The 144,179-nt window shown below is 40.4% G+C and overlaps 1 protein-coding gene across 8 annotated transcripts; it reads right to left on the bottom strand.

The window, feature by feature from the left end:
* Positions 1-460: 460 nt before the first annotated feature.
* ENAH (ENAH actin regulator) lies at positions 461-109,168 on the bottom strand. 8 transcript variants are annotated; one of them, XM_075413078.1, is made up of 15 exons: positions 108,858-109,168; positions 57,398-57,563; positions 55,767-55,944; positions 44,106-44,190; positions 23,452-23,771; positions 21,422-21,532; positions 19,322-19,626; positions 18,929-19,065; positions 18,463-18,517; positions 18,110-18,161; positions 14,494-14,560; positions 11,969-12,031; positions 7,657-7,735; positions 4,501-4,558; positions 461-3,513 (listed from the first exon to the last, which is right to left on the bottom strand). In XM_075413078.1, the coding sequence occupies exons 1-15, from the start codon at positions 108,860-108,862 to the stop codon at positions 3,476-3,478; spliced, it is 1,719 nt and encodes a 572-aa protein (XP_075269193.1). In that variant the 5' UTR covers positions 108,863-109,168; the 3' UTR covers positions 461-3,475. The 8 variants fall into 8 exon arrangements, with proteins under 8 accessions (XP_075269193.1, XP_075269189.1, XP_075269190.1 ...); XM_075413074.1 differs by having other exon boundaries at positions 21,422-22,222; XM_075413075.1 differs by lacking the exon at positions 108,858-109,168 and adding an exon at positions 96,387-96,679 and having other exon boundaries at positions 21,422-22,222.
* Positions 109,169-144,179: the final 35,011 nt, after the last annotated feature.

A 144,179-nucleotide genomic window follows, 5' to 3' on the forward strand; every position in this document is an offset into this window, starting at 1 on the left:
TAAAAAGCCACACCAAATATCTGGCTGTAAGACAAATTGATAAAAACTGTTCTTAGCGTACAGAAAGCTGTATTAATCTTTCATGGTAGTTTTTCTTTATTTCCAATACTGAAAATAAGTCATGAACATAAAAGCAGCAGAAGTCACACTAACTGTAATCATTTTTCCTCCAGTCTTTCCCTCTCTCTCCCTTTCAAGTCCTCTGTGGATACAGAGACCAAAGTGTATGCCATGTGAGCATGTGAATCATACATTGCATTTTAATTTATGTACAGCAGTTACCTTTCATGAATGTTACACAGTCCCTGCAATTACATTCTTTGTAAGGTAAGTCTTCACTTTTCTCTACTGAATCTTCTGATGGAGAAACAGAAAGGAGGGGTGGAATCAAGAAGTCAGGAATGATCATAGTAGTTAAAAATCCGGGGAATTCAAATAGTAAAACTCAGAGAGTCTTCCATGAAGTTCCAGAAATAAATGCTGGCAATGTGTATATATTGCAATTTTATTTCATTCGCTCAAACAAAACGTTAGCATGTAAGAAATTTAAAATGACACAATATGATAAAAATAGCAGAGAATGAACTGAGAAACTAAAAAGAAGGTAAACCTAAATGCATGAAAAGTCAACATTCATTAGTGATCATCTTCAGTCTTTTGATTGACACTTGATGCTCGATAACTTTTTAAAACAATGAACTGGAAATCATTATGACTATCTGAAGAGATTTCAGCACCAGCACTAAGATTTTTACATTCAGTTGGTTTGCAGTTGACTTGGTAGCCACTTGTCTATAGTACAGTTTTATCACGGGTCAGATCACAGTGTTGAGGAAAGCAATGCCTTCCTGGCATTAGAAGGGATCCCTTAAACTGCCCTCGGCTTAAGACATCCATTGTACAAAAGCACAGAACCACCACAATATGGATTTTAAAGAACTTAGTTACCAGTAAACAAAATAATCTTAGCTTCTGCAGTTCATTTTCAATACTGAAATCTCTGGAAATGGTGCAACTGTCAGTAGGACATGAAATGTCTACAGTAATCTTTAATTCAATCCAATTTTCTGGAAAGGACCAATTCGGCAGTTTGGGATTACAGAAAGTATGTATGTAGAAGCAGCACAAAAGACAACATCTGTTCCTTTTTTCTTTTAAACAGAAATCATGTTAATTGTAGACCAAGGCACAAAACGTTTAGTGCATAAGCCAGTTCCTTGCACAATCTAGTAGTTCAGCCTTTAGTTTTGGACCACTTATACCCATTCACGCTATTCCACTATGCTACTCCTGAACTCTCCTAGAAACAAATCAAACATGATTTCTGACAAGGGTAAACGTCCTTAATGCTCAAAAAGTCCGTGTAAAACAACAAGTTACATCAACAAAGATGAAAATGCCTCCTCTTGTTTTGAGAAAAACAGTACTTGACAAGCTTACTACAGATTTTTTTTTTAATGCCTTCAATAAATGCATGCAGAAAAATGTTTTTGTTTTTCTTTCTTCTTTTTAAAAAATGATTAATAAATGGAGTTAGGCAATATTTCCACTGTAGTCTTCTCTTAGAATTTGAACCTATAGAAATAGAAAATGTTTGAATTGGAGAAAAATTTCCCATTCAAGCCTTTCAAAGCTGTAAGTGCTGTTTTGCTTTGGTGTTCCACACTTAAGACAGTATGTTATTGAAAGCATTTATCCTACGAATGGAGCTGCATATACTTTTAAGCTGAAACATTAATCTCTCCAAAACTTGTATGTAAACTTTTCTTTTGGATCAGCACAGATCCCAAAGCAAACATGGCACTGTTACGGCTCAGAAAATTTGACAGTGCAAAGGAAGAGGGAAGATCTCGATCCATCTTCCTTGTCCAAAGCACTACAGATCCAATTCACATAATTTCTATTTGACTGAACTGTACCACATTAAAAAAAAAAAAAAAAAAAAGTACAAGCATAAAATCTGAAACCCCTGGGAAACAAAGGTATCATCTTCCCTAAACACGATTCCCAAATTGTTGACCAAAACCAAGGGCATACCATTGCTGTTTTTCAGGGTCTGGGTTGTGTGGAGCTGTGGGGTTTTTCACGGGTTTTGAGTGTTTTGGAAGGAGGGTGGCAGATAAATTAGGAGAAGGGGACATTTACTATGACCTGATGCTCCGTTGTTCTAAGGTAACTAACTGCTGTCCTGTTTCATTAAACAATCAAAAAAGGAGTCTCAGGAAAGAGTGAAGCAGAGGGTCATGGTAAAAAGGTAAAGGGCAACGCACTTACACAGGTGCATCCTCAGTAATTCAGATGCCTACATGTTTGTTCTCTCACCGAGAAATGAGTTAGGTTCACATGGGAGTTTCAGAACCATTATGGAAGTATTACTGAATTTCAAATAGAAAACTGAAAAAAGATACAAAAAGATTAAGTACCTGGTTCCATTAACATGGTTACTGGTAAAAGTCACATTTTCCTCATTATTACACATGCATGTAAGATGAAGAAAAAGTGTGTAGAAAGTAATAAAAATGTATCACCTTCCCCCTCCCTCATCCCGCATCTTTCTGGGCATAAATTAAGCCTTACAAATGAAAAGGCTACTCTGTGACATGCAATTTTTCTTTTAATTAAAAAGCTGGCTGTGTTGTGTTACATTACAAAAATGTCCACATGCATAAATCTAAAAAAAGCCCCGAAATCTACTGTAAATCTACAACATACTAATGATTTACATTTGACTGCTGATTCGCATTATGTAGAAGTCTCAGATTTGGTAAAGCATCGTTAACAATGTAGGAAGGCATCTACATCTTTAAACTCTGAACTGTATTTGCTTTTTTATTGTCCTATAAAATTGCATGAAGGCTAACTAGAGAGGCTTCCCATCATAAAATTCCAAATTCTTGATCTGTCATCACTGTCTACGTCACCCACTTACAAATACTGCCCTTTAAAAGCACACATTTCTAATTGTTCCATGTTTTGTGAACTGAACTTCTACACATCTGATCTTTTAAATTATTCATGGAAATATCAGATATGATAGGAAGACAAACCTGAGATACATTTGAAGTACAACAGCATAACTTGCTAACTCCTTCATTAATAAAGAAAACCTCTCTGAAAAGCCTTCCCAAGCTTTTCCCTGTTTTTTGTCTTAACAAATTCTGAAACATGTGCAATTTTATCTTGACACGAGTAGACTTCAAAGCACTGTGATCTTGTCTGATAGGTGTAGGAATTTCTGCATAATTCTTACAGTAACTTTAAGAGTCTTTTCCACCCTGCTGTAAAGGTCAGAAAAAAGCTGCAAACTAGGAGGGGAATAGCATATCACCAGAGTGATGTGTCTGAAGCTTTCCGCAAAAGGTTGTTTCTCCCTCCTTCCAAGTGTCTGTCTGTCTCCGTTTTCTTCTAACAGCTCACAAAACGTAGTCAGTTTTATACCAAGTTAAAGAGTCACATCGGCTTAGTACTAGTCTTTCTATGCAGTGTTCGACTTGCTGAGTTCCTGCCTGATAGCTAGAGAGAAAGAGAGAAATTTTAAAAATCAAGTAATCAAAGTCAAGGCAGAAAGCCAGCATACATGACTGACCCGTTAAAGAAGGCTCACCCTGCACCAACAGTCTTATAATGTGAATAACCTATACATAAGATAGCTTCACGTGGCTTCAGACAAGTGTCATTCTCAATGAGGCAGTACCCTTCTTCACAATGTAAAATATCTGTTAACATCTTATTTTTCAGTTCTGCATCTCCAGCAAATCTATGACCTTACCTGATGAAAATCACTACCACTGGGATTATCAAGGAACACTTGTGTGAGCTTATTTATTTTAATTTTGTTTGTTTCTTCATTTCAAGAGCAGCCTCAGGGCCCTCCCGTTTGCATCGTACTGTTCTAAAAGGCTGTGGTACACAGCACAGCCAAAATACAGCAAAAAGCACTGCATTCTCTGTAGCCCAAAACCAGTCAGCTCTTTCTACGACATCAGCTGATTACATTTAGTATTTCACCAGCAGTGCTACCAGTCTGATATGACTTCTTTTTTTTTTTTCTTTTTTCATACTTTATTTTGGTACCTTCCACAAAGCAAAAAAAATGCACACCAAGGTAGTAAAACACACGAGTTTTATTTACTTCTTGACTAGTGGATCTTTAAGATTTTTCTTTCTCTAAAATTTCCCTTAACTATGAAGGCTACTAAGGAAAATATCTTCTGTTGAAATAAAAATGAAAAATGTGAGAGTTCTTTTGACTCTTATGTTGCAGACGCTGTAACATTGATACATCATTATTAAAACAAAAAGCACAGGAGAGAAAACAAAGCACATGAATCAGAACACACCTGGCACAAATGAAAGTATGACACCAGACTAACAACAAAGCTACTGTTACCAATATATCATTCTCAGGCTAAAAACACATTATATTTACATTGTTGTGCACCTCTAGCTACTTACTCTTAAGAAAGACTGAACAGCAGCAGCAAACAGATTGATACCTACCATCAATGAGTTCTTCCTTTAATTTCGTTAACTCCTTCCTCATTTCATCTAAAATATCCTATGGTGTCAGAGCATAAATAATAGATTAGTTTTGCAACATGAACAATTAGTTTTGCCACCTGTAATTTTCTGTGGAGGGAAATGTGAAATTCCTCCAACCTTTAAGCAACAATTAACCCTTCTGAAATGCATAACTCACCCGTTATCTTCTAATTTAATCCCCCAAACCTAAAGCATCCCTAAAACATTCTTATTGCAGGTACAGTGAAGAAAAAACCTTCCGCAGAAGTCCTACAGATTGATTCCTGTAGAACTTATGAGAGAAGGGACACACTGAAGACAGAATATTGCATTAATGTAATTGCTAAATAAAAAAAAAGGTCAAAAAAATACTTGGCAGATCCCTTTATAATAAGAAAGCTTTGCTACAGATGAAATGTGATGTGCAATGCAAAAGAAGTAGCTAACTAAAAACTACCAGTCAAGGAAATATTCCAAGAAAAAAAGAAATAAAAAAAAAGGGAAATCAAGTTACCAAGGTATTCCCAGTCACCAAGTGGAATGTGATGGAATAAGGTGAGGGAGTGAAGTGCCATGCCCCGCTTGCTGCTTCCTTCACCCTTTTATCTAAGTGATGTTAACTGATGATTTGGTGACAATGTTTTTACAAGCAGAGTGCAGGGTAGTGTCCGTTTCTGCAGAAGAGACTGACACCTCCAGGCCAAATCTGTAGTCAGCCCGAAACTCATCCAGACTTCAGCTGTTTCTTTTTCAGCTTTGGGTTTAGCATGCTGTTCACAACTGAGCATGCAATTACTCTAGTGTACTCTAGGCTTGTTGAGTCCTTTATGAGCTGTTGGTGGAAAACACAAGCATGGACTTCCCTGCCTGAAGTCATTCCTGGCGTAAGAGCACATACTAAAGGTGCAGAGGTAGGTGTCCCAATTCGTCAAGTCTTAGACAAGACTCTCGGACAAACACCAAGAACCTTGGAGCAGGAGCATGGCCACCAATCACTGGGAAGGTCAGTGACAAGAGCTTGCCAGAAGAAATGTCCAGTAGAAATAGAGTGTGAGACTATTTTGACTCCAGAGAAAAGAATCTTAACAGAGGCAGCAAGAGTCAGAATGCTGGAAACTTAGGAGAGCTGTGCTTTATGGGACGAGAGGATCCCCATCCTCTGTGCCTGAACCACAAAGATGAAAAAAAATGTACCCCAGGAAAACAAACAAACAAACACCCACACAAACAGAAAAAAAAAAAAAAAAAAAAAGGCTGCCAGGTTGCTATCAGCATTTCATGGAAGCCATAGCAAGAGCAAGAGCACTACAAATCCTCATGAGATGACAAAACTGGAGTACTACTTGAACTAGATTCTAGAACATGCCACACACACCCACTCACAGGGCCAGAACCTCCTCTAGAACCAGATTTAGAACCATCCACTGAGTCAGAGCCCACTCTAGAGCCAAACGCTCAGCCAGAACCTGCTCTAGAATCATCCACTGAGCTGGAATCCACTTCCTGAACCTCCCTCCCCACTCAGGGACCAGCCCATTGATCCAAACACCACTTGAGGAAGATCCCTCACCTCCAATTCCACAATTCACACCCCCTCTAAATCCACTGCTGCCAACACCACAACCATGGCTCTACAAACAACCACCCGTTGAGTCTGGAACGCACCTGCTATACAACCAACCACGGGTCTACAGACCCATGAATGTAGAGACCTCCGGCAACAACCAGCACATCACTTTCCCCTTTTCAGACAAGGATCCAACTTCAGCAGAGCCTTGCCCAGAAAAGAGGCAGGTAACACCAATGCACTGCATGCTCATAATCTCTGCCAGAAAACTAGCATCATCTCAACATGCTCCCCAAGAAATGGAGCTTCCATGAGCTCAGCATGGACAAATGTAGCCAAAAACCCAGTATCACGACCTCAAACATGACTCCCCACACCACACAACTGAGACTGGCATGGAGAAAGCACACTACTGCTTTTGACCAAGCCTCATTCAGCAAGCCACCAGCAGGCCAGCTACCCCCATCATATCACCTTCCTCTTCAAAAGTGTCACCTACACCAGGGGCACCATGCTGAAATGCTGCCCACCCATGGGAATCAGGCTTCCCGGCTGCACATTGGCCTCACAGTTCCCAAAGACCCTGAAGATTACTGGACACACCACGAAGCACAATAGGGTAAAAATACACAGTAGCATTCTCACACATGGACACCACCACACACCTTACACAAGTCTGCTCGGGTTAGCATCAGCCCAATGCCCCAGGCAACAACTGCTCTCAAAAGGACACCTGCACTGAAAGCACCTACCAGCAGCAGCAAAGATGATCATCTTAGGGCCTCCTTGGCAAAGGATGACTTTGCAGTAGTTGGAGGAACATAAATACCTTACACCCACTTGCTCCTCTGCGGGCTCCTATTCTTAGGAGCGTGGAATGTCTGCTCAGTCTGCAGATCACTAATGATCTTAACTGACAGCTCCTGTCTTCACACAAGTCACAAGAGATCCCTTGCTAAGCTTCTGGTTGCACAGGTTTGTCTGTTTGGCAAATGTACTTGACAAAGGCCTGTAACCTGCAGGTGACTGTTACCAAACAATTTCCAAAGCATCCCGTAATGTCTTTTCCTCATCTAACAGCAGGTGCCTGCCACCTTCTGCCGACAAGATTCTCCTCTGCTCTTAAGCCAGGATAGCTACACGAAAGATGGTATCACTGGGTGCTCTTTCACCAAACTCATGACCACATGCATCTGATATAAAATATGGTGATACTTGTTCTGCTAGAACTGTTCCAAGGGCCTGTTGTTTGTTTGCTTGTTTGTCTGAGTAGAGAGAAGAGAAGGAAAGGTTTTCCAGGCAAACCAGTTTCTCAGTCCCATCCATAGCATCAACACCATCTTGTTTGTGCTGTCTAAATGCAAAAGCAGGAACAAGCATCTGTGTAAGCTGCCATCCTACAGTTACAGCTTCTAGAATACTGAAACACATCTGGGAAAAAATAATGACTAATGATTACTAAATCATTATTTAAGTTTGGAATTAGTTAACAAAACATTTAAAACCTGGTATTGGACAGCTACAAGTCCTTATACCCAAGTTTTCTATTCAAAGCGTTATATACATACCTGCTTCAATCTGTCATAATCTAGACCTTCTGACTGTACTCCATTGGCACTGGGTTGCCCCATTGGTGTAGATTTTGGTCTGCAGTACAAAAACACATCCATGAATTACTGGTCACTCATTATTACAGGATACATAGGACTTCCCCATCAAACTTGCTAACATACATCTATTGAAAACATAGTAAAGAATCAGAATGCAAAAAAAAAAAAAAAAAAAAATGTTGGGAGTGGGAGGGTGGGAGAATCAGGCAGACCCAAAATACCACACAGAATAGAAAGCAACAACCAAGAACATTTTCCACATACTGGAAATAGTATGTGAATAAGAGTTATTAGTTCAAAACAATAACTCTTCAACTAGCAGACAGATTTCACTGTCACTGGTTTCTGATTTTTTCCTAACAGGCGTGAAAAGCTGAACTCCTTCAAATGTCAAATACTTTCCCTTCTCCCTTTTCAACTGCTTGCTCATTTCAAAAGAGGCCCTCTCAAAAGAAACACTCCCACGAACTAATGACTACATGTTGATGCTGCGACTGTATACACACTGTGTAATCACCCTGGCAGATTTTCAACATTTGACAGGACAAGGCTGAGCAACCTTAGATCTAACTCCCTTCCAACCGAAATTATTCCATCAATTGTTTCTAAAGCTACTGAAAGCCAATATTGTAACAGGAGCAAGATTTATAAGACAATACTTGAGAGGAAGTTCTAGTGTGTTGTACTATGTCATGTTCAGTGTTTACTTACGTACTACTCTCCTAAGACACTGAAAACATGCTTACCAACACTGTCTTGCATTTTTCACACACATACTGGAAGAAGAGGGTTTTCTACGTTCTCGCTTCTCTTTTCTGATCCCCTCTGTTCATACAAGGTGTAACTCAGACTCGTGTACTTACTACGCTTCCACAGGGCCTGGCATACCTACAGCTATGAGCAAAGACAGAACCTAGATGCTAACAGCAGGAGCACAGAAATAGTTCTCCAAAGCAGGGATGGATGGATGGATGGATGGGTGGTGTGGGACTAAGAGGGAAGGAAGTTCCGCTGCTCTTAGTTACTTTTTAAATCTTGGCTAACATTCTCTCTCCATTACTCCATACAATATTAAGCCAAAAGAAGTTGATAAAAATGGTGACAGTTCATGTCAAGGGGTTTCCCCAATGTTTAGAATTAGCACAGTATGGTAACGTTAAGGAAGAGCAGGTTATTAGACTAAACTGGGTCCTATTTCATTGTCCTTGTATGCGGCATCACTGAACAAAAAAGCCTGGCCTAAACTCAGTGTTTCACTGCAAAATTCTTACATGGGAGGCATTAAACAAACACTGCAATTTTCTGGATTCATTATCTGAAGGTGCAGCCTTATTTATTACGACGGAAGGCGGCCATGAACAAAACAAGGCAAAGCAGCATGAAAGGCACAGTTCTGCACTTTATCTTGTCTTAAATACACAATATAAAACTATCTTTTTTCAGAAAAAAGCGGAAGGTGTGAGGGACACAAGCAGTACATCCACTCCATTGATTTTTCCATTTATTTATGTATTTTTAATTTAGCTAACACAAAAAAAAGCTCTGTTCACACTCAGAAGAAAAAGAATAGTGAACCTAAATATATATATATATTTGTTTTTACAAAACTACTACCTTCAGCTTTCATGCATCTTCCCTTACAAGATACCAATTCATCCATGAAGAAACTGTCTGATTACACTGTCTTTGTTCAGTATGAGCTGAATGAGCCTCATACTGGATTGTCTTGATGACTTTTATAACCCAATAGGACTATTTTCTTCTTTGCTAACTGAAGGAAAACACTCAAAATGCAACTCCCAACAGAAAAGGCCATGCACACTAAAATGTCATTCTGATGCTACAGAAACTTTCTCATATTTGTGCCCTCCAGCAGCTACTTTTACCTCTCGTAGGATCCCAGTGTGAAAAATATTAAGAAACTACATGGGACACAAGAGTTGCCTACTTTTCCTCCCCCTAACCTGTAACACGGCATGCCTGTGTGATCGGAGAGCGTGGCACATTTGAAAACAATTATGAAAACCTTTATACACTTTCATAGCTACCGAGTAATTCTGGTGACAGGACATTTTAAACTGGTACACCCTAGTCCATTCATCTTTTCAAAAAGCAGTAACTCCAGTGTAGGTGGTAGAAACCTCTCAACAATTTTTTTAACACTTCACAATTATTTCTGTGCACTGACAAGTTAGTTATGTCAAGCCTAGTGGCACCTATTTAGGAAAAACCTGCCAGCAGTTAACCATGCAAAACAGAGTCAGCAAAAGGGAACGCACAACTGTCCCTTTCCTCCTGGACTTTGCACCAAAGCAGAGGGGTGCAGGAACATCCTGTGGTGTTATGCCACCTCGGTTCTTCACTTGGGATCACAATACTCAATTGCTACAGTTGTTTAGATGCAAGCCTACAGCTGTCCAAACGTAAGCTCCAGAAAAGAAATTGCTAACATTATCATTACTTGAAACACGAGGAAATCAAATACATGATCCACCAAGTACGACAGAAGGTGAAATATTCAACAACTTGATAGTGGAAGAAGCTGGAAAATAGAATTCACCTTGTAACCACCAGATCTACAGTGTGCGCTAATGCTATGAAGACAAACCACAGTTTGGGATCTTTTACAAAACTCTTTAGATATCAACAGTGCTTAGTTCATTCTGAAAGAATTCCTTCCTCAAAAACATTCATCAAGATAAGATCTTTAGCAACTGCTGCTTGATCACATATCGGATATTTAAAGCATTACTTGCAGTTCACACTTTGAACTGGGAACACTGACTTACTCCAAGCAGAATAGCATGAGTTGATCAGAAACTATATACAGCGAATCTGAACATTTCCATTGACTATCACTTTGTTCCCATACACTGTGGCTTTACAGCATTTACCCAGTGTGACTGAAAAAAGAATCAGTGCCCTCTCAAATGCAGCTCCTGGCGACTGGTAACAGGCACCTACTGCATGCCTTAATGGAAGAACCCAAACAAGGATATACTTAAATATTTTAATAAAATGACTTATGACTTGAATATTTTAATGAAGTGACTTTAAAGAAGAGGTCTCCACAGACAGCTCTACCAATCATACACTATATACTCCTGCTACCTGTCAAAAATCTCAACAGGAAAGCCTCTTTATAAACTTTACCACTCAAGTCTTCAGAATGCATTCCATTTTTCCTTTCCGAAATGCAAGACGTTCTTCATTCATATATGAATGCCCATAATTTGTAAACTAGGTAATTTTAAATCTCAGGCAAATCTATCTGTCTTCCCCCCAAAATCATCCTATTTTTCCTTCTTCAACTTGCTCTGAAGAAAGATTAATGCTGAACACAGTTGCCGTTAACTACTGAAATTCAGTGAACAAAACATCCCAACCATTCGATCCTAAGATGGCTAAAGAGCTCTCCCGTGTGGTTTTTCATAGCATTGCCTAACAGGACAGTGAGGCAACCTCGATAGTTCCTAACACACCTTAAATCAAGCATGCAAGATAAAGATTTTATTCATGCCAACATGCAGAATACACCACCCAAGATAAGTAGTTAAAAGGGGAACTTTTCATACAAAAGATTAAGTAGTCACCACAATGAGTGCCTTCATGAAAAAAAAGCTGGAACTGGACTCGGTAATTCTGCAGGGCTCTGCAACATGTTTACCAGCAGAAAGCTCTTAAAACCTGAAGGCTTTCAATGTCAGTATTTTACAACTACCACTACAGAGAGTGCAGCTGAGATCTACAGCTTAAAATACACATGATGTTAATTCTGACTTGTGAATATGTTCCCAAGAGAAATATTAATTTATGTTTAACAAGTCCTCTCCCCCCCCCTTTTTTCCTTTCTAATGTTTAAGTCTGGCAAAATCTATTTGTTATCTTTAATTAATTTGCAAAAAGCAGATGTGAAAACACATCTGGAAAATTAACTGCTGTTCCTGTGTATCTCAACTTACATTTTTGAAAACACTGCAAATGGTTCACTAAATCCTGCCACATCCAACAGGAATTTGTATCTTTGCAGGCAGTGACTGCCAGAAAACTAGTATTTAATATGAATTCATAGCTGATTATTAAGTCATCTCAATTTGCCTTTGACACTATCTGCTTTTAACCAGTCCAAAAATGGGCTTAACTGGACAAACAAAATGTGAAGAGGAACCTGGTTGTGCCTGTGGTGATTACCAATCCATGTAGAAAAAGTCCAACCCTAAACTGGTCAAAATGGTTATTACAAGAGTCTCAAATCCCAACAGGATGATACCTGTTTAATGAATCATAGAACCTGTTTTCAGAAGCAAGTAGATTTTTCCATGGTGATTCCCGTCTACGAAGGGGAAAAACACTACCTTAACAAGCTATAATAGGTCTTCATTTTGTTCAGTTTTAGCACCTTAAATACCACAAAGTTTCACTAGTTGTGTTCAAGAGTTCTGTTTGAATGTTTCAGGAAATACTAACAGCACATAGCTTAAGTCCTTTCAAAGTATGCTACCAAAAAAAAAAAGCCCTGATCTTAAACAGAACACTAGTTATTTTAAAATACTTAGAATATTCATTCTGAGTAACAACTCCTTCATTGTCTACCTGTTTGGAAGCTCTGAAGAGAAAATTCTGCTTACTTGCCTGTTTCTCAGGTATACTTTGTTTAATCCCTGTAAACAACTCATACTCTCTCTGTACAGGTCAGATGCAGGTTCTCAAGACTTACCAGGTGAAAGATATCTCCTTTTGGCAAACATGGTATTAGTGTTGCAAACAGCAGCACCCTTTGACTACCTCACTCAAAGTTACTTTAACAAGCTGCTTGCTTTGACAACTAAGAAAAATGCAAGGATATTCAAGAGAGACTTCTACTAATACCTTTCTCAGCCCATGAAACCCTCCTCATTCTGGCAGGGCAAGCTGTCAACACTGACTAGAAAACTGTATGAGCAGTCTTAAAATATATGCTATGGCACCTTCCAGCAGGTTATGACAGCACTGGAAAATAATACTGACATTCAATAAACAAGGAATTCTTAGTCTGAAAGTACTTTTAGAGTATACACCCAACGAGGCTCTCATTAAGCTGAATTCTATCAACATTTTCCATTGGATCACTGAAGACAAAAGTCTGATGGAGAGATTATCTCAATAAATCTTAAGACAAATCTCAAAACTCCTCTGTAGTCCTGTACTCCTCTAGGTCAGAAAATGTTTTTAAACAGACCTCAGTAACCTCTGAAGTTCACCAGTTGAAACAACATCAATGAAATAGGATGCATACAACAGTTTACAAGAAGCTAAGGCTGTAGGAACAGGTAGAATGAAGACATAACGACATTCCAGACTCCCCAGAAGAGTCTGATCTGGAGAGCTGGCCTATTTATTAATCCCTTCGCTTTCCTTTCTTCCATTGCTTATCCATAGGGTATCTAGAACCAAAGGGCCAGGTCAGCAACTGTCTTAACGTGAAATCTAAAATGCTCTTTAAGATTCCTTACACAAGTTATTTCTGTATTGATAACTTGATCTGCTTGAAAACAAGAGACCTCAATTAAAGCAGGTAAAACCTACCAGGTGGTGAGGAGGAAGAAGGTAGGGGGAAGGCAAGGCTAAAAGTAAAGCAGTATTTTGTTACACTGACAGTATCACAGAGAGGACATCACCACCAATGTAACCTGCTTTTTGACAAAAAACAAAGCAATAAACCAGAATGAAGGCTGCAGACGTTTTAGGTTCCTGGACTCAGTTATTTCTGAAAGACAAACAAGGATACTGATACAGGCTGAGAGTGTTCAGTGCTGTGTTTTAGAACTGAAGACCTTGATGGCAACCACAACCAGAAGTCATGCCACTTAAGAGAATAACTGGGTTTTCTTCTCTAATCACCACATCTTGCACAGCTGTTTCCAACAAGCCAGAGTTTCAAGAAAATTCAAGTAATTTCCAACACAACATTCTCAAGTTTAACATGTACTTTCATTTTCTCTCAAGAAATTCAGGTAACTTTGTCAGACTACCACAGGTCAGAATCCTTTCCCCTCTGTACGCAGAATATACAGGAATTCTCAAATGAACCACAAGCCTTCTGCTTAATGTAAATGGCAATTAAATAGACATCAAAAAACCCACAATTGCTAAAGCAGCCATTTCACTCTTTCGCATTACTGAAATGCCTACCAAAACACCCACTGCCCACCAAAGTTCCAGCTGACAAGTTACCAAAGATTGGTTAATGCACTGGAGGATGTATAATATTCCTACAGTTCTTTAGGATGGAATTCCTTGGATTGATGAGACAGCTACTGAAAACTGTCACAGCATCAAATCTCACCAAGATGACTTAAATAGCTAGATAACCGCTCTATGACTAGCACAGAAATAGAAAGGAGAACACCTATTCACTAGATTTACTACTGAACATATGAATCACAGCACTGAATTTGGTTTTTCCTTGTGGGAATTTCAGACTTGAAAATTTAAGGAAAGAGGAAGAATTAAACATTGCTGTAAGCAAACACACACCTTAATAATTGAAGCTATACACCGGCAATTGTTAAGGAATCTTTTGGTGTTTCAGTTTTGACTGTACTGTCAAAAATTTCACTTACTAGCGCTGTCCAAAAGCAACTATTCATTCCTAATTAAAATTGCCAAAAGCAGTTTCTCAGCAGTAATTTTAAACCAATACATTCTACTTTTAATACTACTAAAGTGATTTTTGCTATTTTAGTCCAGTATCTTTAGCAGCATGAGCAACAACAGCAAAGGTAAGGAAAAGATAGCTGGTACAAAAGGGAGTACCTGGAGATAACAGGCGACTTGCTTCCATTCACTGTATTTGTTCTTTCCCAAGGCTTTCTCGTTAGTTCTAGAAAACACAATCAGAAGATTAAAAACTGTCTTTTTGTACGCGTTGTGTAATTTATGTGAGGAAACTTCAAGTACCTGGTAACTTAAGTCAGCCTTCTTTGGATTTTCTTGATTTTGTTTGTCTGGATTTTTGTTTGTTTGTTTTTGAAAACTATATTGCATTAGTTCTTTCATATTAAGCCATTTCCTGTTGTATTCATCTTATTTTTAGTTATACTAACATTTATGCTATGATAACATCTTAAAGTGTCACTTTCATTCTAGATATTGTAAATACCATTTGATTCTTAATCCAACTGGGGGAAGGTCTGCGTATATTTTATGTATTTTATTGCTTCAGTTGTGAAACATGGAATTCTGGAACTGTAACCAAATAGTCAGTTTCAAACAACATTTTTAAGGTAAAGGAGTTTTCCTGAGCTATTAATGAACTATATAAAATTAATTCAGTGTCAATTTCAATGAAGCGATAGCAGGGATAATACAATCTCACACAGCTAGAATATCTTTCAGCAACAAGGTATTTGTTTGCCACCAAAGTCTGGTCTCCAAAAAGATACTTCTAAAGATGCAATGTATCACTTCCCCCTTCAAAATAATACAGGTTCAAAACTAAAGGTACGCTGCCCTTGGATCCAGGAGAGATTGTAGTTTGCTTACCACCTGTGATACTAGACAAAGTTTTACTGTGCATCTCCTGTCTGGGAAGCTTATACTCTATGGGCAAGCACTCTGTTCTACACCACAGAAGAGGACTTTTGGGTCTAGTCTATAGACATGAGTCTTAATTTGTAGTCAAGTTTTAAAAGCCCAACCTATCTTTATACACTCTCACGCTTCACTTTCCATTCAGAAGCCTGCTTTCAGTTCTGCCTAGAATCCTCTCCAATAAACTTTGACTTGCTATCTTGAGTATTACAGTGATCTAAAGTCACATGTAAAAGCCAGCTTTTATTGTGCAGGTTTGTCAAGAGCAGACAGACAGCTGCAACAGGGCAAAACAGTTCAGTTAAGGACCGTTTATTTTGTGTTCTCATACTGTGAATGAGATTTTGTTTTTCCTTTAGTGGTCTCACCTAAGCCCTTCCCCTGGACATGCCTATCATCACAAATGCTTCATTCCTTATGAATTAGGTTTTCATTCCTTACAGTCTGCACTAGCTAAAACAGTCTTTCTGTAGTGTGAATCGTCATTACTTACTTGCTATTCTTACTTACTCTCAACTTTAATGTACCACTGACTTTATCAAGTCTTTATTTCAGGTTTAGGGTTTATTTGGTCTGTTCCCTTTCTTTTGTATTGCTCAGCTCTGCTAAGCTGAGAGGCAGAAATGCTCTTTCAGAGTCTCATATTGACCAGGAAGTTCTCTGGGATGCAGCTAGATACCAAGAATACCTGAATTGCAGAAGTCTGCTAGGATAGTCTGTGACCCAGCCTACTACAGGCTGCCAGTGCTAGTAATAAGTCTTTAGCTTAATTTGATATACCAGGCTTCAGGACTTGTCCTGCCATAGGAGTTATTTTAGCAGGATTTTAGCTGTATCTGCAAAATTCTTTGAGAAACTTTCACTATGTCTGCTGCTTGTTAAAAGGACCACATGACTATTCTTACCTAGCTGAAACAGCAGCATTATCCAAGGGTCATACATTGGTTGCTTATCCTATGGTTTTGAGCTTATTTTGTTTATAGTATTACAGAACATGTTTTAACTTAGGTTTTACTTAGCTTTATGTGACTGTGTGTTTCTTCCCCTAAAAGGAATATACCATATACAGAGAAGCACTAATATGTGTAAGTAATCATGGTGTAACTGTCCCTGTAAGCAACAGGAGAGAGAAAGAAAGTACAACCCCTTAGCAGAGTTGAAATGTTTCAAAACAAATGCAAGGAGACCCACGCTCAGGACAGAAGAAATGTCTCCACTTTCAACATCACACTCCTCCTGACAAACAATGTGGAACTCTGATAGTTTCCCACAACAGCACATAGGAAAAGGTAAGCGCAACACCAAAGAAAGAGGCAAATGCTAGCAAGTCTGTGTATAAAAATTTTAGTTACATTATTAATGGTAATTAGACATAATTACACAAATTTTTGACCTGGCCTCTCTGCTCACTATGCCAAGCATTCTTCTTAAACCTTTAAAAGACCTGTTCCAATGATGAGGCACAGCATTACTGGAGCATTTTACGTCATCAAGAAATGAACTGAAATCTCTCCATTGGAAGGAAACAGTCAACCGTCTGTATGCATTTGACATTTTACGAAAGTTTGATGAGGCTTCTTATTATGGCAACCAACTAAAGGAGCCACTTCACTTCCACTGTTTACATTTTGCCTCTTTTGGACCTATACTGTCAGAAGAAGTGTTCCAAAAGCAGTTATTTCCCCAAGGCTAATATTCTCTCTGTATTTAACAGAATGAAGCAAACTCCTAAGCTAAGGGGAAAAAAAAGGCTGAAAAACTTGATTTGTATTAAGTCGTTTATTGCCTTGCAGTAATTTCTGTAGCCTACCAGCTCTATCTCAATACTAACAGTTTTTCAGTTATTTCCATCAGGACACACTTAGCTCTTAGCTCTCCTTTTTATCCCACATCCAGTGGCCATCTGAGTTTTGCTCACCCACAGCAATGGTTTTCAATATTAAGGCCTGCACACCATCAGGTGACTGAAATAATCTAGTGAAGAAGTATACACATGGGCAAGCAATCAACAGAGAAAGCTAGAACATACTGAGGGCTGGTATATTCATTACCCAGCCATTTTCCTTTTGCCTTCTGCTTCCAGTATCTTTTGGCATGACAAACTGCAGGTTATATGGCACATCCTCCCCCTTTTGTATGCACGCAGGGGAAGATGGCCAAGGAAGCTAAGGGTACAAGAGCGTACTACTAAAGGAGAGCAAAAGACAGTCAAGTGTCACTTGAATCCTTGTAACACAAGCGTTTACAGTATGAATAAATATGCATGCAGACAATACATCTTGGCCAACTACAGAACTGGTGATATGTAAGCTTTCCGTACTGACTGCAGCAGAAATGCTGGCTACGCAGTTCCTAACTCTGCCACCAGCACACCTCAGCAGAGGAATCACAGTTAAAGAATTTCTGCTCCATTCGGTTACACTGATTTAGAAAGGACACTTGCATGTGAGGGAATTTTTATTAAAGTACCTGGAAACAGCAACTGTTCCTGTCTGACTCTGATACTCTCAGACATCTGCCTTGAAGGACACAAACTACTGTCCCAACTTATGTCCTACAATGGCCGAGATAGCTTGCTTTCATATTCACTACCTACTGCTTTGCGTGCATCAGCCCCATAGGTTTGACACAGGAGGACCCTACATCAAGCGCTGTGTGGATGTTCTTTTCACCTGTCATCTTCTGAAACACTTCTGAACCAGGAGCCATTCTACAGCAACATGCCAAACTGTAATCATGGGAGAAGAGGCAGGCTCCAAAATCCAGCACAGATAACTGAGAATTGTCATTATGTTTTAGCATTATAGAGTCACAGAGTTCACAAACCTGCGCTACTTACCAGGTGTGCTTGTTGAAGAAACCTTAGAAGAAGTTGAAGACTCTGATTCTTCCTGATTAAAAGGGAGGAGAGAGAGAAAAGAGGGAAAACAGGAAGAGAGAATAAAACCACCTTTGACTCTTGTGAATCTAACAGATTCATCGAAAGTGTTCAAATATTTATTTCAATTTTCATTTAGATTTAAATTGTTCTGCTCAACTGCATGTAGAAAACATGCAAGCACTATGCACTTCACAGCATAGTGGCTGTGTGTATATATATGATGAAGTACAAATAATATCTCATATACACCATCAGAATCTCTCATAAACGAGAACTGAATAATGTGAAGCAGATAAAATTTCTCAACTCACAGTTTTATCTTCTTTCTGCTCCGGTTCTGTTGATCCCTTTTCAGCAATTCTCCTCCTATAAGTAGAGACAAAAGTTACCAAGATTATCATGGCTTTAATATGGAATGCTGCTTAGTGTAGTTAAAGACATATACAGCTTAATAGCTAGATAACAGAAAATTAGTATTAAAAAAAATACTTTCAAAATAATTTAAAGGACAAAGCCCTCCTGGCCAAAGCAACTGTGCAATTCTTCCTCCTTGCGAAGTCTGCATCCCCTCACCTACTGCTGCACAAAGACTTACGTGGAAGAGAAGTACTTCATTATGCTCATGTAAAAATGGCTATTCACAAAACATTATCAACTTCACAAAGCAACCACATGAGCAAGCTGAGGTTTATTTGATCCTCAGCCAGCTGAAAACAGGTACCCCAAATCCTCTCTCTGTGATGACCAAACAGCTAGAGCACAGGAACAGCTCCTTACCTCCTGGCCAGCAGGGCGCTCATTTCTTCCATCAACCCACTGCCTCCCAAGGGAAGCGGTCCATTTCCACGGCCACTGTCTGTTTTGGATGAAGCAGAACCTCCTCCTCCTCCACTTGAACTGGAGGAGTCTTCAACCTTTGTAACACACAAAATAACAGTAGATGCGCAAGTAAAATGACAGCCGACTTAATGAAAGAAGCAAAGTTCACAGATAAGAAAGAAACAACTGTATAAAGAATGGCAGTACATCCTGTAACACTTTTTTGATAATTAATTAAGCCTATTCCAAAAGTCTTGATACTGCTATTCATCTTGAATAAAAATTGCAACCAGTTCAGGAAGACAAGATTTGGAGACAGGAATCAGAAAAAGAAACGAGAGTTGTATTTACCCGTGAGACTTTCCTAAGTTTGGCTCCAGCAAGTGCAGCTGCTAGTCCAGTTAAAGGACGATTTTCTTCGGACACGAATCCCACTGAAAATCCAGAGGTGGGAAGCGGGGGAGCAGGAGGTGGAAGGGGAACGGGAGGAACTTGGCTAGGAAGTGGAGGAGGTGGTGGTGGTGGCGGTGGCCCTGAAGATGGAAGTGGAGGTGGTGGTGGTGGGCCAGGAAGAGGTGGGGCTGCTACTGAAGCCTGAGCTGGGCCAGGGGGTAGGGGAGGTGGGGGAGGAGGTGCAGGTGGTCCTTGGACAACACCTAGTATCAGAGAGAAAACAAATGGACTATATTAAGGATCTAGAAAAGAAAGATCTTACGTCTGTTGAACCAGTGTTCTTTCGCTCAGTATACGAGACATTAATACTGGTCAGGGTCCTTCTTATAAGCAAGAAAACACTGCAAGTTTCACCAGGAGAGAAGCACTCTTATTAAATGCGCTAAAAATATTACATACTATGCTATGAGAGATCAGACAGCTTCAGAGACATTTACATACAAAACCCCTCCAGTCAGGTTCTGTGCTGCAACCAAGTAGAATCTTACACAGGTAAACAGGAAAAGCTTTTATAAAGAGTCAAGTAAGGCACGAGCACCAGACCATGTAGGAACAATATTGTTTGTCCAAATGGTGCTGAACACAGAGTGACTTTTCATCGTACTAACAAGCATTTAACACACTCCTCAAACATCTGAACCCTTGAACTGTTTGATTTCCAATGCTAATTTCTAAGCTGTATGAAAGTCTTTCTTCCAAAAAAACCATTCCAGGAATCAACTTCAATAATTTAATAGAAACACTAATTAGTGAGTTAGAAGACTGACATATTTTTATGCTGATGGGAACAAGCTCTTCTATTTTTTACCTATGATTCCTTTAATGCTTTAAATTCACATTGATATGCAACACAAAAAGTGTTTTGAAGAAAGAATATTCTCATGATTACTGTGTTATTACAGGAACAGTTTAAGAAACTGTGACTAAGAAAACAGCCCCACACATCCCCCCCAGCCTCCCCCAAACTGCCATAAGCTACTAAAAATGCTGCACAACCACCTTAAGCAACCTCTGCAGGAAGGAATTTCACATACGAGTCTTCCTAGTTTCCCACTCTGCTAACCACTGTGTAAATTTAAAAGCCTTCTAAACTCTCTTGGCATCACTCACCATCCAAGTGCACACTTTTATTCCATACTATAAGTGAGGCCATTCACCCTACTTCCACTCCCTCCCAGAGTAGCTCACGCCTTCATTTAAGACACGAGGGTATACACAGAATCTACTCTGCATGGCTTGTGTGTGATGCAGCCACAGTCTGCTCATCCTCCAGGGGCCCCTTCTCTGCCCACACCTTTAGCTGAGCTACCACAAAGACCTAAATCTATTAAATCAATATAAAAGCAGGATTCAGGTTAACAGAGACATTTAATCAATGTGAAACACATATTTATTATATTAGTAGAGTGTCCGTTAAGACTGTCATCTGCTTAACCGAACTTTTTTCCTAAACTACGCTGGTAGAATACCACAGGAAGACCTGTCTTTAATACATACGTATGTGTGCATACAGCCATATATCAAAATACGACCACTGTCCAGAAAGAAATGCTTTAGGTGTTACATACTACTTTCTAAATTCAAAACTACATAGAGTATCAAAGTGGTTCAGATTATGCCTTGCTTAAGGTCATTCAGATGTCCAAAGCTGCACGTACGCCCCTCCATGTTGGCTGCCATCAGGAAACTAATGACACTGCCTATTAACACATGATTCAACAAACTAACAGTCCAAGATTTACCAAGCAACTACTTAATAAGTGAGCTCAAGAAACTGGAATTTTACTTATGGCAGGCCACAGAACACCAGCTCTTCTCTGCGGAGCTTTGAAATTTCCCTTACCCCAGTTTTCCAAATGGTATTTCGTTGTGGTATTAAGATCACTGCAACTTTGGAAGCGTTGTATTAATTCTTCAGGGCAGTTACGGGCTTTGGTACCAATCGGTTTCGACTGCATTCCTGATTAGTGCATTAGTAGCAATAACAGAAAGCCTTACCCTGCTGGGTCGTAGGTTCAATCGGCTGAGAGGCTGCCTGCAAGACTGGCTCAGAAGCAGAGGAGTCTCCCAGCACAGAGTTTAGAGAGTTCTCAACAGAGGCAGGGGTAGCTGCAGAGGGAGAAGGGAGAACACTAGGCTTGGATGAGGGAGTCGAGGCATTCGGGGAGTTGGGAGAAGGAGAAGCTTGAGGTCCAGAGAGTGACAGAGGCGGAAAGGAAGGCAGTGGGGGGGGAGGAGGTGGCGGAGGCGGAGTTGGACCTGAGGTAGAAGGTGAAGGAACCGCATAAGTCAGGTTTTCAGGAAGCCCATTTGGAGCCGTGGGAGACGTGGACAGTTGGGTCACTGGATTAGAAGCTGACACTGGAAGGACAGGTCTTGGACCAGTAGCTTTGCCTGGTGGACTGCTTATCATTACTGGAGGAGATGGGGGAAGAGGGGCACAACTGGGCGCGGACCAGGCAACAGGCTTTGTATTTGGTGGCAAAGTCGCTGGGGCATTGACAGGAGAAGGGGGCCGAGAACTTTTGTTGAGCGGACGAGGAACCGTAGCATAATGGGGGAGAACTGGGTGGAAAGCTGAGCCTAAAGATGTAGCAAAACGTGATGCAGAGTGCCTTAGAGGCGGTGTAGGGGGAGTGGAAGTCGGTGGTGCAGAAGTCACTACAGCGTACTCCGGTGTGGCCTCTGACATTGGTGCTGAGACTGCTTTTGCATATGATGGAGGAGGTGCTGAAGGAGGCTGGCAACTGGAGTAGTCAGGAAGTGGAGTGCTATACGGGGAGTTGTCGAAAGATGGAGCTGGACAGAAGATGGAAAGCAGCAGCAAAGGCAGGATAAAAAAAAAGGAGAAAGAGAAAAAGGGAGCTAATGAAGCAACAAAACCAGCATTCAAACAAAATGTATAAACGTAGACTACAGTTAGTACCAGAGGATTAGGCACAAGTGAAAATACGGTTAGGAAAGTTTTACATATTATCAACAGCTGCTTTTCATAATTTACCAACTACTTTTGTGCCAACATTTGAATTTACAAGTACGTTCTAGAGTAAGTTTTCTCAAATCCCACCTGTGAGATGGATTAGATACAGGGTTGATTAATGAGTCTTTTATCAGCTTTTATCTTCTTGTTTGGTTGCAAACTGCAAGCAAGTGTAGTGATCTTAACATTTGTTACAACTCCACTAACAAAACTCATACCATAGGCAGCAAGTAAGTATCATCTTTCCCTTCCCCAGAAAAAGCTCCATTGCAAACTTCGAAGTACTGGGAATTAAACTACCAATAAAATCCTCTGCTGTAAAGTGACTAGCTCTTATGTGGTATTCCTCGACTTTTACCATGAGCTGACTTCTTACGTAAATTGGGTTTGTTATGAAAGAACAACCAAGTGCTTGACAAATGTTCCATTATATTACCAAAATGAGAAAACTTTCAGTTATCGCTGGATACATTTCCGCAGGCAGTGCATTGTCTTATCTACAAATACATATAATACATTTCACTGAAATGTTACTACAATGGTAAAATAAGCAAGACTTCATAACGAAGTGCATTTCTCACACTATTACTTTGTCTTATGAAGGTACATACCTTCTACATTAACACATTCAACCTGATATGTTTGGGTTTTTTTTTTCCCCCCAAGTTATGTAATGAGAATATATCTTGTTTAATAGAGCAAACAATGATAAGGTATTCAGAAATTTTAACTCATCATACTTTAACCAATGTTGGAGGTGCCCAATATCATTAAAGTTTTTCAAGCAATCAAGAGATTATAGCAATGGAGTGAGCAAATAGTGCGAAAAAAATTTATTTCAGAGTTAATGGAAAATTGTGACAGGAAAGTCAAAGCTCTTGGACTTCTCACCATACAAATGGAAGCAATTCCAACAAACAGAAGCCTGAAATACTGACTGTTGTTGCACAACTGTACTCACTGCCCTTTGTTGCTTCTCTCTCACTCCATCACCCAAACACATGAAGAGTAGTCTGGTACTTGAAACACTCAGTTTTGAAATTCTTACCAGCATTTGAAATTCTTCTCTCTCTTTCCCATTCCAATTGTTCCCTTTCCAACTGTTCTTGCCGTTCTCTTTCTTGCCTTTCCCGTTCAAGTCGTTCAAGTCTTTCTCGATCCTGCCTCTCCTTCTCTTGTCTCTCCCTTTCTAGGCGTTCTTGCCGTTCCCTTTCTTGCCGTTCTCTTTCCAGCTGCTCCTGTTCTAGGCGCTCTCTTTCAAGTCTTTCCCTTTCTAGCCTCTCTCTCTCCAGCCTCTCCCGTTCCATTCGTTCACGATCCAGCCTCTCCCGTTCCAGCTCCTTCTGCCTCTGTTGCTCTTGCAACTGTCTACAATCATGAAAAAAGGAAAAAGACTAAGCTGCAAAGCGAAAATGAAAAATATCAAGTAACTGTTAGAGGACAAGAAGAAACCAGCTCATCAACGGTCTTTGCACCAGCAAGAACAAAAGCACAGCATTTGTACCTACATAAAATTTTTAATTCTACATGTTATTTTTCCAAGCTCGATAACAGCTGTATTATGCTTACAGTAAAAAGAATCATCTATCCAATTTCCTCTTAACTAATTTAAGATTCTGACAGACAGCTTTCAAAAGGTAAGAACAGAAAGCTGCCACTGATAATTTACTAACTGATGCAATCTTCCCAGTTTGGGGTATGAAGTTACATTTGTTCTTTGCACAGTATTTTATACTCGAAGCAGTGAATAAAAGCACAGTGAAATAGCAGTAACACAAATACACATCAAAAAACCCACCCCCAAACAAATTACAGTTTTCAGATAAACTAGTCAGCTAGTATTAATCCAAATTTTATAGAAGCATCAAAATGTATACGTGTCTGTTTCCACCTGCATACTACTACTACATGCACATACAATTTAACTGGTGTCAAGACAAGAACACCCTGAAAGCAGGGGAAAACTGGATATAGTCAGAAAAAATCCAGGGTGCAGCAACCAGGAAAACACTGCAGGGAGATGGCAGTTTCCAGCCCAGAGGAGTCTTTGCAAAGGAAAGCAGAGAGGGGGAAGGTGTGGAGAGGAGGAAAACGAGTAAAAGCCAGGGAGAGGAAATATAAAGAACTTCCCAAGGAAAAGAAGGAATCATGCAAAATTTGTTGTCAAAGCCACTAGGCTGGCTGAAAGAAAGGACTTCCCCACAAAAATTCAGTGGGAAAAAGCTGTAAATATTCCTCTTGCTTTTCTCCCCCCAATCTGTTTCGTATTTCCTTTAGGCTTTTTTTAAAACAAAAATTAAAATGAGATACATGTTTCTCATTGGCTAAAATGCAGGTTTTCGCTTTTCAAAGCTTTTTTATCTCTTGGAGTAACTCACTACTAAAAGAAAAATTAGGCACATCCTCCTTAAACCTGTGGCTAGTATTTTCCTGTCAGTGTGTATCACTAGAAATGTTGTTAGTTGTTGTCTTCTATTTGAATTCTTACTTAAAAAAAAAAATCATGACGTTTAAAAAGCAAAACTTGTATATAAAGCACACAGCAACTTTTTTCTGCCACGCTTCAGATGCAAACTGAAGACAGCTTCTCACCAAATACAAGGTACAGGCAGCTTTTGACTATAAAGGAAAAAGGAGACCTAAATTTTGACACCTTAAGCTACTAGGTATGTGTTTTCTATAGACTGCCACTGGGCAATCTTATTTGGAAAGATCATTAGTAATTCTGTACTATACACTTGGAGTCATATAAAACTGAAGCCTGAAAACAAAGGGAACTTCAGCTATTTTGCTCTTATTCATGCTCAGAAAATACTGGCATAACTGCAAACCCCAGCTCACACACCGTTCCTACTGAAGTCCATCCTCTTTCAGAACAATGTTTTTCCTTTAAAAAAAACAAAATCCCTGCAAAATGTTAACATTTCATAACTGCTATAAGCAATTCAGTTCCAGTTATGTCCAGCAAAAGGACTCTTCCCTACTGAACTTGTTACCCAGCATTCTCAGAAGCTGCACAATAGTTCTGCCCCTGTATCAGCTCTTCCGTCAGCTCCTGCTCTCCTATACAACAAAGTTGTAACAGCAGCCATTGAGAAATTGGGGCTGCAACTCGGTGTCAATGCTTGATTTTTAGCCGCTGACATCCACCAAAAAGTCTCATAATTGACTGATACATATTTGGAACCAGTAGAGGACTTCTACAAAGTATCAAGAGAATACAATATAAACCGCAAAAATTTAAGCTCCAAAAGGGATGCTAAAAACATTTTTGGCATTACATTTTTGCTTGCTCTGTGTTGTACAAAACTAGTTCTATTACGTGCTCTTTTTCCCCTCAGATAAAACTTATCATTAGAGGAAAGCAGTGTTTTCATCATGGATGATTTCAGCTCGGCCATCTTAGGCTCCTTTTTTGTAATGGAGAGGTGGATGCGCAGACGTTTGTAGCTAACAGGCTATTCGGCACAGGAGTGAACATTTACAGACTCCAAAGCAGCTTTTGTTTATTTTGTTCATTCTTTTTCACTCATTTGCCAGAAACTCGCATATTCTACCTACAAATGCACACACTGTTAATCTTAAAACTAAAATGTAGATAAGGCATTTGAGGTTATAAACATTTCATGTTATAATTAGTTTATGAAAGTAGAAGGTATCAATTCACTGGGTTTAACAACATGTCAAGCAGCTGCCAGATATTTAAATTTTCTTTTTCTTATGTTCTTCATTTCTTTACAGAAATAGAACCTCAATATAGGTCACTTCTCACATAAGAGAAGCATCACCGAGGCAGTTCTGCAATAAGCCACACCAAGAGCTGTGCCATTTCATATTTCCATAAGCAACCTGGAAAAGAAACAGTGAGGTGCTCTTCACTAAGCTCCTTAATATTGTTTAGGATAGCAAGGATGATGGCTGATTATGAAGAACTGCTGATGGATCTTCTAATTCCAAGTAACTCGGCAATAAAATTCGCAAATAAAACTCAACTGAGATATAACCAAAGTGGTACAAGGGATGGAAGGGAAATCTGCTAAACTAATATATAAAATGCTGGACTACAAGTGGACTACTGACTCAGAAGTGAGATATAAGGGTTACAACAGATAGTTCTATGACAACATCTATTCAATGACATGTTCTGTTCCAAAACATAAACCAGATGCTACTACACATTAGGAAAGGATTACAGAGCAGTATAGAAAATACCATCATCCTGCTTCACAAACCCTGCATCTCTGTTCCCATCGCAAAAGGGGGAAAATAGCTGAACTGAAAAGGCTCAATGAGCAACAACACTATGATCAAATGTACCTAACAGTTTCCATTTAAAAAAATAACTAAATAAGCTGGAATTTTGCATTCTGGAAAAGACAAATGGAGGTCTATAAAATCCTAAGCAATGAGGACATCCTAATATGACAGCTGGGAGGAAAGATTCAATACAACTAATAAACAGCAAAGCTAAAAGAAAAAAAAGAATTTTAAAAAAGCAGACAGATGAGGTGTGGAACTCCTTGCCAGACAGTTCAAAGAAAGAGTAGGAAAAAGCCCACAGAATAAAAAAAACACCAACACGGAAAGCAATTTAGACAACAGAAACTGCATCATGCACAAGCAGCTGTTGAACCAAAAACACCCAAAGGATGGGGGAGTAGCAGGGGAATATTCCTGGTGTTTGCCCTGTTTCAGAAGGGTGGATACTTTTTATTAAGTTTTTACTTAAAGCTTTTCTAACTATCGAGAGGGGTGTGCGCACGTCTGTATGTACTACATATCAAGGGGGGAGGGAGGGGGAGATAAGACTGTATTTAAAGGTATACGCTATAACTATATAGCACACAATTACATGCAATTTTAGCTAAAGTGTAAGATGTAGGTAAAATCAAACTGTTTGGGATTGACTAGTTCTCCTAACACATGCTAACACGTTCCTGAGGTTTACCTGGGGTTTTTTCTCCTCTTCAGAGAGCTATGAAGACACACAATGTGCATGTATCATAACAAAATGTGCCTAAATGTTGCTGTGCTTTAACCTTAATCTGAAGTAAAAAATGTTTCTGTTGGCAATCAACGTTACCAAACTATATTGGCTGTTTACTAAGATACAGATAAAAGGCAGTGAGAAGGCTTGAGGAAGAGTGGCTGGAAAGCTGCCTGGCAGAAAAGGAACTGGGGGTGCTGGCTGACAGTCGGCTGAACATGAACCTGGCAGTGTGCCCAGGCGGCCAAGAAGGCCAACGGCATCCTGGCTTCTATCAGGAGTAGTGTGGCCAGCAGGAGTAGGGAGGTGATTGTGCCCCTGTACTCAGCACGGGTGAGGCTGCACCTTGAGTACTGTGTCCAGTTTTGGGCCCCTCCCTACAAGAAGGGCATTGAGGTGCTGAAGCGTGTCCAGAGAAGAGCAATGAGACTGGTGAAGGGTCTACAGAATAAATCTTATGAGGAGTGGCTGAGGGAACTGGGATTATTTATTTTGGAGAAGAGGAGGCTGAGGAGAGACCTTATCACTCTCTACAACTACTTGAGAGGAGGTTGTAGTGAGGTGGGTGTTGGTCTCTTCTCCAAATGACACGAAAGAGGCAATGGCCTCAAGCTGTGTAAGGGGAGGTTTAGACTGGATATTCAGAAACATTTATTTACTGAAAGAGTGGTCAGACACTGGAACAGGCTGCCCAGGGAAGTGGTTGAGTCACCATCTGTGGATTCCTGGCTGGACGAGAGGGGATACAGTTTGGTGCGTTGAGCAACCCAGGTTCCGATCCGGAGGTGAGCCTTGGGAGCGGCTGACACGGAACCCTGTTGGGAAGGCAGAGCGACGAGCTTGGGACACTGGAGCAGGCGGAATGTCACTGTTTCCTGCCACACCGTCACTTCCTTCCTGCCACGCTGTTGTTTGCTGCCACAGTACTGTTTTCACTTCGAGATGCAGCTCTGCACCAATCACAACGAGTTGCAGTAGTTTTGCCTATATATGGGTTGGGGTTTTAACCATTCAGATGCTGTAATAGTTTTGCTATATAAACCTTGTTTTGCTGACTAATAAAGGTTGAATGATCATACTCATATTGGGGTCACATCATTACAACGGATCCGTAACCCACGCCAACAACCATCCCTAAAGGTATTCAAAAGACATGTAGATGTGTGTAGATAAGAGTGTACCCTCAGCAAGTTTGCTGATGACACCAAACTGGGAGGAGTGGTGGATACACCAGAAGGCTGTGCTGCCATTCAGCATGACCTGGACAGGCTGGAGAGTTGGGCAGAGAGGAACCTGATGAAATTCAACAAGGGCAAGTGCAGGGTCCTGCACTTGGGGAGGAACAACCCCATGAACCAGTACAGCCTTGGGGCAGACCTGCTGGAGAGCAGCTCTGTGGAGAGGGACCTGGGTGTGATGGTGGATGACAGGCTAACCATGAGCCAGCAGTGTGCCCTGCTTGTCAAGAAGGCCAATGGGATCCTGGAGTGCATTAAGAAGAGTGTGGCCAGCAGGTTGAGGGAGGTTCTCCTCCCCTTCTACTCAGCCCTAGTGAGGCCCCATCTGGAGTCCTGTGTCCAGTTCTGGGCTCCCCAGTTCAAGAAAGATGAGCAACTATTGGAGAGAGTCCAGCGGAGGGCTACAAGGATGGTGAGGGGACTGGAGCATCTCTCCTACGAGGAAAGGCTGAGGGAGCTGGGCTTGTTCAGCCTGAAGAAGAGAAGGCTGCGAGGGGACCTTATAAATGCCTATAAATATCTTAAGGGTGGGTGTCAGGAGGATGGGGCCAGACTCTTTTCAGTGGTGCCTAGCAACAGGACAAGGGGCAATGGGCACAAACTGAAGCACAGGAAGTGCCAGCTGAACATGAGGAAGAACTTCTTCACTTTGAGGGTGACGGAGCACTGGAACAGGCTGCCCAGATAGGTTGTGGATTCTGCTTCTCTGGAGATATTCAAATACCACCTGGATGACGTTCTGTGCAGCCTGCTGTAGGTGACCCTGCTTTGGCAGGGGGGTTGGACCAGATGACCCACAGAGGTCCCTTCCAACCCCTATCATTCTGCGATTCTGTGATGTGGCGTTTAGTGGTGGACCTGGCAGTGTTAGGTTAACAGTTGGACTCAATGATCTTAAAGGTCTTTTCCAACCTAATTCTATGATTCTATGAGATAACGACTTGCATCTACACAGGACCTGCATAAAAAAGTTCTCATTGTCAAATACATAGAGTGGTTCAGTATTTAACGTCTTATTTTTGTAAAAGAATCCTCATTTTCCCTTTCTTCAGGAAAAGAAGAAATCAAACCAGAATTTTTTTTTTAAATGTACAAAAAAAAAAAAAGACTAAGTTGAGCACTTTGCTTACAATATGAATGCTCTACCAAGAGGGGGCAGCAAAGTACCTTGCAAACATTTCCTATCTTACATAAAAATCCCCAGCAGTAAGATATATGAGAGGAAATACAGAATCTTTAAGAATAATTTTAAGTTTAAATTATTCTCACCATGTATCACTGAAAGATCCCTTCATCAGCAAGGAAAAGAGGAACAAAAAAACAAACGAAAAAAACATGCACCACAGCCCACTACATTTTTACAGTAGTTTTAACAATTGTAATAAACCTTTCAGACAGTAAACAATAAGTTGCACAGGTCAAAAGATCAGTATGCCCGCAGTGCAATCAAGTTGCTTCAACACAACTTAGTGAGCAAGAAAGAGTTTCATAAACTAAGACAGAACTACAGCTTAACAAGTGTAGCAGTTGTAGCATAAAAAGATTATGAACTCATTTTGCTTATTAAAAAAAGGATTAATTTCTTTGCCCTAAACCCCCCCAGTTTTGTTTAGTTAGCATTAAAAAATACATTTTTATTTTAAAGTTTTGTCAGAGATCAAAATTGTATTATGCAGAAGTATTAGTGGATTAAGAAGAGTCATTATACATCAATTAAAGCATTTTTGAAATGTCAAGACTTTGGTAGTTCTAAAGCACAGCAACGTTCGTGAATGTTGTGATAGTAATACCTGAAAATCCTTCATCCTTAGAAAGCACAGTATCTAGCTACCACGACAACTTTTAAAAAAACTAAAAAAGTACTACAGAAGTCCCAGAAAGCTATCTTTTAGTGAAATGCTAATTATACTAAGGCAAAGTGATTGTAATTATTTTAAAAGTGTGTATTACTAGAATCCAAGAGCTACTTTACATTGAATAGTTGAAATAGTGCTATAAAACTGAACAGCACATCATACACAACATTGATACTGTTAGACATGGGTTTAGTTTCAGAGTCGACTTCAGAACTTCAGAATAGCTGCTAGCTTTATCATGCATCCTACTCATGAAGCTTCCTTTTTAGATTTCAATTACTTTCATGCCAAAAGCATCTTAGAAAAAAACCCAACCAACACCCCAAAGTGAAGTTTTATTGTTGTTTTTAAATTAACTTACTTCGAAACTGCAACAGCTTTTAAAGTTATTTCCCCTCTTCTTGCCCTTATACCTTTGTCCAATAAAGGAGGTATGAGGAGGTACAGACAGAAGATGAAGAAAGGATCATATTTACAATACTAACGTGTGACTTTGAACTCTATCAGCATTAATCCTGCAGTTCTTTGGACAGACAAGAATCAGGAGCATTGACTACACTCTTGAAATAACACAAGGAGAAAAACGCAACAAGCAGAGTTCAGTATACACTGTTGCATCCCTGCTGAAAAAAACCCCACATTCAGCAAAGATGAAAGCGTTTAGAATTTCTCCTACATGAAAACTGCATAACAGAATTGTAGTTAATTTACCCAGGTACACACACAGCCTTCCTAGTTTGTTCTGAATCAGATCAGATCACCATGAGGTGATCAGGCCCAGTCAGCATGGGTTTATGAAAGGCAGGGCCTGCTTGACTAAGCTGATCTCCTTCCATGACCAAGTGACCCGCTCAGTGGATGAGGGAAAGGCTGTGGATGTTGTTTACCTCGACTTTAGTAAGGCCTCTAACACTGTTTCCCACAGCATTCTCCAGGAGAAACTGGCTTCTTATGGCTTGGATGGGTGCACTCTTTGCTGGGTAAAAAACTGGCTGGATGGCCAGGCCCAAAGAGTTGTGGTGAATGGAGTTAAATCCAATTGGTGGCCGGTCACAACTCCCAGGGCTCAGTACTGCAGCCAGTTCTCTTTAATATTTTCTTTAATGATCTGGATGAGAGGATGGGGTCCACCCTCAGTAAGTTTGCAGACAACATCAAGTTGGGTGGGAGTGTCGATCTGCTCGAGGGTAGGAAGGGTCTGCAGAGGGATCTGGACAGGCTGGGTCGATGGGCCAAGGCCATCTGTATGAGGTTCAACAAGGCCAAGTGCCGGGTCCTGCACTTGGGTCACAACACCACCATGCAACGCTACAGGCTTGGGGAGGAGTGGCTGGAAAGCTGCCTGGCAGAAAAGGAATTGGGGGTGCTGGTTGACAGCCAGCTGAACATGAACCTGGCAGTGTGCCCAGGTGGCCAAGAAGGCCAGCAGCATCCTGGCTTGTATCAGGAGTAGTGTGGCCAGCAGGAGTAGGGCAGTGATCATCCCCCTGTACTCAGCACGGGTGAGGCTGCACCTTGAGTACTGTGTTCAGTTTTGGGCCCCTCCCTACAAGAAGGACATTGAGGTGCTGAAGTGCGTCCAGAGAAGAGCAATGAGGCTGGTGAAGAGTGTAGAGAACAAGTGTTATGAGTGGTTGAGGGAACTGGGGTTGTTTAGTCTGGAGGAGAGGAGGCTGAGGGGAGACCTTATCACTCTCTACAACTACTTGACAGGAGATTGTAGTGAGGCAGGTGTTGGTCTCTTCTCCCAAGTAACTAGTGATAGAATGAGAGGTAATGGCCTCAAGTTGCATCAGGGGAGGTTTAGATTGGATATTAGCAAACATTTCTTCACCTTCAGGTTAGTCAAGCATTGGAACAGGCTGTCCAGGGAGGTGGCTGAGTCACCATCCCTAGAGGTATTCAACATACCTCTAAAAATACCTCTAAAGGTATGCAAATGCGGCACTTAGCGACACAATTTAGTGGTGGACTTGGCAGTGTCAGGTTAACAGCTGGACTTGATGATCTTAAAGGTCTTTCAACCTAAATGATTTTATGATTCTATAAAAGGGAATAAGAATTAAGAAGTGCTACTGTCTCAGCTCTTGATTTTATATGAAATGAGCCACCACTGCATGTACACCAAGATCACTTTCTATCATGCCTTTAGCAAGTAACATCACTGCATTCAGAAGATCATCACACATGGCAATCAGAAAGCTATCCCAAATTAATATTACCCAATACCTTCACATCTTTGTTGATAATCAAAATGGAATGAGAAATAATATATAGCTGGTGCCCTAAATTTAGACATTGGGGTGGGAGCAGGACCAACCTGTAGACCAATTACTGATGTTTGGGATGTCTTAAAGCTAGTGTACGGGGAAAATCAAATTGACAGTGGAAGCATTACACGCAGTGGTGATCAACTCTTCACTAAAGACTTCAACATAGTCAATCAAAAGAACTGAAACTTCAATCAATTCTCTTAAAATATAACCATTTACCTTATGGGTTGAACGGAAGACAAAGATCACAACTAGATTATGAAACTTCAGTGTTTACTGGCAAAACAATATTCTGTGTCAGAGCAGACTTAATATCCAGAGATAACTTGTCCTTTTCTGGAACACTTCTCCCATTTAAGCCCATATCTTGGTCATCTGCAGAACAATTACTGCAAATGTCTCACTTTATGGAAAGATTGTCCTTCCACCAGAGACAGTATGCCTCAACATTAAGCAACTCTCATTGGGTCAAAAAACAGCACTGCTGTCACAAGAGCACCAAGAGAAAAAACCTACATTTAACAAATCCATTGCTGAAACAGCCTGCGAAAACAAATAGCTGTCTGCTCTGGCAGGTCACCTTGTTTCCTCCGGTGGAAGTTTTTCTGTACTATCACATAAATCTTCAGGATTCTAACACTGTCTTGCTTTGGTCTTGGAGACATGAGATCAAGCCGTTACATTTTTTCCTAAAAAGATGATAGGAAACCACATCGAGAAGGCCACCTATCAACCTGAATAACAGAATTCAGCCACAAACCCGAAAGGCTTCTTGTCACAAAGGCAGATACATTAAAAACAGAAGTATTTCCATGAATGCTACAGACAGAAGCATCTTTGCATCACATCCAAATTCAACAGGCACTACGTTCATAGGCATTCCAAGATGAACAGAAACTGGTTTGAAGTATTTAATTTTAAAACTCTCTTTAGAAAACAAAGATCCAAGACAAAGACTGCAGAAAATTAATATCTTGAGGAACAGACCTGACTGAAGTAATTGCTGCATTGAGTGAAGAGGTCAGCTGCAGGCAGATAATACAGAGTATCTGACAGCTGTTAGTCATCATTTATGAACATACCAATTTCATATTCCATTCTTTCATGGCTGAATAACTCGGTGTCAAAGCAGAGCATCAAATCACTCAGAAAGATCAATAGGAATACTATCCCCATTTTGTCTGCTTAAAGATGCAACAACAGCGATGGGGAAAAAAAATATATCCCTGATAAGCACATTGAAAAAAGACACCAAAAACCCAACACTTGAGCCACTAAAAATATAACACTGAATTAAAAAAAATAATTCATAAAACAGATTCTCTTGAGGGGAGACTTTCGGGTCTGTCTCTCACACGGTGTTCTTTGCTCTTTGAAAAATAGTTTCTTGCTTGTGTTGTTACCTATTCTAAAACAACAGACATGGTGTAGCAGAACACAGGCACAACGATGACACCTAAAAAGCAACATGAAGGTTGCTAGACCATTGCTAGCTTAAAACACTGCAGTAATATATTCTGTACTAACTAGTCTGAACATTACTATTAAGACATTCAGTATAAGAAACCAAACGCGATTATACAACACTATTCAACCATGTATGCATCTTTCATTCTGTGCTTCACTAGGCTGTTTTTTTTAAATGTAAATTTTATAACCCAACATAAACAAGCAATCTAGGAATAACGTTATCATGTCAAGGCTCTAAAGGCAAGTGTATAATATCAACCGTAATTAAATCTGGATTCATCAATCCAAACCAATGGAGTTCTTCAACAGGTGCTGTTGATCTGGCCATTAAACTTAATTTACCAATTAAATACAAACACAAAATATGTTTAACCGTTAAAATACATTTACCAGTTTGAAAAGTTGCATTGCAATGACTAGCATTACGAGAGAGAGACTGTAGTATTCCAGTCCTGGAGTCTCTGTATTCCTGCGCTTTCAGGGCTGCTCCGAGCTCTTGCACCAGCTCCTCTAACCCTGCCTCAATCTACAGAGCAACAAACAAGACAGTAATGTTTGGAGCTTTATTCCAAAACACTGAAAGCCCGTGCATGTGGGCACAGATACCATTATCTAATCCAACAGTCACTACCTACTAGAATACATCTCACATGATGGCTCTCCTCCTCCCACCGCTGAGTCACTGCACCAAACAGAGCAGCTGGCTGCAAACAGGCGACACAATGAACGCGCAGCTGAGTGAGCGGCGCCGGCACCAGATGCAGGGTGACCTCAGCTCCATCCAAAGCGCGTTGTCGTCTGCACAAGAGCAGCTACCTTCTGACTGAAAGGAACTACTTGTGCTCTATGGACATCAATTTCACTAGATACAGTCAACCTACTTTATCACTGTTACAACTGTTTATAGAAAGAAATTAAAGAGCTAACATGTTGATTCTTTTGAACTTAGCTGCCAGTTGGAGTTTTAATAGCTTAATCCTCTAATCTTCTGCACAAGTCAGACAAGGAAAAGGTGCGTCTGCTACGGCCCTTCAGATTTGCAGGAACATATTCGAAGAATAAAAGCTGGATATCAATATTAAACTTGCACTTCCACCTTTAATATAAAACATTTATTCATCATGCCAAAATTCAGCATTTACCACAGAGCTCTTGTATTCAGTAGGTTTATGGGACCATACAGGAGAGTATCTTAAGACCTACATATTAATTCTTACCTACCGTGGAATGAACACACATCACCCCCAAAATTTTGTAATTCATTTACAAAGAGAAAATATAGTCTAAATGGTGTCAATACAGATTGCAAATTTACATCAAACACAGGCAGCCTCCACCGAGACCAAGAGTCTTCACACCTATGACTTGGCTGCCATCACATAAACATGGTGGGATGACCCTCATGACTGGAGTGCTGTGATGGATGGCTGTAAGCTCTTCAGCAGGGATAGGTGAGGAAAGAGGTGATGGGGTGATGCCGTATGTTAGGGACTGCTTCGATTGTATTGAGCTCGATGACTGTGATGACAAGGTCAAACGCTTATGGGTAAAGACGAGGGGGAAAGCCAACGAGGCAGACATCCTGCTGGGGGTCTGTTACAGATCACCCAACCAGGATGAAGAGGTAGATGACATTTTCTACAAGAGGCTGGCAGAAGTCTCACAATCACTAGCCCTTGTTCTCATGGGGGACTAACTTACCAGACATCTGCTGGAAATACAACACAGCAGAGAGGAAACAGTCTAGGAGGTTCCCGGAGTGTGTGGAAGAGAACTTCCTGACGCACCTGGTAAGCGTGCCTACCAGGGGAGGTGCCTTGCTAGACCTGCTCTTTACTAACAGAGAAGGACTGGTGGGAGATGTGATGGTCGGAGGCCATCTTGGGCTTAGCGACCATGAAATGACAGAGTTCTTGGTTCATGGTGAGGTAAAGAGGCAGCCAGCAAAACCACCACCATGGACTTTCGGAGGGCAGACTTTGGACTGTTCAGGACACTGGCTGACCGAATCTCCTGTGAGAGAGTGCTGAAGGGCAAAGAGGTCCAGGAAGGCTAGACATTCTTCAAGGAGGAAGTCTTAAAGGTACAGGAGCAGGCTGACCCCATGTGCCGCAACATGAACCATCAGGGAAGACAACCAGCCTGGCTGAACAGGGAGCTCTTGCTGGGACTCAGGGAAAAAAAGGAGGGTCTACCACCTATGGAAGAAAGGGCAGACGACTCCAGAGGAGTACAGGGTTTTCGTTAGGTCATGCAGACGGGAAATTAGAAAGGCAAAAGCCCAGCTAGAACTCAGGCTGGCCACTATCGTAAGGGACAACAAAAAAATGTTTTTACAAATACAAAAAGAGGGCCAGGGAGAATCTCCATCCCTTACTGAACGGTGGGGGGGAGGGAATGTTGCCAACAAGGATGAAGAAAAGGCTGAGGTACTTAATGCCTTCTTTGCCTCAGGCTTTGATAGTCACACTGGTTATTCCCAGGGTTGTCAGCCCCCAGTGCTGGAAGGTAGGGAAGGAGAGCAGAATACACCTCCCATAATCCAGGAGGAAGCAGTGAATGACCTGCTATGCCCCCTGGACACTTACAAGTCTATAGGGCCGGTTGGGATCCACCCCAGAGTGCTGAGGGAGCTGGCGGAGGAGCTGGCCAAGCCACTCTCCATCATCTATCAGCAGTCCTGGCTAACAGGGGAGGTCCCAAACGACTGGAGGATTGCCAGTGTAACACCCATCTACAAGAAGGGCCAGAAGGAGGATCACGGGAACTACAGGCCTGTCAGCTTGACCTCTGTGCCAGGGAAGATTATGTAGCGGTTCATCCTGAGTGTGCTCACCGGGCTTGTGAAGGACAACCAGGCGATCAGGCCCAGACATATTGGAATAGGCTGCTCAGGGAGGTGGTTGAGTCACCATCCCTGGAAGTGTTCAAAAAAACATGTAGATGTGGCACTTTGGGATATGGTCTAGTATGCATGGTGGTGTTGGGTTGATGTTTGGACTTGATTATCTTAGAGGTCTTTTCCAACCTATGATTCACGAATAAAAAATACACTTCATGCACCTCGGCAGAAGCGATCAATATTTAACCTCTTGGCATCTTCCTAAGCTCTTTCAGTTGCATGAACTTCACTTTGCATCATCTAAACTGAACTCTTGCTGTATGTTCTCACTAAAACTCTTACCCAGTTAGTTTTATTTAGTTATTATTTTTAAACAAACATTTTTGAAGTGCCAGACCGTCTGGACAGCTTCTATCCGAGCAAATCACACATAGTTTCAGAGAAACCCAGACCAGAGCTAGTCAACTTGATAAAATGAACAAGAAACAGTCACTTAGAAGATGTGCAAAGTCTGACTGTTCAAAGGCAAGAGGTTTGTGAAGCGAGTTTATGTGTATGCTCTGGAACTGACAATTACTCCCAATTTCAACAGGGGGTGGACCTTTGGTTCTTTAAATACTAGTGAAAGGTGAGATTGCTTCAATTTTTTTTTTTCAGTGTGTATCAAAGATGACTTTACACTTAATTTAGTGCAAAATCATAAAGTCATTTAACTGACTACATGAATCATGATTTTGAAACACTACACGAATCTAGAGGTCATTATAGCTATTTCCAATGTTCAAGCAGCTTTCCCCTGTTTCACCATCACTGCATATAACACTCACACTGTCAATTTGATTTTGCCTGTACACTAGTATTAAGACATCCTAAACACTACAGGTTGGGGTTTTTTTCACCCCCTAAGAATGTCTAAAAACAGGACATCAGCTATGTATTATTTCTCACTCCATTTTGATCATCAAGACCTGCAACATCATCAAACTCCTTCTGTTCTCCTTTGTACTCATGTATCTCAACTCGCATCAGCAGCAAGGACTTGCTTTGTTCAGCAAAATATCAAGTAAAATTTGACCGTTTCCAGTCTCAATGATGCAGGAGGAACTGTCTGTTCCTATGCTCCTCACACTTCCACAGCAATCCTCCCCTCTTCCACCTTAACTTCCCTCTTGCTATCTGTCAAATGCTTTACTAAATCCCAGGAACACCACATGAACAGCCTTTCTGCTTTTGCAAAAGAAAATATTGTCTGGGTACAGTTTACTGTGCTATGTTTTATCTGGTTAATTATTCTTTTCTTCAAAAGTAGTTCTGAAGCTTTTCACATTAGCAAGGCCAAACTAACAGGCTTTCATTTCCTTGATCAAAAGGGATTTAAGGTCTAACAACAAGCTTTTATGTTATAAGTTCAAACCGCATTAGCTGGAAATCAGAAAATAAGCGACATAACTAGGTTTTATGAGTTAAGCAAAAACTGGTTATCAATCACCACAACACACACATGAAGAGGCAACTAAAGGTTCTTAGATACAGAATTTCTACTAGAAAAAGGGATCTATTAATGCTCTTCAATCAAACCTCATCAAGCCTTGTTCTCCTCACCTGGATCTCTTCAACTTAAGTTCAAGCGTTCTGTTAGTTTACATATCTGGCAGAAGTGAGATTGCAGGAAGTCATCTGTGCACATGCCATTTTAGAACAAAAACAAAGATTCTCAATAGTAGAAAAACCTACTTCCATTGGCATCTCCCTCAGTGGTTTTCTAGTAAGTATGGTCAGGATAGAACTAATTTAATAAAAGGGAACCACAATAACCAAAAATCTGGAAAAGTGTAGAACAATTTCTAATCTCAATTTCATGTTTTGCATTAAACAGAAGAAAAACCACAGAACTGAAACCTTTGCAGAAAGGCTAAGGTTTCAAAGAGACATTTTTTAAAGTGTCAACTAAAATACTTGTCAGAACCATTCTTCAAGCAACATCCATATTCAACTAGCAAAATTGCTGCCTCAATTGCTGCAATGTAGTCAAAAGACTGCTTAATGGAAGAGTGCTCTTCTCAGTCTGCTAAACATGAGATGTTACCCAACTTCTATAGCTATTCAGTACTGTAACCAGACAGTACACATTACCTCTCTATAAAGCCAGTTATTCATTCTCTGAAAGCTAGGCTTGACAGAACTAAGGAAAAATTTACTGTGAATGGGAAGAAACTGTGAATGGAAAGAAAATGAGAGAGACTAAAAAACAAAAGTCAACTGTTTCCCAGAAACTTTGAGGGCAAGAAAAACAGTGAAGTCTGTAAGACAAAATAAACAATACTGATGGGTCTTTTGCTTCTGTCTCCTTCTGTCATCTTATTATGCAATGCAGAGGCTGGAACGACCCAAATGGCTGCAGGCTGTCTCATGAAACTATCTCAGCAAGCTCAACTTGAAAAGTTTACACTGATGTGACTTTGACCTGTTGGAAACCCTTAGCTTAGGCATTAAAAAAACCCTCTGATTCCATGTAAATCATGTCTCTGGGATGCAAACTTCATCCAGATTTTTTAACACACAGCACACGATACAATCATACGACAGTATTCTACTGAGCACTCATATCCTAACCCAAAAAGCCAACTATTATATCGTATTCATATGCCTATCTCAGGTTAGAACTGTTTTCTTAGTTATAATCTAATCAATCCATACGCCTTTAAAGAAATCCTGCTTCCTCAGAAAAAGCTGTCTGATAAATGGCACAATTTCAAAAGCAAAAGGAAGACTGGAAACAGTATATCTGGCTACTAACTAGGGATAGGTCACAGGCTGTGGGAAATCAGTAGAAACCAGGCTACTGGGGACACAAAGTGATGGGCAAACTTTCCTTCCTTTAACTAGATATGTAATAATTTATGGGGGGAGAATTCTTTTACTGTAGTGAAAAATTAAGATTATCAAAATCTCAGAAAAAATACTTTTACTCTGTAAAATAAAAAGCGTTCCTTTAAGTCTATCAGTAAACAACTGCTACCCTTGGCAGCTTCTGAAATTGCACTATCTCAAGCTAAGAAGCCTTCCAAACAACGTCATGAAAACCACACCATATCAATACTACTTTCCAGCACAGCCACATATCAAGTTTTCTTTAACAGTATCATCCCAATCCATCACGTAAACTAAAGCTGTAACCAGACTTGAAGTATTTAACAGTGACAAAACCCCCTAATATTCTGCTGTTGCATTTATGCGAACTTCTAACATTATTGAGTACTCACGACAAAAGTCGGTCAAGTTTTGGTCCATTACGTCCCTGAAGGACAACAGGCGGCTTGTATACCTTCATTGTTCCTTACAATCGATCCACTTCTCTGTTTCTGGTGTTCTTGGTCTCTTTATTTATGAAGCAGTGATGATTTTGAAGTTATTTATAAACATTAACTCATTAAATTCCCAAGTGTCATATTAGATACCAGCTCAGTGACTCATATTCCTGACAATATATTTACCATGGCTGGAAGAGAAGGTAAATTTACATGCACAAGTAGCACACAGAGGCATGCCATGAACTAATTTTATATTTTAAAATGGTATTTGACATTAAGTAACTCTGAAGTTATTAACAAATACGTATGTCAACTGAAGTTGGCTCATTATCAAACAACCAGTGGAATTTACAAACACTGCCTGACTACCACTCTGCCAAAATGAAAAATAACTCATATTAACAAAAAAATCCCTTCGTTTTTGAGGATCAAAAATGGAAGCTGGAGTGTTTTAAAGCTTGTTATTACTGTACTTAAATGAGTGCAAGTTAAGGAAAATTACAGTTATCTTCAAGTACTCCCTTGACAGGGAAAGCATACACCATGTGTTAAGGCTTCTTAAAAGACAAAGTTATCAATTCACCAGACAACACAATTTCATTGACTGCCTCGTGTAATCTTGGCCTCATAAAAACCTCAGTGTTTTAGATGACACATCTGGTCCTAGTGACTTTACAGACTGTCATCACTGCACAGTCAACAATTCAAATACTGAAGTAACAAGCTCTGCAGCAAAATAAATAAAGTAATATTACTCCTTTAGCACTTTTACTCAAAAATGTAAGACATCTAGATGTTCTCCATAACAGAGAAAAATCTTTGAACCAAAATAATATACTTTCGCTGGCAATGATCTAATTCAATTCTTCAGTTCCCAATTTCCCCAAGATTTTTGAACACCAGTGATAAAAGTCAAGGAAAACATTAGATCACTTGAAGAGCTCTCTTTAATACACCATTCTTCACTGGTCACTCATTTGGCAAAACATTTCTGAGGAAATGTTTCTATTTGTGCGCAGGAAAACCCTGAAGCTACAAGCCACATAATTTAACTTTGAAGTTAGTCATGTTTTGAGCAGAGGGTTGGACTACATGACTTCCACAGGGTCCCTTTTTCAACTTTAATTTTTATGGAAGTAGTTGTTTTTTTTTTCTCAGACTCAGAATAATTTCAGAAAATATTTTTCTGAACCAGCATGGGAGTTGGTCAAACACTACTGAATCCAGGTACACTTAAGAGGAAGCATGAGACCAGCACTTGAAGACACCTCTTACCAAGCCACATCTTAAACAAAACCCCCAGCCCACAGACACACATTTCACAAACAGACTTAGCAAAGCCTGCCTTTCTACTGATCTGTCACAAACCCCATCTTCCTTCCTACACAGTAACATTTATTCCCTTCTCTTGCATTCCCTGTAGTCTTACTGCTCCCCACAGAATTCAGCTCTGCCCACACTGCCTTTACCCTTTATTGAGACTGGAAATGTCACTGCTGTACATGGTACAAAGTAATATACACCTAAACTTTTTTGTCCCAACTATTTACTACTATTTTACCTATTATGTACTACTACCACTATTTACCTCTTATTTATCTATTTACTACTCTCTATATTACGTCAGTAAGACTATTGCTACTACAGTCTGAAAGCTGAACGACAGTTACTACAGAAGTTCTATCTTACAGTTAATTGAACTGTATTATAACCATATAGTTACAGTAGTAAAGAGACCAGAGAAGCATTTGTGAAATGTTTTTACATGTTCTTCTGTGGCTTAATGACACAATGGCAATAGCCTTTCCACAGACAACCTGGCTAACAACACGAGTAAACACTCATTCCAGTTCTCTATCCTTTTTTAGGGCAAAAACAAATCCAAACCAGGACCAGACTTCAAAGAGGACACTACATTAGATGAAAACAAGTAGAGCACATGAATCAAATGAGAAAGTGAAGCCATAAGAATGCCATCTGATATATCCTTTACACACAAAAAAAATTTCAAGTGAGATCTTCAGAGCTCTTAATATAGGGCAGCTTTTTCTCTGAAGAGATGTCCATCTACAATGCTTCTCTGAAAAGTATTTCAGCATTATAAATTTCAATTAATACAGCCTTCTAAAGGAAGAGACAGGAAGTAAAAACATTAAAAGCCATTACTGCAGAACAGAAGAGATACCAAAAGAAAAAAGCTTTTTTATGTCACTTCTGTTGAAAGACTTTTAAAGACCTTTACCATGACAGCAGACTTGCATGTAAAGACATCAGACAGATTTGTAATGAGTTTCTTGCTATTTGTTTTTGAACAAGGGGACCTTCAGCTAAAGCAATCTCTGTTCAGATTTAAGATCATACTGCAGAAAAGAGATGGACAAGTATGACCAATTTTGATGTCAAAGTCTTTTTCAATTATGTATAGCTAGTTTATCAAATCCACAATATGAACTATTCCCAAATTAGCAACCTGGTTCTATTCACCTTTGCATAAACAAACTAACCAAAAAATACCAAAATAGAAAAACTCCAGTGCCAATTACACCCAACACGTTAAAATATTTTTCCAGTTACCACTGAAAGCTATTAAGTGCATTTACACCATCAATCTCAATCACTTCCTATTTATTCAAGGATCCTGTTCCCTGCATCTGTACTGCATGTGACAAACTCCTCCCAGCATCCCCTCTGGAAGGGAACAGCTAATCTCCTGGGAGTATTTTGATGGTAAAATAATCCAGGATTGCACCACAGACAGTATATGCTTGAGACAGCCCAAGGTCTTGTTGTTTTCGCTTAACCCAGTCCATTAGCACTATCCTAGAAGACTTTGTCATTTCATACACCCATATCCCAGACACTCAACCTACAGCACTAACCCACTTTGCCACACCACAAAAGCAGGAATTCGGCAACTAGAAAGTTTGTTCACAGAACTTGGGCACATGATCAATACGTATGAGCGATTATTAAAAGGAACTGAAGAAACCCGTATGTTAAAAATGGTACGGGTCTGAAAAATATCACACAGGGCATGGGACAGTGTACAGTGGCTTCACACTGAAGGAACAGCTTAGCTTGGAGGAGTGCTGACTGGTCAGGGGAACAGGGACTACTCCCTGAGGGCAGCACCGATATCACCAGTATCGCTACAGCTGAAAGTTAAACTACTAACGGTTCCATAAAGGTATACACTAAAAGCAGAAAACGAAGGTTTCTTTGCTAAAGAACTAATATAGTATAAATGCAAACAAGCTTTCCAATAAAATATTTTAATCTCGTGCATCCACATTCAGGAAGAAAAACTGTCATCCTCCACAATGATTTAATTTTCTACTTCTAAAGATTAAAACTTCCTTCCTTGCTTGCTGTTTGCTTCTTTACAAACGTGTGTCAAAAACTGAAGACACAACAGTCACTGGAAAATTAATCAGTCTGGTTGAAAATGACAGTAGTGAAATCTTTCAAGGATTCCCATCTGATCTTCAACTCTTTCATGACAGGCCAACAACAATTGCATTGTTCGAATGGGTGGAGATCTTGAACAAGGATCTAGCTACAATCAAAGTTTTTACACAGGAAAGCTGCACTACTTAAAACTACAAGCATAAACACGCTGCCCTAACGCAAGAGAGTAATTATAAGTCCTTGACATTTAATTTCTGTAATGTAGTGAGGAATTACTACATTTTTAATTGAACAGCTGTTCATTTATAATACCGTACCTTCTCTGGATTTCCAATTCTTCTTGTGATGGACCATTTTGTACTTGAGAGGGAAGCTGTGAATTCTGTCGAGGCAATGTAGGACCTAAAAGCAAAGACAAACCATAAATTAATGATCTGAGCTCCTAAGTTTGCAAAAAAGCACAAAACCAAGGAAAAAGGCCAGCCATCACATAACATCATAGGATCTGTTTACTCCAGCTTTTTAAGCCAAACAAGCTCAAAATCAACATAATACAGCAAATAAAAACTGCAACAAATGTTACCTTACTTATTTGCAGAATGGATTTATTTCACATAGATGACAAGGCTTCACAGAAATGCAAAACAAATTTTACATATGATGGAACTTGACAAAAGCTTTGAAAAGCACTCCAAGTCTGAGATTTTCTTAAAACAATAAAGAAGTACTCTTGGGGAAACAGAAATGGCTCAAAAAACTAAAACACTCACCTAAATAGAACACTGGAAATGGGGGGCAGGGACAGGGGGGAGAAGAACAGGAGAAAAAAACATCAGAAGCTTATCACCATATCGAGAAAAGGAACATAAAATATGTTTCTATGGGTCACATCGAGATTTACTCATATTTTAGCTTGTCAACTTGGATCAAAGACCTTCCTTTTTGGATAGGTGAAGTATTGTGTCCAAAATAACAGAGGCATAACACGAATGTACTAACTGTGCATTCTGTGAAGCACAAGAAATGCAAAAGAGAAAGACATGCAAATTTATCTTCAGCTTTTACTGATGGGCAATTCTACATCATGCATCTTTCAAATAACTGCATATGCTAAGTCTTTCTTCTAAAAACAGAGAGGCTTTTCCATTTTCCTCATGAAAGTATTTACAGTACAAAAATATTTAAAAAGAATTAACAGAAGTGAAGGATGAAGTAGTGTGGAATGGAATACAGCAGATCATGAATGCACTGTTTATGTAAAAATGGGCAATAAACCAGGAAATTATTTAGACTATAGCTACACTTAAGATAATGGAATTTATAAGCAAGCAGAATTAAAAACAATACAAATGTATCAAGTTCTGAAAAGGTACCAAAGCAAACAGTAATTTCTTGCTGAGATTCCACCAAACTAGTTAAAGTGATGGAGTTGTAATGTGATCTCCCCCGTCTCAAATATCAAAATGTAAAAGTTGTTTGCCATATGAACTGTGAAAGTCATTCAAAAACATGAAGAGACCACCTGTGAGACATCAAGGACAGGTGATCTGCCTCAGACTTGTGACAAACAAGTGCCCTGTTTAAAGGCTATACAAAAAGGTCCTTTTACTCAAAACCGCGTAGTATTGCTTCCCACTGTGGTCATAAAGACAAGAATACTGAAAATTACAGAAGTGTATATTATATATCGTACCCTACAGTTAAAAAGTAATGTAAGAACTTACTTCTGGAAGATAAAAGCAGGAAGTGTACTACAGAGATTGTGTCTTCCTTATTTATTCTTTTCAGCAAGTGTTGCGTCCCCACACCCAAGTACATGATGTTGCCCTGGATGTACTATTATTGCTTGAAGTATCTCCAAGAGATAACCACAGATATAAATCTATATTATTTTTAACGCAAGAGATTTAACTGCAATGGTAATTAATAATTAAGTTATCAGTAAGTAGAAACATCTGCCATATTGCTCATCAGGAAAACTTTTCTGCTTTAAAATTTCCAAAGTCACACATCCTCTTTTGTCATCTCCCCTGCCTGACAGGTGGAAGGCTTTTATGCCCATTAAGCCATGACTGCAGCTCCCAAGCAGCCGGGCTGTTTGCTGTCTGCACTATGCTGCAGCCTTTCATGGACTTTTAGAAGCAGACACAATCCAGCAGCAGCTGTGTTGCTGGTTAAAAGGTGCTATATACCACTACCACTTGCCTCATCTAATATACTCCCTCCCCCCAGATCTGCTGCTTCTCAGCACGAAACACATCGACCTAAAAATTAATAACAAGGAACAAAAACTAAAAAGAAATGGTCATACAATGGCCATTTACCAACTGTAACTATTTTGTACTGAAAATACAGTACAAATGAAAAATTCAAGCTTCCACCCATTTAGTCTTTAAGAGTATTTAACAGTCTTTTTGAACAAGGTATTATCTCATGCTGCAGTAGCTGAGTTCAGACTGCCACTCTAAAACCCTTCTGCCAGTGTCGCCCCAACTCTTTCTTTTGCTAGCACCACTGGAAACCAGCCACGTAGCTTTGCCTGCACTGGCCATTCCAACCAGCTACCAGAAAACCTGTTCTGATAGCCTCAAACTCTGTTCTAGAGCACACACTGTCAGCAAATCACGTTCTCTGTAAATTCTGCAGAACACAGCCAAAAGCAAGCCAAGCTAGCACAACCTGGCCAAGCTACTCTGGTAAGTTACATGCTTCTTTTATGGCCATACATGCAAGAGAGCCACACACAATCACCCGCTAACAATTAGCACGGTTGTTCTAGTGCCTCTCACGCATTTTTGCCAGGAAATGCACCTTGATTATACCAAAGGCTTTCAAGAAAGCAAAGTTCATCTACCAAGTCATGTGGCCTGTTCTCTGACAAATTTCTCTCTGCAAGCAAAGATTCTTAACAACCGTGCTAACAGACATTGGCAACTTAAAGGTACGTACCAGGTCAAAAAGTATGTTTTATCCTACAAAATTTATGACAGCAAGCCAAGACCACCACTTCATTGCTAAATACAACTGTCTGGATACTGGGACAGATGGTATAATAAATAAATAAGCAGGAGTTAGCTAACAAAAAGCACTCAGAGGCTTTTGAACAAGTCTGATCCTTCTACAGGATCACTTTATCTTCAGAGACCAGTACAAGCTAAGTAAGAGACAAGGCTGAATGGTCTATTCATTCTGAGTTTTAAGGAGAGCCTAACATCTTTCTTCTTCTAAAGAAAGCACAGATGGTGCACTCTGCTGCTCACTCTGACAGACGGAGGATATAATTTCATACTAATTTGTTCAGCAGTCATTCCAGCTTAAATGCTTTCTGTTTTTTCAGCTTATCCTCACCTTTGCATCACCATTCCTCTACGACAGTTCAGGCAACTGCGTAGTGAGAGATGGGCTGGAAATCCAATGCATTTTAATTCCTGGGGGAAAAAAGCCCTTCAAGGAGTGTTTTCACCAGCTAGATGAGGACCAGTTCTGGTTCTTCATGCGGTCACACAGACCACTATGCTGGCATAGCTCAAAGAATGACATCAGACTGCTGGGGTCTGCCTGAGCCAAATTAAGCATCCCCAACATCACCTTTCTAAACCACAGCCAGAGCTGTAGTTTATCAAACACCTTAACTTCGTTTTCACCTCCAATTGACTTCTTAGCTCTGCATCTCCATTCAAGAACTGAATTAATTCCAGTTGCACAACTCTATGAAAGTACAATTAGCAAGCTGGAGATGGAGACACGTGGTTTCTCGTCCCTCGATGCTTTTTGGTTCATCTGTTCCTTCACTCTTTTAAATTACATTGTCCGCTTTGGAGTTTCACACCAAATTCTCCACTCCATTTCTTTTAATGTCACCTGCCTTGTGCTAGCACCACTGACATAGCACCTGGCTCACATTGAAGACATCACATTCCTGTGAGGTGACAGCCCTAAAAACCCCTGAGTATCTACTGTTCAGGATAGGAACAATACACATACTACAGGTTATACAATGAGCTATAATGTATATTGTCGTTTAGCTGAACAGGCTTGCTCGGGAGCTGGTAACGTAAGGATTTGTGAAGTGGTTTTTTGGGGACCGCTAGCAGTCAGATCACATGGAATGTTCCTCAGAACTCTGCATGCCCTAGGGTTCAAGAAAGCAAAAACATACACAAAAAACCCACTCCTGCAATTACTGACTGCTCAGAGTACAGCATTAAAAAACAAAAATCTAATTTTAAAAATATCTAGTATCTTTTGAGAAAGCTGGTAAACTATCACGCATGACAATTTTTGTTTGAGGTGAAGATCTCATTTTTCCCTCAGACAGTTTATGTAAACAGCTCAGTAATTAAGAATTCCCACTCTTTCATATCTCTGTATGTTAGTGCCAAAACTAAGCAACATTCCAACTATACAGTTCAATATTCAAATCAAAGTATGACTGACTTTTCAAAGGAAGAATGGACTGAAGGCAGACAGCAAGCTAATTTATATAGGCATATGCTGTAAAGATAGGTGGTACTGACTAACTATAATCTTTAGAAAAGATTTTCATTAAGGACCATTTGAGTACACCTACTAAGCAAAGAAAACACCCCAGGCAACAGTTCAAAATCACAGCAAAAAAATGTACTTCTCATATAGAATGTAGGAACTTTAAAAAAAAGTGTTTTACTAAACGTTTAAAGGTTTTCTGAATGAACAGAGAGCAGGCTTTTTCAGAGGAAGAAGAAGAAAAATTATTATTATGGTGAAGTAAACTTTTTCACTTGTCTCCAGCTCCTCCTCCCATTCAGCGCCTGTCTTGCTGTAGGACGTTACAGAACAAAGTCTGGGGAGACGTGTTAACTGGCCTTCAGCAGAAGTAAAACACCACCACTCCTAGAACTGGACTTGTGTTATGGATTTATAAGCAATAATATGATGGTCAAAAAACAGGCCATTAACTAGTGACAAAACTATTCTCTAGTACTTCTGTCAGCATGAATCATCTTCCAGCTAGGACTTCTCTTTGCTTCAAATATCTACTTCCTCATACACTGCTACCATTTTGCAAGTACCTTCAGCTGAGTTAATTTACTCATCACTTCGATTTATTCCAGCAGACTGGTAACTATGTTGCATTTCCTATACTGAAAGTAAATGCTTTCCATTTCACTTCACAAGCACTTTTACAAGATCAAGGTAATAAAAGGGGACAACAAAAATATTCATGAAAATACATTTGAATTGAAGTAGAGATGCAGAGCCTCCTATCACTACCAGCAGAGCCTTGGACACAGTGCTGATAACCTGGTTGCTAGGCTTGGCTCAGCACTAGCTTGCCGGGTGACCTCAAGCAGGGTTGCGGTTTCCTTCTCTGCCATCCTTTTGTGCAGGGGGAGACGAGACAAAGCTTCAGCAGTAGAGTACTACCGTTGCTTAATGAAACTACAATATCACAGTCTTAAAAAAGCAAGTATCAATAGTTAAATATATCAACACCATCTACTGCAGGATATTTCTTACTTCCCGCCCCCCCATCCTGTCAAAATTCGTTTACATAGCAATGTTATGATGATGACTGTCACTACTTGCATATAATACTACAGAAATTGGCCTAGCAAAGCCGTATTTCCACAATCATGTTCGTGTTTTTATGAGAATACCCTGTTCCAAAAAGGCAGCAGATTTAATATAGCTACAACTTCTACTGGTAATATTTAAGACAACAATATGAACCCTCAAGGAAAAAAGGTATTAACATTGCCCAATGTTTATTAAACAAAACTTTATCCACAAAATTAATGTACTTCTACATATGTTTGCCATGCAATAAAACCAACTACCAAATTTAATTAAATTCTTTGGGTTGCCCACCCAAACTTTAATACTTCCACCTGACACAACATGAGTCCTGAAGAACCACACAAATCAGAAATACTACACAGGCAACCCTTAAAAGTGAGTATAACTGAAAACTCAGGAACTCTCCCTTCACTTCCAAATACCACAACCAACACTGATGATGCTTTCAATAATCTTATGTGCAAGTAAAACAGAATGGAAGTATTTTGTCCAATAAATAGTTAAAACTTCCTTTAGGTCAGTATTTTGACATATAAATCAGGATTAGTTAATCAGGGTTAGTTGTTATAAAATCTAGTAACTACAAAAAAAAAAAGTATCTTTAATCAATCCCACATTTAAAAGGAATAGAAAAAACTTACTAGCAATAATAGAGATAGAGATATTATCCAACTTCTCACAAGACCGGTGACAATATCACATCACATTACTCCCGTTCTGACAGGGCGTACTGACTGCCTGCTCCAGACGCTTGCCCAGTACAGGTATAGCACAATCACTTCCTTGCAGTAGAATCCTTTTTCTCTCAGAACAAGTTTTAGCATGACATGAACAAAAACAGTATGAGGAGAAGCATCCGAGATCCTCCCCCAGCCCCACATATCCGTTTCTCATTTCAGCCTCCTACAATCTCTACACATATTCCAATTATGCAACCCCAGTTTTTGTTTCAGTTTGCATTTCCCAAAGATACTAAATTATTCAATCTATGATATATGTAAGTGCATTCCCCTATCAGCAAGGATTTCATAAAGTCTCTTTGCCGTAAGAGAAAGGACCACTCATCAGTATACAGCTGTGGAAAAACATGCATCTTCTCCCCATAAAGGTTTGATTATTTAGTAATTGGACAACCTAACTTCAAAGAACTTTAACCTCCAGGGTTTTTTCCAAGATCAGACTAACAAAACAAAGAGACTCTGGAAACAATAAACTCTTTCTTCCTCCCCATTTTCCTATGAATTAAAGTCTTACCTAAAGCAATATTAGAAAAGCTTCCTATCCTTGCCTTTATATCCATAATATCGCCAAAATCTTTTCAAGAACCAATATATAACTGTTAAACATTAGTACAAAAACCATCCTGAATCTTCTATATATAATTCTATTAATTGAATAGGCTTATTTACGGTTGTATGACATCCTTCAGTCCTCGTTTCACGGCTTTCATCTTCTACAAGTAACTCAGAGTACCTCCTCAAATGCAAACTACACATAGATATATCTCATACTTAGTTTCTTCTTCTCTTTGCAAGGCTTTCCTGAGACTGAAGACCGATGCCACACAAAACACCACCAATTGCAGCTGAACTAGAAGCTACTTCTTGCAGTAAAACTGAGTGTGATACCCTTTGTCCCTCCCATCTACCAGCACACACGTCCCTTACTTGCCCTTATTGCTTCAAAGGAATATCCATTTTCTCACGCATCAGAGAATTCTCTCAGCCATCTAATTTCCCTTATTTGAGGCTCTTCTCTCATTCCAGAATCACTCTGATTGAACACTGAGCTCTACTTAATGCAGATATGAATATTTTCTGTGTAATGAAATGCAAAACCTTCGCAGAAAGCAGTTGTCTTTACTCTAGACAATTACAACCAACTAATGAATATCTGAACACACTGCACACAGTCTTAAAGCCAGAAATCCTCTTCAAATGACCTCTTAAACTGATGACACACACTTGTCATTTGATGGTGTAAGTTCTGACCACCTCAGACAATTACTTAATTAAATTAGTAAGTCTTCCAAAATTTTCCCAAATGAGTGCCAGAAACACATCTTTGTTCATTTTTAACATATCTCCTACACAGTATAGGGCAGGAACTTGTAGCATTAGTAGTCTACCTTAAAATTCTAGAATAAAGTACAGTCCTGTGTTGTTGTCTTTCTCTTCTGGATTTTCAGGTGGCGTACAATCTGCTCGACCAGCCAGCAGGAAAATACGGTTTGGTTGAATAGCTGCTAGCTAATGCAATCAATTAAACCAGAATAGAGAGGTAACACTGACTTCTACATTGATTTAAATAAACAGAGTTCAAGCATAAGAGAAAAATTAGGATGATCAGCACTGTAAATCGGGGCGGGGGGGGGGGAACCTAGACACACAGAGTATTTCAACCAGATTCACTGACTCACTTTGAGGCCTTTGCGACAAACCTGTACTGGTTTTTCAGAAGAAAATTGCCAGTTGTGGTAAAGCCTTTATTCTACTCGAACGTCAACCCCATTCATTCTGCATTCCGAACTCATCAGACTGACAACAGCCTGTCACTGTGTGCTCAGCAGCACAGGCACCCAGCGCCTTCACCTCTCCCGCTGCGGATCCACCAGAGGGAGATCCTGAATTAAACACCCTCACTTGATGCCAGCAACACCACAGGTGGAGATGCCAACTGCAACCAAAGATCAATCACATTCTTCAGATGCATGAAAGAGAAAAGACCATATGATTATTTTTTTCTAAAAGAGCAAGAGAGCCATAAGTAACAGCTGACTTGCAAAACTAAAGGGATGTCCACAAAATTAACTTTAATACTCCTTAGAAGCCTTTTAGATTTCTGTGAACCCTTGCATAAAGTTTAAAATTCATCTACAGCTTTATGAATTTCTGAACCGTATACTCAGCTAAAACTGCTTTCCTTTTATGAAAAAAATACAACTTAAAATAACTGAGCTAATAAAAGAAATTGTCAAAATGAGAAAACATAGCAGAAAATAAGGATATTGCAAGAATCAAACTTTAATTGTAACCAATTCTAGAGTAAAATGCAAGTTGTCTATATAGGATTTATTTATTTTACTTGAGTTGGAGATTCTATACACTGTTTTAGATATACTAGGAATCACAACAATTTACATAATTATTAGAGACAAGTTGTCCTCTTCAGGTACAGATTTCTGAAGCAGTATCGTCAGAATACCAAGTAGGACTGCACATGTTAGAAATTTTTAAAAGTCTAGCAGATAAATTGGAAGAAACAAAGCTATCAATATATAACATATTGATCTTCATGCATTAGCACAAACTCCTCTCATAACATATACCCCCAGCACCTTTTCAAAAAGGGGGGTGAGGGGGTGCATACCTGCAATCCATTTCCTAAAATGAAGAGCTAATATTAGTGCCTCAGAGCCAGTGACTGACCAGTAAATATTCAGCTATGTCAGAGATGCTGGGGGAGGGCGGGGGGGGGAGGAGACCACCTAAAACAAACAAAACCAATCCACATTTAACACCAAGGATTCATTTCTAGCTAACTTTTCAGAAATTACACAATCTGCAGAGGAAAAGTGCATTAAACTTTGAGCAAGGAATACAATTAGCTTGTTTCCAAACTGTAAGCTGCTTAGTATCCTATTTCCATTATTGAAGCAGACATGTTCAGAAAGATACTTGATTTTTTTTTTTTTTTACTTCTTACTCTGATACAGGTCAGAAATATTAAGTAACATGCAGATCGTACATCGAGAAACCTCCCAGCTGATCAAACTTCGGAACACTTGCTGATGGTATTCTAACACAAATACATTATGAACATTTATCTTTAAACATTGTCTAGAAACGGCAATAGGCTTACAAAGCAATTCTACATGCACAATTACAAAACTTTCTACAAGCAGCAGTGCAAAACTACTCACCTTCAAACACCTGCTGAAGCAATGCATGTTATGTGTTGATAATGTTAAGCTTTGTTTTTCTTTCATCTTGATGGAGGCTAGAGCACCTATATGCCTGTGAAATTGTGAAGTGATAGCTAATCTTGAACAGCCACAGTCCTTCTTGGCTGACAGAAGTTATCGAACAACAGTTACGTCCTCCTATGCTGATGGTGTCCACCACTAGTTTTTGATGCAGCTAATGCATTTTGACTCGTACCTACTACTATCAAGTCACATCACAGGAAAGAGAAACAAACTGACTATCTTACAACTCAGAACCACCAGCCACTATCAAACATAATTATGCCACTTAATTCATGTCCTTGTCAGACGTATACCTCAAAGCAGTTAGGAACAAACTAGGTAGTCTACAGCACTGCAGCCAGCAACCTGGACACAGTATTACAGTCACACTCAACTCATTTCACAAACCACACAAAAATCCACCTTCAAACAAAACAACACCCCAATCATCAGGGATTAACTGGTATCAAACTGAATGAAGCAGACCGACTCCAACTGAAGGGCCACTTCAGAGATCAATGAAGAGGCTACTGTGAGAATGATTTGGAAGAATACACCATTCGGGATGAGCAGAGGACTGAATTCTAACTGCAGTCATTTTTAGACTCACTGCAAATCTCAGCTCTCCTCCTCCTAACACCACTATTTAAGAAATTACTGAAGTGATGCAACAGGAAGCAGAGTTATTTTCATCAAGTTGTTTCCTCCTGTGGGATTACAGTAATTCCAGGCTACTGTTTGAATGACATTTTGTACTACTAAAGTTACATTTAAAGAAAACCCTAAAAACCATTTGAATTTTATCCAAGTCTTTACAAACCGAAGTGGCATCTTAGCTCAATAAAATTTCTACTACTGAAGAATAGAATAATGTAGTAGTTAGCCCACATGTATTTTGCATAAAGCAGCAAGAGAACTAGTCATTAGACAAATCACAATTATCCATGAAATGAAAACTCAGACACACTGACCAATTAAAAAGTGAGCACTGTCATACCTGCCTATGGCATTTTAGACTTTCTAGTAGCTCAGTTTTAGTGTCAGGAGGATGAATTAAATTCAATGCTGAAAATATATATGTGCATATATACACATAAGCACTTGTTTGAAACATTGTACCAAACTCTTCAAGTGCAGGTAATGGGAAACAACATAAAACCCTTAAACTTGCAATAATTGCCATAAATCAGGCCTTTTCAGACTTTGCATGAAATGTGAAGAAACCAACACTTTGTGTGTTCCCAAACGTTGGCTGGGAGATAGATGATAAACAGTCAGAATGCATGAAATGTATACCATTGAGTAACCCTTAGGGAAAGGAGAATTGAGGGACTTGGAGGAGAAAATACCAAACTGAGAGGCAGGAGAATGGGATACACAACTGTATTATTTCAGCTTGTAAAAAGACACCTTATACCTCTAGCTACCCTTTATCTTTTCACCTTGTATGCTGTTAACAGCGTTAAGCACTGCAGCATGTATCATCCTTCTTGGTCTAGATCGCTTAGTTTCAAAAGGTAAGCCCTGAAACAACTATCAGAATGAAAAGCAACTTGATAAAAGTCACCCATTTTTGCTGTAGTTGAGACAGTCATAGTAAGGTTGCCTACAGCCACCCTTCTACACAAGAGAAAAAAAACTGGCGCAGAAGCACTATCTCTTGTTACATGGGCAATTGTTAAAGTTTAATGAGGACAAAAGATCTCTATTTGGTTACAAGAACACAAAAGTCTTTTGAAGTCTTTTCAAGTAAAAACTCCCTCTGTGTGCACCCCAGTATCGTACTGATCAATTTGCTGTAGAGCCTGTCTAGAATACAGTACAGACACCACCTGAAGACTGACAGCCACTGAGTTTTCCCACCAATGTTTAAACCCTCTATGTCATCCTGTCCATCAAACAAATTAAAGGATAGACCTGTTGTTTAAATTATATGCGCTTATCTGAATGTTACTCCTGGATCCAAGGTCTCCAAGCTAGAAAACTCTGTATGGTAAGAACTGCCAAGGAGGATGACCTAAATTCCAAAGTTCGGAGAAGAAAAACCTCTAACATTTTCATAATAAACCAGTAGTCAATGATAATGAAAAATATTAATAACACTGGATGTCTCTAGAAATTCTCAAAAGTACTCTCATTAAGAGCCACTAATTTGTTGGTCAGGTGTTTTGGTTTTGTTTCCTAAAAAAATGCAAAGTCAACAAGTTTCAATATGTAATAGACAACATAAAAACAGGTTTACTTGTGAGGAATTGTATTTATACATACGGCAGTTGAGAATCACTATTAAGCAGCAGCAGCAATTAGGCAGACAAAATACCCAAATAATTAAAACAGCTAGAGGCTGAATCATGTTTGGAAACAAGACTTACTGACTTTCATGCATCAATATTTGATTTTTTTCCATCTACGTGAACACTTTTCAAGAAAACAAAAGTTAAGAGATTCTTACCAGCTTCCTGTGAATTTAATACTTCTAAGGCATGCATCATGGCACTTGCGAAGACATTGGCATCTTCTTTGCTGCCAAAATTCAGACCATACACCTGCCTAGCATCACGCCACTGGTGGAAGGTCTGTGTAGCCTGATTGTACTTCAGCCCTTTTGGAATGGCACAATTTATTACCACCTATTAACATAAAAAAAAAAGTTACTTTAGTTTAAAATTGCTATTTCATCACAGGTTTCATCTTCATATAGATTTTATTCCCTAACCACGTGGGTTAACCCCAGTCCCACAATCCACAAGATCATAATGCTGAAGCACATAGCCATTTCAATCTTAACTCCAATGCTGCATGAAATCTGTGATGAGAATACACAAGGGGACTAATGAGATATTTTGTATCAACTTTTGTAGCTTAAATGTTCTCATTTCAAATGATGCAGCGATGTTTCATAGCAGCAATGTAGTGGTATCAACAGTTCTGACTTTTAGAAGGGTACTTGATGTGAAGATGTGTTTGGACTTCAGAAACTCAGTATTCCATTAACTTCACAGAGTACTTGTTAGAATTATGTTTTTTTACCAAGTTACCACCTTCTCACTATGGCTGCTGCACCCTTTAGCTTGCTGTGCTTTCAGTAACAGTTTATGTGGACTTCTACTACGGATCACAGGGTACCATTTTGCAAGATTGTTATGGCTCATACAAAACGTGCTAAATTCTAGCTAGTAGGACAACCATTTATTATAAGCCATCCACTAAGTGGATCCCACTGCACTTGGATAACTATACCCTCACCTTCTTCTGCTGAATAACGGGAGGAAAAACCAGTTTTGTTCCCAGATGAATGCACAGAGATCATTTATTCTTGGAATAAGTGTTTAATGACAACTCACACAGAAGATTATCAGTCTATGTGTCGGGTGTGTGATGAACAACCAAGAACAGACCGAAAGAATTTTATGAAATGCTGGGAGAGGGGGAAACAAATATAGAAGCTTTCCTCAAACAAAAAGATTAGATTTTTAACCCCTCCCCAAGTATCACAAGGCAGAGCATATTTCAAGACAGAGTGGTAAGTTTGCCACTTAATCAAGATCTATTAGCTTCTTCATGAAGGAAACTAAGATGTAATCCTTGTTGCTCCCTTCTCAACCTTTCTAAATGGTAGATGATCAGCATTACCAAATGTCAGAAGGGTTTTTTTTGAATGAACTGATCTGGGGCAATGAGAAATCATGCATCCAACTTTTCATAATATAAGAGGAGCTACAAGAGAACTGTTGGTACCTATGCAGACTGCAGCTAAGAACAGAGAGTAGGGAAGAAGAAAAGTTCTTAGGCTGACGCTTTGCCTTGAAGAGAATCAGATGACTTCTGTGTACACCACTAGCCTTTATATCTGTCTGCAGGAAGGAATGGTAAAGAGCACACAGACTATTGCCTTGGATGTATGTAAAGTGCTTTGTTTATGGGGAAAAAGACATAATACTGTTTTGCTACTTCAGTTAAAAATAGAAGTAAATTTATTATTTACAGTTCCCATAATTTTACTGAAGATGTGTTTCTTAATGTTAAAAACCATCACAAAAATAGCTTAAGTTTCCTACTCTGAATTTCCAGAGATTTGCTTACCTGATGATCCTGAATCTTCCTGCCCACTACTCTGAATGTGTTGTTGCCTGTGTGATGATATATATGAACTCTGCTGAATCCAGTTGATCCACCAGCTGGTACCCATTTTTTATTGGCGTCATCATAGACCATTACAGCAGCTCGTGCTTGGCAGATACTCTGTTCACTGTTAAAATACAAGTATTTTAGAGCAGAACATAAAATTACTTACGGCAAAGATTTAGATTAGACATAAAAAAAATTCTTTACTATGAGGGTGGTGAGACACTGGAACAGGTTGCCCAGAGAAGTTGTGGGTGCCCCCTCCCTGGAAGTGTTCAAGCCCAGGTTGGACGGGGCTCTGAGCAACCTGCTCTAGTGGAAGGGGTGTCACTGCCCATGGCAGGGGGGTTGGAACTAGGTGATCTTGAAGGTCCCTTCCAACCCAAACCATTCTATGATTCACTTTTTTTAACTCAAAATGTTAAAATTAATACTCCTTGCAACTTGCTGAAACATCCACCTTTCTTAATACAAAAACATTAGCACTTTGACTTTTGCTTAATAGGTGTTGATTCTGAAAAGCTGTGGTCAAGACAAAGAGGCCTAACTACTAATGAAAGAGATCAAGAAGAGATTTCCTTTTTTTTTTTGCACTTTTTCCCCCTGCAGGTTTTTTTCCCCACTTTCTCCACACCACCAACCATGTAGTTTGATTAAATGCCATAGCCACATACAAAGTTTTCTGCAAAGACTGGAAAACAAAGATTCTGGAGTTGCACTAGCTTCATACAGTTTGTATTTTCCAGTGGCAATTAATTCTACAAGAGATGAGGATTGGAAGGCCCTTTTCTTTTTAACATATATAGAAGAAATACACACATGGGATTAAGTTCAGTACAAAAAATTCACCTGTTCATAAATTAAATGCTTTTTGAATTTGACATTTTACAATATTTGACACCTAGATGTAACATTTTCTCCCTGAGAAGTGGTTTTTTTTGATTAGTGAAAAGTGCAATTTCATCAGTAGCTAATCCTGATTATGGCAGTCATCTGGAAGCTAAGGTACAGTCTGAAGTTAAAAGTGAGCATATCATGACTATCATGGTACTAGAACACAAGAAAGCAGAACATACCATAAACACACTATTTATTAGGAGAGGAGAAGGTGATACTACGTAAGTTGTCTTTACAGGAAACGTCCAGATGCAGACAGGAAATAAAAATAGAAAGGAATGATTTCTTATCAGTATGTCAAATTCTCTGAACATACCACTCCAGTACATTCAATATTATAGAAAGCACACGATGCTCGGCTTGCAAGGAATGTGGCCTGTCATTTGGAAAACTGAGAAGGCTGAAGAGATATGCATTCTTCATAAATTACAAAAGGGAAGTAATGAAATATTTCTTCATATTTTATGAAGGAGGGAGAACACGACTTCCCTCTAGTCTTTCTTTGGGTTTTTTGTGGGTTTTTTGGTTGGTTGTTTGGGGGGGGGGGGGGGGGGGGGGGCGTCTTCATTGTTGTTGTTTTTTTAAAAAAAGACCGTGCTGAATTTCCCAGTATCTTATTTCCAGTTCCTGGCACAAGAAAATTCAGCATCATATCCAGTTGTTAACTTCTAATAATGACATTTTTGAGAAAACAGAGCATCAATTTCTATCACACTTTCCACCACACTCCAACAATTAGAAAAGTGCTCAGCACTGGGATGCTTTTCAAGGCTAGGAGAGAAAAGAGAGTATTGAGATCATGTGTCTTGTGCATGTGAGAGATTCAAGATAAGATGAGGAAATATTCTTCATTTTAAAAACGCAAGCATTCTAGTCTCATCACTTATTCAACAACTAGATCAGTGCAGAATAACAACCTCTAACTAGACCACCCTTATTCTAGCCAGAAATTAGTTCGATACAGAGACAGTAAAATTACAATATATGCATGTATGGTGCTTCTTTTCTAAGCATAGTTCATATCACAGTTTACGGTTTAGATCAAAATGACCACGTCTGATCCAGGAAGAAAGATTAGATGAAAAGAAAATAAAATTAGTTGCAAGTTTCAGGTGTTTCACAGTCCATTAAAAACAGGCCACAGGTAAATAAGAAGGTTCCCTCATCTGAGAAGAGGACAATGCAAGAACCTACTGGATGTCTTTATTATTAGAGTATTTTGGCACACAACTATATTAAAGCTCAAACCCAGAAACATTCTGTACCATTCTCAAAGAACAGGATAAACAGCAGTGGTTTTCTAAAATACATAAGAGTTATTAGAGAAAACTTTGAAAATTTCTGAACCCGAAACAGATTTTTGCTACATTTGAATTTGGATCAGTCACAGGCATGATAAACCATAGGTGACAGGACCAAGATACTGATTTGGAAGCAGAGCCATGCGATTTGCAGAGTTCTTGCCATGAAATAGTTTCATCTCAATCATGTGTCAGACAGACAAAAAAATCATTTAGATTCTATTAAAAATTGAGACTATGAGTATAAGCTAATATGTTCCAATTACAAAGAAGGTAGAACCAGAGAGTGTGATTGAGTAATGGTACAGAGATCAGAAGACTTCATTAGTAGGACAGACCATCACATTCAGACGTTCTTATTCAGAGCATTCTCACTCTTTGCCCTACCATGGTCATTCCACAGGCCTCGGTTTTCTATAAGTTTTTACATTATTTTATTTAACATAACGAGAAAAAAAAACCCTACTCATTTGAGAACTATTTGGTGTTAAAGCAGCACAATTCATAAGTGCAAATAAGATGACCTTGAGTAGAAATTCTAGCTTTTCTTTATTAACTGTTAAACTATTTTTAGTTCCACTTCCCAAGCTATGCCTCATAACTGGAAATATTACACAAGTCTAGATCTCCAATATTTCAAGCTGCATTTAAAATAAAATAATTTTCTTAATAGCAGGGGATTATTCTTACCCATATAAAGATACAAGATGATTCACATACTTTAAAAAATGACAAATACAAACAATTTCCAGTTGATCTACTCAATCATTACACAATAAGCCTTCTGCCTTCATTTCACACAAATCATTTAACTAAAATTTTAATGTTCCAGGTCTATAATTTTCATATCCAGGTACCAATTTGAAGGTGACATACTCTCCTCCTGCCAACAGCTTTCACCACCCATCACTTTGTTTATCAGACCGCAGCAGTAAGATAGAAAAATGAAGCTATCGCTATCAGGAACAAATTAAAACATCACAGTATGCTAGCCTTCTTCCAGGGTTCAATAATTGCACATTACTATATGTAGGGGAGATTAATTCAATTTCTTTCTCTTAGTAAAAAGTTCTGTGCCCTAAAGTAATTAATTTTTGTTTTGAAGAAAAGCATGGAGGCAGGAGCTTTAGCCAAGAGGAATCTTTAGGTCCCACTTAAAGATTCAATGACCTTTTGATAGTTTAATAATTGACTATAGTATATAGCATATTACAGCATTTAGACACCATAAAGTAAGTATTTAAGTCTAAAAAAATTTCACTTTTTAAAAATAAGACGCACACCTGAACTTCACTAACTTCAAAGGGCTACACCAAAAAGAAGATCTGTGCTGTTGGCTCACAGCTATCTTTGACAGGTCTGACAAAAAACAAGGTTTAGTCCTCTTTCCATGACCCACCTTTCCCTAGAAAAATGCTGAATTTAACACACAGACTGGTACTAGAACCTGAGCCAGTGCCCTTTGTATTTTTCTACAAATATATATGAACTTTAGCTTAAAAAGTAAGAAATATAACAAATGATACTGTTCTGATTCACTTGGCTCTTGTTCCTTTGAACCTAAGTTTATTACACTTCCCTGCTGTACTTCTAACATGAAACAGGTCTTCACTGATCTCAGTATTTATACATGAACTCTTCACAGTTCGCAGGGTTTTCTGTAATGCACATGTCCTTTAGACTGTAGGAACTGACTGTAAGATGCTAGGATGACTTACTCCTTCATTCACTGCACCAGAATCACTTTGGTCTGAACACAAATGCCTTCCCCTCCCCCCCTCCACCCCCCCTTTTTTTTTTTTAAACAGACAGATTGCTTCAGCACTACTGTGAAAAAAAAATTGCCTACAGTCATGTTGCAAGAGAAAATAAAAAGGGTCTTCATCTATTTGCCATGTCATTAGGCCTTCAAAAGCATCCTATAGGGTTTACTTGCCTATCTATAAATTTTCTTTTTTCTGGTGTGCTGTACTGGTGTAATGGTTCCAGAAATCATTACACTTAGATCAGCCTGCACCTTTCCAACACAAGAACTCCTTAGGGGATATGCAGGAGAATGAGCGAAGGGATCCATTTCAGGCTTCAAATGCTACTGCCAAAATGCACAGCCGCTCAAAGAACCAATTGCTAACTTATTCAGGCAGCGGGCTGGGGAGCTGAAGTGACAATCTAAGTATTAACTACAAAAAATTAAGAAATTGTCCGTTCTCAAGTAAAGTTACCAAACTAAGTATATGAAACTATATGCAGAAAATGGAAAATTCGTAAAAGGGGACATTCATGCATAATGGTGCTTATCAAACCTTAGGAAACCAAGTGTAGAAGCTCTCTTCCCAAAATGCAAAGCTTGACAAATAGCTGGATAAATACATGTTAGGAGGAGTTCTTCTCTAGACAAAGATGTAAGGCTCTGATTGTTAAAGCCAACCATTATTCTGGATAAGTCCACCTACAGCAATACCATATAAAGCCAAAGACAGAGTGGCTGTTTTTTATTTGGGGTGGAAGAGTGGGGGGAGGTCTGGCACTCAAAAGGTTCACACAAAAAAACACAGTAGTAATGAATCATAAGATTATTCTTATGGGAGAATATACTTTCCTCCTCCAGTGATGAGATCATACGGAAAGCTCAAACACCACAGCAAACTGAACCCTAACAGACATCATTCTTTCGCCCAGATGGAATGTGTTCATTCTTTCACATCCCAAGTTCTTCAGCTCAGTGCACGGTGACACCAATGCGCAGTCTGCTGACTCAGCCTTTTTTTTCTCTCCCCAGTAAGTGGATGCTTGGTTTTTTACTCTCTGAAGAACTAAAAAGGATAAGCAGACTTAAATGATCAAACTCATATGGAAAACAGCATGACTGCAGCCACAGAAAAGATCATTTAAATGTATTAACAAGAGCAAGGAAAAACTGGGATTGCTCTGACTCTCAGTCTTTAGTATTTTTGTCAGTGATGTAACAATGAGGTTTTTTGAAAGTCATATCCCCCTACCACTTCTTCTGGTGATTCAGGGGTTTTTTAGCTATGTTCTCAATTTACAGAAACCTAACAACATGTTCTTAAATGTGCAGCCTTTGTGGGGCAGAAGGAGCAGAAAGAGATGCTGATTCATCAAACGCCTGTTTAGGATTTTCAAACCATGTGGCACAAAGCTAGAAACTCCAAACACTTCCAATAACATCTTAAAATACACTTTTTTTAAAAAGCAGCTAAAGGCTGGTCCAAATATCAAGTTTTCTGTCTTGGCGGTGGTGTTTTGTAAGATGATTTTCCCTACTTGTTCCCGAACCCAACTGGCACATCACAGTGAAAATGTGTGTTCTCCACTATTAAAAAAAACAAACAACAAAAAAACCCCCTCACAACATACTATGTACTGTACCACTATTTTCTATTAATTGAAACAGACACTTTGTAGACAAAGTTGTCATGTGTTCTAAGCTGCTCCTCTGACTTAATAGTTAAGCTCCTTGTTAACATCTTAAAGTTAACATAAAAATGCTTCCAGTGCCCTCATATACTCCTCACATTATGGCCTGCTGAGAACCAGACTGAACTTAACTGTATCGATGAATCTTTATTTTTGGGAGTAGGGGAAGGTGTTTGGATTTGGGGGTGATGTGAGTGAGTAGAGGGGCACAACTTTGGATCACTTAAGTTTTTAACTCCTAATCTATTGCTTTAATTTTACTCATTTTTTGAACTCTAGCACTTTAGCCAAAAGCCAGTCTCAGAGGAAGCTGAGTACAATTACCATCTCTTCCTGCCAACTAAACCGGCATCCACATCACCAACAGGACATAATGAAAAAACATAATCCATTTGGGCTCAGCTACAGTTAACATAGTAATTCTTACAATAAACTTATTTTCTCAGTAACTCATCCTCAATTGAAAGGTAAGAACCTCAACTTTTTATGCTTTACTAAAATCTAGCCGAATATGCTGCTGCAGAGGAACATTACATGCTTAGTATAGCAGAAGGAACTACACCATGCTACGGTACTTGCATCCAACTTCAGATGATGTGGCCTGCCCACTCCAACACTTCAGCTAGTATAGAATTTACTTGCTATTCAGGTTTTAGAACGAGACTAATTTGAGACCAGCTGATTTATCTGACTGATTTTCATGCAGATTCTTCTTCTGACACTATAACCCCTCTGAGGACAAGAGTGGTTGTAATTTCTTCTAGCAGGTCAGGCTCAAACAAGAGCTGCTGTTGAAATGGGAGGTGAATGCGGAGGAAGTAGTTCCAGATTGCTTCTCTAACACCTCTCCTGCTAATGAGTTCATACTTGCTTGTGCCTAGAAAACTTTCGATTGATAACTGAGAGATTCATTCATCTCTCCCACTTTTTCTTCTCATGAGCTACTCAGAATACAGATTGGCTGCAACATCAGAAACTAGAGAGAAATCCTGTATAGGAAAAGTCTCAGCTAAAAGTAAAACTACTACTCTAAGGAGCAGGGGAAACTAAACCTAAACACTGGGACTAACAGCTGGCAAAGGAAAGGTGCTTTACTTCCAGCACAGGTATCTGCAATACCCCATTCCAGAGATTTAGCTGGTACACAGTTTCCTGAAGCTAAACTTTCTTTGCTCAATGAACAACTTTCAGTGGAAGAAAAATGCTTTTCTTCTCATATATAAAAACCATTACAGAATAAATTTATCTTGTTGCTATACATCTATTCCTTCACAAATCTGCCATTTTAGCTTGCTCCACAGCAGCAGGTGAAGGAAATCACTGCAGGACACTCAGGCAGAAAAAAACATCTAGAACAATAGCTTGATGTAAAAAAAAAGTCCACTTTTCACAAAGAATTACCAGTTTATAACCCCAGGAATTATTTTTCAACTTTGTTTCACATTTTATATTTAACATAATAGTATTTCATACAAGGCACGAAGTGATTTTGAGTTGGCAATTCAATATTGTCTCTAGGTTTGCCATGTGCAGATTCACATAAAAATTCACCTATTCTTTTCATTAAGAAATGGTATTTCAGATTGAAAATGCATGCTGGAGTCAGACTGCAATGCTTACAGTCCAGAACAGTATTCTAGAAATACTCATAGTCTTCAGGTTTCTGTATAAATTGTTTTTTAAATGGACAATAACACTTGGAGAAAGAACACACACTGAAACAATCTGGAACTGAGAGTTGAGAAATCAGAAGAGAGAACACGTTCTAGCCACAGTCAGTGCGAAGAGTGGCAAAAGCAGCTGAAGTTACACAAGCATTTCAAAAGAAGAAGAATACTGTAAAGTTTTGTAGCATCTTAACATATTAACTGGTGCTGTATTGGTGGTCCACTGTAACAAAGTGATAGATGGACTTCATAAGTGCTAATCCCTAATTTATTCAAACTCAAAGTAAATCCACAGATATCCAAGAGAATAGGATGACAGTCAAACCAAGAAATAGCCACACTACAGACATGAACATTAATAAAAACAAAGGATTGATAGGACTTAATCATTACAGACTGAAAACCACAGATTTTGAATAGCATGAAACTAGTTATATTAATGATGTTTAACTGTATATATAATATGCAATAATATGCTATAACAGTAATATATATTATTACACATGTGACTATCCTTAGTTGCAATCTCCATCCTAAATTTAAATTCATAAATACTCTCTGAAGTCATCCTTTCAATTTTCGTCTCAAACTGAAGATGGCATTGACATGCCTAGCACGTATACATTTCAGGCAAGGAACTACTTAACCAGTGCAAGAAGTCACTTCTCAGATCTCAAACAGGAGATTGTATGGTTACCAAAACCCACGTATCACTTTTCAAAACAGGAACACAAATCAAAATCTAATACACAAAGGAAGGGATGTTTTTTAGGCAATTACTTCAGCAGACAAAAAGGAATGACCATATGCTGTCTTGTTTTTTAAAAATAACAAAATTCTTAACTTTTATCATCCGTAGTACACATTGCCTTCTATGAAACCAGAGACGCTCAAAACTATTATCTAAAAAACCATGATCGAACTCAGGACTTCACCTCCATCACCTAGTTTTCCATAGGTTACCTTCTAACCCGGATTTTTTTTCCCCTTACTGGTTTGTATTACTGTACTATCCAGATATTTATCTATTTTTGTGTCTGTTACGACAAACAGTTTTTCACAGCTTGCACTTGATGTTCAAGGTTTTCCTTGTAACTAATTTGGACTGAAAAAACTGCAGCACTGCAATGTTGTATGTGTCCAAAAAGCATGCTCAGCCTTGGTACAGACAATACTTTAGATGCTTGAAACAAAATGTGAGGTTTTAAATCTTCGCAAAGAATTTACTTTGAACAATTAGGCATTACAAAGTTTGTCCAAACTTTACTGTCAAAAAAAACCAGGTTTACTTAAAATTCCAAGTTATGAGATGGAGAAGTAAGAGCTTGAATATACTGGAATTTTGTACACAAGATTTGGTCCTTACCTTGTATCTAAACCTAGTGATAACTTCATGGAAGTATTTTATTAAAAGTCTTCATTATTTAGCTTTGAGATAAGGTTTTCAATGAAAGAAGCTGCAAGTGACAAAAGCAATATTTTCCCAGCTTCTTCTAGGATTTTCTGCATTTTTCATCCTACGAAGAATCATGAAGGCTTTTTTCACTAAATGTTTCCAACAGATGTTTTGAAAAAAAATAAATCAGACCTACACAGTGGCTGGCTGTTTCAGGAGGGTGGCACAGAAATCTTTTCAGCCATTATTTTTATACTGGTAAAATAAAGTCTTACATTTAAACTCCACAGAACCATGAAACAAGATAGTTCAGTTTACGCTTCCTCCATGCGCTCATCCATATTCTTGTTTTCTTTTATCCTCTTACACAGGGTGTTCTCTTAGACATGGAACTTTTGGTAGTTTATCCAGATATTTTTCCTGAAAATACTGCATTGTTATAACCAAATCCATTTTTCCACTGATTCTTCAAACATATTTCTCAAGGGCATTTACCACTTTACTTACACTAAAAGGTTATGCAGAATTTATGCAGTAATTTAAATAGATTACGTTTCCTCAGTGCAGATTTGATACAGTGGCATTGCAAGCCAAAGGTTTTGCCACAGTATGGTTAATACTGCCTGGATAGTGATTTTACCTAACAGTAAAACAGAAGATGATTCTTACCACGATCTTTCACCCATCTCAAGACAGATTTTTATCAAAAGTCCGTTTCTCAGTTTGTCCACCTTTTCACAAAGCTAACTGAAAACAAGCCTTACAGCACGATCTGGAAGTGAACCAATTTGTAAGCACCAGGGTACACTGTAATTCAAAGCAGCTAACTGCCATAAAATTAATACCTTTACCGAACAAGAACAATAATGACAGATTTAAAAGTTGAAAGATTTTAGCTGAAAGATCTCAAAGACCAGAGCCAAAAGCTAGCCAGATACATTACTACTTTCCTGAGAATAGTCTACTTTCGATAGTTTGTTGTTTTCCTTGCTACAGTTCCATGAATCCGAGCCCAGTCATACTGTGGAACACCTTTTTAAGTGGGCATGAAAAACAACATCATCTTCAGCAACTAGACTGGCAGTTGATGATTTCCTGTGAAAAACCACTTAAGATAGATTTCCTATCTTCTATACATATTTAAACAAAAAGTGACCTTATTATGTTATTTCTTAAGCTTTGAATACATGCTACAAATCACAGCTTTCAAAGTCCAGATTCCCAAGGGAATCTGAGCTCCCGAACACACACTGCAACAGAATCTGTCGTTACATTACCATCGCTGCAGATCACGTAACTCATTTTACTTTCAGATAAAGAATGCCCTACTCCACCTGGAGTAGTGAGATAGTAGCATTTTATACGTTATCTATTAAATATAATGGCTGCCTCTGATGTACAGAGCTGTGTAAAGGGAATGTGTCTGATCTTTGATTGAGAGATTATAGCCCCAGTGTTAATATACGAATGTGCAATTCATAGTTCATTACAAGAAAGATTCTTGTACGAAGTGTCTTTCTAAAACTTAATTTCACCTAAAAAACACAAAGCTACAAATCATGTTTGTTAATTGAGCACTTGCTTTTAAATACCGAGTTGACATTAACATGAATTAAACGAGGACACTGTGGGTCCACTGCAGAAATGAGACATGTTATCTAGTAGCAAAGGACACAGAAAAGCCTACATGTAAGTGCCTTGGTATCTGCTGGCAAGTTTTGTTCTGAGACTTCCGAGGTCTGCGTAAGTACTGGAGTATTACCTCCAGCAGAAGAAAATTAATTTAGGGTCCCCAGTTAGATACATTGGATACAGAAAGTCTACTGAATTGATTAGTAGCCAACTCAACAAGGGTGGAGGTAGCTAGGTGGTGATGTCATGAGGCCACTCTAACATCTCTACAAAGGTTGTCAAGACAAGTTCCTGACGTTGCAAAAAGGCAAGTGTCATGACCATCTTCCAGCCATACAAGAACAAAGGTTCGGGAAGCCAGGGGCTCCAGGGGTTACAGTAAGTAGTTTGACTTCTAACTGGTAAGTTATTACTGGTGAATTTCTCAGCGGTCAATACCAGCTCTGATACTGTTTAATGTCCTTGTTAATGACCAGGAAAATAGGATGGAATGCAACTTCAACACTGCCAAGTTTCAGCATCCGTGCAGGGACAGGAACGACTCTCACACATTGATGCAATGCACAGTCAGTTCCCTTTATTGCTCCGCTTGCATGGTTATATACATTTTTCATATCTGTACACGCGATCACGCTTATTCGGATAGGCTACAGACGTAAATCACGCACTGTTCACGCACCCCATATTCCCTTATGATTGGTAACTGTGCACTAACGCCAATAGCAACAGACTGCCTCCACGTCCTTGAACACATCTTGTTTTTGCTAACCCACATCATGTGCACTATCAGAACTTTCTCAATTGCGATTCTTAGCTGCCCTTTCCAGCGGCCTGTTCAGTTATGCTAACTGTTTTGCTTAAGCGGCCTAGTCATGCTAACTCTCAAGCTGCATCAACCCCAACACAGCACGTCTGCAGATGGCTTCCCCTAAACTGGGATAGATTGATATGCTGGACAGTAGAGCTACTGTTCAGAGGAGTCTCAGCAGGTTGGAGAGACCTGCTGACCAAAACCTCAAGAAATTCCAAGGGCAAAAACTTGCCCCTGGGACAAAATAATCACCATGATGTAGAAGGTGATTATTCCCCTCTATTCAGACCATGTCTGGCATATTGTGCCCAGTTTTGGGCTTCCCAGCTGGAAGACTTTGCCAAATTGGAGTAAATCATACAGAAAACCATTAAGGGGGCTAAAGAAAAAGATGCATCAGGAGAGGCTGAGACAGCCATGTTTGTTCAGTCTTAAGCTACGGCAGGAATGTAACTGCCATTTGCAACTACTCAATAGGTCATTACAGAGAACACAGAGTCAAAATCTTCTTAGAAGTGAACAACAGAAAGGTAAAGAGGTAATGGTCAAAAGTTGCATGAAATGAGCTTTCAAATAGGTAAGTAAAAGTTGCACCAAGAGAGCAGTTAAACACTGGAACAGGTTGCCCAGAGCAGCTGTGGAATCTCCATCCTTGGAGATTTCAAAATTCAGCTGGACAAGTTCTTGAGCAACCTGACCTAACTTAGATGATGGCCCCTTCCAAGCAGTGTACAGCAGCAGATGAGCCGCAAGAATTCCCACCTTGACTAAGTCATTCTATGGCTCTAGAATAAATAAAATTCCTTTGAGATGGTCCCACTGAATTGCAGACCTATTGTAAATACCTTATTTATGGCACAGTGCTTAGCATCTCACTTTATTGGAATGTTCTTCACAAAACAGCATCATGCATTTCACACTTGAAGTTTCAACCAGCCTCTCCTTCTGTAGCCTATAAATAAAGATTTTTAACACCAGTAGTTCTAATGCTCAATGTCTAAAACTAAGAGGTTTAAATAAACTACGTAGTATTTATATCACTGACCTGTACTACAAAATAAATGTCTTGGCAAAATCCATTTTACTAAGCTATTTTAGATTCTCATGATTAGCAAAGTAACTCACTGCATTTGATTGTGAAAAGGAAACAAAACACTACAGTTCTCAACTACGGATGAACAAGCAAGAGCAAACCAAAAACCATTGAACTCAAGGATCTGGTAAGCAAAGATCCAAGAGAAAGCAGACCCCTCAGTATCTTCCTTTCTAGACCAAACCAATAAAGTTTTCAGTCTTTACCGATTTGTAGCTCTTCCTAAACTCCTAATTCTTTTCACTATTAACAAAACCAAAATACCCCATGAAACTATTAGAGGTATAGTGAAGTGAGGCAGAGATTTTGAGCACATTACTCTGAGCAGCGTCTTGGCTGAACTAATGTGGAAGGATTACTCCAGCACCTTATATGCAATACTTAAAAAAACCAAATATGGCTCCCTTACCTCCCCTTTTTAAAGCACCCAACAGATGCATAGATAGGAATCAAAATCAGTACCTCACTGGAGTAAGGCAGAAAAAGTAAAACGTGGTTTCAAAAGAAGGATCTCCAACCAGCTCAGTGAATACCTCAAAAGTAGACAGTATCCTACTCACAATTTAAGTTCCAAGCAATGATGCCAGATTACACTTATTAAACATTACAGATGTGCTTAAGACCATGACAAACATTCTTCCTAAAGACTACCAGCATTTTCTAAACCCATTATAAAATCACAAGAAAAGAGATCGGGGTAGTTTCAGGTTACTGAAACAAAAAAATCACTAACATTTTCATAGGCAACTGCAAAATCAGGGAAGCATCCATCGTTTCAGAAATCCTAATATTCTGAGAAGACATACCATACCTAGAACAAAGCTATTTTCTGTTCCTCACAAAAAGCAGCAGCAGCAAAGACAAAGCAACACCTCAATTTTCTCAAGTCAATCTTGAAATACTTTCTGTTCCCTAAAATAAACGTACTGGTAAAAGCTTAGTCTTGTGCCATATTTATTCTACGCCACCTTTTTCTTCTTTAGAGAGCAATTCATGTATTCTACAGCATATGTAAGAGGCAACGATTTTCTCTACTTAAAAGACAAGGCAAATAAGTTTCCTAACCTGGCACTTTACCACAGCAGCTCAGTAAACTGTTCTAATATTCATGCTAGTTCTTTATCTCATACACACACATGTATTTTCAATACACACACTTCACATTTTTAGATTTGATATCAATTATACACAAAAATCACCTTAAAAATAAGGAAATATTAGAAATAAGAATAAGTAAATTAACAAGTTCTAGAAATCTCAAACAAAAAAAATCAGGCTAAATTAATTCATTAGGTATCTTACCATTTTCAACAGTAATTTCTGAGACTGCAAAAAGTGGTGTGCAATTGTGGTAAAATTACCCACGGTCGGATAACAAGACAAAAAGACGCAGTCTTTTGTGCAGTAAGCCTTGCTTCTTTGCATACTCTCCTCCCAACAAAGCATGCAGGATTGCTTCATGAATTTCTGAAATCTCCTGACAAGTCTGTACTACAGAATAACTTCAAATATAAACGCATCTCTTCACAATCTTGTCATTATTTCCATTTACTGTACCTACAACTGCTGCCTTGTACAGAAAGATCTCATGAGCATTCCGGTGTTACGTATTCAATACAGGCATTTATGATAATCTGTAAAACAAAGGAATACTGAATTTCCACTTACACGCCTATCTACAGTAGAGTTCTACCCCTGTTTTGAGCACGGGTTTCCATGTACAAATTCCACGACAATTCAAGAAGAGGTTACTATCATCAAGTTCACCCAATCTGGAAGCATTCTGCTTCCACTTTATTTATCGTTTACATTTGCCTTTGAACACAGTCAAAGTTACGACCTACATCAAAATATGAATTCAAATGTCATACCAAACTACTGCATTTACTCACTGAACAGCATATTTTTATTTCAGTCTTCTCTTTGATCCAAACTACTTTTTGGTAAGTCTAATTCAGCTTTATTTTGAGTAACACTGATTTCTTTCACACAATTTAATCTCTAAATATCACTTTTTAAACAAGTGATTTTTTCACTCCTCCTACTCTCTGCTTATTACTGATATCCTTCTGAAATGGTCACTCACATAGCTATTTCAGAAATCCTACTTCCAGGTTTGACTTCAAGTCAAACTTCAAGTTGACTAAGTTTTAGCCTCTAACTTGAAGAAAGTCCCGATTCCACCCTACATACACCTTAATTCCTCACTCTTCCAACAACTTCTACTAAAACTTCCCTCAAGGTACTAAGGCTTGTCTTTTCAAAATCTAGTCCCTTAGATATAAACCCACTTTCATACACTCTCCTATCAAATGCAGCTTAAATTAACCTGTAATCATTTAGACCTGTGATCATTTTTCCTCTGGATATCCTTCATCTGGTGCTATTCAACAACAAACATCAAAAAATTTCACATTTCCCAAAGTCTGCAGTTTGGCTTTATCAGTTAATGATTTTGATGACAAGGTAGTAAAGATGATTTGATCTACAAGTTCTACCACTATTTCACAGTAGCCATGCTTAATTTAAAAAGAAAAATATTTTTTCAGGAGCTGGAGGAGGGACTCGGGTTATTCTGTCCCATAATATATGTGCTACTGTAATTCTAACAGAAGGGACAGGTTATTTTTACATTAATGAGGCTATAAGCAAAAGGCTTGAAGCATTCTACTCTTCCTCTCCAAACTAGTAGCCAAAGAACAGCACAAGCAGCAACATGAAAATCAATGCTAGACTTCACTGCAAAAGTATTTTGAGTCTCAGTGACCCACTTTTAACTTTGAATACTAGCAGATGATTGTAGTAACTAATTCAATCTAGTGAATAATTAACACTAACATTTGTGCATTCATTACATCCAATGTTCCATCCTAGAAAAAGGGATGATCTACACGCACCACGAACCACTGAGTAGACACTGATTTTCTCACGATGTCAGCTGTTTCATGTATCTCTTGCAATAAAAATTAAGCAGTTAGAGTGAAGTGGCAGTAAGCACACAGCCCCTGAACAGGTGTATCAATGCAATGTGTGCTCTGAACACTTGTTTGAGGGGGTTTTATCCATGCACCGTAGCTACTATAAACGGACATTTGAATTGTGATCTCCATGAGTAAAACAAAAAACATACCTTGCCTCTCAAATAGGTCTATCACCAAAAGCCTATAAAAATGGTTTGGGGTTGGGGGGGGGGGGGTTGGGGGGGGGGGGGGGAACAAACCAAAGCACAGTCTTACTCTAGAGCAGAAAACACACACACACAAGAAATTACTAAATTATCATGCGAGTTGATAAAATTTATAATTGAGCATCACTTTTATGATGACATCACACACTGCTCTTCCAGCAAGCAGCTCTTCTGGTATTTCATAACTCTTAGCAATGTAATTATTGTCTAGGTTGCAATACTTCATTTCTCCCATTTTAGGATGTCTTCTTTGTTAGCTTCTTAAATATTGTCACTGACATCTACCTTCACACCAGAAAGACAGTTACCAAGTTAAACAGTGAGAAGCTGTCCCTGCCTTGGTTTCCTGGTCTTAATTCCTAGGCAATTCAGCTCTTTCCCCAGTTGTTCTCTCTGCTTTGCGAACACTCACGTTTCGATACAAAACCTGAATTTTAACACTGGGAAGTCAACTCCGTTTCACAACAACATTAATCTTACATAAGCTAATCTGTTAAACACTAAGATCTACAACAAAAGAGACGTAACCACTTTCACCTGAAAAACTGTTCCATTACAGTACCACCTACCTCTACCCTCAAGTTTTACAACAAACTGCATCATATCTACTGGTGACAGCAGCAAAACGAGACTGTATTTCCCAAGAGTCCTTTCAAATTAAAACTTTCCCAGACATGATAATTCAGATCTTTCTTAAGCATATCTCCATGAACAAGCACAAATAATTATTCAACAAATCCAAACCTCAGCATGTAAATTTCTGTTTGTATTTGGGCACAAGATTTGACTCCAGATTGGGCTAAATTTGCAGACATTACTCAAAAGAAAAAAGCCTATGGATTTTTGTGTTTTCACATGTTAGGTTGTATACACAATGCATTACATAAAAAAATTCCATTGTAGAAGTCTTATATACAATGGTATTAACAGCACTACTCGGGAAGTCCCTTAAAGTTCTGATAAAAATATTTTTTCGCTCTAGGGCAGGCAGAAAAGTACTTAATGGCTTCCTTTACTAGACAAACAGGAAAATAAAGTTTTCAAAACAGCAATAAGATCAAAAAAAGCTGATCTACTAAGTGTGCATTTATTACATTACTATCAAAACTTGGAAGATATGTTTAAACACTATTTTCAAATATTAGTTATAATCATATGTCAGTTATTCTACCTCCTCCTATTTAAGAAGTGTAACTCCTAAACCTTATCTCTCATTAAAAGTCCAGTATTTAAAACTAAAGTACTGCATAGGTTACTACTACTTTGTACTTAATTTTTCTGCTGATCTTTTCTTACCAAAGTTTCTTCAGTGAATCATTACAGAAGGAAATACTTCTCTATAAGTTGAAAGCACAAATTCAGTCCAGAAAGCACCAACACAAATAGCCCAAACAGAACAGCAGCTCTAGCCAATTAAGACTTCTATTCTGCTGTTTTAATACTGAAAGTATTAAAAATACATCGGAGGAATAAAAAAACCTAGAGACCTATACTAATCACTACTTTCCAACTAAAAAAAAAAATAAATTGTAAACTCAAACTGGAAAAAGACAACTTAGAAGCGTAATTATTTATTCATTGATTATTTGCATTAATAAATTATTTAGGGAGTAGCTATAACACGAAGGTGAGCTGAAGAATGATTTTGCTCACACTAGAAAATTAAGACTCCTTATCAGCATATCCATTGTTTAGGTTTGTGCTAACTGCAAGTCCCAGAAAGCTTTATCGGGACAAGGATTTTCACCAGTTCAGCTAATCCAGCAGCAATTACCGGAAAAATGCTATTTTAAAGTATAAAAGCAGCACAATACAGCTGGCATCCCATGGGCCTCCTTCATTGTCCAAGATGGCTGTTATGGAGCTAGAAATTAAATGTGGCTTCCATTACTCTAGATCAACAGTCCAACCATTGTATTGCCTTTCCTCTCCAGCTATAACTTCATTTTAGAAACCACCTTTTCCAGGCAATCTTATTTATTATGTTAGTCTCCGCAATCGTCTTAACAAGTGCTAAAATATCTTAAGCTCCATGACACAGGACAAAGTTCTGCTATTTACAGCATTTACTACTAGGCTGGGCTGTTCCAGTGTCATGACACCCTTCTAACAGGTACATTCAGAAGTTTAATCTTTAAACCACACAGGGAGTGTCTTGCACCTTCCCTCTTAACAGAAGCTTTGAGAACCCTACTCTCTAACCTGGATCTTCAGGTTCTGCTTGCAAACAAAGGGTTTTCAGGCAGTTTTGGGGTTTTCATTTTGGGTTTTTGTTTGTTTCTTTTGGGTTGGTGGGCTTTTGCTCTGTTTTTAACTCAAACTGTAGTCACACACCACTATTGCTGTAGCACACACATCAGTTTGATAACACCAGCCACACACTTACTGAGACCTGGTTATCTTCAGCTGTTACCTGCCCCACAAAAGCGCTCTTTCAGGTGACCACTGCACAAGACAAGAGGCTTGACGTGATACTGCATTTTCAGTCTGGCTAAGCATTTATATTCTGGAATATATTACGTGATCAGCTGCAAACTTAGGGTAAGCAAACAAAAACAGGCAGACTGCACTACTAACCATAAATATGTATTTTGTGGGGAGATACAGAGAAAAAAAGTTTTATAATCAGCTTTATGCCATATGTGGGCATATGCTACAATCACAGTTCCATTAGCTGGTCCCTGATCTAGTATAATCCATTTTCCATTTATGCATATTCAATTGTCCAAATCCACTTTGTAGAAAAGCATGTGATGAAATGTAGCAGTAAAATTTGGTTAATGTAACATGAAACAAAGTCAACAGAACTTAGTTTACACATCTGTATGCATAAAATGAAAAGGTAATGTTCCAGAAAACACTAACAAGCTTATTATAGACTTTAGAAAATTACATACTTTCAGCTTTTTTCCATTATGACCTTTTTTCTCCCCTACATCAGCATATTAGTTGGGGCTTTTTTTTTTTTTCTTTTTAAAGATCATCATTATCTTTCAAAGTTAAAAGGTAACCTGCTCCTTCTCCCTTCAACACACAAAGAACGGCATTCACTATATCTGTCAAGTACCTACAGGCTGAGACTCATTTGTTTTGGAAAAAAAGATCCCAAAGACTACCAAGCAAGACTGTTGAGATAAAGCCTTTCAAGACTTACATCAGGGTTTCCCAGACACTATGTGTACCAGTAAGTGCAGACTAATCATATTTTGTCAGACTGCACACTACTTCTGAATCCATCTACCAGCATGGCAGCGAGGATAATGCAAGCATAAACTATTAGAAGCATACACTACTCCATGCAGCTCTTCTGCATCCTCACACAAGTTGATTCCGAAGTGCTTCATGGCTTTTTATAAAATTAAAATTAGGATAAATGGACTCACACAAAGCAAAAAAAAGCAGGGGGGACTCAAGGTTCTGATTGCCAGCAGCAGGCTAACAAAGCAGAAAGCTACAGAAAGGCTGTTTCAGACCATAAGAGAAAAGAAGTCCCAGCAAACTGGCTTGCTACCCTGTCAGCACAATCCACTGAATAATCCAAAGTTCTGGTTTGGTTTAGAAACCAGTTACTTCAGCTTTTATTCCAGCAATCAAAGGCTGCCAGTGACCTAGGCAGACTAATCAAATCCAGGCCTTGTTAAAAAACAGTAGTTTGAATGTCAGTAGCTGTTTTTCTTATGGTACTTGGTCAGACTAACAACATCGTCTGCACCAAAGCAGGACGCAAAGTTTATTTATATCTAGATATGGTAACACAGCTCCTTCCACTAGCAGGGACATCGGGCAGTGTTCTTCAACAACTCGTATCTGTTAAATTCACACACACACACACACACACAGATGTTCACAGAAGCAAGAATTCTCAAAAAAAAAAATCAACACAAAAAGCCTGAAACCTTGGTAGTCACATTAAAGAAAATATCCAAATGTAAAAAATACAATAACCAGCATCGGCATGCAGTCTCACCTCTTCCTGCCTAACAACGGTCAGAAAAGAAAATCAGTCAACACATTTTAAGTGAGCATTCAAAGCAACTAGAAAAGTCTGGGCATGGGCGAAATAGTATTCACAGCTGCTCACAAAACACAGCATACAGTGGGACCCACCATGAGCACCAGTATGTCCTTCACCTCAACAGTTAAAGAAGCAGTTAGAAAAGCCTTCACAGGAGCGAAGCAGCATCCTGAACCACCCAGAACTACTGTTACATCAGGTATAGATGTTCAGTTTATGGAGCAGACTCATGAAAACATAAATGAAGTATTTTATACATATAGCAGCATAAGCCAATAGGGAGTACCTTCATACAAAGTTTGAAAAAAAAAGTATAAAAACCAGATGTATAAAACAGAATTTTTTCAACTCCATTAAGTAACCAGCATTCATGCTGTAAGATCTAGAGATGTGAACACTGGCTTAGCTGAAACAATTCAAACAGCACCGTTCCTGCCAACTGTGCAAGAACTTCCTATTGAGAGGCAAGTTTACGCCAAAGCATGAAAAACATGCTCATAAAAACTTAAGATTCTCAGCCAGCTGTCAAAGGTGAGATTCAGCACTTCACAACCTTTTCTGTGACAAATCTATTGATGAGTAGCTTGGCATGAAACAGCACAGGCAAAACAATGGTTGTAACTGCTAGTGGTCATTTGGGAACTGTGTGTAACAAACTAGGTCAGGTAACACAGGCACATACAAGACTATACGCAAAGCACCACCTCGCTACCACGAAGGACAAAAGTTCACACAAGACAGACAGGTCCTACCTTTCATCATTACCCAGCTTACCCGGGATGGTGCGGGAAGCACTGCACACAAAGTATAGGGGGAAGCAGTGCACACAAAGTGTATGAGTTTATCTGGTTTTGATATCTAAAACATCACGGTATAAATAACCAATAAAACACAGGTAGACGTAAAATCTAAAAGATAAGGAAAAAGTAACTTCAATTAGCTTTCTAAACACATGAGCACAAAGTAATACACTTTGGACTACAGCAGACATACAAATTGGGAAAACACTTAGGAAGGCAGAAGTGCATCAAAAAACACATGGGCGTTACAAAATAAAAGAGCAAACCATGCAATGCATAGGAAAAAACCTGGGAATATACTAACAATATCCTCCATAAACAAGAATGAGTAACAGGAAAATTCCCTTAACAGTACAGCCATGAAATACTAGAAGAGGCTATTTAGAAATACTGTGAAACCTCATAGAAGATCCTGAAAAAAGTTAGATGTGGCAAGATACGCTTATTTGATTCTTGCTTCTCAAGTCGCTATTTTAGGAGCATCCTGGTGCACAGGCAACCCTTGTACCTTGCAACCACCAGCGCACACATCCAGGCAGAAGATGCAAGCACCCTTTTCCAACAGCTCCGCGGTGAGGGACAGAATCCCACCGTACGGATCACCCCAGGCAGTGATGCAACTCAGCAACTTCGCCCCAGCATGCTCAGCTCACAGGCATCTGCTGCAGATGTACCCTGCCACAGAAGAGACGGATGCTGGCTCTATGCAAAGTAAGGCCAAGAGCCAGCAGAGTTACTAAATGTATTGCAGCATTTCCTGGGTGCTGGTCTTATCATATTCAGAAGGTATGGAGTAAGAATCAATCAGCCAAATGAATCTGGCTCAGGTGTTCCCAGTCCATGGCTCCAGTCCCATGTCTGAGAAATGCCCGGGGAGCACACATAACTTCATTAGTATCTGAAGCTACAGCTCAACTTGTTTGCAATTACAGCACCAGCTGGTGGCCCGAAACACCATGCTGTGTCATTTGAGCCTCTGCATCACAGCCCTCAGTATCTGTGGCAGTAAAAAAACCCGATGCCCAGAATATCCCAACTTCCTTTAACATTCAAGAGACAAAGTTAAACGCAAGAAATCAACTGAGCAAGGACCTAAACACTTGCACTTATGTTAGTAGTTTAGGAAATGAAAAAGAGTCTTCTGAAAAACACATACTGAATTCAGAATCATCAACACAACCGAGACACAGCTTTATATCCTTAGAAATGTTCTCACTGTTTTCTCTCACCCTTCTCCAATCAATTTGTATTTCGCTTATTTTCCTGGGATAAATAGTCCCTCAAATGCAGTCGCATCTAGAAATGTTCCTGGTAAATTATGAGTTGGCACCTGATTAATTCTGAGTCCCAGAACAACAAATTACAGAATAAACTGTTTATGGGTAAAGCAGAATGTTCTGCCTCCTTAGATACACTTCCCACAAGATACACCAAAGACTTTCAGGGCTGCTAACAAATAAACAACCTCTCCTCCAAAAAAAAAAAAAAAAAAAAAAGACAGTACTTGCATTGTAAGTGTTCTAATTAAGTGTTTCCCATATGCTGATAGAGAATAAATTGTATGTTTTCAAGGTCAAAAAGCAGCATTAGTCCTAAAGATTTCAGACAAGTTATTGGAGACCAATATTCTCATTCCAAGTTTCAAATATTACGCATGGTAGCACATGCAACTTCTTTGATAACTTCTTTGGGGGAAGAAACAAAAACAGACATCCTTCCTTTACCTTCACAGAAGGCATTCATATCACTGTTTGGAGAACCAGGAGATGCTCCACACAGCACTAGAATGTATCCTTATAGAGGGCCCTCACAAAGGATGGGAGATTGGGAAAGGAGAAGAGCAAGGATGAATAATCAACATCAGGTGTTATCTGTCTTCGTAATTTCTAGAACCCATTACCCTTTAGCAATAATTTTCCTTAAAATGAAAAAACCAATCCCTAAATAGTCTAGGAACAAACTCTTAGTTGAAGTTCCCAACAATTTTTAATATAGTAAAACTAATCATTTTGGTTTTAGTATTGCTCAAGTTTCAGTTCTTTCAGATTATAAAGGTGCCTCATGAAATTCATTCCACCGGTTACTCAAATTGTGCTTATTCTGGCTGATAAGAAAATTCAAGTTTTTCCCTCAAACAGTCTGGATCTTTATCTGCTTCTTTTAAAAGTTTTGGAGTACAGATGGCTCCAGAATTCCTGAGCATGTAAAGCTTCTCTTCAGATGTAGTACACTGCCAACTTTGCTACCAAAATGCTCAAAACATTCTGTTGTATTTGAGTTGTTCTAGAAACCCAAGGATGCTAGCCAGCGCAAACATCTCCAGGTGCCTGGCACTTGCAACTATCACAACTCAGTACCTGTTCGCCACCTTACCAAACATTACAGCGTCCCTGCAGCAAAGCCACGGAAGCATACGTGTATTAGCTACTCAGATGCTGCAGTCCACATTTAAGTCTACTTCAGTTAGCAACAATTCCAGATGTTTATCCTCTAGCTGCTACCACTGCCATAGGGGGAGTTCAGGATCCTGCGTGGAGCAAGCAGGGCGATAAGCAGGATCAAAACCTTGAACTTCAGGAGAGCGAACTTTGGCCTCTTCAAGGAGCTACTGGGAGGAATCCCATGGGCCAGGGCTCTCGAAGGCAGGGGGGTCCAAGAGTGCTGGTCGCTGTTTGCACATCACTTCCTCCACGCTCAGGAGCGGTGCATCCCCCTGAGAAAGAAATCGAGCAAAGGAGGCAGGAGACCTGCATGGTTAAACAAGGAGCTTCTCGCAGAGCTCAGGTGGAAGAGAAAGGTCCATGGAATGTGGAAAGAGGGGCAGGCCACTTGGGAAGAGTACAGAAACGTGGTCAGAGCTTGCAGGGATGCGACGAGGAAGGCCAAGGACCACCAGGAACTGAATTTGGCAAGGGATGTCAAAAACAACAAGAAGGGCTTCTTCAACTACATCAGCAGCAAAAGGAAGGCTAGGGACAATGTGGGACCGCTGCTGAATGAGGCGGGTGTCCTGGTGACGGAGGATGCAGAGAAGGCAGAGCTACTGAATGCCTTCTTCGCTTCAGTCTTCAGTGCCAAGGCAGGCCCTCAGGATTCCCAGGCCCCGGAGGTAAGAGAGAAAACCTACAGAGAGGATGATTTTCCCTTGGTCGAGGAGGACTGTGTAAGGGATCGCTTAAGCGATCTGGACGCCCACAAATCCATGGGCCCCGATGGAATGCACCCACAAGTGCTGAGGGAGCTGGCGGATGTCATTGCTGAGCCACTCTCCATCATCTTTGAGAGGTCCTGGAGGACAGGAGAGGTGCCCGAGGACTGGAGAAAGGCCAGTGTCACTCCAATCTTCAAAAAGGGCAAGAAGGAGGACCCAGGGAACTACAGGCCGGTCAGCCTCAGCTCCATCCCAGGAAAGGTGATGGAGCAGCTCATTCTAGAGGTCATCATCAAGCCAGTGGAGGAAAAGAAGGTTATCAGGAGTAGTCAGCATGGATTCACCAAGGGGAAATCATGGCTAACCAATCTGATAGCTTTCTATGATGGCATGACTGGCTGGGTAGATGAAGGGAGAGCCGTGGATGTTGTCTGCCTCGACTTCAGCAAGGCTTTTGACACTGTCTCCCATAACATCCTCCTAGGGAAGCTCAGGAAGTGTGGGCTGGATGAGTGGTCGGTGAAGTGGATTGAGAACTGGCTGAATGGCAGAACTCAGAGGGTTGTCATCAGCGGCACTCAGTCTAGTGGGAGGCCTGTAACGAGTGGTGTCCCCCAGGGGTCAGTACTGGGCCCAGTCTTGTTCAACTTCTTCATCAACGACCTGGATGAAGAGTTAGAGTGCACCCTCAGCAAGTTTGCTGATGACACCAAACTGGGAGGAGTGGTAGATACACCAGAAGGCTGTGCTGCCATTCAGCGAGACCTGGATAGGCTGGAAAGTTGGGCAGAGAGGAACTTGATAAGGTTCAACAAAGGCAAATGCAGGGTCCTGCACCTGGGGAGGAACAACCCCATGCACCAGTATAGGCTTGGGGCGGACCTGCTGGAGAGCAGCTCTGTGGAGAGAGACCTGGGTGTCCTGGTGGACGACAGGTTAACCATGATCCAGCAGTGTGCCCTGGCTGCCAAGAAGGCCAAAGGCATTCTGGGGTGCATTAGGAGGAGTGTGGCCAGCAGGTCGAGGGAGGTTCTCCTCCCCTCTGCTCTGCCTTACTGAGGCCTCATCTGGAGTACTGTGTCCAGTTCTGGGCTCCCCACTTCAAGAAAGATGAGCAACTACTGGAGGGAGTCCAGCGGAGGGCTACAAGGATGGTGAGGGGACTGGAGCATCTCTGCTATGAGGAAAGGCTGAGGGAGCTGGGCTTGTTCAGCCTGAAGAAGAGAAGGCTGAGAGGGGACCTAATATATACTTACAAATATCTCAAGGGTGGGTGTCAGGAGGATGGGGACAGACTCTTTTCAGTGGTGCCCAGTGACAGGACAAGGGGCAACGGGCACAAACTGAAGCACAGGAAGTTCTATCTGAACATGAGGAAGAATTTCCTCCCTCTGAGGGTGACGGAGCACTGGAACAGGCTGCCCAGAGAGGCTGTGGAGTCTCCTTCTTTGGAGATATTCAAGACCTGTCTAGACGCGGTTCTGTGCTGTAGGTGACTCTGCTTTGGCAGGGGGGTTGGGCTAGATGACCCACAGAGGTCCTTTCCAACCCCTACCATTCTGTGATGCAATAAGTAACAACAAATGCATGGGCAATCAGTCTTACCAATGTCCCCGAGGAACCAGGGATCTGTTCTCCTCTGAATTCCTACAGCATCTGGATAAATTCTAACGCCTTAGGACAACTCTGATAATTAGATTCAAACTGACCACTGAAGGCTGAATAACGATGAACTCGCTCTTCAGATAAAAAGTTTGAGCATTTTTCATTTGTGGTATTTGGTGTTGGTTCTGAAATCTGCTGTTTGCTCTCCAAAGCTCCAAACCACTATGAATCACCTTTCGCACCAGGTGCACAAAATGTGTAAAGGATGAAAAGGAAATGAAGAACCTTCTCTTCTGCTTTTTGTAATAGATTGGTCTGAATCTGTCTGCAAGAAATTAGAGAAGAAAATTGTGTAGGAAAGCTTGTATAGATGTTCTTTGTCCCAGAATTGGGCTGGTGCTATCTCTGCTCGCCTTCTGTATACAAAGTCATGTTTTTAGAAATAACTGTCTAGTGGAAGCTTAGACATACTTAAAACTTGCATGTGTCAGCAATATTTGCAGTCATCAATGTACACACAGCAAATTTTTGGTTTTGAAAGTTTTGACTCCAGCATATACAGAGAGGTTACACTTTTAACAAATTGAATTTAAAAAGAACTGTCAGAAGGTACACAAGGTCTGTTTGCAGAATGCCTGCTCAAATTCCTGCTCTGTGCACGTCATTTGGCTCAAAGGGCAATCTGAAAGACAACAGGTCCTCGTTTTTCGCATACCAATTTCTAGCTTGAATCAGTGAATACACTGTCTCAGCTTGCAGAACCATAGCTGTAATGGAAAAATGTATCTTTCATTTTAAGAAATAAAGAAAATTCTCTCCCCAAACTGTCAGAATTACTTCAAATACTTTTTGATATCATAACATCACTTGTTATTCTAAAGCAGTCTCCAGTCTTAAAAGCTATACAACTCTGGCAGGAGAAAAGCTGTCTTACAAAGCCCCACATTCTTGATTCTAAGACTATTTAAAATAACTTTCCACAAAGTCCTAGATCTTAAACAAAGAGTTGCACTCAGTTTCTGAGGTGTCTGAAGCATCTTCATGATCAGAAGACAAAGCACTGACTTCTATCATTGTACCACATTTTGTATAGTCTTAAGTGGTGTCTACTTATACAGTGAGTTATTGCAGAATCCACTTAAAAACTTTTCCTAACAGCTAGGCTAAGCAGCCCGGGTGTGGCAGCACTCGTGACTGAAAGCTCCCTCCAGACCCCTTCTCCATTTGATAACAAGCCTGCTAACAGCCAAGAACACTTACAAAGAACTTCAATGCATCAGCAGTTTCTCTGAAGAGGAAGCTATAGCATTAAATTATTATGTACTGTAATGATTAGAACTGTAGTCTAGGTTTAGTTTGCCTGATGTAGCCTAGATTTAATTCACCTGAAATCTCTATACTTACATTTAACTAATAATCCCATCATTTTGATTTTTGTTAAAAAAATATTTCTTCTTGCTGAACACTTTTTGTTCAGTTTGTTTTCTCTATACCAATGTAGGATCACAACAGCCAAGAAATGCTCTTCTCTGCAAGATTCATGGGGTGACGACAGCCAGGATCATGCCCACCCTTCATCAGTATTTAATTTTGGGTACTCCAGTGATAAAACTCCAACCAAATGATTCAATTATAATAGCAAGTTGCTATAAACATAATTTCATTACCAATTTGTTGTCACTACAATTTTAGTAGGAATTCAGATTTACTGCAGTATTTTTTGTACTTTAATCTAGGTTATAGCATTGTATACATCTATGAAAACAATTATAAGAGAAAACATTTATAGCGTATTAATTTATTAAAAAAACCAAACCAAATCAAACTTACAACTTCTTGGCTGAAAAGGTGTTCTATTTCCCAAGACAAAAAAAAAGCATGTGAAAAGTTGCATTCAAAACACCTAAGTACACTAATTTTTGCAGCTAGCTCTTGCAAAAATACTGCAGAGAAACAAAATAGTTAAATACAAAGTCTAGCATCTTAACTGGATCAAAGAGATAACAAAAGTTCACAACAGCTTTTAAAGGAAACAAAAGGCAGAGATTTTTATGTATTAAAAAAGTTATCCACCTTAAAATGGAGGTCTACACAAGTTACTTATAAAGGCAATCTCCTTGTGGTCACCTCACTAGGTGCTACCCCCTTGTAATTCTAACCAACAAGACAAGTAAGGCCTTTTCTGCATCACTTACTGTTCCAAAACGTCCAAAAGAACCTAGTTTGGCCTAAATTTAAATTACATAACCACCGCTTCTTTCAACAGGAGCTTTACAAGTGTAAATAAAGACAGCTTTTGGTCCTGACATGGAAACTTAATTGAATTTTTAATGAACTAGAACACAACTGCGTTTTCTTACATACAGCTACATTCATTCTTTACAGCTACCAACTGCCAAACAAAAAAAAAAAAAGGTAACAATTTTGCTGTAAGTAAACATACTTTCTGTGTGTACACTAGATGTGAACTTTTATAAACAGCATTTCAGATTCCCCAGAACAAATCAGGAAGAGTTACTCATCAGTTTCATGTCTGTACTTCAACATTAGACTGTTAACCTCTTCAATATCCAAAGCCCACAAAATTACCACCTTCCACCACTGAAGTATACTCCTGTTCATGACAATGAAGGATATGAGAGAAATCATGACCAAAACCTTCATTAGTGTCAGATTAAGACTTAAAACATCCAGAAATTTATGTTAAAATTTCCCGAATTTATGTTAAAATTTCCAGAGTAATCCTAACATTCATGATAGACAAACTATGCCAACCCACAAATAGAAGCAACAAGAATGTAACAGCCAGCATACAACTTAAGAAGAGTAATTTCAAGCATTTCACCAGATTTTAACTGTGATATTACAGCTGGTGGGTTTTTTCCCAGGCAATAAATCCTTAGACTGAAAATCTCAAGTGACAAGTGAACACTTTTATCAAAGTCATGCTATACAGTGTGCTGCCACCATAACTATCTTCTGAGGTCACTGTGTTTTCTCCAGTTTGGTTTTACAACTCTCTGAACAAGGAGACAGACGAAAGGAATGTGGAAAAGTCAAATGATACTACTACACCATAAAACTCTACTGACTTTTCTCCTGACCTACAAGGGAACTGTGAATTTGAAGTTTAAAAAGACTTCGTACTAACATTTCTGAATTGCAGGTCTACACTTGCAAATTTAATATTCCTCTACATCACAGTAGTTCTACTTCAGTTTTCTGTGTTTTGCTCTATACACAGCTACTGAAGTGTAGTTAAAAAAAAAGAAAGAAAAACAAGCAAAATCACACTGTCCTGTAATATGAGTAATGCATGAGGTACAGCAGCAGGACAGTGACCTGAAGCCATAGCTGCAAGGCAGCCCTGCTCTTGCATAGTCTAAATCATACACAGGAGCTGTACAAGTTTCAAGCTCTTCCCTCCAGCCATAAAAATTATGCAACATGTACTGCCTCTATGCTACACACACAAAGAATACTTTTATAGGAACAGTTTCATTAAAATATTGCAAACTGCTAGAGCAATCACTAAAGTAACCTGTCAAAAAATTGTCAAAATGTTTAGAAAGATATTTCCTTACTAGTGCAGACCTTTCTTTGCTAAAAGAATAAATTAGAAGGTGCTATTTGGACAGTTTAAACTACTTCATCTGCATATCCATTTAATCCACACGGAGGGGAATTAACAGTGCCGTTTTGGCCTTAGAGTAACAGAAGCAACATGATTGCTTCCCCTTTTCATTTCACTTGCAAAGAAATATATTCACTATACTGTACTACATACCATAAAACAGACTGTTTAACAGAAGCAGAACTCACTATGAGGGGGAAAAGTGAAGCCAATTGCCAAATTTGAAGTTTTGGTTGGACTTGACATCAATCCCTGCCACCCTAAAGGTTAAAAAGTTATGCACAAAGACAGTGAACTTCTGGACTTTGGTGCTATAGGAAGTTACGGAGGCAGATAAGATCAGCAAGCTAAAACGGGATTAGAAGAATTCATGGACAACAGGTTCTTAAAAAATAATAAAAGGAATTACCAGGCATGTTCCAAAGTGTCTCAAATCAGACAATGGACTCTACGGTGCCAGCAGAGGGGGAGGAAAAGGGATCGCTAAGGGGCTGCAGGTCATTTCTTCCAAGCAGCTTCTCCTATTGCTGCTCTCCAGGACAGAGTGTGGGACCAGACTGACCACTGGTCTTCCCCAACAGGACACTTCTCTCATTTTTAATCCTACTGTGACACTGAAATCTCTCCAGTTCACACAAAACCTAACTCCTCCCACGGGCAGGGAATCCCAGAACTCTGAAATTTGCCTTGTTTGAATCACACATTCTGTTTTCTTTGATTTGTTATCAAGGTAGTGACATCCACATTAGGAAGCAAAGTCTTTTAGATTGAGAGTCATTGTCTATTGTTTTAACTGGTCAGAAGGAAGTCCCAGTTTAAATAAAGCCACACTGCCCAGAGATCAACACTGGGGAAATCTTGGCAAGCTTTCGTTTTTTAATCTGATGCTAATTTTAGATGTAACAGCTTTCAAACCTATCTGCATGATTTCATAGGTAATCTACTGCCACACTAGTTTTGATATATTCTCATCTAATCTTTCATAACAAAACACTCAATCTAAATCAAGTCCCTAAAAGCCCTGTTCTCTAGTTATCAAGCAACATCCAAAAAGCATCATGATGTGCCCCTCTAACAGCATGTTATCAGATTTAAGAAATTTCAGACAACACGCTGAAGCACAATCACAGAATCACAGAATCACAGAATAGTAGGGGTTGGAAGGGACCTCTGTGGGTCATCTAGTCCAACCCCCCTGCCGAAGCAGGGTCACCTACAGTAGGCTGCGCAGGATCTTGTCCAGGCGGGTCATGAATATCTCCAGAGAAGGAGACTCCACAACCTCCCTGGGCAGCCTGTTCCAGTGCTCCGTCACCCTCAGAGGGAAGAAGTTCCTCCTCATGTTCAGATGGAACTTCCTGTGCCTCAGTTTGTGCCCATTGCCCCTTGTCCTGTCACTGGGCACCACTGAAAAGAGTCTGGCCCCATCCTCGTGACACCCACCCTTCAGATATTTGTAGGCATTTATAAGGTCCCCTCGCAGCCTTCTCTTCTTCAGGCTGAACAAGCCCAGTTCCCTCAACCTCTCCTCGTAGTGGAGATGCTCCAGTCCCCTCACCATCCTTGTAGCCCTCCACTGGACTTTCTCCAGTAGCTCTTCATCCTTCTTGAACTGGGGAGCCCAGAACTGGACACAGTACTCCAGATGAGGCCTCACCAGGGCAGTGTAGAGGGGAAGGAGAACCTCCCTCGTCCTGCTGGCCACACTCTTCTTGATGCACCCCAGGATCCCATTGGCTTTCTTGGCAGCCAGGGCACACTGCTGGATCATAGTTAACCTGTCGTCCACCAGGACACCCAGGTCCCTCTCCGCAGAGCTGCTCTCCAGCAGGTCCACCCCAAGCCTGTACTGGTGCATGGGGTTGTTCCTCCCCAGGTGCAGGACCCTGCACTTGCCCTTGTTGAACCTCATCAGGTTCCTCTCTGCCCAGCTTTCCAGCCTATCCAGGTCACGCTGAATGGCAGCACAGCCTTCTGGTGTATCTACCACACCTCCCAGCTTGGTGTCATCAGCAAACAATGCAGACCAAGACTGAATTTTAGACAACTAAGAGATCTGTGTGCACTCCATGATGAAACTGTGAAGAGTTCAGCATCCAAATTTTACACAGAAGAAAAAAAAGACATTATGATCTCTTCTGCAATGGGCAACAGCAAAGAAGCACGCACATGTGGGTTAGTGGCACAGTTGCGCTTACAGCTAACTATGAACAATCGTGTCCTCATTACTATCACACAAACACACAGTGTTTAATCTCCATGGTAAGGAATTATCCAGGAGGAGTGCTTATACTTCCAAAAGACTGTAAACGGAACAGGAAGGCCGAACACATGAATTGTATAGGCTTCTAGAGATATACTGCCTGCAGTCTTTTCAAGATTTTAGAAGCAAAACCAACCACGTAAATTATGCACTTCCACATCTCAGCTCCCCCACAGCTACTAAAAGGATGGGAAGTCTGCCAGTACTATCACCTTTAACTACTCAAGACTGATACAGCAGTGCAGCAGGTCTGGCTAGACAACGTTAAAAGAGAAAAACAACTCCTGCTCTTGGTTCAGCGGGAGAGCTAACAATAGATGCAGTCCATTCCATGGATCAAATAGAGCTGCAAATAATCCCAGCATTTTTCGCAGTGGTCACACGAAGTACACAGGCTATGTCACTGAAGTTGTCCCCAAACCAGGGAAAAATACTGGAGGAAGTCTTGGGGCTTCTGTAACCTGCAGCCACTTTTTAAAATGGCTTTCTAAATTATAATCTCCAGACAAGTGTAAGAAAATAGATTCTAAAGTGGTTTGAGCTGACCAAGCCTTGCCCAAACTGTAGATCAAGACATTCTAAAGCCAGGAAACAAAAGCTCCCATTTTAGACAAGTACATGTTTTTTTAAACAAGATGTATAAAAAAAATTTTTAAATGCAAATTAAATTTAGGATTGATAGTTCATCTGAACTTTGTCCAGTTAATCCCAGTGACAGAAGAAAAAAAAAAAATCTTTGTAAGAGTAAACCAGCATTTTTTAAAAAAGCTTTAATTAGCATTACAAAAAATATTGCTCAATAGTAATATTGTTCAATTAACTTCAACTTTTAAGACAAGAACAACAGCAAAAAAGCAGATCTACAGTTTTAGACAAAACGTATGATTCCGCTTCTAATTTCCACAAAGCTCACAATGAACTACAACTTTAGCAGGTCCTAGACATCGGTCATCAGCATTTTCTGAAGTTTAGACAAAGCACAGATCAGGTAAGCTTCATAAACAACATTTATTTTGACCGAGCATAATTAAGTTCCAAAACCCTGAACTAAACTAAGTTATTGAGGTAAAACACTGAAAACAAGGAAAATGGCTATATGCATTAATACAAGTTTGAAAACTCCGCTACCAATCAAGTCCTCTTTACCCTATTAAATTTTGTGGTAGCAGCTCCATGACCTTTGGGCTGCAAACCCAAGCTATAAAGATTGCCTTGTGAATGTTCTGATCATCCCATCTACAAGTATCCGTAACCCTACAGTAATCATCTAGAAAGCACACTTGGCAGGTTGAGCTAACAGAAAGACGACGACTGCCAAGTGAACAGCGAAAGCATTTGTTTTGTTAAGGACCCCACTGAACAGTAAAATGCAAGTATCTATTTCAGATTTTCATTTGTGCCTTTGCTGGCCCTGCTAGTTAAGATGTACAGATGAGACTGAAAAGCAGCACTCATTTTTTGAAAGGAACATGATACTACTGCTAAGAAAAATACTCACCTTGCACCTCTGGATTTTACTTAGTAGAGTATGTTAAATTCTTTCTGTACACCCATTCGCTAGAGCTGGATAAAAAGACTGGACACTCTTCCTACTCCCATTCCCTTTTTAATCTGTTCTTCCATATTATCTATGAAGCATTTTAAGCCTAACATCCAATAGGAGACAAGCAGCATGAAGTTACTCAATTAAAGATACTCAGCAGTGTACAGTAGATTAAAGGAACTCCATGAAAAGACCATAACTACAAATAGTAGCTTGCTGCAACACAGAAGGAAAGCAAAATGAAAAGGTTTCCACATTTTTGAGCTATTTTGCAGACAGAAGTCATCATACTGACAATTTTAAATGAAAATTCAGCTAGTTTCTAGAAGTAAGTAATCCATGATTACCAGTTTAAGAGCTTATCCCCTAAGTGTACCAACTAGCTACACAGAAAATTAGTATTTGGTAACACTGTGTAGCAGTATTTCCAGCACTTCCAGGCTGCTATGAAACACAAATAAGCTGCAGACTAAGGCAACTGTCTTTTCAGGTAATATTTTTGCTAGGTCCAGAAGCCACGACTACTGCTAATTACATCTCAGTGGAATTAACTCTCATGGTACAAAACAGAACAGCTTCAGTTAGAAATTTTTTTCCTCATGAAACATTTTGCTCTAAAAACAATTAGCTTACACTGTAGGAGAAGAACGTGCTAATTGTTAGTCATAAAATATTCTCTAATGCATTAGACTTTCTTGCAGGTTTTTAAAGTATGCAGATTCCTGTTACGAGAGATAATATACCTCATTCTGATGAAAACCTGGAGTTTCTCCTGGAAGTCAGAGCAAGCTCAAGCATTTTAGATTCAGTACAGAACTCTGCTACAATCCACTGCAGCAAACAACAGCCTGGGTCAAACTGAAAGGATTTTAATCAGGCATCTGCGACACACGGGTACCATGGGTAAGCGAACGAAATCTGAAGCGTACTGTAGTTGTGTAACTAGAGCAAGAGAGGAGCTGAAGGTAAAAAGAGGGTTATTCTTGCAAAACGAACTTCATCCCCTCTTTTAGGTTATTATCAGTAGGCTGTAGCCCAACATCTTACCCCATAAATTAACACACACTACTTGGATCCCAAGAGAGTAATCTTTCTCAGCTCAGTACCTTGAACATTACCAGGGAACCTTGTGCCATTCTCACTCTTTATGCTTTAGTCTTTTCTCTGCGGTACTATTAGTGATGCTAGCAACAGATTGCTCTGCGCTGCTTTTATAAAGCTCATGTTTTCCACTGTTTAAAAATTTGCAAGCTTCAACCATGACAGATTACTTTTTTTTGTATACTTTGTGCCTGCATTTACTATGGATTTTTTCCCCATGAGAAAACCCTGAATGTCATAGCTACAAGTCTCAGTTTTCAGAAGATTGCAGTTGTTGGGCAACACTGAACAGATTTCCATTCCAAGCTGAGGAGAGAATCAGCAAAATCTTCCCTGAAATTACTACCACTGTGTTTTCAGCTGGTGTTCAGAACCTCAGATCCATGGAGGGATGTCGATCAGATCTGCAGAAGCCTGTGGCCCAGTGGTTACCTCTCAGAGCAGATGAGAGGTTCCAAATGGCGAAGGAAGCAAGCTGTCAGATTTACAAAGATCCTATGTTTAACTTGAATCCTAAGAAAAACAGCAGTACAAGCTATTATTAAAATCTGCTAACAGATAACAAACACATCTTCAAAGTTACTTAAGAACTAATAATGTCAAATAAGTTTAATTTCCTCTAGGTCTTCTGGAGTCCTACACTAATTACCATAGAGAAGTAGCACATGCTGTAGTACAACTCTGTTCTTGACAGAATTTACAGGGCATTTTCATAAGAAAGATATACACAAAAAATACTGTAAGAAGAGCACGAAAGGAGTTTTGGAAACCATATTCAGATAGCAGCTATTGATACTACACTCAGAGAAAATATATCAAGTGCAGTTTTGCGATGCTTGTGCTGCAGCAGAACCATAAAGAGATGGAAGAGTATGCTTGCTATCATCAGACAACAGAAGCTTTGAAGATGCAAACAGAAATGAGGACAGGGTAAGAATTCTGAATAATACCAGCATACTGGAAAAGTGACTGGAGAAGAAAAAGTTCAGGTCTACATTTACATCTATTCCAGTGAAGATACATATACCAGTACATGACAGACTAGACAACAATCAGTCTAGGCTTCCAAATGATGCAGACCAAGAGCAGAGTAAAAACTGGCAGGAGGTCTAAAAAACAGCCCACAATGAAAGATCACTGAAATTGGTGACTTAATCTTGAAAAGACTTAGGAGAAACATAAACCCTCACATACACTAGAGGCAGCTTCAAAGACAAGAATAAACTTCTCTACTGTCCACAGCTAGTGAGTATGGAAGCCTTAATATACAGAAAGGCCACAAAAATCATCAGAGAGCTGGAACACCTCTCCTGTGAGGAAAGGCTGAGAGAGTTGGGGCTGTTTGGCCTGGAGAAGAGAAGGCTCCAGGGAGACCTGACAGCAGACTTCCAGTACTTGAAGGGGCCTACGAGAAAACTGGACAGGGACTTTTTACAAGGGCATGTAGTGACAGCACAAGGGGTAATGGCTTCAAGATGAAACAAGGTAGATTTAGTTAGATACAAGTAAGAAATTCTTCACTATGAGGGTGGTGAGGCACTGGAACAGGTTGCCCAGAGAAGCTGTGGATGCTCCTTCCCTGGAAGTGTCCAAGCCCAGGTTGGAGGGGGCTTTGAGCAACCTGCTCTAGTGGAAGGGGTGTTATTGCCCACAGCAGGGGAGGTTGGAACTAGGTGATCTTTAAGGTCCCTTTCAACCCAAACCATTCAGTGATTCTGAGAAAAAAAGATTTAAATCACGCAGAGACACAAAAACTCCAAAGATACTTCAGAATGAAAATTCCTGATAGAGGCAGTACCATCTCAGATTAAAGATACATTTAACTGAGGTGCCCAAACTGCAGTGGACAGACCACAGTCTCCAAGAAAAATCTGTCTGCCCACACTACCCCCGGCATCATTTTTTTTCCCCCAGAGCCTCCCAAGATACAGAGAGCTTGTACAGTTACTTTGAAAACCTGTTCCTTGCTGCTCTGAGGGTACCACAACACCTCCCTCCTTAATAACCAGGCCTGCATCTACCACGTAGCCAAAACACATAGAAGTGAGCCATTCCATCTCTCATAATAGCGCAGCTGCACCTCCGAGTATCTAAAAGGAGTCACCTAAGCGGACTGTCCCATTATATAAGACAGGCTAGCATTAGCTGTCTTATGGTAAAGGAGAGATCAAAATAGACAAATTCAAAGCATCTTCAGAAAACAGCCACATGGTCTAATCCACACAAAACACTAGAACAATGAGCTAAGTGTCAAGGTTCTTCCCAGTCCTATCACGAAAACTGACAGAAGAATATTGATGGATCTCAGTTTGGTTGAAGTTAGGGGCTCTGATGAAGCATAGTATAAGCAGAAGGCAGATTCCAGGAGTTATAATGTTCCTCTCTGGTAAGCACACACTGTGGTAACCACAATTTCAATTTCCTTCACATGCATGCTCTACCAGATTTTAGGTAGCACATGCAGTTGAGAATATAGCTGTTCCAAATCTATATGTATTTCAAATATCATGGCACATTGTGATTGGCTTATTATTTCCATTTTTAAAGAACCTGAAAAATTACACTGTAGTATGGTGTAAAAAATAACCTTCAGAGATAAAAGAAAGTACAAGAATTAAGAACTACAGGTTCTGGTTGCTTGTACATGAGAGGAAGGAGCGACTTATGGCTGTAAAACCATTAAAAAGTCTTAGTTATATACTTACTCCTCTCACCCCTCCCAACTTTTTTCTTGGACTACCTCTGACTGAGCAAATGAACAACTACTAGGTTTCTTCATTATTCAATGTGCAGTGATTTTTTATTTTTGCACATTATTCAAAACTTGTTCTAACACCAAATTCAGAACGTATTTGTAATTTGAGCACAGTATCATAAAATATAGCATTTGAGACCTTCAAACTTGAACACGCTTATTTTTAAGAAATTAGCAAAACTTGGAAATTAAAGGAGAAACAGATGGGAAGTTGTTTTCTCCATTGGAGAGCTGAAGCACAATAACTGGTGTACCAAGTCTTCTATGTTGATCATTTAATCTAAGATGATCTAGGGTTCTTTGTCTTCAGTGGCCACATGATGCTCTCTGTGCTTTGAAGGATTAATGGTATAGGCTGCATAATTTAATATTTTGCCAGATCAGGCCCACAGTCCTAAGTTAGTCAATAAGAAAACAAGTCAGGACATAGCTAATGAACATCTCTGACCACTCTGAACAACTCAATCAGCATCAAAGACAGAAACCCTTTGAAAAATAGAGCGCTGTCAGTTCTTGCAGAAAACACTGAGCTGAGACCATGAAATCATCTTCTCTTCAAGCAGTTCCCTATCTCATTCATTAGAGTCTTTCCAACCTCTGCAACAGAGAAAGACAACCTAAAACAAAAATAAAAAGCAGCCTTCAAACCACAATCTAATTTTTTCTGCAAACAAAAATCCAGACTCTATTGCAAGGAAAAATAGCATATAATCATTCCCATACTTCAACATTCTTTTTATATAATTCTGCATACAGTGTATGCATACAGGTATTAATTAATGACCAAGAGCTGGTAGGCTAGTGTGAATGAGTACACATACCTAACGGATGTATTCACTTCTTTTCAACAGCCAAACAGACAGGATTTGCCTTAATTTAATTTCAGTTGGGGAAGGGAAGATAATGGATATGAAAAGCTGGCTAATAGCCCTGAGCTTAAAAAAAAAAAAAAAAAAAAAGACGACAGTATGCACTACTCACCGATTATTTTCATCTGGCAACCATTAACATGGAAATGGATTGTTGCTTTACCTGCTGCATATTTTTGCTCATTTTGGATTGCTACTCCATTATACTATGAAGCATAACAGTACAAACCCCTCAAAGAAATAAAAGCAAGGAAGAAAAGATTGGAGGGAACAAAAGGAAAAGAAATATTTTAAACAGTATTTGCTCCCAGTTGTTAATTTTTTGCTCTCAAGCATTTGCCTCTCCATCCCAAAGTTATGCTGTCCGTAAAATCATAGCTGTTACCAGACTTGGAGGAAAAAGGAGAGGGTTGGCTACATAATAACAGAAATTAAGAGATTACTCCTGCAACATCACAGTTGGATTTAGGGTCCAATTAGATAAAAGTGGAGAGGTAGTTCAGACACCTGAAGATAAAAATAAATTCATTAGTATTTTAAAGCACTTAACTTTTAAACGCTCTTTGTCCTACAACCAGAGTGTTTTTAGAACATTCCTTTTCTACTTTGAGTTCTTTTACAGATTTACCTAAGTAGCCCACCAACACACTCAAAAAAGTACATCTCAAATATCCCAGTTCCCTGGTCATGTTCTAGAACTTCTCCATTCCACACATTAAAATAAATTCATTTCATTAAAGTTACAGATAAAACTGTTAGCTTCACAATTAAATTACTTTCTGCCCCCCTCCTCAAGAAGAGGAGGAATTTTATAAATTCCTACTGTTTCCTGTGCCAAAAGATACCATTAAAAGAAGTCATCATAGCACTGAAAGCCACAGGCAGTATTCTCATTCTCACCAAACAGTCCTGCAACAGAAGCAAGGATTCATCTTCTCCAAGCAGAAAACAAAAAGCCCCCAAGCATCACTGTCCCTGTCTTTAAATCATTTCTCTGCAACAGAGCTCAGGTTTGATCTCACCAAATATAGCATGCCATAAGAATTTTTTTAGGTTGCACCAAGTTCTCTTTGCGTACACTGAGAAATGGTTTTTACTGGGTCAGCCTAGGAACAGGCATGCAACGCTCTGGCATTGAGCTCTGAATTAAGCAGCAGACTACAAAGAAGAAAACGGTAGTATTAAAGGCTGCTTGCTCCTTTAATGATTCTTTATATATCAGATGCATCCCCTTGGCAAAGCGAGCAAGAGAACAGTACTGAGACACATTTTGAATCCTTCCTAACTTCCTTTTGACCCTTCCTTTTGACTTCTGCTTTATTAAGAAGCCACACATACATGTAGATTTACATTAACATTTAAAAAAAATACCTACTTACAAATCTACTTCAGACTGACAATTTAAAGAGATGTTAGACAATGGCATATTTCAATTCTAAGAGCAGAAAAAGTGACAGTATTTGCCCTGCTAATTTTAATATCTAACTTATTTTCAGCTTAGATTTTGGCTTTCAAAATCCACAGCAAAATTCAGAGAACTGCTTAAAATAAGAGGGATTATTATACAGGATAAATGTCATAGCACATAAGACACAATGCATGCATTTTATTCTTAAAAGCACAGTATTAAAAATCTACAGCTTTCAAGTTTCTGTATTTCAGTCATCTGTATTGCATTATGACAGCCTTTGAAACAAAGATCAAATTAACATGCTTCTAGCTTTCATATATTATTTTTGCCTTCTTTTACACTACAGAAGTCTAACTAGATTATAAAATAATGCCTTACCAGATGTTGTTATTTGTCCATTACCTAATTACTGGTTCCAGCGCCACAGAAGATAATTTCCCCACACATGCCCTAAACATTTATTCCAGAATCTATCTAGACCGAATGTAAAGAGTTTGGATGCTGAGACTGGTTGGTTTTTGCACTGGAGGGAGAGGGGAGGTAGGGAGGGGAGGTGTCAATATATTCAAATATCAAAGTTAATTCTAATCATTAAAAATTAACCATATCTTTTGGTTTACAGATTCATACAGTGCCATCTGCATTAACTTTCTCTGCATCACATTTAAAGGTTTTCAGAATTCATAGCTTAAGATTTTTGCCATACAAGAAATTCCTCCCTTTTGAAGTCTTAACATGCTGCTTGGCAATACCATCCCACCCCGGGGAAGATAACCACCACCCCTTTTTGTCTGGTTGGAAGGCTGATTGCGTTGCACAGGTGTCCCATCCATCCGAAAACAAAGAAAGGCTCTGCAAGCACGCTGACGTCACCGCAGCTACAGCAAGCACCAGAATAGAAACTCAAATATATACTTCATGCTACGGTCCTACAGGAAGTCAGAACTGTACCCTCCTGTTGAAGTATAAAATGAACGTGCAGAGATATGTGCCGGGAATACAAATTTAATATATCCTGTACTAAGTGACATTCTGTTTGTCGCATAGCAACAGGAATCTACTGCAGGAAAACAATATGGAACTTTTTTTTTTTTACTTGCCAAGCTACAATTAACCCCAGTCTTCCTGAAAAACAGAACATCCACAGCATAAACGTTACCCTCATCACCAATCTACCCAAAGATGCTATGTCCAACACCTACTCTGTTTTACATTAAAATTATTCTGTACATTTTAATGGTTGTACGGAATGGTGCAGCTGAAAGAAAATTCATTACCACAGTGCATATGGCCAGCAACATTTTAATTCTATAGTAACATCCAAGAAAAAGTTCTTAGATCCAAACATTTCTGTTCTTACGCGTGGAACACTTTCACTATTTTACAACAGATTTTTGTCACCCTATGTAAAAAAAGTAAAGCTCTCAAATTCTAGAAGAAAAGCTTTATTTCTAAATAGCTTTGCTTTGTTTGTGTTGTGTGTGTTTGTTTGGGGGGGGCTGGTTTTGTTTTACAAAAAAATAAAAAGTGAGCATCAACCCATACTACTTCAAATTTAAGATCTGTTACAAATTTTGAACCTAAATTATGTGCGGACATCTAAACTGTGCTCCTCTTCACATGAGAGAAAGCTTTTTGTAAGATGGTATGAATTGCATAATATCTCTCCCCTTCCCCAAGGAATACGAAAATGATGATCACTCAACTGGTTGGGAAATTGATAAATTGATACATCATAAGTTATATGAAAATGTGCAGTACCAAATTGGGGAGAATCCTCTCTCAGTTTTTTGTTTCTTTGTTTTTTTTCCAAACACCCTCCCCATTCCCAGAGAAGACCATGGCAAGCTCCCCAAGAGTTACAAGTCCAAAATATGTAATGACTGGGCTTTGGGGTGACTCCATTCCCTACAGCCACCCCAACTGCAGACACACTTGAAGACCGAGAGCTCAGTTCAATTCAGAACGAAAAAATGAAAGATTTCAAATACATGGATGTCAAATGCTGAGATTACCACGATATAAATCACCGAACCTGAAAGCATTCCCAAGAGTTACACTAACAGCTCAACCTTCACCCTAACATCACTTACAAAATATGTGCAATTTACTTAGAAGAACAAGTAAAAAAAAGTTATGAAGGCCTTACTATACAAGGCCTAGATAACGTAAACCATACTATTAACGAACAAGCTTACAAACACTTGGCAATTGGAAACAGCTAAGACTTCTCATACCATACAGTCACTTCTCCCTCTTTATTCACAACTAGTGAGCCACCGAATGGACCACACAGAAAGCAGATACCCGATCCTAGGTGAAGACTGTGCATCAAATATTGGGAATCCTAAACAAGTGAACAACTTCATACACAGGCAGCACACAGAGGTTAACAGTACATATCAGGAACAGCATTTTCTGTTTAGTGTTGGGGCAGGGAGGAGTGCAAGAGGAGAGATTAGTTGTTTTGCATCCATCTGCCCTAAGAAAAAGATGCACGTGAATTGAATGCAAGATATTCAGAGTATTCAGAACCGGCTTAACAGTACACTTTTCTATCCTGTGATGACTAACTAGGGACTTCAATAGGACAAAAAGTAAATCCTACTATTAAGTATTATTAAGCATTAGTCATGTATAAGGATGCAACCCTTGCAATGCAATCCACCTTTATCTGCACCTCACAGATTTACTACACACAAGTCACACTAGTGACCAAGACCACCTCTCCACAAAAATAACACAGATGTACTCCTCAAACCAGGCACTCTGAGCATTTTTTCTCCCCCCAGCGATTCCCACTAGTCAGATACTTCAAAAGAAAACAGACTTTCACACTTTACACAGGAACAGTAAAATTTGAAAAGTATTTTCACAGCTTTACTTTTGACATTTTTCTCTTCAATGCAATCTCCACTTCCTTTATGCAGACACCACGATTGCAGAGTAATGCAAAAACAAATGGAAATTTAAATGGTATTCTACAGCTGCTTACCTGTTTGCAAGCACTTAATTCCTTATCCTTTGAAATAAGAATTATACCAAATACTGCTACTAGGTCAGACATCAAAACATAGCAATATTACCTGTGAAAAAATAACACACAGAGCAACATTTACCTGCACCTGCAATGTGCCTGCAACAATCCAGACAGTACAAAATCTCCACATGGTGTCTCCAAAGAATTGAGTAACTTTCTCAGGAACTCGGCACTTGAATGTCTGAAAGCTTGCCCATGTCCTGTTCCCCATCACTGCAGCAGCTGATCTAATAAAAGATACTGCGTCTCCTTATAAAACCTTTGTCTTGTTTACACCCTTAGAGCAACACAGCTACAGCAACAGTATTCATAACCCGCAAGAAAACCTTTCTGTTTATCTTACTGCCATCCACTCAGGGATTTAGCTGCTGTTGGCAGTGGATTTAGCGACTGCTGGCAACAGTAGCAATTACAGGAACACTGAACCCTTCTATCAGTGAATAAGAAATGTACAGCAAATAAAAAAAATATACAGGAATAATCTTTGGTTTTAAAGTTGCCTTTACAGTGTGCCAAATCCAGAAGCCTAAGATGCACTATACTTCCAAACTTTATGAATAGACTACTCTAAAATATTGGTCAAACACAAGATGAAGTCCCTGAACACCCAGTAGTCCAGATTTCACCTCAACTTAGTTGTAGGGTCAGATCTAAAGATCAGCAGTAGTAATTCTGAGAATGATTCATATATTATGCAGTTAACTGAGCTGATCACTAAAGGTTGTTAGACTCATCACATGAAATTGTGGAAACTTACAAACGGTACTATCACAGTCCTTGAGATTACAGCACAAGATCTTTATGGTGCAAAATTTGTACCATTCACTTCTTTTACATATTTGATGATTAGGTCTTCTCCCTCAATCTCAAGTCAAAATTTTCAGATGAAACCCACTACTGCATTCCTACTCAGTGGCTAAAAACCCCAATGACACCACTGAAATGCTACCAGACCTCATTCTCAATTACTCTCTAAAACATGGAACACTGAAGAAGCAGCCAAGTACTGTATTCAACTTCTGCTTCAGCTTACTAGCAACAACTTACCACTCCAGTGCTCTGCCATTCATCTGCTCTTCCTTCTACTCTTGATTAGACATGGATTCGCTGCTAGCTTTCCATGATTAACTCGTTTCCTCAGCATTCTCTTGGTCAGAACATTGGGCTAGATGGATCTTTCAGGTCTTCACTCACCCCTCAGACAGGCTCTGACCAAAAGAACAGTAGTGACTTCTATATACAGTGACTACTGTCTCCATACTCCCTTTCAGACCTGATGGTTCCTATTTGACTAGTAAGGCACTTCTGTGTTTAAAATATATATTTCATACACATACACACACTGAATGGAGATACAAAGTATCAGCTACTTCCTGCACCATCCTCCTGCTCTACTCACACCAAAGCGATTCAACTAAATGCATCAGTGTGTAACAATAAAGTATCATATTAGCTCCTTGAGTTCTGCCTATATTCAGAGAGTTCCATCAAAGCAGGAGTGTTCTGAACTAGCAAAAAAAAAAGTACTTCCAAATGTAATTAAAAAAAAATCCACTATTTTTGCTGGAGTAGTTCGTAACTTAAACCAAACTACGCTACTCTTAAGTAATACATTCAGTGATGAGACTTACACACACAAATGCTGAGCTTCAGCACTGATCACTTTCATAACACTGCTGCCATTTACTTCTTTGATTTATTATCTCTGCCATAATTAGGCTCATGTGGATTAGGTTTCACTGTTTTGTCAGTCTGGCCACATCATCTATTTCGGACAACAGATAACAATGTTTATTCTGAAGCTGTGAAGTTCATTTAACTTAAACTACAGTAGCCAATTGCAGTTTTCTAAAAGTGGGCTTTGTAAATGCCTTCAAGAATAGAAGTTTTCTAGTAAGGTTTTGCTGTGTTCACTTTTAAGTACAAATATAACAAGTAAAAAAAAAAAATCTGTTCCATTAACTTAGACTGAGTACTTTTGTAGAAGAGTCAGCATTGTTCAATGGACTCAAGTTTGCCAAAAGGATCATATACTTTCCTCAAATATCAACAAGAGTTCAACACAGGAGAGGAAATAAAAGATGCAGTACATTATGCACTGTTTATAAAAGACTCCAAGCTTTCAAAAGAAAGCAAAGAAGGGGAAAGAGATTTTTATAGAACAGGAAAATATACAGAGAAAACAAGTTTTCAAAACAAGTAGCAGTATATATTGTTCATTGTAGCACATTACTGATATGGACAACTACAGTAGGTAGAAAATAAAAATGCTTGCTAGCCTAGAGTGGGAAGCTTGGTACCTGAAAAACACTTAGATTTAACAAAAGCTGTTTCAAGAGCTAGTGTTCTTAAGCAGCAACACTACCAGGTTCAAGGCCCAGATTTACTCAGAGCATGTGCTTTAGTCAGATTTGCAAAGCCAACCAGCAAGCTCAATGCAGCCTAAAAATACCAACCACCTTTTTCCACCAATGCCAGTAAAAATACCACTAATACAGCAGTATCAAAAGTTTTTCTGGAAATACATGAACTACAACAGAATCCTAACAATGTTCCTATTCAGTATTTCATTTTCAATCCCATACAGTAAGAAAAAAATGCAACTTTAATGAATGTCTCCACAAAATATACAATTCTAGCAGATATGACTACATGTGAAGACATACACTGGTCTATACCACTGAAATTTAAAAGCATTTACCAATAGCCAGATGAAATCACAACAAAACATTCCCTTAACTACATGCCTTCAAAGTGTTTCAGTTAAAAATCTGGTATCACTGCATGGTAACCCATAATAAAGTAACTGCAGGCAGTGGCATAAAAAAAATTCAAGTATTAAAGCAACTTCCTAAAATGTCATTTAAGGAGAATGACACACACGTAGAAATTTATTTCCTCTAGAAAGATAATTAAAATATTTCTCTAGTCGCTGTGAAACTGTAACTAATGGAAGCTTTAGGTCTACCAATGACTACTCTTGTTCTTTCACCATTCTGTTAAATTCCAAGTTTTAAAACTTTTCTAAACTAGGCGGCTAGTATGCTCAGAATACACAATCACCTCACCTCACTTTCTTTATGGAATTTGCAATAAGTATAGATTACTTTGTAACCTGATTCGGGAAACTGAAAAGAAGTTTCAAATTTGTAAAGAATAATAAAAGAATGAGACAACATTTGAAACAAAATCCTTCCAATCCTGTTTGCACTGCAAACGAGAAGTTTAGAGAGTTATTTCTGGCAGCACACCAGTCCAGGAAAGTACCATTTTTGTACCACCCTCTGGAGTGCAATCAGCTTCCACTTCTCTCCCCCATACTTCAACGGGCCCCAGCACCTTTCTTTACCATCATTAAAGAAAAAAAGAAAAAACCACAATACCAACCTACACCCTCAGCAGAGAAGCATACTAGCTTTGGACTATACTGAAACAGTTTTCACTGTTCTTCCTTTATATAAGCCAGCTTTGCCTGCAGAGTTTTCAGTATGTGAAACTACAAGCAGATACTTTTTTTTGCTTTAATATTGATCATGTTTTCTTTTCACGAGCCCTGACTAAGGATTACTCATGGAGAGAAAGAGAATCTTACTTCAGCTCCTCACATTAACTTTTGCATTGATTCCCAAAACATATGCTTATTACTAGTAGCTCAACTGGAAAGGCTAATCCAAAGTAGACTGACAATTCATCTCACGTCACATTGAACAGTCCCATTTTCTCCACCAGGCTGTCACTAGCATTTGGGCAGTAAACCCAGAAAAATGTTACATCATCTCCCATGAATCAGCTCCATAAGCTCCCCACAAGTGTCTACAGAACTATAACATTGGGAGCAGCACACACGTAACTGTCAAAAGGTGGTAAGCATGATTTTCACATTCTTTTTTGGAACTTTTTACGCATTAGTTGTGGAACAGCTACAGTGAAGGAGACTTGTAATAAGTGACAGTAGAGGACAGGCTTATCAATTATTAGAACAATTAATTAGGAGTGTCTGAAATAAAACTCAACTTTTTCTTCTGATACCTGTATTGGTACAGAGCTTTTTAAAAAGAGGCAAAACTACTTCCAACTCAGTTACCTAGATATACATTTTTATTTCTTAAGTTAGAAAATTTGAAAGTTAAAAAAGGGTAGTACAGCCATTTCTAATTGGGAAAAAAAGATTTTGTACATTATTCAACAAAAATGCTCTATAAAAACCTCATTCTTTTACAGGTTTGTGAGAAAACATGGCAAGTTATGGCAGGGGAGAGACAGCAGGGACACAACACTGGCTTTTCATCTAGGAAGTTTAAATACTGACAGATACAAAAGTATAGTAGAATACAGGCTTTGCTCCTGTATTAATCCCAAGAGAGGTGACAACAGCCCAAGAACACAAGGTAGTTTTATGCAATTCACAAAGACTGGCAGGGAAAGGCAGGAGTGGGGGAGCGAGGTAGGCACCATCAAAAGTAACTTCAATATATTTAAGCTGTTCAACAAGGCTTCTGTGACTTCTGTCTCTGCTAAATTTACTTTTAGCTACTACTAAAAGTCAATTTTTTTGAATCAAACACAAAAAGCACATATCTTCTGCTTTCTCTCAACACTACAGCACTCTTAAAACCTAAATATGCCTGGGTGTATAAAGAGCTGGCACATGTATTTCTACACTGCTGAGTGGAAGCAGGCATGAACTGTCAAGAGCAATTCTAGACGAAAGGTCAAAGTACAGAAGGGAATAATATCTGTTTCACAAAATACATTTGTTCTCTAGTAATGAAAGCAAATGACTCTATCCAGTGGTTCAGTAACCTGCTTCTGTAATAGTTCTGCATGAAATGCACTGGCAAGGCACGAAGCAGTCCTCATTATGAAGTATTTCAAATCACATGCCTAAGGCAGCACCACGACATGTCACTTGGGGCACAAGCGTGCTAGCAAAGCATCCACCGAAAAAGGTACTGGAAGAACAATTCCTCTCCTTTTTATGGAAATGTAGAAAAAAGGCCTTCATGCTATAGTGGTCTGAAGTAGGATACTAACTAACTTGGTCTTGTTTTCTGACCTCCGAAACATCATGAAGCCCTGAATCAGAGTCAAGAAAAAACTTGTACATACCCTTCCACAGAGCATTCCTGAATTACACACACTCCCAGACTGTTTCTAATTTCTAGAGCCTGACAACATAACTGCCACGATGGTCATAAATAGCTTTTTCTAAAAGAATTGTATTCTGATTCCCGAACCCTCCATTCACACAGTAATCTTTTAAAGACTTCTACTTTTACTATCAAAATAACTCACTAAACTATCCCGAGACCCTGAGGGCAAAACAGTTGTCAGATTCCCTATCAGGTGAGCAGAAACAGCCCGTCCAAAAATTACTTGCAACTGTCACAAATAAAGTGCTAGCTAAAGACCGCACTTCTATCAGACAGATGACTCAGTCCATCTGTTAGTTTACTTAAGAACAAGGAAAGTAACCTGAATTCTTGTATCCACCTGAAAAAAAATGCCTCCACCACCAATTTTACTCTTGAGACATGAGCAATTTTACGAACTGTATTGGTTGCAGTTAGGCATATCTAGTCTAATTTAACTGTCTTGCACTTCCAACATTTTGTCAAATATTTCTCAACTAAATGAAGCTTTCTACTTCAAATGTGCTATTCGTGCAAGCATTAAAACTAAAGTAGAGGCACAATTCCAAAGTGTTACCCTACACAATAACTTAATGCCACCACTGAAGTTAACGGCTTTGCTACTCTGGTATTTTACTACCCTAAATGACTGCAGTTATTGCTGTAAACTGAACTATACTACTGTCACTAATAATATAGTACTCTTGTATGCCCACTCTTCTGGAAACCCTGGGAAACACGTGTCGGTTCCTTCAAGAATTCCTAGTGCTAATGAAGGTACATTCACTTCTGTATTAGATGTAAAAAAACAGTGAGTATGGTATAGGATATCTCAGCACAACATTTAGAATATAACAAAGGCTTACTAACCCAGGCACAAAATACACTGTATTTAAATGATAATATGAATGACATTCTAAAGCTACATACTTGAGCAGAAAAGCTGCTGAACTAAGTAGAAATTTTAATATGGTTTAGAGACCACAAGTTCAGCTATCTATAAACACAAGTAAGGATATGACATTATTTTCTAAAAAGGCAAAATCTATCATAATTTAGCTGCCTGCCCTGTCTAAATACAGAATGAGCATTCACACATATGATATGCACAGTAGCCTGTCATAAACGGAAATGAATATACTGGGCTCTGGAAACACTAGCATTTAAAATTCTAAAAAATACTGTTTTTTTCCCAGTTCCTGCAACTTGGGTAATGAAACCAGACTAAGCAGTCTGCTTTCAGATTAGCACACTAATGAAAAATAATTCTTTCCCACATAAAGAAATGGATGTGGTGATCCCAAGAGACGGTTGCACAGTTTGACTAAAAAAAGTCAGTATCTTGGAAAGCTTATTTATTTTTATTGGAGTTGTCCTACAAAATGAGCTAGACAACAAAAAAATTATGATAATTCAGTTAACCTTCACTTTAGAATCCCAGCTCTAGCAGTACAGTTATGTTTATGACCTTCCGGAATACAGATTTCTACATATGCTTCAACAGGAGTCCATTCACACACGCTTTTCTTGTACGAATACGATGGGAAGCTATGCTGTTACTAGAACCGGGGCACCAAACTGTGCTGTTACCTAGATCTTAACTACCTTTCCCCACCACCACATTCTAGTCAGCTAGTAAATGGAAACCTCACTGAAAATGCCTATTCCTGGATACCTATTATGAGAAGCGCACTCAGGAAACTATATTAAGAGCAGTCCTTAGCTAACCACAATACAATAAGAACAACAGGTGTTCATGGGAATCAACTGTTTACCTAGAGCGGGGAAGAGATACACACAAGTCCTATTCAAGCTGACTCCTGAAACAAGGAACTTCAGGCTTAGGCTAGACCATTTAACTAGAATATTTAATATTCAAAGTTTATCAGCAACCTAAAGCCCCTAACAGATGCTACTCAAATAACATATAATTTTCATTCAGATACAAAACCGACTTCAAGAATTAATTCTTGTGGTTAACTTGTACGGCTGACATTTGTGTCTTGCTGAATTGCTGATTATTTCATAACATGCTCCTTACAATGATGTTTAGTTTTATTTGACATAAGGAAAACCGGTTTATTCTTCAGTAACTGACCAGCTAACCACCCAGACAAGATGTGAGATCTTAACATGAAATCATCAGAATTATTTCAGGCTCATGATGGCTGAAGAACAGGCTCACATACATGTCTGTGCCAAAGGAGAGAACAGAAACTGAGGGCTTTTTTTTTTTTCCCCAGCTCATCTCAGAATGGCTTCTAGTATTTATTTCTTTCTGTATTCTTTGGAGCAGCAACTGCATCCTTACCTGCAGAACAGCAATAGCAGAATGCAGTTTATGCATTCCAGTAGACCATCAATAGCATGTCAAAAAAGCATGTTTTTAGTATTAAACACTAAGATTTAACACTACCTGCAAACAGAGGAGCTATATAAGAAATGCTGGTCACTTGCCCCATCCACTTGTCACTCCTCCCCCATCACTACTTGCCTTCTGACCAGCAAATACACATTAAAAGACATTGCCCAAACAAAATACAGCATGAAGATACTGTTTAAACATGTTTCAGAAATATCCTAGTCTAAACAAGTCCAAAGAGAAAGCACGCAGTGAAAGCTTGCCATTGTACTGGAGTTGGACCAATTAAACAAAACTGAGTCAATGTAATAGTGTCTCTATAGAGAGAAAATACTTCTTTAACCACACCATTTTCTTAGCCTGTGTAGTTTAATTGGTACAGTTTGCTTCTTTTTTTTGAAAGGCTTGGAAGCGAGCGTTCTTGAAGACAGATTTCTCCTAAATACCCGATGACCACTCAAAGCGACCATCCAACTTGCCACAATATTTCCCTCTAACCAGCTTAATGCTCCGCACTCACGAGCAGGTAGAAAGTTTCAGACCTATAATATATTCATTTGCCTATATTTACTAACTGCTTCAACTATTCAAACATCTAAATAAGCAACCTAAGGGTAGGTTCAACACAGACACTTTCCTGTTACGCTGGTTAAGAGAAATAGTTGTGCTCCCTCCAAGCTGGCAGAAGTCCTAGCACACATACAGTTACATCAGCGAAAGAGCAGTCTTACTGGTATAGCTTACTTCACTCAGCATCACCCGCACAATTCAAGTACTTTTGGCCAGTATGAAACCCGAATTTATACAGGGCTTCTAAAAATATTTATGTCGACTTTTGCTAGATTACCAGCACTCATTGTGTTAAAGACTGTCAAGATAAGAAAAAAAACCACCACCATATCCCTCTGTTTAAAGGATCTGGATACGAACTGTAAGTTTTCTAAGCTGTAACTTTTTATTTGCAGGGCATATGACTTCTACATGAGCAACATGAATAAGTGAAAATGAATTATCGCAAGCCAAACAAAGCTTAAAATAACACAGGACATAAATACCTACAGTTAACAAAGAAAACTAGAGGGAAATACCGGAATACAATTCTAAACAAAACAGCGGGCAGATCGTTCCCATGCTTCCCGCTGCAAAGCTGCCCTTTCCACTGCGGGTGCACACACGGGGCGGGGGAGGGACACGACACCCCTTAAAGTTCGGAAAATGTAATTAGGATTTTACTGGCAGCTCCAGGGAATTCCAGCGGCTCGTCAGTTTTATGCGGTAGAGGAATTTGCTGATTTTCATCACACAAATCTTGCCGAGCTATACTCCAAGGGACCTCACAGCTTACGCTCATTTTTAAGACAAAGAAGGTTGCAATCCAACTGCAAGCCAGACAATATATTCCAAGGAGGAAGAAAAAAAAAAGAAAGAAGGGAGTAACTGGGTTCCCCAGCTGCCTGACCGAGGTGCAGGCCCGCGGGGAGCACAACGTCCCCGACCAGACAGAGCACAGCTCGGGCTGCCCAGCCGCATTTCCCACCGGGTCCTGCACCAAGCCAGAAAGAAGATTACGGGAGCAGAACCGGCACTGAGAGGAACTGGGGGGGGTGGGGGGGGGGGGGGGTGGGGGGGGGGGGGGGTGAGCAGATAATCGCCTTCGAATGAATGGGCCGGCGGGGAGCGGGAGTCCCCGGCCGGAAGGCAGGCAGGCACCCCCCTCCTCCCTCCCTCCCTCCTCCCGCGGCCCGCAGCCGCGTCCACCTCGGTGTTTACATCGAAACCTCCAAACGCGACTCTCTCCCGGCTGCCGAGAGGGGGATCCCCCCCCCCCCCCCCCGACGCCTCTTTATTGATTACACGGGGAAAAGCCCAGCTGCTGCTGCAATGCAACACGCGCCGGCTGAGGCGGAGGGGAAGGGGGGGGGGGAACACACACACAAAAAACCCCACCACCACACGGCACCGGGAGAGAAAGAAAGGAGACGGGTGGCCGGGGCTCACGGCGTGCCAGCCCGGGGGAGGCGCTGGAACCGGGCCGCTGCCCACCCCCCCCCCCCCCGCCGGCCCAGGGCACGCCGCCGCCCCCCGGTCGCAACTTCAGCGCCGCGGGGGACGGGGACGGCGGGGCCGCCCCTCCCCCACCCGCCGCTAACAATGGGCCCCTCCCCCCACCGCGGGGCTCCCCTCAGCCCGGCCCCCTCCTCCTCCGCCGGCCGAGCCCCCCCCACCCCCCTTTCACGGCTGCGGACCGTTAGACGCAGGGGGTACGGAGCACACCCCCCCGCCCCGGCCCGCCCGCTCCGGGTCCGGCTCCTCACCTCATGGTGCTGCCCGGGGTCGGGGAGCCGCTCCCGCTTCCTCGCTCACTCCGCTCTCTCCCCCGCCTCGCTCCGCTCCTCGCCGCTCCGCAGGGGCCGGCGCGTCCACGGACAGCGAGACCCCCGGCCGCCGCCGCCTCCCCGCCCGTCTCCGCCGCTCCCTCCGCCGCCGGGCCGGGCCAGACCACCGCGGGGAGCCGGGAGGGGACGAGAGAGGTGGGGGAAAGGGGCGGGGAGGAGCGAACCAACGCGCGGAGGGGGGGGGAGGAGGAGGAGGAGAATGGGCGGGAGGGGGGAGCGCGGGGGAGGCCGGAGACACCGGCGGGTCTGAGGGAGGGCCGGTGGCGGGCGGGCGGGGGGCGCGGCGCGGCGGCGGCGGGCGGGAGGAAGGGGCGGGGCGCGGAGGCCGCGCCCAGCGTCGCGCCGCCGCCCGTGCGGATGAGCGCGGCCCCGCGCGGGGGCGGGCCGCCCTCAGGTGAGGCGGTGGTGCCGCCCCGGGAGGCGCTCTCCAGCCCGGCCGCGGCGGAGACGGTCGCCCGCGGTTGCTCCTTCCCCGAGCGGCCCGGCGCCGGTGTCCTGCTGGGCAGGGCAGACCCCGCTCGGGCCGGGGGAGCCGAACCGGGAGTCCTGTCGGCGGGGAGCCCCGGCGGGGTGGGCGAGGGGCGAGCTGGGCTCCCGTGGAGCCGCGTCCCGGCCGGCGGAGCTCGGCGCCTCTCGGGGCTGCGGGCTCGCCGAGGCCGGCCGCGAACGCCCCCCTCCATCAGCAGAGCCTTCCTCTTCCCCACCCCGACCCCTCGGCCCCCTGCGCCGGGGTCTGCCCGGTGTGGCGGGAGGCTGCGTGTGGGGGGAAGCGCACCCTCAACCCTTGCTGCCCGCCGTGCCAGCTCGTCGGGTGACGTGCTCCAGGCTTTCCGCGGCTCTGCAGCTGCCCCTCAGTGCCCTCGGAAGCGTGGGGCCTGAGACGCGTCTCCAGCCACGCAGGAGTGTTATTTTGGCTTTCACGTCGCTCGCTAGCCCCGCGTCCGCGCTAGCTACGGGTTTATGTTTGGCTTGTGGTACTCCCGGTGGATCCAACACGCGGAAGGCGTAACTTTAACCCGGCTCATGTTCAGCTCGCTTCTGTCAAGCAGGGGTACCCATTCGCTTTCGTCTCCGTTAATAGAAGGGATGAGCAAGTATCTTTGCAATTTCCAGTGACCCGAAGGCATCTTAGTGCTTTTGCATCTTTGAGTTCATTTTTCCCCAACAAATACCAGGATTTTCTAGGGTTTAGTTATTAAAAAAGTATTTGAGGTGAGAAATAAATGCACGTATACCTTATTTACAAATTTCTAGACTTCTAGATATAAAAAGGTAAAGAATTTTAGAAATATGTAGATCTTCTTTGTATATTTCTGGTCTAAGTTTCACACATTTTAAAGGTTTTTTTACCATGACTCTCAGTTATTTGACACTGTGCACAACCTCTTCCTTGATCAGTGCAGCATCTGAGGCAGGGTCATCCACTGTCAACTGTCGGTGATGGTAACACAGCAAGAGACGCTAGTCAATGAAAACAAAAAAGGTCAATTGTTAGAAAATACTAATTCAGGAAAAAGGACAGGCTCTGAAACTGAAGCTAATGAATAACAGTTTAGTAAGAAAATTAACATGTTTTTACTGGCATAGGGATGATGTCAATGAAAATGTTGCAGTAGAGGTGAATCACAAAATGCAGATGAGTAATCAGAAGAAAAGCAGCATCATACTCTAAAAAATTAAGTGGGTACCTTTGACAACAATGTAAACACAGTCTGAAAAAGGGGACACAATTGAATCTGGTAAATCAATGTACCTTAATTGCTTCCAGCAAATACTGAGGACTCTAATGACTGACAGTGGACCTCAGTTCTTAAGGAATCTAAGATCTGGGCTTCCTATCACCAGAACATCCTCCAGATAAAAGGTTTGAAAAGAAAGCCATTCTGACAGTGAAAACTGTCTTGAAGGCATCCAAATAGAAATGTTAAGATCTATATCTAACCGATGTATCTATGTATCTGTATAGATATATCTAAGATATCTAATGGGCTTCAGCAGATACATCAGTAGAAGGACTGGCAGAGACAGTCGGAAAAAGAGGGATTTTGTTCTAAGATGCCAGCTGTTCTATACCAGAAAAAATCAGGATCATAATGTGTTCTGATGTGACTGCTTGGTCTTACTAGTCAAATCTAAAACAAGTTTGACTGTGACAGGTATACAAAAACTACTGAAAGTATGCCTGGGCAACAAGTGTGCCTGAGAGGGAATGAAAATAGCCAGAAGCTGTTACTCCTGCAGCAAAACTATTATCGTTATTTGTGTTATATTACTTGGTGCTCTTAGCCAAATCAGATATGGTCATAGCTGGATTTCTCAAGACATACTCTGTGGTACAATGGGATTTGTAAAAATGCCAGAAGAATCATTTTGCATGCTGGCATCGCAGATGTCACCAAGTGCAAAGTCATTCTGGATGCTAGCTTAGTCAAAAATCCCATTGAATTAATCTGTAACAAAATACTAAATCTGCAGTAACTCATATTAGCAGTTACACGAGAAGGAGGGGAGCCAAAATGATATAGGGCAGAAATCAATTATAAATGTTGAGGGCCTTTTTCTTTCCAGGTCAATTTAGCGATGTTATTGTCAAGGAATTAAAGTAGTCTAGCAGAAGAATGAGTTAGTGTCATGTACATATTTATGATACTGAATTATGCATTGAGAAATCTGTAATCTCTTGTAGTGGGCCCACGTGTTCTCGAGCTGTAATTGTGCAATGTGTCCAAGTCACTTTGTGCGATTCTGCCGTTATCTTTCCCACTAGCGGGATGCTCCAGCGGCACAGCATGGGTGTTAATGCCCTCCACATCATCTCCTGCCGCTCTCCCTTCTTCTGGTCATGACAAAAACAATGTGGCAGAAAGGCTTCGTAGCTGGTGGTGTCACGCTAATAACCTGGGGCTGCTGACAACTTACAAGGCAGAGCCATGTAATGGCTCTTCTGATCTGTGTCCGAGGGCCGCGTTTGTGCCCTCCTTCCTCCGGCTCCAAGCAGCTCAGAATACTCCAGAGCCCCTTCGTGTCCCTCCCTCTTGCATTTTCTGCTGCTCAGCTGTAACCAAGGTCTGGAATTCAGATATTTCCAAAGGCTAAGCCAGCTCAGGTTGAGTGGTATGGTATGCCTCCTCTCCAAACAACCCGGCTAATGAAGGCTTTCTGAATGCTAGAGAAATGGCTCACCAAGGCATAAACCAGAAGAGAATGTGTTTCTGTTTAGTATCAGCCAGATGCAAGAGGCTTGGCAGGCTACTGCTTAGCAAACCCAGCTGAGTCCGTCGCTTCTCATCAGTGTGGATCACCCTTAATAGGGGGTCATGAGGAGGATGCATGACTAATGTTCTGGAGACATTTGGGGAATCCAAAAGCTTCAGAAAGCGGAGTAATCTTTCCTCTCACAGTGAGGTTTCCCTCATCTTCTCTGAAACAATCTTCTTCTTTGCAGTCTTTGTTTCTTTGGAAAAATCTGTTTGTACTTAAGAGGAAAAAGTAGCTGAGATCTTCATACGTCTTACTACGTCTAGTGTCCTAGGACAGCAGCATTTATGCAAGATCACTTTGGCCTTCTTTGATGATCTGTAAATAGCATAATGCGGGATACACAGTCGGAGAGGTTTCTGGAGTGGAGGGAAGTGGGTTTTTCTGGTGGTTTTGGTTTTTTGAAGGTTATTGTTCTTTTTACTTAATGTGTCTAGAGTTTGGTTTTTGAATACGTAGGAAAAGATTTTTTATTTCACTTGTTTGGATTATTTTCCGTAGAACTAGTACAGAAAGAAAATGCAATTTACCATGTAATAGAAGTAAGAGAATTGCAACAACAAAGCATGAGCTTTCTCTCTGATGATAGTGAAGGACTTCCCAAAAATGGTGGACTACAAGAAAATGGCTCTGACAGTGTGTTCCTGTTAGCATCTAAGATTATCAAAACAGAAGTGAATTAAGTAATTTAATATATTATTCTCATCACTGATTATGCTAATCTAATTTTTAAATGCATCTTTTGCTCTGACCAGACACCAAGCTGACGCCTGAACCAATTCCATGAGGTCATGGTTAGATGAACAAGACAAGGATCAGACTACTATACAGAGAGTTAAAATATACTGACTAGTATAATTCTTCCTGTCCTCTCCTTTCTTTCCCTCACCCCCAAGTCATTTTCAATTTCAGGTTGCCATGAGTCAGCCGACTGCTGAAGTGTTGCATAGCAGCCCATTAAAGGAAATGCTTTCAACCAAAAATTCTTTAGCTTTATTTTATTTATGAAATTATGCAGTATTTGTTAACCATCTTCTAGGGCAGTAAACTATCTCTAAAATTCTTCAAGAATGCTAAAATAAACAATTATTGGCATGACTCAGCAGATAACAACAACAATAGCCAGCAAGGTCTGTTCTTGATGGAATAGTAATTTTGTTTTGTTTTAAAAAAGGCAAAACAACATCACCAGGAAAGGAAGCAAATCTTTTGCTATCAAACACAGTCTTTTGACTCCTGAATGTGAAGCTTGGTCTTCCTACCAGCGCACCTGCTCCTTGTTATACAAGTAAACAATTCATAGATCTTCCATCAAGCACCTCCAAGGAGGAATGAAAACAACAGCTGAAGCTTTCCACTGTGTGTCTTCCCACTAAGTTTCCTAATAGTGCCCCTTGTACTGTCAAACAGGATCATCAAATCTAACCACAAGCCTCTGTAGACATGAGTATGGTATGTGTCTTTCAGTCTGTTCCAAGTAGACTCAAATATTTAAGTGAAAATTCCTTGGATAAAAAGGAATTGCTTTTTCTCCCTAGAATTATCATGAAAAGAATTTGTACTGTGCTGCAGGCTATTCAGTGAGGGCTGAAGTCTCTTTTTGTGTAAGTACTGTCTATCAAGTGTAAATTGATGCATTGTGTACAAAGTGTAAAAATGCTTTTCTGACACTCAGATAAATTATGATTGTTGTTTTGACCTTGTCTTTCATTCACTCAGTTGCTGACTTATGTGGTTTCTGAGATGACACGTTGATTTAGGACCACTGCGATAGACCAATCTCATCTCTTACTTTCTATCTAATTTTATACTCTTATCCCCTAATGGTCTTGTTTGCCACCAGTCTGCATTCTTCGTACACATTACCAATAAAATTTATTCATTATGTTCTTTGCTCTCCCTTGCTAATGTCTTAGAACAAATTGTACTCTGCTGCTTTATCTTGTGCTGGAGGAAAGTCCAGGCACAAAGCTGGCCCAGGGTTCGGTTAAGATTGTTTTGAGCCATCTTTTCTTACAAATCCATATGAGTTATGTTTCAAGTTCCTCAATCACAGCCAAGGATTTGGGCCATTATTAATTAGGTATTATTAATAATTGTTAAGTGCCTACAGTGCACAGGTAGCATAAAAAAGGGGTAGGCTTCGTGCCTAAAAGAGCTGTTACTTTAAGGGGATGTCTACACTGCAGTCTCCCATATCTGAGCTAGCTTTAAAATGCTTAGCTTAGTTAGCTGGTATTAGTTACCTGATACATCCTAGCTGAAACTGCATTGAGCTCTGCAAGCAGAGACAAGCGCACCTCTCTTCTTGGCCCCAACACTGGAAGAGATTTGTCTTTACCAGAGCACGTTCACTGTGCTATACTCCTTCCCTCCATCCGAGTTTAAGGTAGAGAGATGCCAAAGGAAGTGGTGTAGCCTTTCAGTTGGAAGCCTGTACCAAATTTCACCAATTTAAAGGTACCTGGCACTTTGCAATTTATTGTTAACAGACAAAAAAACACAAAAACAAAAAACCCCACCAAACAATTGCAGTATATGTTGTGACACCCTGGGAATATTCTACTCTGACTCCATTGCAAATACATTCTGTCTTTTGACCATCTTTCTTATTTCTCCTCCCTTCTATTTTAGATGAATGACAACACTTTTACTATAGCTGGTTAGTTTCCATTCACTGCAAAGTTGGAATAACTTACCATGAAAGTACTGTCCCAGTTATAGATGAATGACAACACTTTTACTATAGCTGGTTAGTTTCCACTGACTGCAAAGTTGGAATAACTTGCAGTAAAAATAATGTCCCGATTATAGATGAATGACAACACTTTTGCTATTGTGAGTGAGCACCTGTGGACTGCAAAGCTGGAAGTAACTGACAATACAAATATTGTTCCAATAAAGGTAGAAGCTTAATAAGATGATGATAACCTCTTTAGTCCTTTCCAGCACTGCAGATTTTGCTTTCTGGCAATAGCTATAGCCAACTCCATAATTTGGATTTCAAATTTAGTAAGTGATAAATCATGCATGAGACCCAAAATATACAAAGCAGCAGTTGCAAAAATATTCTTCTTCAGTATTTTAGAAAGAACATCACAAAAATGTTTGCCAAATGAATTAACGTTTCTATAAAAAGACATGAAGAAATGAGCTCTTAAGAGATTACAACACTAACACATGTGATTATTATTACTACAACTAGTTAGCAACAATTTCAAAATTAAGTTATACTCTATAATGGGAAGGAATTCCTTTCAGTTGGCCCTAAGTCATGCTTCCAGGACTGGGGATCTGTATCTCAGCAATAATCACTCTCTGTGCTGAGTGTTTATTCTCCTCTGTTAGTTCAGCTCCCATATGTCACAAATGCGGCCATATAAACAGTGGTGGATTTTCTCCTGCTCCTTCCAACTTCAGACAGAACAGAACCGTCTCATACCCTATTTCCTATTTCACAGGGTTTTTTCTAAAAAACTCCTACCAATTGTTTGCCACTGACTGGCATGGTGCAGTTGGGAATTTTGGTACTACGGTCAACCAACTGCTTTCCAAGCATACAACTCATTAAAAAGTACTGCTGGAGAGTCTACATTAAAAAAAATTAAGGTTTTCGTAGAAATATGGCCTTTTTCAAACACTTGAGGAATGCTGGGGTTTCTAACTGACCAGTAAGAAAGCACTGCTGTTCTGGAGAACGTAAGTAAATAGAGGTAGGAAAAGACCAATAAAGAAACTTTCCTCACTAGACTGTTTCCAGAGTCTTGTTTAAAGAACACCCGTATATGATCTGCAATACATTTCACTGTCAGGAAGTTCTTCTTTGTAAAACTTCCCTTGTTTCTCTTAGGCCTACTGTACAGGCCTTCCCTGTATTTTTCTCTTTTAAATAGCTGTAAATTTTATCATGGGCTTCTTGCAACACCAGCTATCCCTAAAACATCAACTGCTTTATGTCACCTGTCAATGTTCGTATAGCTCAGTTTCTCAAAAGCCTCCACTATCATTTTGTAGCTTTGCTATAAGCTCCTTTCAATGTTTCTAGTCCTGGGTGTGCAAAACTAATTTCTTCATTCAAGGTGCAGCCAACTGCTCTTTGCTTCTGAACGCGGAAACAGAAATCACATTTCACGACACTGTTTCTGCTAGGGTTGTTGTCACTCTAAAAGGTTCTGTGGGTTTAGAACAAAAAACAGGTAGCACCAAGTGTGTGAAGACAGACTGATTTATAACCCCAAGGGATGCTCAGACAATCATTTTGTTTAATTGTCACGACTGGCTGAACATTTCTAGCCTCCTAATTGTGAATAGAGGTTGCCTTGTGCAGCGAAATGATTCTTGCAACAATGAACCATTCATTCTGCTGTGCCTACACCAGTGGGTGGAGGGGAAGTGCCAGCTTTGTAATGTTTGAAATTATTATTATTATTAAAACAACCATACAACTAGGATATTGGCATATCTACAAAGAAATAAAAAGCCTTCCATCTCTTACCTGTTCGTGGTTTAGAACCACCCTAAGCTGGTAACAGCCATAACCATTAGCATCAGATAGGGTTGGTGTATTCATAAAATCATCAGTAATATAAGCTGATGTGATGGTAAAAGAACATGCTCAGACAAAAAATGGTAGAAAGATGAGAAGCCTGTCTCTTTCCACGGGAGGTGACTGATAGTGTGAAAAATGCAGAACTGAATGAGAAGCGATGCAAGATTTGCAAGCCTGTTCCTAAAACCCAGCAGCAAGGGAAATCCTTCTGTGCTCCTTTGAAGCAATGGCTTGGAACAAGAGCAGGAAAAGAAGTGTTATTTTAACAAAAAGGTGGTGAGGTTATAATGCTGAAAAAAATTTATAAAACCCTGTAGGAATTAATCAGCGTTTTTCCTGAGAAAAGAACAACGTATGGATCTACAGAGGCAGGGAATGTCTTTTTTTTAAAAGGAATACCATATAATAGTATTTCATAGACCATTATTCTAAGCCTGATCCCAGAGAAAATATAATACCAGTCAGTCTGCCTTTGCAGAGGTGGGCTTTGCTTTCATCATTTTAGTTTTGGTTTTAAAACCAAAGGCGGACAGCTATTTATTCTGATAAAGCTGCTATGCATCACCCTTCCATCTCTTAACTTCATCATGGAAGCTCAAAACAAGTTTTTAAAAAGGCACATTACAAGGTTCATTTGACAAAAAACATCATTCACTTCACGTGCTTCTTCCTCCACAATCTGGAATAGATGGTGTGTTTGGGGGACAGCTGAAAGGGGAGATTTGCCCCCCGTCCCACCAAAGTGAGGGGATTCCTGCTTCATAATGATCCTTTCGGGCTGACTATGCTTGTGTTAGCTCACAGGAGGCTGGAAGCTACTGAAAGCCATGCTTGGAAAGGGAGAGGAGCTAGCTAAAGTACAGAAGATGAACTAGCTCAAGGAGTCCTAGGGGGATTTGATACATGAATCAGATCATATTCTGTCAATGCGCATCACCAGAACTGATGCCTTCAAACCCAAACAAAATGAGACTAAAAGCGTTGCTTTGGAATGCTCGCCTGTGACTTGTACAAAGATGTAGGAAATTTCACCATAGTAAACAAGTATTATCGGTTGCACTTGTATGTTAACTAAGAAAGAGGTGTTCTTGCCTCCACTTATATATGGATCCCTGAGGAAAGCCTGAAGCAGTTGAATATTTTTAGGAAGATCAGCCTGGTAACTACTGCAGGAAGGTCTCGGACACAGGAGCTCTGCCTGAGCAAAGCTGAATGAATGAACTTTGCTCTGTAAAGCTCTTAATTTGTAGTATTTTCAGGTGCATTTTGGCATGGATCTTTCAACTCATAGAACCAAGCAAATTATCCTCATTATCTCTGCATATGGTCTCACCCATTGCGACGTAATGCTGGTTTATATGCTACACAAGCATCTGAGCATGTTGCTTTCTGTGTGAGTTGGACCTTTAGCACATGCAAATCAGATGAGACTCTGACCCACATAAGCTGTGACCTGACAATAGGGCATTTCCTTTTCCCTTCAGTTTCAGACATAGCAGCTTGTATTTTCATTTACATGAAGATCTTTTACATCAATTACATCTGAATGTTATGCTATAATTAAGATTCCTTTGCACTGAAAAAGTGGTTCGAAATGCATTAATTAATTACTTCAAATAAGCACACAAGAGACTGCCTTGCAGTTTTTGTTCCTTCTCTAAGAATTTTACCAGGTTAGCCGCAATTCACAAAATTGCTCAGCTTCATAAGCATTTCTTTCTCAAATTCTTTGACTTTCACCTTGTGCACATCTTACTGCTTTCTGTGAGGCCTCTCAAGCAGCCACAAATGTGTTTCTGTTCCTATATCCTGCTATGTACATTTGCTAAATCCTTTACAACAGGTTTTCCTCAAACGCTCAGAACTTTCCACAACCTACTTTTTACCTATCAAGTTCTGCAGACTTAGTCTCCTGAGATACTGACCTCACTCATTTAATGACTTCTGTCCAGCGACTGCATACTTATAGCAGCTATATGAAGGACTTCTGACTGAGTGTAAGAACCAGAGAAAGGCTTGTGTAAGTGTATTCAAAGGACTTAAATGTAAGAGCAAAACATCCACAACGTAACTAAAAAAAGGTTGATCTTAACTACCCAGTGTTGCATCTTCATTGTCTCTTCTCCTATTATTACATGAAGAAACTCTTTGTTTAACATTAAATTTATTATTACAGCTGTGAAATTGGAAAAGAGTTTTAGATGGATACAGAAACAACAGAGTACTTGCACAGCGGTGGTCATTAGTAGGGGAAGACAGAAAGGAATGCTGTTTGGAACAGTGGTTTTCCAGAATTAATCAAAATGACAAGATCTCTAAATATTCACAATTTTTGCTGCTATTTCACTTTACCATGGCTTTGTCCAAATGGGAGTATCATGCAGAATTCTGCTTTTCTGTCTTTTGGTGTCTTTAGCACAATAAATGGAAATAAATGATGAAGAATCCCTCTGCTCATTAAAAATAAATCATTTGCAAAGCTGACTGGGAATCTTTGTGCAAGAAAAGGGAAGGGTTAGAAGCTATGATAACATGAAACACAAATCATAATCCATGTTCAGAATACATGGCCAGTAGAGCTCACCCAAAAGGTTGGAGGGATAGATCTGCTAATGCTATATACTGTGTTCTCCCTCTGTGCTGCCTGTTAAGCTCCTCTGTGATGGAAGGAAAGATCTTGGCAGTCTTTGGTTTCATGCCTGTGATTACCATGACACTACCATACGTTCCCTTCAGCATTGTGTATGTCTTCCTTTACCTCTCAGCAGCAGCAACATCAGTTACTCAACAGGAAATGTCTCGAAATAAGCCTTTCATCCGAGAAGTCTGCCAAAATGAAAACACTTTTAGAAATAGACAACTGATCTCATAAACAGAAATAAGTCTAAAATTAACCGAAACCAAAATCACATGTTTCCCCCCCTACGCCCCCACCCAGGTCTCTGAGTGTTGGGAATCTTAAGCTGTACTCTCCATTCTGAAACTAAATTAGACTCGCAGTCTGAAAACTAACCTCAGACTCAAACTTTGGTGGAGCGGCTTGAAATGATAAGTTCTACACTTAGATATAAATGCACAACTTTAGATTCATCTGTACTGATAAGTTGTTTCCTGGAAACAAAATCTTATGATTTCAGTTCAATTAGATTGTGTGTTTTAATTAATTCTCTAATCTTTCTCTGGAAGCAAATCATCAAATAGAAGAGGCATCTGCACCATTCTAATTGACTTAAATAGAAATAATGAATGCACAACCTTTCGGTTGATTGGACACCTGGATTATTTCTCACTGAGAAAAATAATACATCTATCCACAAGCAAATTTGGGGAAGAGAGAGAGTGGTAATTTCATCAACAAAGCGTTAGAAAAAAGTGGGCTAGAATTACACATGTTTAGTAGGTAGAGCCTCTGCTCCATCCACTGTTAGGGCTTCACTTTGAAGACTGAAAGGAGACAGCAACAGTTGGTTGGTTTCAGAGATTTCTGCAACAGAGGAGAAGGTAGGATCCGGTCCATGTATCTAGCTATAGACTGTCTAGGACTCCTTCTGAATAAAATACACCAGGAATTGCGTTTGCCACCTTTATTCCTTCTTACCAAAATAATCCCACTGAAATCTTTTTTTTCCAGAGACAATGGGTTTACATTTTATTAAAAGGATAATAACTGTTGTTACACCTAGAAAGCAAGAAGCCTTTCCAAAAAAAAGCACCTTGAAATAATTTTTACGGAATTCAGACCATTTACTTTGCAAAATTAATCTCTTGTACTTGGAATTCATGTACAAAACGCAAACCTCATGAATGATTCCCATAAGGATTCATTTAACAGGCTTCATTATGTGGAAAGAGTACAACGCAACCGAAGACCTAAAATGGCTGCTCGGCATTATGTTGTTCTGTGGCTGCTAGCGTGATTTACAACTATGCATTTTCTACTCTTGTTTCTTTAGCTTGGTGCTGAATTATAAATGAACAACTGGATCCTGGGATTCTTCTTCTAGTTTGAAAACAAAATTAACCTGGTTGAGGAGCAGTTTTTTCACACAGTAAGTCAATGAATTCTTTATCAGGAAATACATTGTTTGGGGAAAAAGACCCCAGCCCCTCTCAGACCTTTCAGTTTTGCTCTTAAATGAAGAGCAAAGAAAACTAGATGCAAAACCAGACCACACAGTTACATGTAAGCTAGTTTGATGCAGTTCAAGTAACTGTATGGATAAGCAAGTCACAGTGCTTTGTGTGAACAAATATTTAAGCAACTGAAAGGCAACTAGTATGCTTTGGCTTGATTTGAACGTACAGGTACAGTAAATTTGTTTACTGACGTAGGTATTTGACAACATGGGCAATCTGCAAAATCACCTTCTGTCTTCCTGACAGTATGGATCTTTCTGTCTGCGTAACAGTCATGGTCCATATCTGTTATTAAATAATGTACGCCAAAGCTGCAATACCATCCCACAAATGAATCATAAATAATTGCTGAGCATTTTGTTTAACAGGTGACGCAAGCCCCTGCATCAGGGGCTTGCAGTCTACCTCAATAACAGGCTAAAAAGATTGAAAATAACACACAACACCAGAAATTACAGGGGGTCTGGCACTGTTCAATACTAAAGGCTTGAGAGAAGACATCGGTATGAAGGAAGATGAGGCATAACTGTGAAGTTCAAAGTCAAGTGGACATTAACACTAAAAAGACATGTAAGTTTTACTTTCCTACTGGATGCAACATCAAGACCTGCTGGAGGGAGAATCACTTCCGTGCATGTAGCCAGTCCTCGCTGTATTTCTAGCTCTGTTGTAGGTAGGCCTGAATTTTTAAAATTTACAGATGCATATCTAGGTAGGTCCTACTAATTTAGGAGATGCTCTTGTGCTTTGTGGTTGCAGGTCCCCAGATGGGCGTGCAGATTGTCCCTGTGCCTTTTCAAAAACCCCAACGTGTGGCTGTGCCCGTCTCTGTGGGCCAGTCCCAGGGGTGAGGACAGATGTACGGGCCCTGGGCATCCTCTGACCACAACCATCAAAATAGCTCTTGGGCCATCAACCACGGCCCTGGGGTACAGGGAAGGTTCCTCAGCTCTCTCCTTGTATTACAGGCCTGGTTTAGGCTGATTTAGCCTTATTTTTTTTTGTAAATAAGGCACCAGGATCTGCCAGCAGCATTCCTCTCATTTTATCTGATCTCATAAGAATTATTTTTAGTAAGAACTGGTTTGCCCTGAAAGAAAGCTATTCTCTAAAAAAAGCTGTGTACACTTAAGACATATGGGACAGAAGGAAGCCTGCATCTAGCATTACTTTTTTTTCCAGTCACCAGAAAAACCCTGAAATTGCCCTTTTTAGCAAGCAGAAAAGATCAATGTGTTGGTTCCAAGTTGAAAAGAATAGATATGCCTTGTGCCATTCCTGACAACCTTTTCTGAAGCCTCATTAGCTCTCAGAACATGTGCACAACTCCTACCTCTTTTTATAGGAAAGTTACACAGGTATAATTCCACCAAAATAACAGTTGAATAGTTGTAGTAGCATGTCACTTCTCTCACAAAAATTAATTTAAATAAATACTTTACAGCAGCAGCAGCAATGTCAGCCAGTCCCCCCTTCTGACAAACTTACAAGCACAGCAGACATTGCTTAGGGTCATCATACCCTGTATTTTGGTACACAGACTTAGTGAATGGCATGCATGATATGCTTACTAAGCTACTTCAGATAAACATGGAAAAAATCTAGTGGTGTAGTTGTCACAGACCAGAATGATTTCATGTGCTATGTGATTTGAAGGGACATTCCTTTGCTGTGTGTCATTTACCTTTTATACATCGCTGTTGCTCTGTACGTCATAACCATTAATTCTTTGGATGCCCGCACTGAGATTGTTATATACATATATGCATAAAAAAATGAGAACTGTGCATTTTTACGTGATGTCACATTATAGTCCACAAACAGCTTTATTGCTCTTTACCATGTTTGGGAACAAAGGGAAAGGGATGCCAATGACGTATGTCTCACGTTAGAACAATTTCCTTTTCACACTTGGAAAACAGAGCTCTTCTTTTTTACATACGTTTATGTACACACGCATAGCCTTGGGATATCAGGATCTGAGAAAAAAAACATCTCTTACGTTTCATATGTAAATCGGTGACAGCCGTGGTCATGTGCTAAATGATAAATAAGCTGGTGAGATGAAGTCAGCAAAAACTGTTAATTTTTAACTTCATGTCTTAAGCCATGATCCTGCAAGTCATAAGGATCTTTGAGTAGGTTGGGCTCTGTCACACATGAATTAACTGTTGGCATAACTGATACAACAGCAAACAGTATCCTAGATCATAAACATCTTTGGGAAAAGAACTCTTTGTGTCTGTCCGGCGTATAGCGCAAGAAGATGACTGCCTTCCCTGGCACATCTGTAATGCACATGCTATGCTTCAGTTACTGTTAATTCGTTAAATCAGTTGACACCACAGGGAGAGAATCAAGATATTTAGCGAAGGACAGGAATTCAGGGTAAAATGAAATCTGTTTCTCCCTCTCTTTCTCTCTGTGGTACTCCAAAACCACCCTCCGATGTCTCTGTGCATCCATTTCTGCCTGCATGGTAATAATTTCCCCCTCTTAGGAAGGCTGAGAGACTGTAAATGTGTTTAAGGTGAACAGAGGTCTTCAACTGCAATTTTCAAAGAAGGCATAGCTATTTTATAAAGCAGGTTGTGACATTATGGATAATAAAGATAAGGCTTCCTGTAGCTGAGATTTTTACACTCTCCATTTAAGTCACTGTTTTCTAGCTGAATTACAATATTAACAAGTATTAACTACGATGACTGAAAGTTACCAGGCTGGATATCTACCTCATCTGAGTATTTTTGGATAATTCTAGTCAAAGTAATCCAGGCAAGAGAGAAGGATACAGTTTTGCCTCTAAAAATGTTCACATCCTTTTTTTTTTTTCAGAAATTCTAGCCCATCCTTACTCTGAAGGAGAAAGGGATCACGCACGCTGGTCTCAAGGAGGCACCTTTTGCTGTTCATATATAATATATGAACATATAATGAGCCTCCAAGTTTGGCCAAACCTCTGAAAATTGCTTTGCATGTGTTCAGTCAAGAATGAAATAAATTTGTGTGGCGTGACACAGAGAGCTGGGTGGGAAAGCAGGGGGAGCAGCCCTGTGGTGAGGTACCAGGGGGTACGGGGAGTACCAGGGACTGACCCCTGGAGCTTGGAAGCAGGGGAGTTAGGATGAGGACTGGGAGAAGGGGCGCCTGGCAGCTGGAATGTGGCAATGGTGAGAACTAAAACGTGAAGCTGAAAGGAGACTGTGAAACTGGGATGGAGACAAGGAGATGTAAGCATAAGAGGGGGAGAAATAATGACTGTAAGAAGGAAAAGCTAGAGCGACTAGGAGCTGAACACTTTAAAGTTGTGTTAAGAGCTGACTCTGTGCCTAGCTGTGTTCTTTCCAGAATCTGGAATAGATTTTATGCAGTATTTTTCTATTTTTCCTACAGAGATCCAGTAAAAAAAATGAATGTCTCCTCTCCTTGCAGCCCACACAGAGAATGATACTCTTCTACATAATAAGAGTTGTCCGTGGACCTCTGCTTCAGTCGGTGGATTGGAATTCCAACTCTTCTAATGAAACAAAGGGAACTAAATGTGATAACACGTGAAAGGACATCAACTCCCCTTTCTTAAAAAGCTAAGAAATTCTTATATATGTGTGTCTGTGTGAATATGTACATACACATAAACTAGTTTGAAAGGAATTTGTAATGTCAATGCATTCAGAAAACAGGAAATACAAGAACCGATGTTGACCTTGTAACCATTGCTCATCTGCTCTGACCACTTCCATTTTCATACAATCTTTTATTTCTGCCACCTCATGCAGAGGTTCCTCCAAGTCATGTGGTGCACAGGAATTGCTTCAACCTTTTATTATTAACACTAGTAAGTATTTGTATGGCAGTAGTCCCTAAGTCAGTGGATGTTGTGTAAGCACAGAGGAGAGCCAGTCTCTTCACAGACAACTTTGCAATCTAAAGAATCTGGACTGTAATTCAATAGCTGGAACTTTTCGCTGCAGTGCTCAAATTTAATTCAACCAACCCTCAGTTTATCTCACTAGTCTTCCTTCTCTTCCTCCCTTTATTTCTTCTTCACTCCTCAGGCTTTTATTTCTTTTTAGTTTGTTTGTTTGTTTCACACTTTTTCAATAAAAATGAGAGCATTCTATATTTCTCCATCTCTGCTTTCCTTTCCACCTTCTCCGTTTCTGTGCTTCTTTCCCACAACTAGCTCACTTTTTTTTTCCTTCTTCATTTCTATTTCCCTCTTCTGTCACAAAGAATGAAGTATCAGCCTGGATCTTGCACTATCTTTGTAATTATTCGAACCTGTATTACGTCTTCAGACCACCTCTATAGTCACGAGAGTTAAAACTTGCTTCTTTTTTATTATTATTATTTTGATAAAAACTGATTCTGGGCAGCCCTCCAGCTATGATATCAGTCTTGTAACATTTGCCTGAGTTTGCTGACATCCTGAAAGAATGCTCTCAAGAGGTGTATTCTCCCAGCCGAAAGGGCCAGCAAAGGCACATCACAGTCAGTCGTTAGATTGCCCACAGCTGATTATTATGAGGGTTGGAATGGTGCAAGAGGAGACAATGAAGCCCTCCAAGAGGCAAGATCTGGAAATGGCTGAAAGAAAGATGGGCAGGGGGGTGAGGGATAAGCAGTAGAAAATCTGAGGAGGAAAAGGAGGAACTTAAGAGCCCAGAGGCAGAAGCAGCAGTAGCCTAGAGGAGAGATTTTCTTACTGTGATGGCGAACAGGAAAATAAGTACTGATTAAATTCTAGTTACAACATAATTTTAATCTAGGAACAAACCTCCTGGTGACATCAGTATGAGATCCAGTGATAACTGGAGAGATTATAATGAAACACGACAGCCTGCCCTCTTTTCTCCTCAGCTCTGCTCCGTCATCTTCCTTATCCATCCCTATTTTCCCTGCCTAGGCCTGCCCAGCTCCGACAGAAGTTAACAGGAGCTTTGCCATGGACTCCAGGAGGAGCCCAGTTGCATATTACTGTAAATTGAGGCCAGCCTTGGCAATGTGCTCGCAGAAGGGCCAGTTCCATGTCAGGAAGCAGAGGATGTTTCACTGACAGTGTTAATGCACTGCAGAGCAATAAAACTACTGGGTTCTGGCATATTATGGAGCAATATGACAAAAATTGCAGAATCCACAATATTATCCTACCCACAGTTTTCCACTGACCCTAATTATAGTTCTGTTGCTAAAGCTATATAATTTGATTTTCAACAGCACACTAAAAAGGCAGGAGCTCAGCAGTTCCCAGAGCAATTGCACAGTTTGCTGGACAAATGTATTTTGCTTCTAGTCAGGGCTAAGGGGAATAATGAATTAAGAAATTAGATGTCTAAACATTGGGTGTCCGGTTGGACTAAAGGACAAGAACTAACATCAGTTAGTTAGGGCTGGCATGCCTGTACCTTTGAACTCCAAATGTTTAAAGTTGATGAAAGCTTTTCACTCTAATGGTGGGTGGTAGAACCAGTGAAGGCCATAGTGTCCTTGCACTTTTATTCTGAGTATACTTCTCATGTCTTCATAGATAACAAAAGGCCTAAGCACCACTACTGTGGCATTTGGCCCTCGTGCATACGACAATAAAAGCACAGACCTTTTTCTGCTTATCCCCGTTATTCATCCCACTTGACTTATCTGTTGCCATTTTAAAAGCAATTTTATGACTCGTTGTCCACTGGTTGCTCATCCTCTGTCCTTTCTGCTCTGGCTGCCCAGTCGGTGGCAAAGCAGCATTAGCTGTCGCTAGGACCTGCTCTGACATCAGCAAGCCATTTCACAGAAGACAGTAAACTGCATTAGCTGGTAACACAATCAAAACACATCCAGACAGCACTGCAACTACTGACACACAGTTGAAAATCTCCATTTCCTACTGCCAAGCCCCCAGCTCATCCAGTGGCTATCTATCTCTTGGATTTTTCCTTTTTAATGAAGGAAATCAGCAGAACACAGACTGTAGCTCGAAGTGAGAGAAAAATATTTGTTAGAAAATGAAGATGTAGAGTTGCAGCTCTCCAATAAATTATCATTTTACTCACTATGTGAATTCGTGTTTGGATCTTAAAGCATTTTGCCCTTCTCTTATTTCTACACGTGTGGTTTTGTTTACTTTGTTGTTCAAGGCCTTAATCTCTTTCTTGCCTAATTTGCTGTTGCCACACAGATGTCATACATGGGCAAGCTGATGCCTCCCCCACCACTGACAGATGAGTATTGCTGTGGTAGCACCAAGAGCCACCACCCTCAGCTGCCCTTTCCTTCTAATGGAGGTTTCCACCTGACAGCCCAGCAGGAAGCCTGTGCTTCCACCTCCGAGGGGGAATCAGTGCAAATCCCATTTAAAATCCAGTCGAGGTGAATGTAAGCAGACAACCAGGCTTTCCATGAAGGAACTGAGGTGTGACGTACTCTTTTCTGCCAATGTTGCTTGCGTGGCGATAACCTCCAGCAAAGCAGCACGGTGGGAAGCCTGGGGCAGCGACTTCTGCAGCTGCTGCAGCAAAATTCACCGGAGCTCATCTCTCAACAGGGAGTAACACTCTTGGCATTAGTGGGAACTGGGCATCCTCTGACTAAAGTGAAAAGTGGCAACGGACATGATTTCAGATAGTTACTGGTTTTGTTTTGCTTTCAAAGGCAGCATGATTAAAATTTGGATCTAATTATCTGACTTTTTTCTTAAGTAGCAGCGTCTAACTAATTCCCATCAGTGCTTTCCCTAAGATCAGAAGCAAAGCTGATTTTAAAATATATTTTTTCGATTCCAAGCCAATCATATAAGAACAGTGACCAAGATGAATCAGTTCTATGGTGTTCTCGTTCTGTGTTCAATAATAAAATAAAACCAAAAAATGCTAATGAAATGCCAAATCCTGCAGGGTGCTGACAATTGCAGACTGTTGTCTGAGCTTGCATTCTGACCCAGGCGTACATTTGTCTGCTAAAGCACAGTAATACACATGATATTATAGAAACAAATAAAACACAATTAAACCAATACATTCAGGCAGATAAAACTAATGAAAGGTTTGCCACTTCTCAAAAATAATGTGTTCAGTACGAGACAATCTCTTGAAGTCTGGTATGTGTTAATGTAATACATTTCCATGCTTAGATTTTCAAAACTGCAAATTCTGACATTTATAGGTATGTGTTTCAAATTCAAAATAGTCTCTTTGGAAAGAGCAGACGATTTCTTTTTCTGACACACTGAAGAGGAATAATGTTCATTGTTTATGCATTTGCTCAAGTAGTGGAATTCTGCATGGCTAAACTTCACTTCATTGGGTGCATATCAGTTTAAATTAGCTCAAAATCCATCCCAAGATTCATTTTCAGATCACAGTCTTCAGAGGAACTAATTTATCAGGACGCCTATAATCCAGTTGTGCTACAAATAAAGCAGGAAAGGCAAATAAGCCTCTTTTAGCATAAAACAAATGAGCTAGGGGAAAAGGAGTATGAAAAAAGAAAGAGCTGTGGGAAAGTAAGAAAAAACCTGCCAGTGGGAAGAATGCAGAGTTTCAAATCCCGACACTACCCCACTTGGATTTCCTCATGTCCCACCTTCCCTCCAGCCACTCCTTTTTTTTTTGGCGTATTTTTTCCTTTTTTTAATATTTCCTTCTGGACCACCTTCCCTGCTGTCATCCGCTCTCTGCTTTTTCATTTGTATTCCTTTTTAAACCACCTCTCTGACAAACCTTATAAACCATTTAGAGTGCCTGAATGAGAACAGTTCAGAAGCACCAGAAAGCTTTGTGCATGGTCTGATCAATGGTACCTGCCTGAGTACAATTTTAGCTCCCAGCAAATACAAGGGAAAATAGAATAGGACCTTAAAATGAAATGTAGTCAATGGCAGAACCCTTATCATCCTTCCATTGGGTATATCAGTTTGCTGATTCTGGAGTTGTGAAGACTGTAAAAGAGTATGAGTGAAGTAAAATTGAAATGCTTGTTTGATACTGGTACTGGCAAGAAGCGGTGTCCAAGTGTTAGAATAACTACCCTTTAAGGAATTTGGGATTAAAGGTGAAATCCATCCAGGCTCAGACCAGGTCTCCTTAGCTAGGGAGAGAGAAATCTTTCTTCCTGCACAAGCTTTCCTTTAATGGTGGCTAATTAACCTGGTGCTACATTAAAAAATTACCGTATTTATCAGGTCTGACTCAGTTCTTATTCACCACTATTGAAGAACACAACAGACATAACTTGTCTTATTTTCACCCTTGTTCATGTAGTTCAGCTGGAGTAGAGGGCCAGATGAACTCAGAGAAGTCAGTTTTCTTTGATCATGTACAAGACACAGTTTTACCAGGTAACACTGATGGAGTATAAGACAGTCAGTGCCACATATATTACCATTACACCCCTCCATTCTTGATTTTGCTCCTTTTGTTTCCTATCAGACTCCCTAGGGGCCTTAGTTCGTATTCATGCACTCTCTCAAACGTCTTCCCAGATGCTCAAATCCCACTTCTGTTATTCCAGTTTCTTTCAGATTTGTCTGGATCCCTTGTGCAGAGTCCGGACTTTACTGTTCCTTAGCTCAGCATTCTCCTGGCTGGACTCCAGCTCAAGTAATTACATCCAGGGCTCTCTAGCTGCATTTGGAGAAGTTATTCTTCCCTTTCTTTTCTGAACTGCTTCATAACATTGTGGATGCTGAGAACTGATGGGATGTGTATTTCGAAGAGGCTGTGCATTATGCATGAGGGGTGAACCAATACCTTCTGCAGGGGGACTGAAAGTACTGTCACTATTTCCTTTCTTTTTCATTTGAACGCTATTTGAAGTGGACAATTGTCACACAAAGTAGAATCTGAAGAACAAAAAATTGGTCCAGATTGATCTGTTGCTGCTAATTGAATGAGGAGACTTCTCCCTCTAATTTACTATTCTGAATCTAGCCTACATTTGTTCAATAGCTGTTCAGTGGCTTATGACACTTGAGCCAGTTGCCACAAGATGCTCACAAAAATAGATTTCTCACTTATTGGGAGAAATATCAATTCTACAGGATTCTAGGACGCTAAAGAGGGAATGAGCATTGCCAGAGGCAATGCTGCCACATCAACCTTGAGGCAAACTACAAAGCAAGAGCAACAGAAAACTTAATTTTGCAATGCCTGTGTTCAATTTCCTTGCTAACCAGCAGTTCTCTGATTCTGGTATTTATCCAGTGCTAGGCCAAAGATAGCTCAGAGTACCTTTTCCAATGAAAAAGCATTCAAACAGAATCACAAAGAATCTGAAACACTGAAGAGAAAGAAAAAATATTTTCCTTTTTAATTAAGAAGTAGGAACCATAAACACAGGTAAATTACAGAAAGAAAAAGAATACAGTGTAAAACCAAGATGGAGAACAGCAGTTAATCTCCTTGGCAGATGCTGCTCATTTCCTGCAGGATATGGGCATAAGAACTAGCTGCAAGTACTTATGCAAGCTCATCTAACTGCTCACTGCAGTGCAGTTCTTCCAAGGCAAAGAAATGGATCTTCACACTTCAAGCGAGTAAATTATAATCAATTCTTACTCCCTCACCTTGGAGGAATTTGAGCTGTTGCTATCAGTTAGCGGAAGTTAGCTGTTCCCTAGTCTGGGCAGAGTGCTGCACTCAGGAAAATCTTGGAAAGACAAATGATTCTGAAGAAGGCTATGCTCACAAGAAGTTCAAGAAATGCTTTTCTAATCTAAACTTAAAGGCTTTATTTTTGCCATTGGCCATACAGCAGAGAAGTATTATCAGAAAGCAGCCTCATCTGCTTAGCTCTGCTTGGCATGGAGGTTGGACCAAATTACCTCTGGAGGTCCATTCAAACCTAAATTATTCTACGGTTATTTTTCAGCCTCCATGATGACAGCCTATATCTGGAAAGAAGGCGGTCGTGCCTGCTCTGCACCCACAGAGGGATCCTCCACACCAGGGAAATTCCTACTAGGGAAAGACAATATAAGAAGCATCTGTCCGATGCAAGAGTAATATAGACTAGATTCAATATTTTTTGTTTTTCCTTTCCCCTCAAAGCTTCCAGGTTTTAAAAGCTGCCAGGTCCAGCTTGGGTTTAATGTTAATAAAAAACAATTTATACCCAGTTAGGCCGTGACTGAACTTGGATCACATGCTGAATTAGGTTCTCCAGAGTGGTCACAACCATCACAGACTTCACCCGATCACGTCCACATGGCTGAGATGGCTTCTGCATTTGTCCCAGAAGAGGCTGTGGGGAGGGAAGTGAAGAGAGAAAGGGAAGGACCAGGGGTCTGTGGAAGAACACACCTGGGAACTTCAGCTAACCTCACTCCTCTGCAGACTGAAGTTAGGACAGCCCCCGTGCGGTTTTGATGACAGGACTTGGCCAGTGCAAAAATAGCTGGCACCAGGTTCAGCTTCTTCCTCTTCTGCTAAATAGTCCTTTCATGCAAAAAGAAATTGACCCCACTGTACTCAGTAACATTTTTATCCTCCCTCCCCTGCAGTTCAGTGGTATGTAAGCAGCAATAAATCCACATTTAAAGTGCTGTTGACTGCTTTAGAACTTCAGCAGTAAAGGAAATAAAGTAAGCACATAAGCATGTAGCCCTTGCATAGTTAAACATGGCATCTACTGCTGGGTATAACTTAAAGCATGGTTGACTAAGGAACTAAATAAAACTGTAATGCACTACTGTATGATTTATATCAACTGGATTTTTTTGTAATCTTTGTAAGTGGAAACTAGGAATGGCTGTGCATGTTTGCACAAAACAAACAACAGGAACAAACTTATTTTAGGATTCTTACTGCAGTCAAAGCACTGGGGACAAGGAGAGAGTCAAAGTATACAAACATGCTTGAGAGCTGGAATTTTTGTGAAGAAGAAATATTAATCCTATAATGATATCCACATAGAATGGATGCAGTTGGCTTACATTATACCAGCAGAGATGAATCTGATGATGATGATGCTACAACATGAACAGCTAATAAGAAATGTAACTTGTATTATTCCATACTTGTGTATTTTCAAAAGAGGTGATATTAGAATGAAGCCAGTTCTACAGCTTCATAAACTTCAGCATCTGTTTCTTTTTTTCTGTTTGAAAACTTTGAACCTCAAACAGGTTTTAAGGCCAGCTAGCAGGCAAGTAAAAATTGCTTTATCATATCCAACTCAGGATTTTCTTATTAATCATTACAGGTAAAGATGTCTAATGTAAGAATAGCAACAGTCTAAACTTCCACAGTACTCACCACCCAAATACTTCAAGTACTTTACAAATATTACTAGGTGAATTTGTATTGAACTGTGATATGCATTTTATTAAAGAAAAGCAAAGGCACTGCTGTTATGGATCAAATTTCCGAGAGCATTGCCAGTCTTATTCTCTGTAGGGTCTTTACACTTGGGGCAAGCTCACCATGGTACAATCCTTAGCTTACTTTAGCCACTTAAGTAAAAGAGCCTTAGACTGCTCATATACATTTCTGCAAATGCTGTAACAGCCTCCTGTTCTCAAAATCCATTAAGACAGCTACCTATTTTCTTTTTAAAAATGTTGTCAGAGAAACAAAGTGAATGCTTGAACTGCTACTTTACCAGGAAGTCCTTTTGGGCTGCACGATTGTGAACGTTTGTAGATGAGCGAAAATGTTTTGAGTCAAACTTAAAAAAGAATGTGGAAATAACCATTAGCGAGCCAGAGGTGCCTGTGAAGATCATAGAGGATATAGAGAGGGATATTAAGAGAGTGCTGCAATTCAGCTGGGAAAGATCAAAGAGAGCCAGATAACAGCCAGGGGACATGAGAGTACCATGAAAGTTGCTGAGGACGTAGGAAAAGCCTGTGTAGTGCTGTGGGACATAAGGGAAGCTGAAGAAGATATGTATGTCAAGAAAGGTCGTAGAGTGATATAGAAAACCAGAGGAGACATCATCATGACAGAGCTGTCTGAGAAAGCCTCACAATGCTATGAGATGCAAGCCTCAGGATGATGATCAAAAACAGAGAAGACTGAGAATTGCTGGGGACACAAAAGACAGTCAGCTAGCACAAGGGAATGTTACTGAATGCAGTCGCATCAAGACGGGCTACAACTGCTGGGTACAGCTACAAGGATGTTTGAAATAAAAAAGTCACAGACTGTCCCGGATTTTATGGGGAATAACACGTGCTGCTGAAGATAAGGGACCAATAAAAGTAAAAGAAGAAGCAATTAGAAATATGCCAAGGAAAACCATATTACATCATGAAATAGAAAAAAAATCATTGCTAGAGAGCATGAGGGACAATCTGAAAAATGTTTTCAGCAAAAAGCTCCCCAGCCTTAGGAACCTTCCTGGAGCAGCTGCTGAGCCTGAAGAAGGCTATAGCATGTTAGGGAATGAGAGAACAACCATAAGATCCCAGAAACAGTGAAGCAGATTGTGAGCTGAATGACAAATGTGTAAACTGCTGGTTGCTGTAAAGGGCCACAGTGTCAGGAAATGTCGGAGCCTGCTGTTCGGCTTCTGGAGGCATCCAGGAAGAATGCGAGTTGAAAGAACACTGTATAGGTTGAATAGCGTCACGAAACATTGGAGAAGACCATGAGTACCTTTAAGCCTGTTCAGCATAGGGATCCAGACGAAGGCAGTGAATTACTGGAGTGGTTAGCTATGCAGTCACATAGAAACCAAGGCGAGGCTATGGTCTCCCAAGGGCCCAAGATACCAGGAAAAACCTCAAGAAAGGATGCAGATTGCCAGGGGGACTGAAGAATCCTGCATATAAATGAGGGACAACTGAAAAGCTGTGAGATCTGTCAGGAAGCACAGGGTAAGGTCACAGACTGCAACAACTCAGATGTCTGGTTTCACCATTTGACTAACAGAAGAAGGATGTGACCCAAGATAATCCTGCCTGCGTCTCTTCTGGAGCGCAGAACAGAGTCCTTTTCAGTACTGTCTTAAAGCAACGAATGCTTCCTGCCAAACAACCCGTGCCATGTATGGAAAATAGCTATCTATCCTATGTCATTGTATGTGTTTAAACTGGGCCTTGGTAACCACTTGAGACTAGGAGAGGAAAACAATCTCTTTGGGACAACGGAAACTTTTTAAGGACTAAGTTGTACTTAGCTCTGTGTGCTGGCACAGGGCGCCCTTTTGCCCCTCACAGCACAGTTACACAGCAGGTAGGTATCACTGGTCTCTCATCATGAGTTTATAAAATACTGATAGAGAAAAACAGTAAGGAAAATACGTTTTATTCATGCAACAACTAACTCCAGAGCGCCAGCCCTAAATAGAGTAACATGGCCAATGTATTTACAATTCACAGTGCCAACTGGTTCTCGAGCAATGCTTTGCTGGAGCCTGGGCAGAGCTAGGACCTCAGCCCCCATCTGGCAGCCTGGTTTTGCTGAAGAGACACTTACTCTATTTGAAACCTGCTCCTTGCTGCACGTCTTCCCCAGGGGAATGATGATCCGTACCAGCACTTCAGCAGCAGATCTCCTCCCTCCCTCCAGCACAGCTCAGCCTCAGGAGAGCCTCTCTGCAGCCTGCATATGGATGGGGGGGGGCGGGGGTGAGGGGGAAGAAGACAAAGAGTTATTTTTTGTAAGATCTGCAGCAGAAAGCGGCAAACAGCAAGGTTTCCAAACTCTTTCCTTTGTTTGCCATAGGTCTCTCAATTTCTATATCAGGCTCTGGTTCAGCTTCCATTAGCACTTCCTCATCAGCATCATTAACAATGGTTTCCTCACTGAGGGTATCGCTAGGATTATACTTACTGCCAGAATCCTCTGGCACAAAATCACTGTCTGAGTCAGAGCAGAGAAATAATTAACCCTCATGATACTTCTCTGAGGAGTGAACAGAATACCTAACAAGATTTATGGGGCATCAAATTGATCCTGCTCCTAAGGAGAAAAGCGTCCCCTCACTGAAGTTAGCATTGCCACCGAGGAGTGAGGAGGGTCCTGTGTCAATGCAGCAGACATCTTCACCTCACCTGTAAGTGGCCTTCATTACCTTAACCATGTTAGTTACCTCACGTGTCTGAACAGCAAACCACTTGTTTACAGCTCTGGCCCTGGATTAGATCATGGTTTCACTCCCCAAAAAAACTATCAGTGTCAATAGATTCTCAGCTCCTATGAAACTGGTTAGGCTGGAGTCAGGCAAGGTAAGACTATCTTACTCAAAATTACCAGCATCAGATTACCAGCCTTCAAACACTCCTGATCATACTCTCAATCTATAAGACTAGATTTATCATTCAACCTACAACTCCAGAAACTGAAATAGAATTGCTGGAAAATTTGCCCCACATATGGAGCAGAGTTGCCCACAGAAGAGAAACAGCCATCAAGATTTAAACAAATTTGCACGTTTTTGCTGTTTTCAACTCTAGAGACAAGAGTTTTCCTTCTCTCCGAAAAGTAATCAGTCACTTCAGTGGCAGACATTCACAAGTAAAGCTAATTAACTTCCTAGGTCCAGAAGAATCCTCTCCCAAAAGCTGATAATATGTCTCAGTGGGATAGGAGATGGATAGTACAGTCCTAGCTGGCTGCGAGAGATCTCTGGAGAAGTACATCTCATACAGATTTCTGTCTGCAAAAAACAGCAGTCTGCTAAGATCTGGAAGCCTCAAAATCCTTTCACTTCTGCTGGGAATTTAGTTCAAAGCAGCTGCATGTAAATTTTGCATAGCAAATGCTATGCTGGCAAATCTTCCTCATGATTCTTGTTTTTAAATCAACAAGAGTAAACTACATAGAAGAGGAGCTAGCTTTAGGGCAGACACATTTACCCTAACTGTTTTAAAATAAAAGTGAAAACAACCCTAAGAAAAAAAAAATATTTGAAATATGTATGAGCAGACACACTGCCCTGCCTCATCTCTTTGTGCTGCATAAGGGACACACAGATTGGCTGAATCCTTATAAATAGAGGTCTAGTACAGAGATTACTCAGAAAACATGCATCTACCATTCCTGGTTCCTCTCCGTCACAGCCAGAAGTGGGTAAGAGGGAGGCAGACAAGGAAGGAGGGTCAGCATGAGGCTGGGAGTTGCTTGAGGGCCCCTCATCTTTCTCCAGCCCCTAAAACGATGAGGGCAGAAAGTATTTCCTCCTTCATTCACATCCCTTGTATATGTGTTTCTGGTATCTGTGCGACCTCTAAACTTCTGCCTCATCTGAAAGAGAAGGGAACTTTGTCATTTATTCCTGAAGCAGCAAGATCTCTTGAACCTTTAACTTACTTCATACACATTAAAACAAAAAGAGATCAGTAGAAGTTGCTAATGGAGAGAGAAGAACACCTCAGCAAGAATGCGATTGTTAGGACACATTTCAAATCTTGTGAGTAGTTACCCCTTCAACGTAAAGTCACAGTCCCGGCCTGTAAATTATACAGATATTCTCCCTGCCCCCACTCCTACACACTACCCACATTTCCTTTCATATTTTTAATGTACTCCAAATCTTACAAAAACACCAAACTTACAGATTTGAGCTTAAAATTTCTCTGCAGACTCAAGCCAACCAAAGGGCCAGGTAAATAGTTGCAGCCTCCTTGACAAGGACTGCTGGCAGCAGCACCATGTTGGAGGTAAGGAAGCCCTTCCCAGCCCAAATCCCAGCTCTTACGTATGCGTTACGTGAGCCTGTGAGACCGATAGCTACACAAGCTTTGTACCAGACATAAAGCTGCCATACTGTAGACATCAAAAGATCATGTGTGCGTGCTGTTGTTTCCGGAATTCGCAATGCAAATGGCGAGAATCCACTCTGACACCAATTTGACCATAATATGGACCTCCACCTGCACCAGCCCTTGACAAAGGACAAACAGGAGATCATGAAAAGCCTGCAGACGCCTTAGTCTGTTGTGCATTCTCAGCAACAGCTGCTCTGCACAAAGTTTTTCTACTGTTGTAACTGCAGGGAGGGGTATATGGGAAAACAGCTGCATGACCACGGCTTCCCAAGTTCCGCCTGCCAGCTGAGCTGCCCAACATGCCTGCGTGTGTGCCGAGGGGATGGGAGAAGCTGCTGAATCAGATCCGCTCCCCCTGCTCAGCCCGCCCTACTTCTTCTTGTGGAAATTACCACCTCTTCAGATCTGCCTGCAGAGTGGCTCATGTGGGCACCCCCTAACCTACTTGGGTCAACCCGAGCCAGACTTAGCTTAAATGGATTAAGTAGGAGGGTTTTGCTAACCCTGTTTAATTGAAGTGGGTTAAGGGGCACTCGCACAAGCATCTTCGCAACACAGATCATGAGGTGGCAATAATTCCTGCGAAAAGGCAATGACAAGCGGCTGGGACTACTGGCCTCTTTTACTGACACAGCTAAATCAAGAGTCCACTCAAATGAGGCCACGCAACTTTAGGGACAGGCATGAATTGACTTTTCAAACAGCACAATTTGCTGTTTCCCACCACCTGCATGTTGCTGCTCTCATGACAGAGCAGAGGGAAGGGGAAACGTGTTACTCTTCCATTTCGGCAAGAAGTCAGTAGGGTTCAGCTGCCAGGAAGGTTCGAGCTTTAGCATTAGAGCAGACTAGGAAGTGCTCATGTGTTGCTTTCTGCAGGCTGAACTGAGGAAGTCATTTCCATCTGATCTGGGCTGACACACATAGCTTAGAATTAGAAGTCAATTAGTTAAAAGTACCTAAAGCCCCTCCGCCCCAGATGCAGTTACACAGCTCCAGAGCACTTGGGCAGGCAGCACTACAAGTGCCTCATCTCACTTGCCTGTTCTGGTGGTGTGTACTCTTTGATTGTCATCCACGGCAGCAAGACCTGCACAGGTAAACCAGCCGTAAGTCATGCCGATCAAATAAAAAGCTTTTCTATTTAAAGGTTAATGTAAGAAATCAATGAGCTTCCAGTGTGTGCCAGCAGATGATCTAAGCCCATCTTAAGCATGCTCAGAAACTTCACGTAATGGTGATATGAAATCTATGAGCAGTTAATGCTAAGAGTGTCTGTCTGCTTCCAGAGCGCTTGAACCGCCGGTTCATGAGCTGGCTACCAGATGTGTTCTTCTTTTCCCCGAAGGCCACCACGAGGGCTGCTATTTCATTCTCAAATCTCAACAGTCGATGTTGTGACAGCATAGAGTCTGCTCTCTAACATATGTCTCTCCCATGACAGCACATTAATTTGAATATGTTCTTATGCTGAAGGGACTAAACTGACCACTTAATGGGAAGAGATGCATCTTTCTAGCTATCAAAAGCGAACAGCTTAACAAGAACACTGCCAGAAAAGCATCCAAAAATGAAAGGACAGTTTCTATTAAGGCCAGGCTGGCAACACGGCCCTGCATAGGGACAGCTCTCTTGCTAGTGTAATGGTTATTGACATACACATATATAAACTCCCTAACATGCAGTAAGATTAGATTAGACCATATTAAATGACAGTTGGGGTTTCTTTTCCTAATAGTTAAAGCAACTTAGGAAACAACGCTGCCTTGGGAAAGGTCACCGCTAAAATGTATGGCAAGTGTGGGTGACGGTGTGCCCATGGCTGCAGCTCCCCAGTGGCCCCGGTCAGGGATGTGTTTGGAGCGTGTTTCCTTTCACAGGAGCAAGAGTGCTGGGAAAAGGAGGGGGGAGAGTAACAGGCACCCAGGTCTTATCCTGACTTGGAAGTTGTGACTTGGCTGGGACCGGCACCAGGACAGAGCCCCAAATCCTGCTGTCCACATACAGCCTTAATTGTCATGAACTGTATTTTAACAACCAAGTGACACCGGTATTTAATTATTCTGTTACAACAGTATGAATCTGAATCACTCGGTAAGATGCTTGTATGCAAAAGAAACAGAAAATTAGCATTGATGTAATTAACTGTGTATGGCTCAACCTGGCAAAACCATTAACCAAGCTGTTTAAAACATAAAATCCATAGAAAGGAGCAGTACGTTTTGTGCTGCTTCAGGAGCTGTGGAGTGAAAACCTGTGGCTCGGTTTGGCATGTTATAACCCATCCAGGAGTGCAAACTGCTTCTTACTGCAGCCTCTGTTCTCATGGGTGCTGAGATTCAGCAGCCAGTGAGATGTCAAAGACCTCAGATCTTACTGTACTCAAGATCTATCTGCATCCTTATGCACATAAATGCCCTTTCAAAAAAAACAAAAAAAACGAAAAAAAACCCTGTATGATTGAAGTTTGCATCAGTACAAATCCCAAGCTGTTTTAGACCATACACACACAAGAATGGAATGTATAATCACCGTGCCCATGCCTTCTCCTTAACTTTATTGAGGTCTGGGTTGAAGCTATTTTTAAAGAAGTGACTGTATCTCCTTCTTTAAGCATTAAGCATTCCTGGCAGTAATAACTGCCTTGTAACTAACTCCTCATTAGCACTCTCTTAGACCCGTGTAACTGCGCTGACTTTATGTTGCTCCTGGTCCAAGAACAGGATTATCATCTCAGCACCGAAGTCTGCTCTTAATTAAACTGTTATCGATACAAAAAAAAAAAAAAATCCACTGAAATAAATGGAATAACTCTGGATTTACAGCAGCATAACTGAGATCAGTTTGTCCTATTGTTTCCCATCAAATCCATAATTTAGCATGATAATACACAATGTTCTATACAAAGCTTCTTTCAGCTGGAAAGACCAGCTTGTTTTATCTACCAGTAGCATGTAATGGTGACAGATAACTATTTTAATGAATTTAATACTCTTATCTGAATTTCTTGCCCAGGAAAGAAAAATACATTTGCAAATAAGAATACAGCACCTGCTTTAGATTGAATAAAAGCATTAATGTGAAGAACAGGAAATCAAATATCTAACCCTGAGTGATATCGAGCCACTGCAACTTCCACGAACTTTGTAGGAGTTGCAAGAAATCAAGATCTCCTTGGATGACATTTTAAGATATAATGCAAGGTCTTTTTCTACTATTTTCTTTCAGTTTGCCATTTATGCAAAGGAAGATGCTAGATAAAAAACTAACGAAATTGCCGTGTGGAATCCAGATGCCTGAACACAACTACACGAAGCAGAACTTGCAGTGGCAATGCATGTAGAAGCTTGATCAAAGAGAGATCGTTAATCACGTACATACAGGTTGGATGAGGGGGAAAGGCCTGAGGAAAAACCACACAAAAAATCTTCATCACACAAGTACTTGCATTATTGCTTCACAACTCTTTATGGCCTTAAATCCCAGCTAAAAAAGACATTATCTAAGGTGGTCTAGGGAATACAGCAAGGATATACAAGGAGAGACTGAGGAAAGGGTAAATGAGGTTTTACAGCATTCCAGATTTCAGTTACGAGTGATGGAAGGGCCGTTAAGACCACTGGAATGATTTTGTGCATGGAAGAAAGCAGGAATTCAAGAAAAGAAAGCAAGATAAGTATGTATGTTTTAGCAGAATACTTACTAACTCCTAAATTATTACTGGCTGCATACCAAACACTCCACACAGTGATAAACAACTGTTCCTTTTATTTCACTAAACAAAAAGCCCATTGAAAGATTTCTACTATTACTGCATTCACTGGAACTCACTTGAAAAATAGAGTTTTGGACATACATCAAATACAACTTACAGCTGAATAACTGCAGTGATCTAAGTTACTTTTCAAACATGTCAAGAAAATGTTCTGTTCTTCAAGAAAGAGGAGAACAACAGAGCGAAGCAGCACACTAACTATAGGTATCAGACATTTCCTGAGGCTCAGAAATAGCTTCTCTTTTTAATTGCTGGGATTTCAGCAACTGGCCTTGCTTTCAGGGAAGATGGGGGGTGGTTTCATATACACCTCCCCATTTTTGGTGGCAAGCCAGCAAAACCAGCAGGAATTCCCATATCCTGTCTTGCCACCAAAAAAAGGTACATTTTCAACAGCTGTGTCAGCACAACAGTATGTAAGGCCACACAGTAAACTGGAAAAACGAACTGATCTCGGTGAAAAAAAATGTGTTACTAAAAATGGTGATGCTTTTAATCCAGGCATTGGTTTGATCCCCAGCGCAGAGTTACAAACAGCTGTGGCAGGACAACCATGGGGCCATAGGTGGTGGTGGTGGTGGCAGGGAAGAGGAAATCCTTAAGATCTGCAGCCAGGAAGAGGCTATGTGAAACTCCGTATCAGGCTGTATGTAACTGTCACAGTGACACATCACATTTGCTTCAGAGATAAGCCCAGTTAAGAAATCCCTCTCTCTGTTCTTTGTCCTGGCTGCTGCAGTTTGTCACCTCCAAAGCTGTGCATATATAACAGTTTTAGAAGCTGTATCCTACACTGGATCACAGAAATCATCTGGGTTAAGGAAAAAGAAATACCAAAATGGGTCTGTTTTCTAATCTTGCTCTGCCGCATTAGCTCAACTGCAGAAACTGTGAATTACAGGGCTAATGACTGGCCATTGGCAAGCTCCTAAGACAGCTCTTGTGTCAAAAAAAACACATAAAAGATCCTGAACATTTGAGTCAAAACTAAAATCCTCTGAAAAGCAACCCTAAGGACAGCCCAAAATTGGGATGACTCCTGCAGAAAGAAAATATCCTTGTCCCACTTGAAAACCTGGATCCAAATTTGGTGATTTTGTTCTGTGAAATGTTATGCATGTTACAGGGTTTGCATTCCCCACACCACTCATTTTCACAGAATCAGAGAATCACAGAATGGTAGGGGTTGGAAGGGACCTCTGTGGGTCATCTAGTCCAACCCCCCTGCTGAAGCAGGGTCACCTACAGCAGGCTGCACAGGACCTTGTCCAGGCGGGTCATGAATATCTCCAGAGAAGCAGACTCCGCAACCTCCCTGGGCAGCCTGTTCCAGTGCTCTGTCACCCTCAGAGTGAACAAATTCTTCCTCATGTTCAGACGGAACTTCCTGTGCCTCAGTTTGTGCCTGTTGCCCCTTGTCCTGTCTCTGGGCACTAACGAAAAGAGCTTGGCCCCATCCTCCTGACACCCACCCTTAAGATATTTATAGGCATTTATTAGGTCCCCTCGCAGCCTTCTCTTCTTCAGGCTGAACAAGCCCAGCTCCCTCAGCCTCTCCTCATAGGAGAGATGCTCCAGTCCCCTCACCATCCTCGTAGCCCTCCGCTGGACTCTCTCCAGTAGCTCTTCATCTTTCTTGAACTGGGGAGCCCAGAATTGGACAGAGTACTCCAGATGGGGCCTCACTAGGGCAGTGTAGAGGGGAAGGAGAACCTCCCTTGACCTGCTGGCCACAATCCTCCTAATGCACCCCAGAATGCCATTGGCCCTCTTGGCAGCCAGAGCACACTGCTGGCTCATGGTCAACCTGTCATCCACCAGGACACCCAGGTCCCTCTCCACAGAGCTGCTCTCCAGCAGGTCCGCCCCAAGCCTGTACTGGTGCATGGGGTTGTTCCTCCCCAGGTGCAGGACTCTGCATTTGCCTTTGTTGAAGCTCATCAGGTTCCTCTCTGCCCAACTTTCCAGCCTATCCAGGTCACGCTGAATGGCAGCACAGCCTTCTGGTGTATCTACCACTCCTCCCAGTTTGGTGTCATCAGCAAACTTGCTGAGGGTACATTCTAACTCTTCATCCAGGTCGTTGATGAAGAAGTTAAACAAGACTGGGCCCAGTACTGACCCCTGGGGGACACCACTAGTTACAGGCCTCCAACTAGACTCAGTGCTGCTGATGACAACCCTCTGAGTTCTGCCATTCAGCCAGTTCTCAATCCACTTCACCGACCACTCATCCAGCCCACGCTTCCTGAGCTTCCCTAGGAGGATATTATGGGAGACAGTGTCGAAAGCCTTGCTGAAGTCAAGGTAGACAACATCCACGGCTCTCCCTTCATCTACCCAGCCAGTCATGTCATTGTAGAAAGCTATCAGATTGGTTAGCCATGATTTCCCCTTGGTGAATCCATGCTGACTACTCCTGATAACCTTCTTTTCTTCCACTTACTTGATGATGGCCTCCAGGATAAGCTGCTCCATCATCTTTCCCGGGATGGAGGTGAGGCTGACCGGCCTGTAGTTCCCTGGGTCCTCCTTCTTGCCCTTTTTGAAGATTGGAGTGACATTGGCCTTTCTCCAGTCCTCGGGCACCTCTCCTGTCCTCCACGACCTCTCAAAGATGATGGAGAGTGGCTCAGCAATGACATCTGCCAGCTCCCTCAGCACTCGTGGGTGCATTCCATCGGGGCCCATGGATTTGTGGGCGTCCAGATCGCTTAAGCGAACCCTCACACAGTCCTCCTCGACCAAGGGAAAGTCGTCCTCGCTGTAGGCTTTCTCTCTTACCTCCGGGGCCCGGGATTCCTGAGGGCCTTCCCTGGCACTGAAGACTGAAGCGAAGAAGGCGTTCAGTAGCTCTGCCTTCTCTGCATCCTCCGTCACCAGGACACCCGCCTCATTCAGCAGCGGTCCCACATTGTCCCTAGCCTTCCTTTTGCTGCTGATGTAGTTGAAGAAGCCCTTCTTGTTGTTTTTGACATCCCTTGCCAGCTTCAATTCCTGGTGGTCCTTGGCCTTCCTCGTTGCATCCCTGCAAGCTCTGACCACGTTTCTGTACTCTTCCCAAGTGGCCTGCCCCTCTTTCCACATTCCATGGACCTTTCTCTTCCACCTGAGCTCTGCTAGAAGCTCCTTGTTTAACCATGCAGGTCTCCTGCCTCCTTTGCTCGATTTCTTTCTCAGGGGGATGCACCGCTCCCGAGCATGGAGGAAGTGACGTTTAAAGAGCGACCAGCGCTCTTGGACCCCCCTGCCTTCGAGAGCCCTGGCCCACGGGATTCCTCCCAGTAGCTCCTTGAAGAGGCCAAAGTCAGCCCTCCTGAGGTCCAAGGTTTTGATCCTGCTTATCACCCTGCTTCCTCCACGCAGGATCCCGAACTCGACCATTTCATGGTCACTGCAGCCGAGTCTACCTCCGACCTTCACATCCTCCACCAGTCCCTCCTTGTTTGTTAATACAAGGTCCAGCAGAGCGCCTTTCCTTGTTGGTTCCTCCACCACTTGCATCAGAAAGTTATCATCGATGCTCTGTAGGAACCTCCTGGATTGCGCCTGCCTAGCTGTATGGTCTTCCCAGCTGATGTTGGAGTGGTTGAAGTCCCCCATGAGAACCAGGGCCTGTGATTGTGAGGCTGCTTGCAGCTGCCTGTAGAAGGCCTCATCAACTTCCTCCTCCTGGTCAGGTGGCCTGTAGTACACACCCACCGTAATGTCACCCGTGTGAGCCTGTCCCTTAATTCTAACCCACAAGCTCTCAATTCGTTCCTCGTTTGCCCCCAGGCCAAGCTCCATGCTTTCCAGTTGCTCCCTCACATATAGAGCAAC

The sequence above is a fragment of the Opisthocomus hoazin genome, chromosome 2 (assembly GCF_030867145.1).
Source record: "Opisthocomus hoazin isolate bOpiHoa1 chromosome 2, bOpiHoa1.hap1, whole genome shotgun sequence".
NCBI classification, from domain to species: domain Eukaryota; kingdom Metazoa; phylum Chordata; class Aves; order Opisthocomiformes; family Opisthocomidae; genus Opisthocomus; species Opisthocomus hoazin.

Excerpts from the sequence above, each read along its gene's own strand:
- ENAH (XM_075413074.1), bottom strand. Across the intron at positions 44,191-55,766 it reads ATTAAATTCACAGGAAGCTG|GTCCTACATTGCCTCGACAG; the intron begins GTAAGAATCTCT and ends CTTTGCTTTTAG. Across the intron at positions 3,514-4,500 it reads AAAGGAAGAACTCATTGATG|CTATCAGGCAGGAACTCAGC; the intron begins GTAGGTATCAAT and ends CTTTCTCTCTAG.